General features: G+C 40.3%; 1 protein-coding gene, 1 long non-coding RNA gene and 4 pseudogenes across 2 annotated transcripts; 5 read left to right on the top strand and 1 right to left on the bottom strand.

The window, feature by feature from the left end:
* The first annotated feature begins 2,519 nt into the window (after positions 1–2,519).
* Positions 2,520–3,216, top strand: LOC149990436 (ferritin light chain-like; annotated as a pseudogene).
* A 15,410-nt stretch (positions 3,217–18,626) lies between these two features.
* Positions 18,627–39,928, bottom strand: ZC4H2 (zinc finger C4H2-type containing). Its single transcript, XM_090264586.1, has 5 exons — positions 39,747–39,928; positions 23,326–23,497; positions 21,605–21,777; positions 20,596–20,758; positions 18,627–18,801 (listed from the first exon to the last, which is right to left on the bottom strand). The coding sequence occupies exons 1-5, from the start codon at positions 39,797–39,799 to the stop codon at positions 18,688–18,690; spliced, it is 675 nt and encodes a 224-aa protein (XP_090120712.1). The 5' UTR covers positions 39,800–39,928; the 3' UTR covers positions 18,627–18,687.
* A 2,680-nt stretch (positions 39,929–42,608) lies between these two features.
* Positions 42,609–43,603, top strand: LOC149990438 (glyceraldehyde-3-phosphate dehydrogenase pseudogene; annotated as a pseudogene).
* Positions 43,604–58,334: 14,731 nt separating this feature from the next.
* LOC149990439 (uncharacterized) lies at positions 58,335–92,342 on the top strand. The gene is made up of 4 exons (XR_016508687.1): positions 58,335–58,774; positions 81,632–81,761; positions 84,070–84,244; positions 92,192–92,342. It is a non-coding gene; the product is annotated as an uncharacterized LOC149990439 (long non-coding RNA).
* LOC149990440 (small ribosomal subunit protein eS25 pseudogene) lies at positions 66,908–67,360 on the top strand (annotated as a pseudogene).
* A 2,423-nt stretch (positions 92,343–94,765) lies between the features above and the next one.
* LOC149990441 (lipid scramblase CLPTM1L pseudogene) lies at positions 94,766–98,571 on the top strand (annotated as a pseudogene).
* Positions 98,572–111,477: the final 12,906 nt, after the last annotated feature.

The following is a 111,477-nucleotide window of genomic DNA, read 5'->3' on the forward strand; positions in this document are numbered from 1 at the left end:
TATTGGGGAGTTAAAGAATGAGAGTGGGAATTAGGGTGTGGGAAGGGAAAAGTGGGGCCATTTAATCATTACCTAGGTTACTCAGGGCTTTCTGAAAGGGAAACTTCATGGGTGGCCGTTGGGGGCCTGGCTCCTTATCTAATGGTATAGCCAGTAACTGTGTCACACAGCTGGAAGCATGTGCCTTTTAAATAGATGTTTTGGAAATGAAAACCTTGGCAATCAAAAGCTTTAATATCAGGCAGCTTACATTGCAATCAAATGAGGTACGTGTGTGTATGTGTGTGTCTGTGTGTAATCTTTTTACCCAAATCAGAGCATACCATGATACTGTTCTACACTTTGCTCTTTTCCACTATCAATACATCTGGCCCGATCACTCCATTATCAGGATGTATGAAGCTTGCCCAGGGCTTTTAATGACTTCAGAGGATTCCATTGTCCCTGTTCCCTTGTATGGTCTTCAGATATAGAATCAGTAGGAGTCATTTCATTCTGCAGCACTCTCGGCAACAAACGTGGTGGCAATCCTCCTTCACAAAACCACTGGCTTCCGGGACATAGTGGTAAAAATCTTTCAAAAGTGGGATGTGACCATTTTAATACTTTTCCTCTAGTGTTAGGGCAGTGGGAGGGTCTGTATATGTGTATATGTTGTGATGGGTGATAACTACAATATTTAAGGCCTAGGCAGCGTAGACACTGAGCAATTTGTCTAGTAGTACCAGCATATACCAGAGAGAAAACAGCCCATATATGTATGTAGGTATGTATGTATGTATGTGTGTGTGTAAATTTCTGTTTATTTGTGTCTGTGAATTAGTGTGTGCCTCTGTATACACATGTTTGTGTCTGGATGTACAGTGCTACATTTGGGGTATCTGTGTGGATGTATGTGTGAATTTTGGTACTTATGTTAGTGTATTGCACCCCTACATGTACATGTGCCTGCTTGAATCTGCCTTTGTACTGGGCTTTGTGTGTATTATGACTGAGTGTAATTACAGGGGAAGTACATCTGTATTTGATGGGTCACCTCATCAGCTTTATGAAGGGAGCAGGAGAAAAGAATTTTACTAGTTCTGATTTCTGCAGCAACCTCTTTCCTGCTCCCATTGTTGCCCCCTACAGCGCGTTCTCAGAACAACACTTGGATTTGTCGTGTTAAAAAGTCATTTCATGTTACTCCCTTGCTCAAATCCTTCCAGCGACTCTCTCATCTCAGGGTACAAATTAGTAAAAGACAAGGTTTGTTTTCTTTTCAGTGGTTTGAAAAGGTCCCTTGTTTCTTCTCCGACAGCCCCTACTACTTCCTCCTCACTTACTGCACTCCAGCCGCGCTGCATGACCACCTCCTTCATTCAATGAATTCAGCTTTCTGCTCAAGCGTCACCTCTTCAGAAAGGTCTTTTCTGAATTCCCTGTCCACAATACCCTTTCGGTCACTCTAGCCCCTTGTCCAGCTCTACTTTTCTTCATAGATATAGAGATAGATAGGTAGATATATGCACACACATATATATATACACATATATGTGTGTGTGTGTGTGTGTGTGTGTATTAGTTTGCCTGGTTATTTGTTTCCCCCTCTGTGGGAGGCATCTCAAAGGACTTTCTTGTTTGTTTTGTATAGTATTACTTCCCCAGCACCTGGGATAGATGCCTGCCATGTGATGAGTGCTCAGTAAATACTTATGAACTGGTTTAAAGGAATGAAAGATATAGCCAGGACCTTATCTGAATAAATGAATTTGTGGAAAGGAGATACTAACGCCTCCCGTGTGGGATTTGTGTCTTGAAAATTAAATGGAGTAGGTAAAAACCGCAGTGCCTGGTTCATAGTAAAAGTTCAATAATGTTTTTAAGCCAAACTCACAGCCCTCACCCCGAGGAGCTAAATGTCACTGACGGTTTGCTGGTGTCCTCTGCAGAGCAGGGAGGGCACTGAGAGGTAGGAGTTGCTTCCAGTGCGTAGGCAGAGCATGCCTGTGACAGGGAAGGGGTGATCTGGAAAGCGCTTGGAGGTTAACTGAGTCTCAGCCGTGGTACCCCAGGATCAGTGTGGCAAGGCCAAACCGGTCTGAACCTCGCCCTAAGCACAGGACCCCATGACCCACCCTCCCTATTCACCCGATCTTGTCCCAAGCGACTTGTTTTTGTCCTCCCCACCCCCCCAATCCCGCCATGAAAAAGGTCCTCAAAGGGAAACATTTTAAACACTTTGCCGATGTGGAAGAGGTGAAACAAGCAAACCAACCTGCAGAAGCTCTAACAGGCATCAAAATCGACAAGTTCAAAAACTGTTTTGAGCGGTAGAGAAAGGTCTGGACAGTGCCCTCCGCGGTCCTGGGATGTGTCTCTTGCTCCCACAGGGTTTGGGTGGAAGTAGGGACGCGACTGCCTTCTTTCCAACCTCTTTTCTAGTCACCACGTTTGGAACCACCTCAGCCATCTACAGCCTCCGAGACCAGCCAACACCGTTTTGCTTTTTTACCTTAACTCTTCATTGCCAAGCAACCATGAGCTCCCAAATTCATCAGAATTATTCCGCCGAGGTGCAAGCTGCCATCAACCGCCTGGCCAACCTGCATCTGCCGGCCTCCTACACCTTCCTCTCTTTGGTGAGGGTCTCCAGGATGCCCCAGGCCTGAGTTCCCCAAAACTGCGCACCGCTGGCCCCCTGGGCGCGCGCTGGCCTTCGTGTTGCTAGGTAGTCAGGGGGCAGGGTCTGCATGCCTGGCGCCTCCCGCGAACCGTCGTTTCTTCTGCCACCTCTTCCCGCAGGGCTTCTATTTGGACCGCGAAGGCGTGGATCTGCAGGGCGTGGGCCACTTTTTCTGAGAGTCGGCCGAGGAGAAGCGCGAGGGCACGCAGCGTCTCTTAAAGCTGCAAAACCAGCGCGGTGGCCGCATTCTCTTCCAGGACATGGGGAAGCCTCCCCAAGGTGGGTGGGGCAAGACTCAGGACGCCATGGAAGCCGCCTTGGCCTTGGAGAAGAACCTGAACCAGGCCCTTCTGGATACAGGCCCTTTTGGATCTGCATGCCTTGGGTTCTGCCCGCACAGACCCTCATCTCTGTCACTTCCTGGAGAACCGTTTCCTGGATGAAGCTCATCAAGAAGTTGGGCGACCACCTGAGTAACATCGGCATGCTGGTGGCCCCAGGCCGGGCTGGGGGAGTGTCTCCTTGAAAGGCTCCCCCTCAAGCACAACTAGGAAACCTTTGGAGCCCAGAGGCCTTTGAGGGGCCCCTCTGCATTTCCCTGGCACCTGGCATTTACCTGAGCCTCTCCCTGAAACCACTAGGCTCCCTTTAAACCACCCTGGAGCCCTCTCCCATGCATTGGACCAGATGGAAACAGTAAAGCTTTTTGCAGGAAAAAAAACAGGAAAAAAAACGTCTGGATAGGTGCACTGCATCAAATGGAGAGGACTTTGAAAGGGGCTGAAGTTTAAACATGTAAGAATAAATACACAACTTAAAAATTATTTTATTTTTTTCCTAATTTTATTTATTTTAACTCTATTTTATTGATTATGATATTGCAGTTGTCTCAATTTTCCCCCCTTGACCTCTCCACCCGGTACCCACTTTCCCTCCAGCAATCCCCTCCTTAGTTCATGTCCATGAGTCATGCATGTAAGTTCTTTGGCTTCTCCATTTCCTCTATTGTTCTTAACATTCCCCTGCCCATTTCATATCAACCAATTATGCTTCTTAATCCCCCGCACCATTTCCCCATTTCTCCCCCTTCCCCCTCCCAGCTGATAACCCTCCAGGTGATCCCCATATCTATGCTTCTGTTCCTGTTCTGGTTGTTTGCTTAGTTTTTGTTTTTTAGATTCAGTTTTCGATACTTGAGTTTGTTGTCATTTTTAGTGTTGATAGTTTTTATCTTTTTCTTAAATAAGTCCCTTTAACATTTCATGTAATAATGGCTTGGTGCTGATGAACTCCTTTAGCTTTACCTTGTCTGGGAAGCACTTCATCTGCCCTTTCATTCTAAATGATAGCCTTGCTGGATAGTGTAATCTTGGTTGTAAGTCCTTGCTTTCTAGTAGACAATTTTTTATAAGTAAATATAGATTTCATTTTGGGGGTCCCCCTTTATGCTAGAGTTTCCACTAAGGGACTCTGGGTACAACTTGTAAAAAAAGTATTGCTATTGTAGAGAAAAGAATGTCCAGCCTACAGAAAAGTCTTATAAGAGTTTATTTGAGTTAAAATTTTGAGGGCAGTCAGACCACTGTGGCTCAGTTAGTTAGGTGTCATTCCACAAACAGAAAGGACGCCAGTTCGATTCCCAGCCAGAGCATATGCCTGGGTTGCAGGTTCAGTCCCCAGTTGGGGAGCATACGGAAGGCATCCACTTGATGTTTCTCTCCCTCTCTTTCTCCCTCTTTTCCCCTCTCTTTAAAATCTAAAAAATAAAACATTTGGAAAAATAATAAAATTTGGAGGACAGTCTCAGAAGCTAAATTTCAATAGAGTAAGAAAATGTTCCAGAGCATGGCAATTTTACAGCTTATTTTAAACATTAGAATCAAAGCAAAAGATATAAGGAGGGTTACGTGACATCCACTGGTGGTAGATTAAGGCGGAAGGCGCAAAAAAAAAGAAAACTGGAAGATTAGATAAAAAACAAAATGGAAAAACATACTTATTTTACATTGGCAGGTGCAGGATAGTTATTATTTAACATGACAGTGTTACAGAACCCCTGGGCTGCTCCAGTTGAAAACAAACCCACGGGCTCTTTAGTTAGGGGTCCGATTGCCCGCCGCCAGAATTACAACTCTTAATATTTCAGTTGAGTGAAAAGAAAATTGTTTATTTAACAGTTACACATATCCTTGCCTCCCCCCCTACCAAACCTAGCCAGTTTTAGGAAGGTCAGAAACACCGTTTCCCTACTTCCCAAACACAGTTCAGCTTTACCAGCGGCTGCCAATCATTCAATCTGATTGGGGAGGTCCTTTCTGTGCTGTGGTGCCCTTCAGCTCTCAATACAAAACCGCCAGGATTCTCAGCCTCCTTGCAAACTGTCTTCTTTCTGTAAACCGCGTGGCTCTCCTCTCCTTCTCCAGAGCACCCCTGCGAACACCCGCCAGTGAGGAAGACAGCCCCAGAGCGCACCCCCCCTAAAGTGTTCGCAGCTGCCTATATCTCCCTGACTGCGTCCTCTGATGCAGTGGGTGTTGCCAACAGTTCTGACCATTCACAGAACCCCCCCCCCCCCCCCGTAGTCTCTGTGTGCTTTCCATACCGTCTCCTGGTTCAAGACTCCTCCCATCCACCTGAGGCCTTGGAAGCATCCAAGCAATTTTGCATAATGAAAGACACCAGCCATCAGCCTCAGGCATGTGGAGGCATTCTGAAAGCTGCTTCCTCCTCCCCATCCCCCAGCCGCAAACTCCGGGGATTTTTGGACTCCCCTGTTTCTGTAACAACAGCACATAGAGATGGAATGTGGGAAACAAGGCAACAGCAGTGTCAACAGGAGTTTCCTATAAATTATTCCTAGGAACAGAGAGTCAGTAATAAATGCACAATTGTGGGTGTCTTTATCCTGTAAACAAGATAGCAGAGTTTCTGAGTTAAGACTTCACATCGAGTTAAGGTAGGATTAGGTACAGAAAGTAGGAGTACTTTATAAGAAGCCAGTCAACTGACAGAGAGGTGTCGAGTGTAATGAGAGTTTGGTAAAGAGTTAACATAATGAGAAACATAAGTAATTAAAGGGGAGCCCATAACTATTTCTCCCATTTGTTTGCACGGCATGGCTTAGCCAAGGTGGTCCTCGGGCAAGGAGAGAGCCCTTTTGCTACCAAATCTAATTGCTGGCTATAATATTCTGTCAGTCTTTGATGATTCCCATGTTTCTGGGTTAAAACTCCGAAAGCGTTTTCTCTATATTTATATATGAAAAGGGAGAGAGGAAGCCTAAGATTAAGGTGTCTCAAAGTGGAAGCTTTAAGTCATTTTTTTTCTTTCACGTTTCTGGAGCTTGTTGACATTTGGAGTTCCACTGGATTAGATCAGGTTGATCTGATTTTAATAAGACATATGGAGGCTGAGCCATTAATAAAAATTTGGAACCTAATTGCGACAATTATCTCGTCAGACCCAGCAATCCTGTAAGTTGTTTTGTCTTATTTTTGGAGGAGAAGAGAATAGAATTCCTCTAAAATTTTCTGGGATAATTAGTAGCCCACCTTTAAATATTAGCTGACCAAGGTATTTTACTTGGGACAAACAGAATTGAAGCCTTATTAGTTGAGACAATATCTCCCTTTATGGTTAGGTGTTGTAATAGGTAAATTGTGTCCTCTTTGGAGTCTAACAGTGTCCTAGAGTATAAAATAAACCACCCATATATCAGATTAGAGTAGAATTGCTGGGAAATTTAACATCATTCAAATCAGCCTTCAGTATCTGAGAGAAACATATGAGACTCTATATATCCCTGGGGCATTGCCATCCAAGGAAATCAGTGGTCTTCCCAGGTGAAAGGAAGGAGGTGTTGACTGAATGCTAGAAACAGCATTACATAAACCTATTGCTGAAAAATATCAGCAGTCCATGGGAAAAGCTGATAATAGGGATTGCAGATTTGGAACCACAGAATGTCTGGGAATAATTATTTGTTTATAGCTCTGAGATCCTCCTGTACAATTTTTATTCTTTCCCATTTTTTTTTAACTGAAAGGATGAAAAAATTACGTCTTATACATGGAATTATCAGCCCCCTTTTTAATTAGTCTTGTATAATGAACTTAATTCCAGCTAGTATATCAGGTCTTAAAGGATATTGGTAAATATCAGTTAGAAGCAAAGTATTGTCAATGGTTACTTTAATAGGAGAGGCTGACTTAATCTTGCCAACACCTGTACTGGAAAGGGCCCCAAACTGCACTGGAATGTCCTGTGGCAGATGTTCAGTCTCAAGATTAGTTTCTTCTTGTGGAGGTTTCTTTAAAATCATTATTTTCCCAGTTGGCTCAGTATCTGATTCATTGAGTCCTAAATACTTTTTCTTTTTTTCCTTCTGAGAAAAGAATATGTGGGCCGCATGGGTTTCAGGAAACTCTTTCCCTAGCAGGTTAATTGGGATGGATTTGACTAATAAAAATACATGTTGCTCTATAACATTCCTTAGCTGGAGGGCAACAGGTTCTGATGTAAAAACAGACATAGGTTGATTAGATATCCATACCATTTGTACAGAAGCTTTACTCCGAGGAAGAGGGCAACTGAATTGGGTTAGGGTTAAGAACAGATAAGGCAGCTTCGGTATCCACAGGGTCTTGGTAGTTTTTCCTTTTGTGGTAACATCAGTTTGTTTCCTAAAGTATTGGTAAGGAGAAGGGGACATTTTCTCTCGCAATCCTCGGAGCAGCCCTATGCTTGCTTCTATTTCTTTTCTTTTTCTAAATCTCATTTTAGTTTTTTTGCAATCCTTCTTAAGGTGGTCGGGCTTTCTACAGTAAAAATCAAATTCCTTATTTATTTATTTATTTATTTATTTATTTATTTTTTTCATGTCAAAAACACCTTTGGGGAGGTCTGGCCTGATTGCTTAATTGCTGGAGCTGCAAATTCATGATTTTGGCAGCTTTGCCTTTTTAATTATTTCGGATAGTTTTAGATAGCTGATTAGCCAGAATTGTTAGTTTATCAGTACGTGTGGTTAGCCAGTTTAGTTTATGTTGTCTAATTGGAGTTACAAGCTCTTCATCTAATCCTTCCAAAAATGCCAAATTTTGTAATGGATTATTTTGATACTTTTTGAAACTGTATAGAGACATACCTGACTATTGTTTTAAAGGTTTTTTTTTGAAATGTTTAAATAAATGAAGTACTGGTTCAGCACTGGCTTGTTTGTTTGGTTGGTTGGTTTTTTACAGTGCTGGACCTTGGTCCAGTCCATTTTCCATAAAAAAAGAAAAAGAAAAATAACTCAGGTATTGCTTGGCAAATCTGTTCAGCTAATTCCCTGCATTTTGCCTGGTCTGTCCCTAGCTACAGAACGGTCTCTGCTGGAATTTCCCAGAACACTTTATTTACCCACTCAGTTGCTTTGCTCTCAGCAACCAGTTGGTGCATCATTCAAAGAGCAAGGATCATGTGTTCTACAGTTAAATCAAATTCCTTTGTGAACTCTTCGGGGTCCTGGAGAGGGGTCAGGAAAGTTTTCCTTAATTCTGTTCTAGTCCAAGAAATGTGTACCATCACTGGTTCCCCTCTGCTTGAGGCTGGCTCTTCCCTAAAGGGAGCTGCCAGAATTTCTGGTTTTACTGACCTATACTGGGTCCGGGTTTCTACTGTCAGTTTGCCCCAGGTCAGTAGTAAGTGGTGGTGGAGGAGTGGGTAGAGGAGAGAAGGGGAGGAGGCAGAAGGGTGAGCAAGTCTTCAGAAGGAAGCTTAGAAAGCAAAGGATATAGCAGAGCAGCTGGAGAGGCGGAAGAAACTGGGTGTTGGTAGTTATCAGCTTCAGAAGCCTTCTTTAATTCAGAGTCTTCTAAAATTTTCGTATTAACTTCCTATAGAGAAGAGAATTTAACAGTGCTCCACCTAAAAGCTTCTAACATCCAATTAGGGTAAGTGTCCCATTCATTCAGTTTGATTTTAGAGCCGGCTTTTTCCGGTCAAGCACACAGGAAAATCAGTTTGGAGTTGTCAAAGGTGTGCCAGTTTGGTCATCTCAAAGCTGGAACCAGAAACAGCTGTCCGTTTCCACTTATCCTTTAGTGCCATCTGGAGGATTTTCTAAGAATAGCGCTAACAAAGTCAGACCTGCTACCACAACCAAAAGAGGTCCAGAATTCCAAGAGAAAACTTACCCCAAGTTCACCTGATGTGAAGCAGGGAGCCAGTATAGCTCAATGGGGGCCTGCTGGTGCCTGGCACTGGGCCCATGCCTGCAGGGCAATCACAGGTGGACTTTTTTGGAATCCTGCCAACTGCACCAAATAAATGTCATGAAACAACGTCAGTCCTTTTAAAAGAGTTTATTTGAACCAAAATTGTGAGGACATGCCCAGAAGCAAAATTTCAATAGATGGAGAAAGTGTTCCAGAGAATGGAAGTTTTGCAGCTTATTTTATACGTTGGAATCAAAGGAGAAGGCATAAGGAGGGTTACGTGAAATCTTGTGGTGGCAGATAAAGGGGACAGGAGAAAGCAGAGAGTGGAAATCTGTAGGACTGGATAAAAAGCATAATGAAGAAATACATATTTCTTTTGCATAGATGGGCACTGGATAGTTAGCATTGAACATTTACAGCACACAGAGATGGTATGCGTGAAAGAACTAACAGTGAGGGATTTTGTGGCCTTGCGTCTGGTGGCCTTGCTCTGGTGCTGGTGTGTGTGCCTTCAAGGAGTCCGGAAAACAATTCCGCTGACATTTCAAAGGTATCTTATCTTAGAAGCACAGAACCAATACACAGGGCTCACTTAAGGTAAAGATTGACCTTTGTCAGGGAGGGTACAAGGCCTGGACGTGACTACGTGCCACAACTGCTTTAGTTAGGAATTTTTATGTTTAGACCATCCTGTGTGGTTACTTCTGGTCACTGAGTTTATATGGCTTACCATGCATGCCCTGCTTCTCCCCGAGTTTGCCAGGTTTAGTATGTGGCTCCTTTTCTGTTGACACTGTTTACTGCAAACGGATCCCCCCCCCCGATGATTTTACGATTTTTAAAAAATCATGCATCTACACAAATAGAGATAACAGTAAAATCAACCCTCATGTACCTGTATCCCAGTTTTTGACATTTGTCTGCATGTAGCCACGCTATACCACCCTTTACACTCTCACGTCCTCAGTGGATTATTTTATATAAAATTCCAAAAATTATGTGAAGTCATCCCAAAATATTTCATTATATGTTTCTAAAAAAATAAGGACTCTTTCTTTTCCCAACATTACCACAGTATTGTTATCATACCTTAAAAAGTCAACAATTTCTTAATGCCATCAGATAGTCAATTAATGCTAAAATTTCCCTGATGGTTCTCATATTTTACAGTCAGTTTGTTTGAATTGGGGTTAACTTCCATATCCAGAGACTGCGTTTGGTTGGTTTTTATCTTAATTCTCTTTTAACCTATAAATTCTCAGTAACAGGAAGAATAATGGCACCCCTAAGGTTGTCCGCCTTCTAATCTCTGAAAGCGATGGATCTGTTTGGTTACATGGCAGAGAGGAATTGAGGTTGCGGGTAGAATTACATTTGCTGATTAGATTACTGTTAAATAAAGAGATTATTCTGCATCATGTGGGTAGACCCAGTACAATCACAACTCTCCTGAAAGGCGGAAAAGGATGTCAGGGGAGGAGAGTCAGAGAGAGATGTGAGTACAGAGGCATATCAGAGAGATGCTGGCTTTCAAGATGGAGGAAGGGGGCCATGAGTCAAGGGATGCAGGAAGCCTCTAGAAGTTAAAAAAATGACTGGGAAATAGATGATCCCCTAGAGCTTCCAGAGAGAAGAGTAGCTCTGCAAACACTTCAGTGAAAACCATGTTGGATCTTGACTTCTAGAACTACAAGATAAATTGGTGTTGTTTTAACCCACCGAATTCGTGGAAATTTGTTAAATTAGCCAATTGAAAACTAAGTCGTTCTCTTCCCCTTATTTTTTTTCTTTCCGTTTATTTCTTAGTAAAACTACATTTGTCCTACAGAATCTCCTACACTCTGAATTTTACTAATTTTGCCCCTGTGGTGTCATTTAACACGTCCCTCTGCCGTTGCATTCCTGTAATGTAATATTATAATATCTAGAGACTTGATCAGATTCAGCCTCAACTTATCAACATGGGTACTTCATAGGTGCTGAGTCTTCTTCCTTTCCCAGGTGATTCTAGGGTATTCAGTCCATGGATCAGCAGGTGGAAACCACGGATACCGGTATGACTCCTAGTATTCTGAAGGTAGAAACATTGAAGCCCAGAGAGAAGATGGGACCCACACAAGATCTCACAGGAAGTTAGTGGCAGACATCAAACTATATTTCTGGCTTGAAGTTTATTGTAACACCAGATCCTGGAGCTAGACAGATTCTCAAAAGGTCATCTGCTTTAGCCCTTGAGGCAGAGCTCACATAATCAGCTTCTTAAGTGATTCGACATTTCGCTCACAGGTTGCCACAATATTCGGAACAGTTTTCAAGTTTTTCACCCTACACTGCTGCCAGAATAGGTTATCTGGACTCTGGCTAATCTTTTGGTTTGTTTGCCTGGGGAAGCACTTGCTGAGAATGACATCCTAAGGTGGTCACCCCAATCCTTCCTCCTGCTATATTCTGAGTCAGGGTCCAAGAACATCGATAATTCTTGTGAGAGAACACACCCAACTAAGAAGAGGAGAGTTGGTTTGCTATCATTTACAAAAGCATTTTATCATCCATCATTCCATTTGATCATTCCCAAAGCCCTGATAGGTGTGCTAAACAAAAACTATTATCCCCAATTTGCATGGGAGTAAACTGAGGCTCAGAAAAATAAAGGGGCTTACTTAGGTCACGAAGACTTCAGATCTGTCTGATCCCAGGCTCTTAACATGCTTGGGTTCCCCTATGTCTTCTCTAAGACCCTTATGTGCCTACCTTCAGACTCAAGCCCATCGCAGGTTTTTAGCCAGTGTCTGTAAGGGTAGCAACTTGGTCAGCAGCTTCTTCCAACTAAGCAATCACACTTGGAATTAAGATGCGTTGCCAGTCAGACCTGGCTGGTGTGGTTCAATGGACTGAGCGCAGGCCTGTGAGCTGAAAGGTCGCTGGTTTGGTTCCCAGTCAGGGCACGTGCCTGGGTTTGGACCAGGTCCTCAGCTGGGGCCTGTGAGAGGCAATCAACTGATGTTTCTCTTGCACATCAATATTTCTCTCCCTCCCTTTCTCCCTCCCTTCCCCTCTAAAGATAAACAAATAAAATCTTTTAAAAAAAGATGTATTGCCAGTCAGAGCACTACCTAGGGCACTAGGGAATAACAGCTATCATTTATTGAGCACCTACTATACCTCCAAGTATTCTTCTAAACCCTTACATGCATGCTTCACAACATCATTTTTCACACGTTACAGAAGAGGAAAATGAGACTTAAGAGAGATGATCGACTTGTCCAAGGTCACATAACTAATAAGTGGAAGATAGAAACTTTTTACTCAGTTCTGACCACCAATGTGGCCTCTAGGTGGTAGCCCTCACTCTTCTTCACTAAGGAAACAGGAAAGGAAGGTGACCAGGGGCAAGCTGCATAGTGCTGAGGGACCAGATGAAGTTAGGGACCATGAAGGCTAAGCAGGGCCGGAGTACACAGGGCTGGGGTGTGTTCCTAGCAGCGTTTGGTTGCCCAGGACAACAGCAGCATTTATCCTGTCAGGTAGGATGAAGGAAGGATGGGGACAAGAAGACCTGAAGGTGTTGGCTAGTGAAGTGTTAAAGCAAGGGACTAGGGTGTTTAAGCTGGAGTAAGAAGGCAAGATTGGGGTAGATGGGCCAGGAGAATATCCCAGGCCTGAGGCTTCTGTGAGGTCCAGGAGTAGCTGAGCAGGAGGAACTAAAAGAGAGAACAGAGAGCCTGGTAAACACTGTAGAGGCATGAGGAACAGAGAGGCGACATGGAGTCATAAATGTATGTTTCTAGGAATTTACCCATTTCTTCCAGATTGTTCAATTTGATGACATATAATTGTTCACAGTATATATTTTATAGTCTTGTGTATTCTTGTGGTGTCATTTGTCACTTCCTCTCTTCTGTTTTTGATTTTATGTATTTGGGTCCTCTCTATTTTCTTGATATGTCTGGTTAAATGTTTACCAATGTTATTTATCTTTTCAAAAAAACCATATTCTGGTTTATTGATCTTTTGTATTTTGTTTTAGTCCCCATGTTGTTTATTTCTGCTATGATCTTTATTATTTCCTTTGTTCTACTCACTTTGGGCTTTGTTTGTTGTTCTTTTGCTAGTTCCTTTAGGTACAAGGTTAGATTGTTTATTTGAGATTTTTCTTACTTCTTGACATAGTCTTGTATTACTACGAATTTCCACCTTAGGACTGCTGTTTCTATGCCACATAGATTTGGGGTTGTGTTTACATTTTCATTTGTCTCAAAATATCTTTTAATTTTTTCTGTGATCTCATTGTTAACCCATTCATTGTTAATAACATGTCAGCCTCCATGTATTTGTGTGCTTTTTAGGTTTTATTTTTTTGTAATTGATTTCTAGTTTCATATCATTGTGGTTGGAGAGATTGCTTGATATGATTTCAATCTTTGAAATTTATTGAAATTTATTTTATGTCCTAACATGTGGTCTTCCTTGGAAAAATTTCCATGTGCTCTTGAAAAGACTGTATATTCTGCTGCTTTGGGGTGAAATGCTTTAAAAATATCAGTTAAATCCATCTGGTCTACTGTGTCATTTAAGGCCACTGTTTGTTGATTTTCTGTCTGAAAGTTCTATCCATTGATGCCAATGGGGTGTTAAAATCCCCTACTATGATTGTTTTACTGTTGACTTCTTCCTTTTTGTACATCAATATTTGATTTACATATATAGGTGCTCCTTTTGGGGCTGCATAAATGTTTACAAGGATTATATCCTCTTGTTGGATTGATCCCTTTATCATTATGTAATGTCCTTCTTTTTCCCTTATCATAGCCTTTGCTTTAAAGTCTATTTTGTCTAAGTATTGCTATGCCAGCTTTTAAAAATTTCTTATAACAGCTCTGTTGAAATATAATTATTGTGCCATACAATTTACTATTTAGTAGTATGCAGTTCAGTGCATAGTCACAAGATTGTGTAACCAGCACTGCTATCTCATTCCAAAATGCTATAAAGAAATTGCGTACCTATTACTAGTCACTCTCCATTCCTCTTCTCTCCTCTCCAAACCCTAGTAATCACTAATCTGCTTGTCCTTATGGATTTTCACATTATGAACATTTCATATAAATGGAATCATACAATATGTGGCCTCTCATAAGCTGTTAAGAACAGTTTCTACTAAATGGTTCAATTAGCATAATACTTTCAAGGTATATCTGCTATGTCTCCCAGTTTCGGTAGGGTGGCCGTATGTGTCAGGTGTCCTGTGGGGCTCATTAGCACATTCTCCCTGATCGCCTGAGCTGAGAGCTCCAGGAACGTCCCTTCGTGTGGATTATGTGGGCCCTCCTGTTGTAATTAAGTCTTGGTTACTCTAGGCAAGGGCATGGATGGGGCTGGCCTTCAGGCTGTACCAGCCTCAATGTTCTCATCTCTAATTTTATGTCACCAAGTGTCTCTAGGAAGATTTGATTTGTTTTCTTTGTTTGTCAAACACTCAAATAATGGTTTCTTTGTGCACTTTATAAATGTTATCCCATTTAATCCTCATAATAATCCAATGAAGTAAATTGTTTTGTAACTACCATTGTACACATGAGGTTCAAGAAGTTAACCTAAGGGCATGTGGCCCTGGGTTAACAGCCTTTCCAGAGATCACCTTGGAAGATGCTGATCATTATAAAAATGCTATAGTTTTTTGTGAGAAAGCTGAGGGCATAATAGTATTAGGGAACTGGACTTTAAAAGCATAATTGCAAAAATTACCTGGCCTTCCCTTGTAAAGTGAGCTATCCTCAGTGTAAAAGCAACTTTTGCCACAAAACATGCATACAATTCATTCCCACTGCATCAAATACGTAAAGAGGGCCCCAGACTGAGTTGTTTCCAGATTGGAAGACCTGGGTTCTTGTTGAGGCTTTGCTCTTCGCTTGCCATGTACCCTTGGGCAAGTCACTTTCCTCTGTGGATATCATCTGTAAAATGTGGATATTAATAATGAATTCCCTACTAACTGTGCAGGGTTATCAATATGAGCGTCAAGTAAGAATGTTGAAGAAGGTGCTTTAAGTGTAAAATATTTTTTACCAATATAATAACTTCACTTACTGTCCTCCTTCTCTCTCTCCTTCATCCCGCTTGTCTTCTTTCACTCTGTTTGTGTTCTGTCTTCCCTTTTTTTATTCTCTCTTAACCAGGTCAGGACTTACTTAACTGCAGCGCTGCACTTAGGCAGAAGGAACACAGGCTATAGGGGCAGACAGATCTGGGTCTGACTCCTGGCTTCACCCCTTCCTAGTTATTGTTGGGCAATTACTTTACCCTTTTTTTGAGCTTCAGTTTTATCATCTGTAAAAATGGACACATATAGCACCTTCTTTACAAGGTTGTCATTGAAAGATGCGGTAGATTGCCTGCAAATGTGGCCAACAATCCTTCCCATCTCTGACACGCCTGTGGATCCTCCCATCAAGAGGTGGGGTCTCTGCCTCACTCCTTAAATCTGGGCTGCTTTGACCAATAGTGTAGAGCAACAGTGTTGCTGTATAACTCCTAGTCTCATGCCACAAAAGGCCTTGCATTTTCAATTTTCCCCTTTTGCAAGTCTGCTACCAGGTTTTTAAAAAAATGTCTGACTACCCTCCTTGGAGAGAGAGGCCAAATGTAGAAGAGGACAATATACTATAAAGTGAGGTGACAGGCCCAGCCAGCCCCACCCAGTGACTGGCAGGTGTAGGTGCTCAAGATGTGATTGTTTCCCTGCCATTCAGAAGCGTTCCTGGGAAATGACTGACCTGGCTAGTGGTGCCACAACCAAATTGACGGATCTGACCTCCAGTGTGCCCCAGGTGCAGAGCAATGACCGTACCTCGTATACTTTACAGGGACCTACTGGGGCCCATACAGGTTAAGGTGCACTCCAAGTCACACAGCAGAATACCCTTCCCATGCCCAGAGTGAGCCTGAGCCACCTCCAGAGCAGGCTTTTAGCTGAACAAAATCTGGGATGATAGAGTAATATCGGGTAACATGAATAGTATTTCTTTTGACTGGATATCCAATCTACTTAGTGCCAGAGGTACAAGCGGAAGAAGAAAATTCATACTTATGTGCCTGGCAATGGCCCTAGAAGTAGGTAGTACAAGGGGGGGACCCAAGAAAAACCAGAATTATCTCCTGGAGGGCAGGCTCCTTGTAGTCCAGGCTCCGCACTCCTGCCGCCAGACGAATGAATATTCTAGGAACCCATCTGTACCCATGCACCAGCTGGTGTTGTTGTGAGAGGCTGCGTTCAGCTCCAAAGAGTTTTTTTTTGAAGATTCCTTTAACGCATTTGCCCACTCCTGATGGGTGATTTATGAGCGCACCTGCCCACACCGTGCTGACTGTTCAGCAGTTTTTGACCAAAAATGGCATGAACCCTGTGCCCCATTCTCCCTATTCACTTGATCTCACGCCAAGCAATATTTTTGGTTTGTTTCCCTGGATGAAAAAAGTCCTCAAAGGGAAGTGTTTTGCTGATGTGGAAGAGGTGAAACAAAAAATGACAGAAACACTAAAAGGCATCAAAGTCGACAAGTTCAGAAACTGTTGTGAGCAGTGGAAAAACCATCTCAATGGGTGTATTGCATCAGATGGAGAGCATTTTGAAAGGGGCTGAAGTTTAAATATGTAAGAATACATACATAATTTTTTAGGTAAATTCCTCTCTTTGGGGGGGGTCCCCCCATGTATACAGTTTTCCCCATTTTCCAGATGAGAACACTAAGGTACAGAGAAGTTGTTGCCAGCTGTTGGGTTTCTGGGAAGCACAAGGACAGTTTAATGTTCAGGATACTAATTAGAGAACCCTTGGAAGCAATGCTTACAGAAGAGAAGGGAAGAGAATGAGGCAGATTGGGCAGAGGGAGCTATTGAACTGCAATGCAGTCTTACCGGAAACTTCGTTCTTCCCTATGGGGAGCTCTGCAGCTGGAACGGCCCTTCAGAGTTATTCCCTTATCGTTTCTCTGCAGAGGGTGAGGCCTTTATATTCCCACATCAGTTACTAGATTCCTAGCCCCTGGTTTCTAGTTCAGAGTTGTCTCAGCAACTCCTATCATCCCAAAGGGGAGGGAAAAAAATGATCAGGGAGATAAAGTAGAAAAAAGAATGGTCTCTGAAACCAGACAAACCTGGGTTTAAATCCTGAAACTTCCCTTTCTAGCTGTTTATTTACGATGGACAAGTTATTTCACTTCTCTGAACTTCAGTGTACCTTTTTGGAAATGGCAATAAGAGTACTTAGCTTGAAGGGTTGTTTTGAATATCAAATGCAATCATTTATAGAAAGCGTCTTACAGAGACCTGACACTGAAGAAATGGAAATTACTATAATGGCAGGGTAAATTATTGTGCAGTTGTGTGCCCGGTTCCCTCATTTGTAGGGTGGTGGGAAGAATAGTGAAGAAGAGCTGCTCAGAAGGGAGAAGGGCATTACATTGTTTTTATTACCTGGTACTTATAAGCACTCAGTCAGCATTTACTCCAATGAACAAATATTTATTTAAAAGGATTTGTACAGACATAACACTTACTTTCAAAGAGCAGAGGAATCTCTTATATTTTGAACACACAGACACTGTGGAAACTTAAAACTGCAGTTAAGGAAGGAAGAAGAAATCTCTCTCCTTCCCCAGCCAGGGACTGAGACCTGGAGCTAAAAGTTTTTCGGTCAGCCAATCCCTATCCCTGTCCCCTTAAGTCTGAGTGACTTTATTAGAGATCTGACTTTGGTGGAGTAGAGAGCTACAGGGCTTGGAGACAGACCCTGGTGCCTTTTCTTTGGGGAGGGAAGGCCACCTGCCCAATCCACGGGAAAGGGGGTGGCCAGCAGCTGACCTGAGCTGAGGCTGCCTTACAGAAGATGGAAGACCCAAGAGAAGGAGGGATAAATGTAGAAGTCCCACCCACTCACATGGGTAAAGGAATTGCCACTCACTTGAATCTCAATCCACTCCCGTGGTTTGGAACAAAAGGCAACACAATTGTCACCCTGCGGCCCATCTAAGCCTAAGGCAACCCCTATAGCAGAGCCCTAGCCCAATGACTCCAGCAGCGAGTTAGGCAGGACTTCGTGAAGTATAGCTCCAGCTCCCAGATTTCACTATGGGGAACTTCTACTACTCGTTTGCAAGAACTAGAACTATGGGAGAAAGGCCCGCAGATCTCAGGATCCCCAGACACACAGCCTGGTACCTGAGAACTTTTGTATGTCTGGGAGACTGGGAGGTAGGGTGGGATGGTGAACTCTGTTAACACCCAGTCCTCCAAAATGAATACAAAAAGGAGAGCTTGTCCAAATTACCTCTGGACCTTGAGGATGAGATGAGGAAAGATAAATGCACCAGGCCTATTGGAAAGTCCAGCCAAAACACCAGTGTTCCTTCAAGGCCAAAGGCAAAAGTACAAGGAGGGGCACACTGGAGCCTTTACACTAAACAAGATACGGGCCTCCCTCTACCCTCAGACCTTAGGTCCCAAGCTTCAGGAACAAGAGACAGAATCACATCCGGGACTTCCACCCTATCCTTAATGCCAAACAAGAGCAGACGTTGAAATGTGGGTGGGAGAGAAGGGATCATCAGACATACTGTCGTTAGCACCTGAACCACATCTCTTCCTAAACCAGACACCCCAAGAGCAGAAAGAAATAAGAGCTGAGTGAGAGAGGGGTTGTGCTTCCATCACATTAAATTGGAGACTTGGTAGAGGTGGGGAGGGGTTATTTCACATCAGAACATTGATCACTGGCCAAGGGGAGGGTTAGGAGCAGTAGAGCTCTCTGTGTTCTCCCTCTCTTCATTCATCCTGCTTCCGTTTGGGCTTTTTGGGGTTCCGGGACCGACTCTTGGCTTTGCACAGAGGGCATATAGGTGCATTCCGGTGAATTTGCTGATGACATGACAGGCAGGCCTGGTGGAGTACACAGGACAAAGAAAGTGAGTGGTCAGATTCTTGTAGGCTGTGGTTCATTCAGCCTTCTGATCCCCATGGGTCCAGAAAACAACTGCGATCTTTCCCAACAGGAAGAAGCAGTAATCAGTGAGTGAGACCCGAGAAGAGAGATCAGTGCTGGCTGTAAGGGATGTAAAGGGTATAAAGGAGTGAGGGTCAAAAATGGGTACTGAGGGAAAACACCCAAAACTTGCAAATAAGGCAAAATGAGAATTGCGTATCCATTTAGCGTTATGATGGAGCATGGCTTAACAGGCCTGCTCAAGAATCGATTCCCTAAGATAGCTATCAGTAAGTATTTTCTGTAAAGGTCAAAATAGTAAATAGTTTAGACTTTTCGGGTCATATGATCTTAGTTGTAACTCCTCAGTACTATACATTTCACGTGACAGAATATACAGGCATTTTACAGGAAAGACTCAAAGGCATGAGTGTGGACCAATAAAACTTTACTTATAAAAAAAAAAGAGCAGTTCTGACTTGGCCTGTGGGCTCTATTTTGCTAACCCTTGCTCTAGGAGAATGCCCTTTGTTTGACTATTTACCTTTTTCTTTTTTCCCTGTTTACCATTGATCAGAGCCCAGACTCTGACTTATGCTGATAAACTACAAGTGATTTTTGCCCAGGAGAGATGCAGATTATTTCTGTTCAGAAGAAGAGGTCCTCACAACTGTTAGTTTTATTGTCCTGTAGGACATTAAGCAGTTCTGTATTTAACTTTGCAAACTGATTGCAGCACTCCTTTCCTTTCCTGACCGTCTGATTATCTGGTCCTCAGATGCTCTTGGAACCAGCTTTATACATGCTTACTGTATATTTGTACCAGTCACGTTTCTAACTTTTTGAACAGAGGTTAGCAACGCGTGCTAGTCTCCCTGCATTCTAACTGCTCTGGGAATGTGAGGCAACAAAACAGGTGGGTCCCAGCCTTGGCTGCTGTGTGGATTGAGCATCAGCCTACAAGCCAAGTGTCGCTGGTTCGATTCCCAGTCAGGGCACATGGCTAGGTTGCACGTGAGGTCCCCAGTTGGGGGCGCGAGTGAGAGACAACCACACAGTGATGTTTCTCTCCCTTTCTTTCTCCTTTCCCCTCTCTCTGAAAATAAATAAATAAATAAAAACAAAAACAAAAACGGGTTGGTCCCTTCCAGCACAAACACCACACACCCTTTTCTCTGTGCCCCAAAGGCTGTTTTAGAAAGGCCCCGGATAAGTAAAGCCAATACAGTGGCACCTTGGTACTCATTGCTGCTTCATTCCCATGAATGGCAAATAAGTGACGAATGATGAAGCATTTTCTCCTGCAGAGGGGCGTTGTGACTGATGCAAGTTCTCGCAAATGCGACGAGTGGCAGGTGCCAACTGCTGAAACATTTTTTTCTCATCAAAATGCAATGAGTAGCAGGTTTGATGGATTCTGAAGCCATTGAATACCAAGGTGTGACTATATCTCAAAACCAGCCTTCCAGCCCTGGCTGCTGTGGCTCAGTGGATTGAGCGTCGGCCTGCGAACCAAGTGTCACTGGTTCGATTCCCAGTCAGGGCAAATGACTGGGTTGCACGTCAGGTCCCCAGTTGGGGGCATGAGTGAGAGGCAACCACACAGTGATGTTTCTCTCCCTCTCTTTCTCCTTTCCCCTCTCTCTAAAAATAAATAAACAAATAAATAAATTATTTTTAAAAAACCAGCCTTCCACAGGGCTGCTTAAGGATAACTTGCTTCTTCCACAGCCCCTACCCAGCCCACTCACCTTCATAGGTGGGGGTTGCTGCCTGAAGGTGGCTGTCTGCCGGGTGTCCTGCTTCCTAGCCACTTGAAGTTGTTGGGCCGCAGCAGCTGCAGCAGCCAGGGACTCGGGGATGGGGGGCTCTTGAGGCTCCGTCTGCCATTCCGCTTTCTGCTTCTCAAAGTAACTTTGGAGATCAGAGATGTTAGCTGGATCATTCTGAAAACAAGGAGAACCTTGCCCCTCTTAAAGACTCCATGCCACCGAATCAAGGGGGTTGGACTGTGGTTCACTATACAAAGTTCCTGCACCCTCCCTAGCACAACGTCCTTCTCCCTGGGTCCCAGCTCCTTTGTCTGCTAGGAAGTGTAATCCTCTCGCTCCTTGCTCTGGCAGACCCAAAACATAAAGAAATCCAGGGTTAGCAAAGTCCTCCAAGGGCATTCACCTATCCCCCATCTCATGTTCTTTTGCAGGATTTCTATCATGTCCTTGGGTCTCCGCTGGCACACCTCTAGGAATAAGAAAGTCACCACTTCCACAGGCAGCCTGCTCCGCCTTAAGGAAATGTGTTTCCTTCTACTGAACTGAACTCTTGTCTTTCTGTACGGTGAGTCTCTGAGTCTTAAGATGAAGTTCCAGGCTAGACCCTGGAGACCACAAAAGCTCAGCCCTCTGTATTTTCAAGGTTTCTGGACAACCCTTCTAGGCCTTGACTTGGGAAGTAACCTCTTAAGAGTCAGTCTCTCTTTCTCTCTCTCTCTCTCTCTCACACACACACACACGCACGCACGCACGAGTCATAGACATCGTCTTATATTGTTAAAATGGCATAAAAGAATTTTAAAAGCCATCTAGTAATTCTAGTTCAATCATCCTTCTTTTGGTGTAACAGTCCAGCACAGGGACATGCCCAAGGTCAAGCAATGAGTCAGCCACTGACAGGCCTGGGGCCAGAACTGACTCTCAGACCAAGCTCTGTGGGTGGGTGTGTAGTCTGCGTATGTGGCAGGGACAGGGGAAGGTTGCTTACTCCAAGGACAGCTTCTCCTCCTCTTCACATAGGTCAGGGAGCCTTTGCAGGCCCAGAGTCATGCGCAAGGCATCCACGTGTTCCTTCAGTGGCTTGTACTCATCATGGAGACGGCGGGTAGACTCTAGGAGCTTGTTTAAGTCATTCTCAGACTGTTTGATGGTATTTTCCATCTGGAACACAGAGGGAGGGAGGCACAGAGGAAAAGAACCCCAAGATTCTCAATGAGGCTGTACAGGTGAGCGGAGAATGGCACAGCTCCAGAGCCAGACCGATGTATGGTCAAATCCTCAATCTGTTATGTGTTCTATGTGACTCTCGTCAAGCCTCAGTTTCTTTATCTGTATAATGGTGATGACGATATGCCTACCGCATATAACCTTAGTGAGGATTCAATGATTGGATTTACATAAAGCCCTCGGTATAGAGGCCAACACAGAGTAAAGGCTGAGTAAATGGTAGCTATTATTCAAATACAGCATCTGAGAGCTGGAATAGCCTTTAGAGCTCATTTTGCGTACCTCACCACCATTTTACAGATGAGGGAATTGACTCAGAGAGAAGGAACTTCCTCAGAGAAATATTTTCTAGGGGCAAAACCCAGATAAAACCTCAGGGCTTCTGCCTCCGAGGCCACTGGCCTTTCTCCTGAATTAATGGTCCTCAAAATGTGGTCAGCAGATCAGTAGCATCAGCATTACCTGGTAACTCATTATGAATGTAAATTCTCAGGCACCACCCCAGACTTACGGAATCAGAAACATTTGGACTGAGTCCAACAATCTGTTTTAACAGGCCCCCCAGGTGGCTCTGATGAATAGTCAAGTTTGAGATCCATTTGCTTAGATTTTCAGCCCCTCTGTGGCTAATATCTTGTTCATTTTGTTGGCTCTGTATACATGGGTTAGCTGGCAGCAAAACTGCCAGCTCCTCATGAGACCCTGAAATCCTGTGATCTGTGACACAGAGAATCCCAAATACTGTCCCAATTACATTCATATTTCCTTTAAAATCCTGTGCCTAGAAAAATCAGGAAATAAGTATTGCTAGAGAAATGAGTTTCCGAAGAAAAGAAATTCCTTCAAATGTATTTATTTTTTTAAAAAAGCTTGTCATTGTCATAGGCTCTAAGAGTTAGAAAGGATCTTACAGGTCCCACCTCCAACATCTCTCCTGGTGAAGGAATCATCAATGCTGCATGCAGCCCAGACAGGTGGTCATTTGGACCCCTCCTGAGTAACTCCAAGAAGTTGGGAATTTACCACGTTTGCACAGTTCATTCACCATGTTCCAAGAATCCCTCAAAGAGAGACTGATGAGAATCCCTACTTTGGCAGGCTGGCAGATATGGTATTTTTGGCTTAGTTACAGAACCTTTCGAGTCCTTTAGGCTGGACCCCAGAGTCAACTGCCTGCTCTGCTTTTCACCAACTCTAGCTCCTAAGTCCCAGACTGCAATAATGAGTACATCAGAGCTTAAAGAGACCTCAGATGTGATTGAATCCGTCTCAGGGAGAAGAAGGGACTTGTTCAGTGACATACAGTCAATCAGTGACAGAGCCAGGCTAGATCTCAGAGCTGGATTCTTGCACACCACCATATAGCTTAATACCTCCTCCCCCAAGTTGGCCACAGCCACATCTTAAGGACATGCCACAACATTCACTATTACCTATTCCTGAAAGGGCTCAGAGGTTGCCTTTAGGCAGCCAGCCACGTACCACATTGATGTCAGCATGGATCAGTCGCAGTTCCTCCACATGCGCCATCTTCTCTTGCAGCAGGAGATCCATCTCCTGCTTGTATTCCTTCAGGTGTCTCTCCTCTGATTCGAGGGCTTCAAACTCAGCCTTCAAACGGGCCTTGATCTTCTCCATCTGCAGGGTCTTATTCCTGTCATTTCCCCAAACCAGAACACAGATCAGAAGAAGAGAGGAAAATGAGACCGGCGTACAGAGTTAGGCTCTGAGCCAAGGCTATCTTTCTAAGCTTCCCTCTCGTCAGGCAGAGCCAACCTGAAACTACCCCCCAAAAGCGAGGGTCTCAGATGGACATCATTTTGCTGTTTCATGGGGCATTTGCAAAGAGAGGACAGGTTTGAGCTCCCACCCAAGATGCAAACACAGACTTCTTGAGAAAGATGGAAATGTTCTGTTTCTGTACTTTTCAATACAGTAGCCCCTAGACATACATAGTTACTGAGAATTTGAAATGTGGCTAGTGCAACCGGGAAGCTAAACTTTAAATTTTATTTAGTTTTAATTAATCCAACTTTACACGTAAACAGCTACATGTGGTTAATGGACCTCATATTGGACAGCACAGATTGATAAGGTCAATGCCATCAGTTCCAGAAGATGAAGAAAAAAAGAATTGTAGCTCATTTCTTTTCTTAGAAAAATAAAACCTATTTCTGGTTGTTATATTCCAACTGCATAGCCTCTGACTCAGTAATCCCACACCTGGGAATTTACTCCAAGAAAGTAATCCAAGGAAGCAAAAAAGTTAATACACAGGAATGTGCTTTCCGGGCTATGGGCAAAATTGGAATATCTGGAAGCCATGAAAAGGAACCATTATGATTGTATCTTGAAAAATAAGGAAGATATGCAGCTTGACAAAAAGGTATTTATGCTGAGATTGCAATTTCAAAAAGCAAATGCATGTGAGTGAAGAAGAAAAGGAGCCGGCAGGGGTACAGGTGTGAGGATCTTTAAGATCATTTGAAGCATGTCTAAGTGAGAGGGCCACAGGACATTGGAAGGAGGCCCCCTGGGCACATTGTTGTCCCCCTACTGGCTCTCTACTTGTCCTGCCTAGCCAATATTCATTATTCAGATTTGGCATCTCCTTCCTCCTGCCTCAGTAGCTGGCTTTCTCCTTTACTCCGGCCCATCCCATGGGTGCTCTCTCTTGGTCTACACCCTAGACTCTGGTCTCTGACCTCAGCCTACTTCTGTCTTCAGTCTCTCTCTCTCTCTCTCTCTCTCTCCCCCTCCTTTCTTAATATTGGCTGTGGCTCTTGCCTCAAGAGGTGGCCCTCAATGGCACCAAAATCACAGAAAGAATTGTGTGGGTAGGATCATGGGAGAAATTTTTATTTCTATATTTAAAGTTTTTTTCACGTTATTATATTGTTTTTATCTTAGCAAAGGGTAAACACATAGATGTTATCATCCCATTTGTAAAGAAGAAAATGAGGTTTAGGTATTAACTTGCCCAAGACCACAGAGGTAGTAAAGGGAAACTGGGATTTAAACCCAGGGCTCTCTAATACCACCCATCACTCCACACTGGCTGAGTGCGGTTACCCAGGCTAGAGGGCATTATTGGAAGGGCAGCAGTGTCAGTGGTACTACTGTGACCTCTCAGCAGCAGTGTTCCAATGGCAGGACAGTGGGAGCAGTGCATCCTGGGTGAAAATAATAAGGGAGTTCATTGTGTGTGGAGAATTAAAAAATAATAATAGGCTTTCAGTTGTGTTTGCAGCCGCCGTTGCTCTCTAAGGCCAGTGCCTCCTCCAGCTTGCAGAGCTCCAGCCAAAGGAAAAGGAGCGGTAAGTAAAGCGGTCTCTACACCACGGCTCGTACAAAGCAGACTGCTCGCAAATCGACCTGCGGTAAAGCACCGAGGAAGCAACGGGCTACCAAAGCCGCTTGCAGGAGTGCGCCCTCTACCGGAAGGGGAAGAAACCTCATTGTCACAGGCTGGTGCTGTGGCACTCCGTGAAATTAGACGTTATCAGACGCCCACTGAACTTCTGATTCGCAAACTTCCCTTCCGGCGTCTAGTGCAGGACGTTGCTCGGGACTTCAAAACAGATCTGCGCTTCCAGGGTGCAGCTGTGGGTGCTTCGCAGGAGGCGAGGGAAGCCTATCTGGTTGGCCTTTTTGAAGACACCGACCTGTGTGCCGGCCATGCCAATCGCGTAACAATGATGCCAAAAGGCATCCAGCTAGCACAACGCACACGTGAAGAATGTGCTTAAGAGTCCACTATGATGGGAACCATTTCCTTCTTTTAAAAAATTCTCTTCTTCCTGTTACTGGTAGTTCTGAATGCTAGATATTTTTTCCCATGGGGTCAAAATGTACCTAAGTATATGACTGCAACTGGAAAATAGGGGGCAGAAATCAGGTATTGGCAGTTTTCCCATTCTCATTTGTGTGTGAATGTTTTCAATAAAAATGCGGGGACACAGAGCAAGTCAAGGTGTCTCAGTGAACAAGTTTCGGTGGTTCAACTTCATAACAATATAAATAAGCCTGCTAAATTTTTCTGGACAATGCCAGCATTTGGATTTTTCTTAAAACAAGTAAATTTCTTATTGATGGCAACTAAATGGTTTTTGTAGCATTTTTATCATATAGTAGATTCCAACCACTTGCTATACTTTTTTAACTGAGTTGTCCTACATACAAGTACATACATGTTTTTAATGCTGTCTGTCTTCTGTGCTGCTCCTGTAAATTTGCTATTAAAATACATTAAAATAATAATAATAATAATAATAATAATAATAATAATAATAATAATAGAACCAACTAAAGCTGGTCTTTTCTTTTTTATCACCATGTAGTAATTCTAAACAATGTTCACTGAAAGACATCTGGGCTAATTCCAGTTTTTGGAAATTATAAATAAAGCTGTTGTAACTATCCATGAATTTGAGCCCGAGTTTTCCTTTCTCAGGGATAAACGACCAGGACTGCGATTGCTGGGCTGTATGGTAGGTGTGTGTTTATGCTGGTACCATGCTGTTTAGATTATTATAGCCTTGTAGTATAGTTTAATATCCGCTAGCGTGATACCTCCTACTTTTTTCTTGTTTCTCAGGTTGCTTTGGCTATTTGGGATATTTTGTATAAATTTTAAAATTATTTCTTCTAGTTATGGGGAAAATGTCATTGGTATTTTGATAGGGGTTGTACTGAATCTGTACATTACTTTGGGTAGTATGGACATTTTAATGATGTTAATTCTTCCTATGCATGAGCACAGCATCTCATTCCATTTATTTGTGTATTTTTCAGTTTCTTTCTGAGACTTGCCATCCCTACCTTCTTTCTGATTTATTCCTTTTAAAAAGGGAACATCTAAGCTATGCCTGTCCTACCACTAAACTTAGGAAGCAGACCATTTGTCTAGTTTCACAAAAGGAACTCTGCCTCTGGATGAATCATTCCTCAAGTCTCACCCCAACCTAAGTAGATGATATTAAGATGAGACTTTGAAGTGGACACTGATGTTGGAATGGGTTCAGACATTTGGGGCTGTTGGGTGGTGGATGAATTTTGTACGTGAGAAAGACATGCATGAGTGGGTAATAGGGTGGAATGTTATAGAATACATTGTGTTCCCTTAAAATATATCTGTTGAAGCCCTAATCTCCAACATGACTATATCTGGAGAAAGGACTTCTAGGGAGGTGTAAAGATAAAATAAATAATCATAGTTGGGTCCAATGTGATAATAGTGATGCACTTATAAGAAAAGGAAGGGATATGAGCTCTTTCTATCTCCGCATTAGAACAGAGAAAAAGCCATGTGAGGACACAGGAAAGAGGAAGTCATCTACAAAACAGGGATATCCTTGACCAGAAAACAAAATCGTTGGCACCTATACCATGGACTTGTAGCCTCCAGGATTATGAGAAAAGTAAATGTCTTCTGTTAAAGGCACAGTAAGTTATTTCCTTGTGGCACCCTAATTTCACACACACACACACACACACACACACACACACACACACCACAGTACTGGCAAATGATAACATATCTATTTTCAAGCAGCACTGTGTTAACCTTGAGGATTTCTTGCTTTTAAATGTGGCCACCCACCACATTTTACCTGGCCACTCTTCCAAGGACAAACTCTCACTTTGTTTTCATTTCTGCCCTCCAAAAATGAATATCCCTGTATCATTCAGAGTAAATTTAGGGAGATGTATCCCAAGAGTGAAAATCCTGGGACACAGGTAATATATATTTCATCTAAGCAGTGCCCATTTGCTCTGCAGGATGGCTATACAGGTTTACATTCTCACCAGTGGGGCTTGTGGGCTCCTGTATCTGTGTTTGTACTCAGAAAGCAAGAGCGATGGGGAAGCGTGGGAGATCCACTCAACTGGACACCTATAACCTGTAACCGAATGTACACTGAGCTTTTCTCATTTCTCTCTTAGACAGCCTCTGCCCAACTCACTTAGTAGCTCTTACCCTACTACCATCAAGATCTGATTAAGAGTTTAGCCACGTTATTACAGCTCTGACCTCACTGCCCCTTCTCTGATCTTTGGGGGTTAGTTGAGAATTTTATCTAAAGGTTTGTATTTATTTGGCCATTTGTAGTGAAGTTAAATATGGAGCAAGGCTGGGTGCTGACAGCAGCCACGTGATTCATATGCAGCAAGTTGTTACGGGGACTCCCTGTCCAATGTGGGTAAGACCTGAGCACATGTGAATCTCCCTGCTGGGAAGGACCTTTGAAGGCCTCTACTGTTCCTCCCCCAACCACTGTGTAAGTGCCTTTTATAACAGCACTGTGAACTGTTCCATTAGTCCTTCTTTGAACAATTTAGTCATGGATCTCTCACTACTTCTCTAGATAATTCACTCCACCTACAGGCAGATCAACAACTCGAAAACCCTAGGGTCACACAGAATACAAATGTCCCTTGTCTCCCAAAATCCATTCACCCCTCCTTCAATAGTAATAGAAACTCTTCTTTTCACCTGGGCCTGCAATAAGGACTATAGTTACCCCTCTTCTCTGCAGCTTTTTGTGGCCATTTGACAATATGCAGGCCAATGGGATGCAAACACATGTGACAAGTGCAACTTGTAGGCTGTGACTCTAAAGGAAAGAAGCATACCATTGACTTCCCCTTTGCCTTCTCCTCACTGCCTAAAATGTGTACGTAACATTGAACCATCCTGAACCACGTAGATGAGGGCCACGTCCTGTACATGGTGACGTGACAACGTAAAAAGAGCCTGAGGCCCCAATACTGAGTAACCACACAAACCATGAGTAGCTTTTTCTAGTCTGATAACGTGAGAGAAAAAGGACCTTCTTTCTTGTTTTAACCACCGCTATTTTGGAACTCGGTTGAATTAGCTTTGCTAATAACCTGACCAAGTGGTTATTGTATTAAATTTTATTTAAGATGCCAGTGAACATAAGGTATCCATTATTTTATGCACTACTAAGAAAATATGCTAGCAATTATATTATGACAAAATGTTTTCTTATTATTTAAATGTCAATTTAATGCTTGTTGAAAGAGCTCTTGTAGACTTATTTAAGACACTAATTTTATCTGAAGTTTGTAGTCTGATTCATTCCTCCTACACAATAACTTTTCATTTCAAGGGAGAATCATGATGAAATCTTTTGAAGATATTTTAAATGATAATGAAACTAAACACATACAGTGGCAATCATGCACATAAGTCCATTAAAAGGATGATAATATGAACAGCCATGGCCAAGTTCATATACATTGACAACAACACAATTACATCTTGGCCAAAAGTGATAGAAAGGTAACATTATATTTAAGACACATCGTAATTTTAGATTTTTAAAATATAAACCATGTGCCTTAAATGGTGAAATCTGATATTTTAAAATCAAAGTTGGGGAATAGCCTTGACTTTCATTTCTGGTCAAGACAGAGTAACAGGGACCAGACAAACCCTCTCATACAAAATCGCTAAAACAAACAAAAACACCAGACAAAATATATGAAACAACGATGCTCAAGTCATTGGACATTGGGCAAGTAAAGTCAGTGATTTCTAAGGAATGAAAAAACTTAGATGAGCCCAAAGATTACCCTATCTTTTTGTCTAGAGAAATATTCTAGGTTGCGGGGCCGGGGCAGGGAACTCGGAGTCTGGCAGACTGTCTTAACTGAGGAAATGAAGCAATGAGTCTGGGGGAGCCAAGGCATCTGGACTTTGCTGGAACAAGTTTTGGAGAGGGGAGACCTGTGGAGAGAGATGCTACAAGCTTCAGAGGATCCTGCTCAAATATTCAGTTAGGTATTGATCAGCCTATGTGGTGTAAGGAAACTACCTGAGGCCAAGAAAAGAGCCACTCAAAGGAATTAGAGGGTACAGTGCCCAGAACCCACACAGGGCTGGGGATAGCAACTGTTCTAAATAGACACAATTCACAAAGCATTAAAGTACAAAGAAAAAAATTTGCATTACCACTGGAGAAAATGAGCCCTTCACTAAATGTTGCTATGGTCCTGTTAACTAAGCTGAAAAACAAAGCCCAGAAGGATAGAACTGCTTCCAAGTATCTAAATGACATGCCAGAAGAAAGCTCAAGCATATATATAAAAATGTAAAACTATGAAGAATCAACAAGGTAAAATTTCACAACGTCTGGCATACAATCAAACCTTGTCAGGTGTGCAATTAAACAGGAAAAATGTAACCTATAACATGGAGAATAATAAAACTGACCAAGAGATGACATCTTTGATAACATTAGAAGCCAAGGACACTTAGTTATTATGAATGCATTTCATGTGTTCACAAAGCTTGTGAAAATACTGGCTGCATCAAGTAGAGGCATGTTCAAGGGTAAGGAAGAAAGAAGAAGAAAGAAAGAAGTAGGGGTGAGGGGAGGGGAAGGAGGAGAAAGAAGAAGAAGAATCACAGGGATATAAAGTACAGTATAGGGAATATAGTCAGTAATACTCTAAAACTATGTATGGTGTTAGACAGGTACAAGATTTATTGGGATGATCACTTAGTAAGTTATGCAATATCTAATCACTGGGGTGTGTACACATGAAACTAATATGATATTGCATGTCAACTGTAATTGCAAAGTAAAAAATGATAAAAAATAAAAAAAGATAAGTTTTAAACCAAGAAGTACATGAAAGTAATAGCACAGAGGCCAGAAAGGAAGAAATAAAAGTATAATGTTGTAAGTTCCTTATACTATACCTGCAGTAGTACGAGATCAGTTTTGACAAGATGTATATTATAGACCCTAAATCAACCACTAAAATAACAAAAGAGAATGATAGCTAACAACTGAAAGAAAGAGATCAAATGGAATCATAAAATACACATAATCCAAAAGAAGGGATGGAAAAGGGAACAAAAAACAGATGGGATTAATGGAAAACAACAAAGTGGTAGATTTAAACCTGAACTTATCAACAAGCACATTAAATATAAATGCTCCAAACACCACCAATTAAATAGCAGACAGTCAGATTGGGTTAAAAGAAAAACAAAAACAAGACGAGGGGTTGCCTATAAGAATCCCACTTTAAAATTAAAGAAACAAGTAGAAGGATGGAAGAACACACACCATGCTAACTATTCAAAAGAAAGCTGGCTAAATGCAGTGTGGTATCTTGGATTGGATCCTAGGACAGAAAAAGGGCATTATCTGAAACACTGGTAAAATCCAACAAATTAACCTATAAAACCAATGCAATCCTATCAAAATATCAGCATGCTCTTTTTTTTTGGTAGTGGAATCTAAAATTCATACAGTAATGCAGAGTCTAGAGTAGTCAAAAAACAGCAGAATTACAAACTTGGAGAACTCACATAGCCTGATTTCAAGAATTATTATATCGTTGCAATAATCAAAACAGTGGAGCATCAGCATAAAGAGACACAAACAGACCTATGAAGCAGAATGGAGAGTCTAGAAATAAACCCCCAAATACACAGATGGGCAAAGTAGGCTCACAGTGGCTCACATGCAAACAAGACATGCAGGTTATGACCATCACACTAGCTTTATTAACTCAAAAGGATGGCACAATGCAACTGTAAACCTACTTTTGGCCACCCCTGTATGTAGGCAACTGGTTTTTGACAGAAGTACAAAGGCAATGCTGTAGAGAAAGGATGGCCTTCTCGCTGAACAGTTCTGAAACAACTGATAGCCACGTGCGAAAATAAATAAGTAAATACACAAACACCTGTACTTTGCACCGTATACAAAAATTAAGTGAAAGTGGACCAGAAGGCCTATGTGTAAAACCTAAAAATACAATTTCTGAAAGACCTTTATGTGACTTCGGCTTGGGCAAAGGTTTATTTTCTATGGTGCAAAAATCACTCCATAAAAATACGGATGAATTGGATTTCTTCATTTATACTAAAAATAACTTCTGTAGTTCCAAAGACACTGTTCAGAGAACGAAAAGACACATCGCAGACTGGAAGAACATCTTGTATGTGCAAAGCACATACCTGATGAAGGACTTGTATCCTGAATATACAAATATCACTCCCAATTCACAGGAAGTACAAAAAGCAACCCAACTGATAAATGAGGAAAAGGTTTGAATAGACACTTCACCAAGGAAGATATATGGGTGGCCAAGAAACCCATGAAGAAGATGCTCAACAAGATTAGCCATTAGAGAAATGTCAGGTAAAATGACAAAGAACTACAAAGGACTACCACTTCACACCACTGGCGTGGCTATAGTGTCCTTTTTAGACACACAGTAACAAGTGTTGTTGAAGATGTAGAGAAACCAAAATCTTCATATTTTGCTTCTGGGGATGGAAATTGGCACCACCGCTTTGGAGAACAGCTTTGCAGTATTTTAAAAAGGTATGTGCAGGCTTATCATATAACCCAGAAATTTCACTCTTGGGCATCTAACCAGGAAAAATAAAAACATATTTTTGTGCAAAGACTTTTCCATGCAAATATTTGGAGCAGCATTATCCCTAAGAGCCAAACGTTTGTAAACTGCTGAGTAAATAAACAATACCCATGGAACAAACAGAATAGAAATAGATTCATAGGTACAGAGAACAGGCTGACAGCTATCAGAGGGGGGGCTGTTGTGGCGGCTGGGTGAATAAGCTGAAGGGGTTAAGCAAGAAAAAAAAAAAAAAAACCTCACAGACCCAGACAACAGCATGGTGACTGCCAGAGTGGAAGTGGGTGGGGGCAGGTAGAAGAGGGTAAAGGGGGTTAAACGGTGATGGAAGGAGACCTGACTTTAGGCGGTGAGCACACAACACAATATACAGACGATATGTTATAGAATTGTACATTTGAAACCTGTAATTTTAATAACCAATGTCATGCCAATGAACTCAACACCAATTTTTAAAAATAAATAAAAAGGAAAAATAATACTGAGATATGTTACAATGTGTATGAGCCTCAAAAACAAATATGCTAACTTATTACATGCAATGTCTTGAAAAGACAAATCTGTAGACAGAAAGTATATTACTGGTTGCCTGGGGCTGCGGGTGGATAACAGATTTCTGAAACTGGACATAAGGGCTCTTTTAGGGATGATGGAAATGTTTTAAAATTGTATTGTGATGATAGTTACAGAACTGTAAATTTACTAGAAGTCATTGAATTCTACTCATAAAATGGATAGTTTCTATGGTATGCAACTCAATAAAGCTGTTGAAAATATATCCTCTAAAGCTGGCTGGTGTGATTCAGTTGGTTGGAACATCATCCTGTAAACTGAAAGGTTTCAGGTTCTATTCCTGGTCAGGGCACATGCCCAGGTTGTGGATTCCATCCTTGTTCCTGGTCAAGGCATGTATGAGAGGCAGGTGATGGATATTTCTCTCTCACATCAATGTTTCTCTCCTTCTCTATCCCTTCCCTTCTCTCTAAAATCAATAAGCATGTCCTCGGGTGAGGATTAAAAGTATATAAATATCCTCTAATGGCTTTTTACAGAACTAAATCTAAACCCACATCACCATCTGAGCCCAAATTCTAAGCTGTTTCTACTCTTCTGCTCCTGTTTTCTCATGACGATAAATGATTTGTCAAAAGGGTTTTGTAGAGGAAATAGATTTTTAATGGAGTTAGTCAACTGAGATCCCCAAGAGGAATGGGAAGGGGATTAACAATAAAAAAAGAAATTGGGGACTCATTGCCCTTGTGGTTAATCGTCTTTACTGTGCTCTTTAGGCTTAGTATCTAATGACCAGCCTTATACCCTCTGTCCAGCAACTGGGTAGTTTGCGTTAAGGTTAAATCTAAGTAAAAGGCCTTTCCTTTCTCAGATCTGCAGAATGGGAATCATGCCAGCGACTGCTTAAATACACACACACACTAGCTTCCTTCTTTTTATATTTCCTATTAATCAAGCAGACAAAAAATACTAAGTACCATTCATCCAATAGTGTGATGGACCCTGTGGGTGATGGATGAGAACACCGCTTTCTTCAAATAAAATGATCGTGATCCAATATAGAAAACAGACCAAATCACAACTGCTATGGTTGAAGGGGAAGTGGGATCCCCAGAGTCCTTATTTTCTCTTCAAATCCAACCATGGCTGACTCTACCAGAGCAGCCCTTGATATCTCTCTCTGGCACTCCAGGGCTCCTCAGAACATTATTTGCAAGCCTCCAATCAAATCCATCCTCTTCATTTCAGAGATGAAGAAACAAATGTCCAGAATGGAAAAGGAACTCGTCCAAAAGCATGCAGCCAGAGTCAACTGAGTCCTCTAAATATATAGATTTATGCATAAAGGAATTTGAAATCCAGATGTTTTTATACAAAAAAGCCTTCTAGAGACTGCAGGAAGCTTGTTGTATGTGGATATATGTGCATAGGAACATGGGTGTATACAATGTGTATATATGGATGGCATATGCATGTTGAGATTAGTATGCATTTGGGGAGCTAGTGAAGGGCTCTGGTTGATCTAGCAGTGTGGCTGCACTTCCTTTCTCTGCCTCGTGGCTTCTTCTCCTTTCCTTCCTTCTTTTCCATAACCCCCCTTTTTTTTTCATTCTTCACTTCCCCTTTCCACATATCCACACGCTCCTTCTTCACCCCTTGAAAGCTTAAGGAATGGAAGGGCAAAATAGACCAGTGTGAAATTTGGGGGATGAGGTCTGGGACATAGTGTTGAGTGTGGTTGGGATTGAGAGGAAAGACAGGGCTGGGCATGTGGTCAGTCAGGAGTGGGGAATGGTCTGTGGTGGGAGAATCCAGTCCTGAGACATTTCCCACTTCAAATTCTGCCATTGGTGTACGTGAGAACTGAGTACGCACGTGTATATTTCAGGGCCTGTGCCTGGGGTTGTGTCTGGCTCTCAGTTTGACTTTAACAGGTATTTAGGTGATATTGTCATCATCCCTGCTACTTCTACCCAGAATTAACATTACTATTATTTTTTAACAGAAATAGGCGTCTCTGTTAATACCTTTAAGGGGTTTAGCAGTAGAGCAATTGAGGAACCGCAAATAATGGTTAATCAGATTATGTATCAGTATTTGCTGAAATGCATATGCCATGTGAATAAGATATTCTCTTTCTTTTATGTGTTACCATAGATACATTACCTAAACTCTCTGAGCCTCACTATCTTTATCTATAAAATGGGAATAATTCCTACCACAGATTTCCATTAGAAAGACTAAGTATTGAGTGCCAGCCTGTGAACCAAAGGGTCACCGGTTCAATTCCCTGTCAGGGCACATGCCTGGTTGCAGGCCAGGTCTCCAGCGAGGTCTCCAGCTGGGGGCACACAAGAGGCAACCACACATTGATGTTTCTCTCCCTCTCTTTCTCCCTCCCTTCCCCTCTCTCTAAAAAATAATAAATGAAAATTTTTTAAAAAAATCATTAAATATTAAATGAGCCAAGAGCTTTGAAATTAGTAGCTGTCCAACAAATGTTAGTTCCTCTCTCCAGTTCATTCTACCCGTTCCTTTGCTTCTTCCTTCTTTCCATCTCCCATACATGTTTACCTGTCCATATATGAATATCAAGTACAGATATGTAGTACCTTCCCCATTTCAAGTTCTTAAACCAAGTGATGTAACCTTTGTATATGACTATAAAATTATCAAAAGCAGGGTAATTTAAATCACTTTTGTTGTATACACATCTAGAATGTTTATGTCTTGGTGGATTACCCTTGCTCATTATGTAATGTACAACTTTGTCCCTGGGTATTTTCTTTGCTCTGAAATCTGCTTTATCTGATGTTACTATAGCTGCTCCTGCTTTCTTTTGATTGATGTTTGCATGGCATCTTTTTCTATCCTTTTTGCTCCCAACCTGCTTGATCATTATATTTGAAGTAAATTTATCGTAGATAGCATATAGGTGGGTCATCGTTTTTAAGTCCATTCTGTCTTTTAATTGGTGTATTTAGACTATTTATATGCAACATAATTATCAATATATTAAGCCTACTGTTTTACCTTTTGTTACCTGTTCATTCTCTTTTTAGTTTTTCTGTCTTCTTTGTCTTACTTTCCTGTGGGTGACTGAAATATTTTTTCAAATTCCATTTTGGTTTACCTATAATGTGTTTTAGTGCACCTCTCTGTATAGCTTTTTTAGTGTTTTCTGTCAGTATAAGATCATACATAATTTATCATGGATTCTGATGTCATCATTTTACCAGTTGAAGTGAACCATAGAAACCTTATCTCCCTCTTATATCCCTTTATAGTCCCCTGTTTATAATATGTCTTAAATATTTCCTCTACATACATTGAGAACATGAAACTGAGATAAATTTTGATCCAATCATCAAACAATTCAGACAACTTAAGAGGAAGAGAAATTCTGTTGTGTTTACCTGTGTTGAGTTTACTCTGTGTTCCTTCATCAAAAGTTCCTTCTCTTATTGCTTTTTTTTTTTTTTCTGTTTTAAGAACTTACTTTAGTAATTCTTATAGGGTAGAACCCCTACTGATAAATTCCCTGTTTCCTTTCATCTAAGAATGTCTTGATTATCTCTATTCTTGAAAGATATTGTCACTAGACATAGGATTCTGGGGTGTTGAGTCTTTCTCTTCATCACCTGAAAAATGTGCCACTTCCCACTAGGGCTTCATCAATTTCTGATGAGAAACCTGCTGTTATTCTATTTTTTTTTTTTCCTGTGAAGGTATAGGTAAGGTGTTGTTTCCCTTTGGCTGATTTCTAGATCTTTTCTTTGCCTTTTGTTTTCAGAAAGTTGACTATGATGTTTTTTGGTGTGAATTTCTTTCGGTTTATCCTGATGGTGTTTGCTTAACTTCTTGAATCTGGAGGTTTATGTCCTTTGCTTAATTTGTGAAGTTTTTATCCGCTGTGTCTTTAAGTACTTTTCCAGTCCTGCTCTCTTTCTGAGGTTCTGTTGACATGAATGTTAACATGGATGTAACTATTAACATGAATGTAAATAGCCCCACAGGTCTGGAGGTTCTGCAAAATGCTTTCTTTTTTTATCTTCTCCTTTTTTTAAAATCTAATTTCTCCATTGTTCAGGTTGGGTGATTTCTATTGTTTTATATTTAAGTTGTCTGATTCTTTTCTCTGAATGCCCCATATTCCTGTGGAGCAAGATTTTAGGCAATGGAATACTACTCAGCCATAAGGAAAGATGAAATACTGCCATTTGTGACCATGTGGATGGACCTTGAGAATACCATGGTAAGCGAAATAAGTCAGACAGAAAATGTTAAGAATGACATGATTTCATTCATATGTGGGATATAAAACAGAAAGCATCAAATGAACAAACAAGACAAATGAACAAAAATATAAATAGTCAACAGTGTGGTGGTTACCAAAGGGAAGAGGAATGGAGGTTATTAAAGGGTAAAGGGGTCAGATATATGGTGATGGAAGGAGATTTGACTCTGGGCGGTCAGCACACAATGCAATATGCAGATGATGTATCATAGTAACGTACACTTGAAACCTATATGATCTTATTAACCAATGTCACCCCAACAACTTCTAATTAAAAAAAGATTTTAGAGCTTTTAAAGGTGTTTTGGGCTATGGCATTTTTTCAGTTCTCAAATTTCCATATGATTCTTCTTTATGTTTTTATATTACTTTGTTGAGACTTTCTACTTCTGTGATGAGATTTTCTATTTTGTCATTTGTTTCAAGTGTGTTATAATCGCTCATTGGAACTTTTAAATGGTGGCTGCTTTAAAATCCTTGCCGGATAATTCTAACTTCTGTGTCATCTCAACAGTAGCATGTTTACTTTCTCTTGTCATTTAAGTTGATAATCTTGGTATGGCAAGTGATCTTTTTTTATTAAATCTGAATACTCTGAATCTCTTTTAAATCTTTTGTTTTTGCAGGCCTCCTCTTACATTGTCCTTTTGCAGGGAAGGGGGCCAGTAGAAGTGTAGGTCCTTCACTGGGTCTCTGACATCCAGGTTGGGGTGAGTTCAGCCCCTCTTTAAGCCTCTGATGATCCCATCCCAGGTATTAGTGGTAGGAATGCCTGGTTCAAAACTGGTGCGGGTATGAGTTGTACATCCCATTGGGTCTTCACTGGGAGGGATCACTTTTCCTTGCTCCCAACTCTTCCTTCTCTTGGGCTTGGGTGGGGGCTTCTTTAAAGTCTAGTAAGAGTACAAGTTTAGCCCTGGCTGGTGTAGCTTAGTGGATTGAACACTGGCCTGCAAACCAAGGTGTTGCCAATTTGATCCCCAGTCACGGCACAGACCTGGATAGCGGGCCTGGCCCCTAGTTGGGAGTGTGCGAGAGGCAAGCATACATTGATGTTTTTCTCCCTCTCTCCTTCCCTTTTCCTCTCTCTAAAAATAAATAAATAAAATCTTTTTACAGAAGGAGTAAAAGTTTAGGTTCTCCACTTGCATACCTAATCCTCTTGTTAGCTACATTGTTATGACAGCTGGCCTTTTCCTGTAACAAGTTAGCCCACTCCCTCTCCTGATGCTTTTGCAGAAAACTAAAGCATGTCCCCTTTCTCTATCCTTTCTCAGACTCTCTGTGGGACAGAGTGGGAATACCAGAGCCTCTGCATGCAGATTGACTGGGTTCCTGTCAAAATCTGGCTTTTTAAAGCTGTTTGGCTCTGGAAAAGTTACCTAAGTTTTCAGAGCCTCTGTTTTCTCAGGTGTAGGAAGCTCTCAGGTCTCTTGCTCAAATGAGCAATAGGAAGTCAAAGGGCTTGGCACATCACGGGTTCAATACACAATAGTTCCCTTCCTCTTACTCCCTTGCAGAAGTAAAGATACAACCCCTCCAAATGAGAAAAAAAATGTCAAGGTGCATCCCTACTATCATAATGTGGAGTCTCATTCTAGGCATTTGCTCCAAGGGTTAATTGAAATCTTTTGGTCAAAGTCTTATTTCTGAAACTGACACACTTGCTGTCCTACCTTTTCTCTCTAGGTTGCTGGAAAATACTAAAGGGAGACAGCTGGATCCATGCCAACCTCAGAATGAGAGTGGAAGGTGGGGCAGGAGGCGGGGCGGTGCTCTGGCAGAGGAGAGCAGGTGAAGGAAGGCCAGGTGCCGGCCCAGGCAGTCCACTGGCCGGGTGCTATTGTGTTCTGAGCAAGGACAACATCATCGCCTAGCCAAAGCCACTCCCAGAGGGAAGGAGGGGTCGCGGACATAGGCAAGTCCCACTTTGCCTGCCTGCCTCTTCACCTCTGGCGCCTCAGAGAAGCTGCTGCGACCTTATCAACTGATGCGGGACCTCCTCCCCAGTCTGCACCGCTCCCCATCCCCCTTCCGGAGCACGGGATAGGAAGGGAAGAAAGTGGTGAATGAGTGAAAGCAAATACACACGCACAAGCATCGCCATCCTCCCAATCCTGGCCTGCTGGGATTCCTCAGCACCCCCAGCCGGCAATCCCTGGAAGCAGCCACCAGCCCCAACGCGCTAGACTGCTCTCAAAACGGTCACCCGTGCTCCAGGTCCTGAAGTTCAATGGGAGACTGAAAAAGAATCTCGACATCTAAAGAGCATGGAGCCAAATGCACCTTGGAGCCAATACACACTGGAAAAGAAAATAATGAGTCCAAGAATGCCGTCCCCCAACTCCCACCCCAAGAAGATAAAAGTGTCTTGGGATCAACACCCCCCCCCCCCGCCGTGTGTCTCCATCTGGCTTTCTCTGCCACATCTGGCGAGGTCTGTCTCCGTCAGTCGCTCTGTTTCTCTGTCTCTCTGTAGTCTGTCTTGACTCTCTCCAGCCTTCTTCCCATCCTTGAAATCCGTGGTGTATGGGCTCCTTTCCCACCCCGCTCAGCAAGTAGCCCAACAATAGGTACTTTACAAGGTAACTCAGCCCTCTCCCTCTGCGAGGGATGCGGGGCGGCTTCAAGGCGGCCTGGGGTGCTGCAACGTTCCACTTACCTGATCTCTTTAATGCTTTCCAGTTTGCACATTATTTCTTGCTCATCTGCCATGCTTTTCACTTTCAATTTCACGTCCCGAGAAATGTACAAACGCACAAATCCAGGGATACAATAGACACAATGTAATCACCTCCTCCCGGCATGGGGCTCTGAGTCTGTGCGGTAGGGACTCGAAGAAGGCCTGGGAGCTGTAGTCGCAGCTCTAGGGCCAGCCAGGCAGCCTGGCTGCCTGCACGACTACAAATCCCAGAAGGCCAAGCGAGACACGCCTGTGTCTTTTCCTGCAGCCACACTTTAAATCAATTTGTCACAGATAATTATGTCAAAGGTTGTGAAGAGTGCAAGGGAATGGTAAGAGCTGAGTGGAGGGGGCACGAAACGGGGAGTTATTGCTTAATGGAGACATATTTTCTGTTTGTGGGGTGATGAAAAAGCTTTTAAAATATAGTGGTAATGGTTGCACAGTATTGTGAAAGTAATTAATGCCTCTGAAGTGTGTACATTGTATACTTAATGGTTAAATTGCATATTTATGTTACATATATTTATCACAGTTGAATTAATTTTAAAACGGATTTTCTTGTTTCTTTCTTTCAGGAGTTAAAACCCAGCACTTGAAGAATCCCAAATCATAGCAAAGAAGACTTACTGACTGCACAGTAGCCAAAGTCAGTCTCTCATCAGTCAATAAGAATTTAAAGTATATTTAAATAAGCCTAAGTGATTGAGTTGAGAACTGGGGGCTTGAGAGGTATCCCATAGCATAGTGCCTCTGCCCTGGTGCCCGCTCAATCAACAAACATTTACTGCGCACACTCTATATGCTCTCCCTGGGTCATTTATTTACTTCCATGATTTCATGACTGTATATTCATGACCCCTAAAGCTCTACCTCCAGCTTGAAACTCTCTAACTTCAGATTCGTATATCCAACTGCTTGCTGGTCATCTTCATTTAGATATTCTATAGACATTTCACATACAACATACCCCAAAATTCATCATTTATGTTCTCCCCTGACACACATTTATCCATCTTCCCCTCCTGAATATCAGCGAGTATACCTGAGTGCAGTCCAAAAACAGAAAGCAGACCAGCTATTTATACAAAGAATATATACAAAATATTGAAAAGGCAAAAAACAGAGACACTGAGGTACCACAGAGGTAGTAACTGCAGTGAGCAGCTGAAATCTCTTGGGGTGGAGGAATACAGAAAATAAGTTGGAATTATTAGACTTTAGAAATGTAAAGGGGGAGTCCCGGGAGGATAAGATCCAGTTCCTTAAGCAGAGTACCCTGCTCTGCTGGTGTTGGGGTCTCTGAGGGAACATATGAGGCTGGTTCTTAGAATTCTGAGAGCGTGGCAGAAACTGAAGACTGGAACCAATTACTACTGCAACCAGCTGCCAAAGACTAGTGAAAGTCCCTTGCTACAGCAACATGAACAGGAACAGAAATCATAACAAGAAGGAAAAGTCGCTTCTCCCTCTGCCAGACTTGCAGTCTCTTTATAGCCCACCCCCCATTTGTGAAGCCTAACAGAAAGCCAGTGGAAAAAGAAAATTTGGTTTGCAGTGTCCCAGTTCATAAAGAAGAGTTTATAGGGGTGGGTTCGGAGCTGAGAGATAATAACCAGTATGGTGAGTATCAATGACCTTCATCAAAACAGCCGTATCCACTCATCTACTGATAACACTTGGGCTGCTTCCAAATCATGGCTATTGTAAATAACACGGCAATAAACATAAGGGTACATACATTCTTTTGAATTAGTGTTTCAGGTTTCTTCAGGTAAATTCCCAGAAGTGAAATCTCTGGGTCATAAAGCAGTTCCATTTTTAATTTTTTGAGGTAACTCCATACCGCTTTCCACAGTGGCTGCCCCAGTCTGCATTCCCACCGACAGTGCATGAAGGATCCCTTTTCTCCACATCCTCGCCAGCACTTGTTGTTTGTTGCTTTGTGGAAGGTAGCCTTTCTGTCCATGAGTTTCTTCTCTTTCTGCTCAATCCCTCCACCCCCCACACCTAGCCCACACCCCAACAGCTGTCAACCTACTCTCTGTGTATGAATCTACCTCTGTTTTGCTTGTTAGTTCATTTTGTTCATTAGATTCCATATATGAGTGAAATAATGTGATACTCATCTTTCTCTGGTTGGCTTTTTCACTTAGCATAATGCTCCCTAGGTCTATCCATGCTGTCACAAAGGGTAAGAGTTCCTTTTTTAAGGCTGAGTAGTATTCCATTGTGTTAATGTAAATGGTGATGGACGGAGACTTGACTTGAGGTGGTGAACACAATACAACATATTGATGATGTGTTGTAGAATTGTGCACCTGAAACCTGTATAATTTTGTTAACCAGTGTCACCGCAATACATTCAATTTTTTTTTTTAAGTTTAAAAAAAAAAACACCTGTATCAAGGAGGTTTCTTCGGGTTGCAAACAACAGAAAATGCCCCTGGCTAATTTATGTAAAAAGGAAATGTGAGGTTACCTTGGAGATACAGAATCAATGGAAAGGTTGCAAAAGCATAAAAACTAGGGTAGCTCCAGAGATTAGACAGCAAGAGCTATCAGTTGAGTGAATCAACTCCAAATATTTTTACTATATTCATGCATCACTTTATTCAAGTTTTATAGTTTCAGAAGTCAGTCTAATTGGAAAAGCTTTGGTCATGAACCTAACCTTTAGCTAGGGTGGGCAGAGCGTTTCCCATGATTGATAATCTTATCAAGTTTACACACAATGATGTAGGTATGTCAGTTAAAAATATAAAATGAGGCCCTCTGTGCCTCCTGTTTGACAGACAGCCACATCTTCTGGCGCAGTGCCTGCCTCAACCCTGAGACACGATGGTGAAGGTCGGAGTGAACGGATGTGGCTGTATCGGGCACCAGGACTGCTTTTTACTCTGGCAAAGTGGATATTGTCGCCATCAATGATCCCTTCTTTGACCTCAACTATGCGGTCTACATGTTCCAGTATGATTCTACTCATGGCAAGTTCAAAGGCACAGTTGAGGCTGAGAACGGGAAGCTTGTTGTCAATGCAAAGTCCATCACCGTCTTCCAGGAGCGAGATCCCGCCAACATGAAATGGGGTGCTGCTGCTGCTGAGTATGTTGTGGAGCCCACTGGTGTCTTCACTACCATGGAGAAGGCTGGGGCTCACTTGAAGGGTGGAGCCAATAGGGTCATCATCTCTGCCCCTTCTGGCGACGTCCTCATGTTTGTGATGGGTGTGAACCATGACAATTATGACAACTCTATGAAGATCGTCAGCAATGCTCCCTGCACCACCAACTGCTTGCCCCCCCCCAGCCAAGGTCACCCATGACAACTTTGGCATCGTGGAGGGACTCATGACCACAGTCCATGCCATCACTGCCACCCAGAAAACCGTGTATGGCCCCTCTGGGAAACTGTGGCGTGATGGCTGAGGGGCTTCCCAGAACATCATTCCTGCTACTATTGGCTGCCAAGGTTGTGGGGGGCAATGTCATCCCTGAGCTGAATGGGAAGCTCACTGGCATGGCCTTCTGTGTCCCCACCCTCACTACGTCAGTTGTGGATCTGACCTGTCGCCTCAGGAAAGCTGCCAAATACAATAACATCAAGAAGGTAGTGAAGCAGGCATCAGGGGCCCCCTCAAGGGCATACTGGGATATACCAAGAACCAGGTTGTCTCCTGTGACTTTAACAGTGACACCGACTCCTCCACCTTCAATGCCAAGGCTGGTATTGCCCTCAATGACCACTTTGTCAGGCTCATTTCCTGGTATGACAATGAATTTGGTTACAGCAACAGGGGGGTGGGCCTTATGGTCCACATGGCCTCCAAGGAGTAAGGACCCCCTGGACCACCACCAGTCCCAGCGACAGGAAGATAGGCCCTCAGCTGCTGGGGAGTCCTTGCCCCAAATTGATCCCCCAACACACTGAGAATCTCCTGACCTCCAGTTTCTATCCTAGACTCCCTAGAGAGGGGAGGGGCTTAGGGAGCCCAACCTTATCATATACCATCAATAAAGTTCACTGTACCCAGCCAAATAATAATAATAAAATGAGAGTGATTCCACCAAAGGAAGGGGGAAAGGATGCTGAGTAACGACAACAACAACAAACCCACAAAGATCAACTAGAGCACCCAAAAGAGAAACCCAAGTGTCTAATTGACTCTCGTCCTCATGCCTCATTTTCAATAAGACCTCAAGTTGGGTCATTATTCCTCTTTTAAACCTTTTGAATCCACTCACTTCTATCCTTGACTCCCATTACCTTAGTTCAAGCCCCACCATCTCACATCTTGATGAATGCAAGTTTCCAGTCTTGCTTACCTGCTCTTTCTTGCTTTCAATTCATTCCTTACACCACTGTCAGAGTAGTACCTCTAAAATGCTATCTTATTATGCCCTTCTGGTGATCTTGTAATTCACCTGGTTCTATCTAAGCCCTTTTATGCTGCCCATAAAATTCCATCTAAGGCTCCTATTGCTCTCAGGAAAAAAATCAGGGTGTCTGAGTTGTTGGCTTTTGCCTAACTGTCTAGCTTCATTTCATATCACTTCCCAGAATACCCCTTACCTTCAGCCACAAGCAACTACTTTTTTATTACATGTGACATTCAAACAGAGTTAAGCTCCATTAAGACACCATCCTGGGAAGGGTCTTACCTAGTTCTATCATTTCTGAGAGTCAGAATCTTGGCATTAATGGTAAGGAAGGGTCTACATGTTAGGAGATAATTCATAATGGGTCTCTCATATTTCTGCCCATTTTGCAAGCAGAAGCACTAATGCCATTTTGTTTTCAACTATCTTTTCAAGGATGGTTTTATAGAGAAAACCTTGCGAAAGAGAGATAGTATCTTCCTCCAGAGCAAAGAGCAGCTTGGTTTGCTGCCCAGTATAATAAAGGAAATGTCTCCCTCCAAAGCCAAAGTCAGGCAGGCTTTCTCACTTCCCGTTATAAAAGATCATGTTCCCTAAGGAAGCTCAGGGTTCCTCAGTCTGACACAAACCCACTGCATGTACAACGCCCACCTAACCCCTGCGGGACTTGGGTGGCAAGGAGAAACGACATAAACATGATGTTCATGCTGTTTGCTGTGCTGTGAGCAATAAACTCCTTTGTCTTTAACTCAGGGGTTTCATGTCTTTTGTCAGCATCTATGAAATTGTGCCAAGGTAGCTTGTTAGCTTGCAAAATAAGTTAAATTTCTGACTCTTCATGGTTCTTGACACTAAACAGCCTAGGTAGGAAAGTGTGGAGGGGCCACATTTAATTCTTGAATTTGAAAAGACAGGAAAGGAATATGTTGAGAATTATTCAACTCATATTTGTGAATAAAAAATGTGAATTTTAACTACCCATTAACCTAAGCTAATGTATTAAAAAAGAGTATCAACTTCCAAGTGCTCATCATTCACAAATTAGAACATACTGTCAGTTTCTCTTTTGGTCCTATCTCAATTTCTTCTCTTTGATCTGCTTCTGTTGATCTCTATCTTGGAATTGGTTGTCTTATTACTTCACGATCCTTATTTGCTTCTCTGTTCACATGTGTAATAGACATGGTATTTTTAACACGCATACTCAGATTTCAGAAAGTATAAATTTACTTTTCCACAACCAGACTAGCACTACCTCCAGCCCCCTTTCTGTCTCGTGGCACAAAAATGAAATCTAGTCAAGTCCTTATATATTATTAAGTCACATCAGGGCTTTTCCTCAGTTAAACTTAAACAATTCAAGGTTTTCTAATTTTCCTTTTCCTTTTTCTCTGGGTTTGGCTTAAGTTCCAATAGCTTACATAGGAAGGCATACGGTGCTCTGTGCTGGCATCTGCTGAGGTGAGTGCCTTTTTGTTCCTTGGGGATGGTCATATTACCCCAGTGCAATCCTCTGATGCTTTGACAATTTATTCTGGATTCCAGCGATAAGACCCACATTGCTTCCCACTGTAGAAATACCTCATCATGAAGTCAAGGTCTCTTCGTCTCTTATTCTCAACTAAGTTACACATCCTTCTTCAGAGTACAGGGAAGTTGAGGTGCTCTTCCTACCACTCCAGGGCTATGGAATATTTTGTTTCAGGCTATCTCTGCTTCTGTAATTATACTTAGCCTTTGCTTTGAGTTCTTATACCATCATGTCAAGGGAACTCTTGCAAGGCTGTCCCCACCCCCAAGTTTTCAGATAAAAAGGAAGCATGAGTATTCTTTGTTCTTTATTCTTAATATTTTTATAGGTTCCTGTCGTATTGAAGCTACTCCTTGGTAGGAGGATGGTAGGATTAGGGCATGGGATACCTACTAAGAGATCTCATGAACTAGTTTGTTTTCCTTCCCAAACCTCTCTTCCTCTTACTGGGGTTCAGAGAATCTCTATGGTCTTTCAGAGAGGGTAAGTCAGCGATAATGTTCCAAAATATTTTTTAGCCACAGATCATTTAATGTAATTATGGTAAATACCACATTTTCATTTATTGACATCTTTTAGACTATGCATTTCCTTAGATGTATTCTATAAAACATATAATTTAAAGTCAATATGAAGAAAATATCATTGATAGAAAATGAAAGATTATTTTACATAAATACATAATTTATATAGCTACTATTTTTCAAACTATTATTTCAGTCATTAGAGGCAGTACTTAATTTAGTCCAATCACATAAACTCGGACAGTTTAATAGTTTAGATGAACTCTTTCGTAAATCAGTCTTCGAAGGAGGCAATTCCTATGGGCCCTTCTGGGTGACCGGGAGTCACCCTTCCCTCTTCCCTCTTCTTCCCCCTTCCCCCCTTCTTCTCTTCCCCTCTTCCCCTAAAGAAAAAAAAAAATCAGGGGGTGGGGTGGGTGGGGGAGAGAAATTAGGGGAAAAGGGGACAACTGTAATTGAAAAACAAAAATAAAAAAAATAAATAAAAAATAAAATAAAATCAGTCTTTTTCCAATTTAAATGCTGAGACTTTCAGGAAAAAATGGAATTCGAGTTGGGTCTTGAGAGCTGGGTAGGAGCTCACTAAGCCAAAGAAAGCAGCATGGGCAGTCTTTTTCCTTTAAGTTTTTGATAATTTTTTTTCACTAAAGGGATATCTAAGTATGCCGGTCATAAGGTAAGGCAAAGAACTTTTTACAAGCGTTGCTAATTTTAATTCTTAATGTTATCTTATGGTAGGTGTTATAATCTTTCTATTATTGTTGAGGAATGGGAGGCTCAAAGGGGTGAGTTACTTGTTTTGAGTGACCCAACTAAGAAGTGGCTGAGCCTGGATTTGAGTCTGTCTGGCTCTAAAGCCCATGCTCTTTTTCCCATTGTGTTACATGTTCTCCCTTTGCTCAGTCCTTTCTCTTAGCTCATGTCTTCTGATCTGATGACCAGCACAGTGGTCTGTGAGAAAATCAGCTGGACTTAGAGAGGCCCTGGGACAGGGAGAGGTCTGGGAACCAGCCCTGTTATTTGTATGAGGTGTGAAGCAATGAAGGTATTCTCCCAGAATTTAGTTTATGGTCCCGGTTGGACAACCAGATTAGGGGTAGTACAGAAAAGTGGCACCCTTACAGATCAGGGACACAAACTGAGATCTACAGATGGACATTAAGGAGCTGCGTGTTTTGTGGAGGCTGAAGAATTTCCTGTTGCAGGGGATAAAGTGTGTCATTTTGAGAGGCTTGTAGTGATATTATGGCTCTTTGATAAACTCATCACAAATGGCTCTAGAGCTTTAAAAGCCATTGGGAAATTAAGTACATTAGGCTAATTGCTATCTTTCAGAATCCGGCTTTTTTAAATTAACTCAAGTGTTCATGCAAGGTGTATTTGGTTGCCAGTTACAGAAATTAATTCAAGTAAAAAAAGAGGTTGTTGTAATGATATAGTAGAGAACTTTGTGGATCCCAACTGGAGGAACTGAATCATGCCTAAGGGAACTGAGAATCCTTTCTACCTTTGGCCCTCACTCACTCTTTCTTGGACTGTATAATCTCTTACCATTTCTCTCTAAATCTGTTCAACAATCCTACTTCTTCCTGAAGACGGGCTTCCTCTTATTATTTATCAGAGCCAATCTCATCAATTTACCATAGCCAGTCATGGCTATTAAAATATGGCAGTTTCAGCCCTCTGGTCTGTATTACTGCACCAGGTATGCATGCTTTCTAAAGCAATAAACAGGAGATACAGCCATTGTTACTTACACAATTAAGGTTTTTTTTCTCATTTAATAAGTCTATATGTAGGAAGTTATTGGTGTTGATATAATATTTTGATGATGCCAGAGCAAATAGTTCAGTGACTTTCCTCACATGGTTCCAAGATGGCTGGTTGAACTGAAGCCATTCTAGATATGATCATAGCAAAAAAAAAAGGAGGAAAGTGATAGAAGAAAGTACTGTTTTGTCCCATTTTCCCAGGAAAGCAAAGTATTCCCAGAAATGCTTATCAAAATGTCCCTTACATTTCATTGGCCAGATCTAATTATTACAGCCATTGTAGCTACAAAGCAGGCAGGAAAAGTAAGCCAGGCACATTATTATCCTGAATAAAATCTCAGGTCTGCTAGCAAGAAAGAATAAGAAAATGGGGCCCCGCAATCCTTGTTTCACCAAGACCTCCAGAAAAAGTCTGGGTTTAAATATGTACAGTTGAATTTTCTGGCTGCAGTATGGAAGAACTATCTTTTCTTTCCTAGAACTCAGTTACATCACCTATAAAATTGGCTGAATAAGGCATTACAAAGGATTAAATATTTATAAAGTGCCTCATGTAGTGTTCAACACATGATAGGCACTCAATAAATATGAATTCTAAGTACAACCCATGGACATGGACTGGGGGGGGCAATTGCTGGGGGAGGGGTGGTGCTGGGCGGAGGGGAGCAAGGGGGAAAAGATTGGAACTATTGTAACAATATAATCGATAAAATGTACTTTAAAAATAAATAAATATTCTATTCTTTTTAAAAATATTTTTTATTTATTTTTTAGAGAGAAGGGGAGGGAGGAAGACAGAGAAGGAGAAAAACATCGATGTGTGAGACAAACACTGATCAGCTGTCTCTCATATGCACCCCCAACTGGGGATCTGGCCCGCAACCCAGGCTTGTGCCCTGATTGGGAACCGAACCGGCAACCTTTTGGCTCACAGGACGGTGCTCAATCCACTGAGCCACACCAGCCAGAGCAATTCTATTCTTGTTAACAGACGTGAACTGCATTTATTCAATATTTTAAAGAGCATTATGAACATATTCAGCAGTTTACTAATTACATAAAAGGCTAAAAAGAAATCACCCATTTCATCTTATAAAAATTGTCACCCTCAACATTACAGTGTCAGTCATTCCAGTGTTTTTTCTATTCACGGTTATATTTATAATAAATGAACTATAGTTTCTAATTGTGAGTAATGGCTATATACTGACAAATCTTGATTTTTCTGCTTAACTATCTACTTCGTGGGTCATTAGTGGCAAACTGAAATCTCAAGCTGATTTTTCTCTGCTACACAGCAGGCATCTGTACTATTTTCTCCTGCCATCATTTAATGTGTTTGGGAATGAAAATTCATTTTATATTGGTCTAGGGAAAATAAGCTGCCAAAAAATCAGAAACTATACACTAGAAATGGGACTCAGATTACTGGAGATTTTATCCCTTCCCATGAAGGCAATGCTCTGAAAATGGGCCCTTTTAGCACCTACTATGTTCAAGGCACCCTATTCAATAATAAGATGAATCAGACAAACTGTTTTTTTTAAAGATCTTATTTATTTATTTTTAGAGAAAGGGGAAGGGAGGGAGAAAGAGAGGGAGAGAAACATCAATGTGTGGTTGTCTCTTGCATGGCCCCAACCAAGGATTTGGCTGGCAACCAAGGCATGTGCTCTGACTTGGAGTTCAACCTGCAACCCTTTGGTTCTCAGACCAGTGCTCAATCCACTGAGCCACACCAGCCAGGGCCAGACAAACTCTTAATGGTGATTCCAATTTACTAAGGGAGTCAAGATCGGCATATCGAGACTTACAATATAGAACAGGTCAGTTCAATTTAATTCAAGAAATATTTGTAGACTCTCTACTATGTTCCAGGCATTTGGCTAAGTGCTGGGATGCAATGATGAATAAGATGTTATTCCAGTTCTCAAGGAGCTCACCACTTACCGGGGACAAGAAACAGATATAACTCAGATATTGGCTGGGCTTGCCTTACTTCTCAGAGATCTTACTTGGTTTTTGCTTTTGTCATTCCATGATATATGAACTCCTGAATCTCCCCATTATTTTTCTGCTCACCTCTGGGGCTTATACCTTCTTGCTTTTGTCAGGCTCTGGCCCATGGCTCCTGTATCTACACAGGCGGTCTGTGTTTTACTCAATAAAATTTACACATAGAGCTAATCCTTCACCAGTTTTCATAAGACATCTATTCACAAAATCCTTTCATAAGTTCTATACGTTACTGAAGACTTGGATGTAACAGGGAAAGCTCAGAACACAAACCATGTGGCTTTCCACCACCTTCTTTCGCCTCCTCTCATCTCTTCTCTTCTCCTCCTGCTCCCCAGATTGCTCCCATAGTTTCAAACACCTCCCCCTCTATTACGCAGAACACTTCTGTCCTCCCTGGCTCCTCCCTACTAGCTTGCCTACCCAACCCAGTAAAGACATGTGGCCAAAGAGCCCCCTTTTTAAATGGATCACTTTCCTTGGAAAGAACTTAGCTTTATATTTAGCAAATTTGTTTTTGTATTATATTTATAAATAATAAGTTAGTGTGGCAGAACTTGTTAATTGCTTTCCCAATACCTGTTCCCTCATTTCCCTTGCTAACAGAACCCTATGTTTGTTCTGGGAAGCAATGTTACTGGCCTCAAACAAGATACTCAGTTTTCCAATTTCCTTAAAGTCAGGGTGGCCATGCACCCAGTTTTCACCAATAATCATGAAGGGAACTGGTTTTGGGGAGCTCTGAAGAAAGCTTTAGCTTTTTTAATAAAAGGGACAGATGTAGCTGGTGCTGCTTTCTTACCCCAGGGAAAAAGTTCACCTGAAATAATGTAGTCACCCTGGTCCAATCAACTATGCTTAAAGGTAACATTATGTTGTAATAACATGACAGCTGTTATTGCAACTTTGTAGATGGTGGGGTGGAGGAACCCAATAAGGGGAGCAGAATTCATAGAGAGAGTTTCTGGGTATATAATCCCATAGTTACTTGATATAACAAAATTAGAAGAAAAATAGTATCGGGTGTGAAGAGATTATATTGGCATTAGCTACAGTACACAAGAATTCTCAAGTTCTGCCTTCCTCTTTTCCTTAACTGTTCCCTGAGAGAAGAACAATAAAAATGGTAAACAGGGGTGTGGGGAAGAAGGAAAGTTTATTCACTGGACACAGATCAACAGTGAAATAGCCAGGCTGTGAAAAGCAGTTCTGCTCTGTTTTGCTCTGCTCTGAGAGTCTGTTTCACTCCACTCCATGCCAGTCTCCTTCCCTCCACTCTGTGGAAACATCTTCAGTGCTCTAGAAGGGGAAATGCAGTCTTCAATCTTTAATGGAAAGCATGATCTCTGAGCTAGAGGGGATCTGGCTTATATGGACAGATGGCCCAGCCCTGGTTCCTGATTGGTCTGTCCTTATGCAAATGAGGATGCTAAATCCTTTCAGTTTGATTGGTCCAAAAAGCACTGTCCTGATTGGTCAGGATACAGCCTCTCTAATTGGTTGGAGCCACACAACTCTGATTGGATAAGGAAAGCCTCATGCCTATTGGTTGAAATAGGACTCCAGGAAACCTTTATAAGGGTAAGCTCAGTGGCATAAACAGTGTAGGCAGGCAGTTCACCACAGAAGCTTCTCCATGAAGTGCAATTTGTGTGAGAGGCCCCTGTTGCAGAAATGCCTGGTAGGATTTGGTTTTAAAATTTTGAGCCTAGTTAACCACCAAGAACCCTTCTTAGTATGTGTTGTTTTTCCCTTCAGGTTCACACCTATAATATCAGTATTATCTTCTTCTTCTTCTTCTTCTTCTTCTTTCTCCTTCTTCTTCTTCTTCTTCTTCTTCTTCTTCTTCTTCTTCTTCTTCTTCTTCTTTTTTTGCAAAGAAATAATATTAGGGCAGGGCAGAAAGGCAGGTACCTTCTTGATACATGTAGGGAACCTGACTTCTTCCTTCTCTGCTAAGATAGAAATTATTCAGGCAAATGGTTGTGGGGTGGGGGGTGGAGGGGAGCTACAGTTTTCCAGTTAATGGAAAACAGTTAGTAAAGACACAGGAGTGTTAAATAGCGTGATATGGAAGAACAATATATTTTTTTCAAAAATGAGAAATTCAGTTTAAACTACCTTGAGCAACAAAAGAAATTTAGCATGGGGATAGAGTAACTTAAAAAACCCAAGAACAATAAGGCAGGTGGGCTTAAAGGACCAAGTTGGAGCTAGGGACTAAACTGCTGTCTGGAGTCTCTCTTTCTCATCTCTGCAGCTCTTCTTTGTGTCTGCTTCATCTTTCATAGCAGACCAGCTTTTTCTCTTTCCCAGACCATATGGCATAAAAATGGCTGCTGCCAACAGTTCTGAAGTGTACACTACTCAGCATAAGAAAGCAGCCAGAGAGGGCTGAAATCGCTTAGTGTAGATTCCAAATTTCTAACCAAGGACTGTTTCAAGTGATAGATGAACTGTTTTTACCCCACCTCACCCCACCCCAATCTCTTTTCTCTGTTTCCCATGGGTAGAAGTCTGGGTGAAATTCAGTTACAATTTCCTTTTGCCTCATTTGAGATACAAAAAGAATACATTCCTCCCTAATCTATGAATATAAATATAAATATATGTATATATTCTGCTACAATCTAGCAGAATTTCTAAATGAAGGCTCTTTAAGCAGGGGATATACAAATTAATTCACTTATTGAAGCCTTACTATGTACATGGTAATATTCTACATCAGTGAATAAAATAGACAAAATTCCCATCCTCACAGAGCTTCCATTCAAGTGTTACAAATTACTCCTCCATGGCGCATATGTGCAGCTTATTTTTCAGGAAATGGTACAGCAGTCTTGACATAACATTATATGCTCATAACCTGGTCATTTCACCCATTTCTGCGAGAAGATGAAAATATTGTGTGATGATAACAGGGTCTCTCTTTGGTGAGTTTTTTTTTTTTAAATCTTTCTTAACAAGAAATAAAAACACATCAGCATGGGAAGATGATGAGTTCAGTTATGGACAAAACAAATGGCTTGGAGGGCACCCTGGTGAGGATGTCTAGTGGACAGTTTGATCTACTGATCTAGATATCATGAAGGAGGTCTAAACTAACAGTATAGATCTGAAAGTCATCCAGGCATAGGTAATAGCATGTGGGATGTAGAACAAAAAAAGTAGGCCATGAGCAGAACCATGGGATAACATGAATATTTAAGTAGCAGGCAGAAGAGGAATCCATTAAAGTCTCATAAATAAGAAAGCTGAAGCAGAAGGAATAAAAAAAGGAGAATGGGTATGGAACTCAAGTGACTAGAGAATTTCAAGCACACCAAAGTACTCAACACTATCATTTGTGGCAGTAAGCTCCAATAAGACAGAGGCTTGAAAGTGCCCGTTGCATAAATTTGTCAGTAATTGGTGTTCTTAACAAAAGAGGTTTCAGTGGAGAGGTGCAGGTGAAATTCCTAATACAATGGTTGAAAGGTGAATGGGAAATGAAGAAATAGAAGCAGTAAATGTAGGTAACCACTTTATAAGACCTCTGGGTGATAAGGGAAGGCAAGAGGGTAACAGGAGACACTAAAAGAAAATGAGAGGAAGCTCCAGGACAAAGGGAAAGTGGTTTTTTTTTTTTTTTTAAAGGATGGAAGAGTTTTGAGTACATTTATAGGCTGAGGGGAGTGAGTCAATAGAGAGTGAGAGGTGTAAAGTATTGAAGGCAGAAAGAAAAGGTGATAGAGCAAGATCTATGAGTTGCTGGGTGAGACAAGAATCAGGAGCTCAGCTGAAAGGTTTGGTTTTGCACGGCCTATGTGAGGCTGAAGGGATTAAAGTATTATATGGGAGTAGATGAAGACTGTAGGTGAGAAAAATGCCTGATAGCTTCAATTTTTAAAGTAAGGCAGGTGATGAGGTCATCGGTTGGGCAGTGAGTTGGAAGGGTGGGTGGTGAAGTCATTCATCAGGATGGAGGATGGATAAGGTTTGGAATAATAGCTGAGAAGAACTGGAGAGGAACTGACCAAGAAAAAGCAAAAGGATTGCCAAGTGGTGCCAAGTGGTAAAATGAGAAACTAAATCTGTGGTGACATCAATTTGCATTTAAGGTCAGAGTGATTTTCTTCAGAAGAACTGTGGAAAGGGAAAACAGAGGGAAAGAGCTACAGCATCTGGATACAAAGGTTCCAAGTGTTCGGCATTCCAGGAACTGCTCCAGTTATGGAGAACCTTTTACATTGTAGGTCAGGATGAAATCATCCAAGGAGCTTTCTCAGAAACTTGATCCCAAGTCTATTCCCAATCCTATTTCCTACCCCTCAAATACCTTTGTCAACTCACAGTGTTTTATTTATGATGTCCTCTTACATCCATCAGATTCCAAGCTCTTTGGAACTGGGGTACTGTCTAATATTTGCCCCTGACCCCCAAGCAAGTATTAGTACATTGCTTTATTTTAGCCATTAGGTATAGACAGACATTTTCTGCACCCTTAGGGATGACATTGAGGGCATTTCACAATCTCTCTCCAATCTACTTCTCTGTACTCAACTTTATTACATTCTTAGGCTTCTCAGCCCCTAAATACAAAGGTAGTATAATAAGTCAAATGTTCCTGCTTCACTAAACTTTCACATTTTCTGGACCTTTGAACATACTTTTCCCTTCGCATGAAATATTCTTATCTCTTTCTGAATACTCTTACTCATCTGTTAATACCAAGAGCAATGCCAAAATGTTCCATGACTTCCTTATTTATTTAAGAAAGACTTCCTCAGAGTTCTGTTTTTGAAGAACTCATTGAACTGTAAAGGTAAATTAAGAAGTGTAAAGAAGAAAGAGACTATTTTCCTCTCCTTCACTTTTTAGAGTGTCTTTTTGGCGGACATAGTGGGCCCAAATCCTTTCTTTAAATTTGGAATGTAGATAAATTTCTCCAGGGCCTAGAAGTGCTCAGTGCCCAGTTTTATAATATCAACATGTTTTCAAGGTCATGAGCCATATTCTCTTTTGAAATGTAAAGATATATCAACAGAGTTGATGTGGGAGCCCATCTCCAGGTGTAATTGTTTGTCTTTCAGGAAGATTCAAGACGTCTTTTGGGGAGAAAAAGAAGACTTTATTCTTTTTTTAACTAGGCAAAGAACTTCATTAACCTTTGTTTCAAACTTCAGTCCCAGGTTTCTTCAGCTTAATTAGCTGCAAAAAATGATATGTGTATAAGCAAAAACTGAAGAAAGTTGTGGTGTGTAAGGGGCTTGGGCTTAAAAATATTAGAGATCAAGATTTTATGAGATCCATAAATTTTGCAAAAACAGTCAGAATATAAAATAGCAGGTCCCTGCAACTTCTTCAAGTTTATCTTCTTCAGAAGTTTACTGCATTCAGTTTGCTTCATTCTTGGAAACCTCATCAACATTCTCCACAAGATCTGGAACTTCATCATCATCATCCTCTCCTGTAGCAAGTGGTGCTTTTCCATCCACAGATTGTCTGGGCAGAGCTTCAGCCAGTCTCCTTAAACTGGTCAGAGACTGTCCACACCACGCTGGTTTAAGATGCTGGGCGGTATTTCTGTCGGCTGCTTTGTCTCTGCAAGGCCTGTTGTGACGCAAGTGCTCGCTGCCAGAGGTGCCTGGACTTCAGGGTCGTTAAAGTGGATCACTGTTCCTCGGTTTGTGAACACATCTACCTCTTCAATACCAGAGATCTTGCTTACCCCTCACTTCTGAAGTTTTTGACCACCTGCTGTAGCTGTTCTGTGAACCACCTTCTTTTTTCTACAATATGAGCAGTTCCTTTCCCACCAGTGCACACTCAGGCCTGCAGTTGGGCGAGTTTCTTCCAGTTCTGGATAGTTTCTTTCTTCTTCTTGGAGAGGAAGCAGGGCTGTGTGGGGGACTAGGGCTGGCGCTCAGGGGGCCTTGGGCAGACCAGCTGAGAATAAGCGCGCACACACTTGGGGTCACAGGATGGCAGCTAGAGGGAGTGGTTTATTCTCTTGGAGGAAGTCAATTAACTAAACAATTAGCCACCTCAATTCCCAAGTGAACTTTGATTTTGTTTTACTGTATAAGTTGCGTAGAATTTTATCCTGACTCTGCAGTCTCTTTAGGGCTACCTATATGCATGTACTGTGTTGTGCTTACTCCACAATAAATGTTTTATTTCATTCCATATTGATGTGGATAGGTCTCTCTTTGATGATATGAGGTTTTACTTCACCAACACAGAGGCAGATAGGCTGATGTGTGCAAAAAGGCTCAGATATTATATTAAAACCCCAGGAAAAAGATTGAAGGAGTTTAAGTGCAGCAGTGACTAGCAAAATTTAAATATTTATTCCTTTGTTTCACTGTAGACATAATAAATATCCACTGTAGAATGTAATGAGTTCAATCAATGTAGAGTGTAGATTTTATATAATTAGATACAGAGTTTAGAAGACCTAAGCAAATTCTGCTAGAGATCTGTCCCCACAGTCCTTGATGGTCCTTGAGAAAGGTTGAACACTAAGGAACTGTGTTGCTTTGAATCTGAAAAGTATGTCTGAATCATATGGAAGAAAACGTATAATGTGTGTGAGGAGTCTATTCAAGCTCACTGCCATATTCATAGTTGTAATACATATCCCCTATGTTATGATCCTCTCTGTTGATTACAGTTTGTTGATTATTTCCATCTGGTACTTCTATTTAATTAGTCTTAGAGTGACTCATTCTTTTTCACCCTCTCAATTGTTCTTCTATTTCTTCAATATTTTCTGGCTGTCTAGTCTTCATAAAAAATTCATTTTAGTCTTATATTCCATTTGAGCTCCCCCCTAATGTTTCATTAGCCATTCTTCTTTGGCTTCTCAGACTTCTTACACATGGTACAGCTATTTTTACACTTACTAAAATGTTTAAACCTTTTATTAAATAAACATCAAGCAGGGCGTATGATGTTTGTAAATATGTTTATACATTGTGTTAAGTTCAAAATTGTTGTCATATTTTTGTCGTTACATATTACAGAAACTGTAAGCATAATTTCAAAAAAGACCAAGTAAATAAGCCCCATAAAACCACACAATTTTTACAAACCATCACAACCTACATGTCATTTCTCAGTGTCAATACTGCTGTGGCTCAGTGGGTTGAGTGACCGCCTGCAAGCCAAAAGGTCTCCAGTTTGATTCCCAGTCAGGGCACATGCCTGAGTTGTGGGGCTGGGTCCCCAGTTGGGGGCGTGCAAGAGGCAACCTCGAACAATCAAAGTTTCTCTCTCTCCCTCTCTTCCCTTCTCTAAAAACAAATGAATAAAAACAAAACAAAAACAAAATAACACTGCAGAATTTACATAGATTCCTTCCCCAGATGAACCTTGGGGAAATATATCTAAGTATTTTATAGATATAGATGTAGTTCAAAAACTGCAAGGACTGGTCTGTGGCTGGGTGTCCAAGGGGAGGTTGAAAGGAGTTAGGGCTGGTTAAATACAGGCAAGATCCTAGCGAACCTCTAATACTAAGCTAGGGAGTTTGCACTTTACTGAAAACTAGCTGTGATTTTTTTTACTGAGTGCTTACTTTGTGCCAGAGTGAGTTATGTCTCTTAAGGGCACTCTCTCATTTAATCCTTATACTATTCTATAGGTACTATAATTATTCCCATTTTACAGAGGAAGCATCCTAGCGCAAGGAAACATAGCTATTCCATGGTGGGGCAGAGATTCAAAACTAGCCCTAACTCAAGAGCCCATTCTCTAAACCAGGAGGTTAGCAGGCGATTTATGTCTCACAAAGATCACTCTGGTAGAAGTATGAGAACGGATTGCAGTGAGACGAGTCTATAGGCAGGGAGACTATCGAGGATGCTGTCAAGAACTGTTAGGCCCCATTAAGTGGGGCTGTTCCTTGACCATAGGACTTAGGCAGATGAGTAACACGGTCAGAGAAGTTATTTAGAACATTTTTTCTGGAAGTCTTTGTGGATGATGGATTGCAGTGGAGTAGGACAGACTAAACAATACATTGAGATTGTTGGGACCGTCGCTATCCACCACTGAGGTGCCTGTCAACGGGCTAGGAGAAGGTCCTAAGTCCTACGGCCTCTTCTGATGTACCAAGCATCCTGTACCTCTCCCCACATCACCTCTACCTTGAGGACATTCCATCCAGGCGGCAGGAAGGGGGCTTTTGTGCACTTGCATAGGTAGAGCACTGAGCTCCCACAGCGGCGCCAGCGGTGGCGGCGGTCGCCGGCGGGGGTGGGGCGCATGCGCGCGGTTGCTAGGCGACGGCAGTCAGGGCGCCGCGGCTCTTTTGGCTCTAAAGGCGCCGGGGCTGTGTGTGTAGGCAGCGGCGCCAGAGGAGGAGGAGCACGAGGATGCAGCTGCGGCCGCGGCCCAAAAGGGAGCCGCCGCTGCTCTGTGGCCGTGGGGGGCAGAGGGACGGGAATCAGGCCTGGGGGTCGCGTCGCTGAGGGGACCGGGGGCGGCGGTCCCGCCGGAGCTCTGGCCTAGTATACCGAGAGGGTCCGGGCCGCTGGGCGAGGGCCTCCCCTCCATTACCTCCCCTCGCCCTTCCACGTCGATGGTGGTGAAGTTGGCGGCGCCAGGGAGCGCAAGGCGCCAGATTGCCTCCCTTGCACCCAGCTCCTCTTGGGGCGCTTCTCTGGCCCGCGCTCACGGACACCTGCGCCGCCGCCTCCTCTCGCCCGCTGAGACCACCCCTGGCGGCGGGCGGGGGAGGGGCTGCCCCTGCAGGGGCTGAGTCGAGGAGGGCCACGACGGGGACCGTAGGAGAGTAGGGGTGAGTAGTGGCACCGCACTCGCCCGGTGCTGGAGCACGTTTGCGACCCCCGGGGCCCTGGGAGGCGACCGAAGCGCTGCTTTTTCCTGCAGAAGCTTCTGACGCCTCTCCTACATCTATCTGTTCGCTGCTCCCTGTTCCAATTGGAGGTAGCGTTCCTTCTCAAAACCACCGCTCTCTGGTCTTAACCCTGGCGTCCAGGAATACGGGGTCGGTGCTTAAGGCCTGCCTCTGTTTGTTAGATGCCGAGGATGCTGATTTATTCTACGTACAATCCTGTACCTGGTCCCTGATTCTGGGAAAGACTTTCCCAGTGCCGAGCTCGCCCCTTTTCCCTTCTCTTGCTCTCAGGAGGCTTAGTCTCACTACAGGCTTCTCAAGAGTAGATTGTCAGGCTGCTGTTGCTCCATGCCTCAAGGCTTGAACCGGCACCTAGAGAGACCCTTTACTTTTAGTTTTCCTGCTACTTGTGTGCTGAGTGCCTCTGAAAGCCATGTGCCTGGCTTCTGACTCCTGGCATATGAGTTAGGAAGACAGTACTTATATTAACTAATAATAACAATAGCAACAACAAAACAATAATGATAAACTACCAAATACTCCACTAGACTTCCAAAGTGGCATCGAACTTGAAGTAGACAAAGAGTGGCTGGTGACAGGGGAAACAGATTTTACCAACTAATTACTCTTCACCCAGAATGATACCTCTTTTTAAATAAATATGATGAAACCTAAAATGTTCCTAATAGGAGCGAGGGTGTGTTATGATATATATATCTGTTCTTCCTGGGGTAGCCTGCAGTTGACAATAGTTGATTCAAAAAAAAAAAAAAAAACAAAACAAAACAAAACAGCACGAGGGACCTGAAGTTCTATTTTGGACAGGGTGATTACATGAGGATCTAAAGTTGTAAGACACTTTTTGAAAATTACCAGCATTATCTTTGAGGAGTGAAGTTGTTCCATTAAAAGCAAATGCTTGAAAAACTAACAGTTCACAGTTGAGCCCTTTCAAAATTGGACTGACTTTAAATTAATTAGTAATTTGGGCTGTAAGGTACTTCTGTGCACAGACCGTGAAAGAAGGATTCCTTCTTTCATTTGACTTTCTTTACTTCATACTGATTTTTAAGCCATTTTAGTTCTCTTTGCAAAAAGAAAAAGGAAAAAAATGGAAAAGAAGTGTAATAATGGAAAAGCTAAATTTAGTTTTTGAGTAGATGCTTTTAAGCTAAAGATTTTTTTAAAAGGATATAGATGTTATTTGTGGTTAGGTAACGTTATCTACTAAGTCAAGATTGACAATTCCCTGATTGTTCTGGATGAAACACTTTGCTTTGGCAGTTTTCACAATGTTTGACATTCTCTTAGGTATGGTTTAAAGCACAGTGCAATTCTGGTATCACTGCAAAATAACCTCACACCTCAGCAAGTACTGTTTTGTGAACTGGCAAACTGACATGCTTCTAGTTGTTCGATTGACAAACTGAAAGATTTTTTTGTTTTGTTTTGTTTTGGAAAAGCTCTTGAGTAATTCAAGTCTGAGCTATTTGAAATAACAATGCACCGTGTAGTACTTTGCTGTTCATCTTCACATACTTTTACAACCAGGAGGTAATTTGGATCCAATTTAGAGTTCTGTTGTAATGAGTATGGCTATGAAAGTGCCACATCCATAAGAGCATTTACCTCAATTGTCACAGCCACATGATAAGATAGTTAATTTTGCAAGTGAAATCATTGAAATGAGAGTGGTAAAGAATTAGAGCTAAAATAAGTAAAAGATCTTGAAGGCTGGTGTTTGTTTGCAAAGTCTTTATAGAGAAAGTCAGAGACTTGATTCAGTTTTTGACAGAAGTATATAGACTTTGTTGGAAGAGGGGAGTTCAGCATTGCTTGAACTAAGGCACTTAATTTTCTAATCTTTGTGAATATTCCTCTCCTGGATAAACCTAAAGGGGAAGGGGACTGTCAGTGGCAATGGACTTCTTTGTGTGGGCATAGTTATTTTTATGATAAATTACATGTTAAATTAATAAATTCAATTTAAATAAATTTTCAAATGTACATATAGAAGTCAAATTTAAAATAATCATCCTGTTTCCAGAGGCAAGTGAGAATATTTCTAAGCAGATATCAAGTATTAAGTTCACAGATTTTTATAACCTGTTCATTTTTTCACCGTCTCCTGAGACAGTTATAATCTAAATGTTTTGTACAAGACTGATCTGTTTAGTATAACTTTAGACTGTTAATATACTTCAAAGACTATTTCTTGATAAAGTACGTTAGGGATATTCTATGAGCAACATGACTTTTGGTTCATTAACGTATATAACTTAGTTTTGGTACTACTAATTAGGACTACTATTTCTATTTCTGAAAACAAAGGGGGGTATGTCGGAGTCCTGCAAATTGGTGTCTATCAGTTTTAATAATGTTAGTAATATTGCATGTATTAATAATTGACAACTAATATTAGTGTTTAATCTGTAATTACAAACCTCTGTGAAACTTACTTTACTGCTCTTCTAACAACTTTTTGCTATGTTGACAATTAGTTACGTGACCAATAGTCTTCTGGATTTTAGTCAACCATTGTAAGTTGATGTTTGTGTACAGAAAAAGAACAATAAGAAAATATGCTATAATACATCAAAAGAGGGGTGCGCCTCCCAACAGAAACTCACATATTGGAATTACAAATACTATATAAAGAAATCTTGATTTAATTCACAGAGTTATTCTAAGGAACAATATGCCTAGATTTGAAATTTTTTGAGGGTTCTATATACCTTTCATTTGGTATCTTTTGCTGCCAGCAATGCTCTTTCTTGATTATAGTTATTACTAATAAACTTTAATTAACAGTAGCTAATAGGTTAAACAAATATAATTGTTGTTTTGAGCCTACTGTACTTAAGATGTAAGCTGTGAGTTAAGTAAAGCAATTGCTAGTTAGAGAACAGAATGGTCGACACAGATACAGTCAATGAATATTTGATCATGGTTGGACATTAACGAGCTAACTGAAAGCAAAATATATTCAGAAGGCATTGGGGTTAGCCTCCTTTAGTAAGCAAGTATTGCACATTTCTGTTCTTAGTTGCTTATGCTGGTGGTATCAAAAGGGAAGATCCTTGGGAAAAGCAGTGGTGAATTCAAATAATAAGCAAACTGCTGAGAAAATTTAAATTATCTTATGTCAGCTTCTAAGTACTGTGGTGGTTTAAGGCAGGTACATATCTTAGGTAAATAGATAAATTTCAGTGGTGGCAGCATGTGAAATAGGGTAAGGGATTGTCAGTTTCTGTTACTATATAATAAATAATTCTAAGTATTTTTACCGTATTACTGAGTCTGGAGGTAGAAAAGCATTACACTGAATTCTAATGATGTATCCATAAGTTATAATTTTCCAATTTTTTAATTTTTAATTTTTATTGAATTTATTGGGTGACATTGGTTTGCAAAACAGGTTTCAAGTGTACACTCAATTATACTTCATCTGCACACTGCATCATGTGCCCATTGCCCCAAGCAAAATCTCTTTGCATCCCCATCCCCATCCCCATCTCCATCCCCCTCCACATTTTGCTCATCTTCACCTACCTCTGACCCCCCATTCCCTCTGTTGTCTGTCTTTGTGTTTTTTTAATATATATATAATATATATATATATACTTTTTGCTTACTACCTTCTCCTTCTTTCATCCAGTCCCCCAGCCCCACTCCCCAACACATTTAAAACTGCATACAATTTTCTTTAAATACGTGGCTTTAAACGTGTTACCATATTCTTAAGTTATCATCTTTATTATGTCAGTGGATTGAAAATTTCCCAGCTGAGCACATCTCTAAATTTTATTATGAAAGCTTATGGGGAAACTGGCTTTGACCCAACAATTCTTTTTAGAGCGTATTTTCTTGGAACATAACCTTTTCATTAAGTGAAAAATACAGCCAACTCAATGTAGATATAAAAGTGGAGAGGAGAAATTCTTAAAGTTTAGTTCCTACAAACTAAATAAAGCAAAACAAAACCTTCAAACATAAGTTGTAAACTAATATTCGTCAAAACAGTCACACACAGTTATCATTTTCTTAATATCATCTTATATTATAAATTATGAACTCTCTTTGGACTCCTTGGCACCCAAAAGTTTCCCTGAGTATCTGATTCATTCCTATTTTCCTAATGACAAATGCGCCTCAGGGATTTGATAGTGAGATATGGTTTCTGAAATAGAGGCTTTTGGTGACAATTTTTTTAATGCAATAAATATTAACTGAAAACTTGAAACTTAATCTTGACATGATTAATAACGAGGAAATGGTCATTTTCTGACAATCTTCATTAAAACCATTGTACATTAAGTATTACTCTCCATAACCTTTCACAGCCCTGAATGACATAGCTTCTCATTATTATGTTCACTTTCTGTACCTCGTTTCCTCTTTTCCTAAGCACTGTAGATATTGGCTTGTTCTTACCGTCACTTCTGAGCTGCTTTTTGTGGCCCCTAAATGAGTTTTACAAAATAGATTTGTATTTTTAAAAAGCTATTTGAGAAAGATTTTCTGTCACAGTCTAAAGAGCTGGATCATATCAAATAAACTGCAATTGGAACTGGGTGATTTCACTTGCGCCATGAAGAAGACTAACCTGAGATCTGTGTCTAACTCAGGCAGTTTTTGAATCTACATTTTTTGTTTTTACTTCAAAACTAATTATTTTCTTTATCGTAAGAAATATAATGTCAGAAGTTAGGTACTTTTCGAATAAAAGTAGGGATCCTTTCATTCAGAGCAATTCAGAGTTCTTCATTACTTCTTGCCATATAAACTTTATACATTTATACTTAGTTTTTAAATTTTAGTTGGAATTTTGATGTGCTTGTGCAAGGAGGTGAGCTGTGTTTAACTATGTCTCCATCTTGACCAGAAGTCCTCTTAAATTTTAGACTAAAAAAGGTGTATCTTCTGTTTTTCTATTCTGCCTTATTGTTATACTTGATGTTTGTACAACATCTTTCAACTGAGGAATTCAAAGCATTCTTTTGACCTTCCGTGACATTTCTTATCATCCACCTGGAATTACAGTTATTTATCTTTCAAACTGAAAATTAGTTTACACATGAGGTGTGACGTCAGTAGTAAGTTTGATTCCACAGGTCATACATAAGCTGGTCTCATTACTTATTAGTTGTTCCCTGCCTTTTGCAGGGCCAGGTATATATTATATACTAATTCACTTAATTGTTCTTGCTGAGTTTTAGTGTAATCTCTAAATATGCACACAGACACTTATCTTGTTTCTTGTCCTGTATGTTTTTCAAAGCTATCATTAACTGGGTGGTTTTTGCTCATCATCGATAGATTTAACGTATTGTATTACCACCAAATTGGTATGGATAACTGTGATCCCCTAGAAGGAGAGATACAGTAGGGGCATAAGAAAAACAGGCACTAGATTTTATATATTTCCGTTTTATCTTAATTTACAGCCACTTGGGTAGAATAGTTCTAAAATGGTTGAAGTTTTCCATTTTACAATAGTTCTTATGAGTTGCAGTTTTTGTGGCTTGCTTGTATGTGTAGTAACCACAGCTAAGTTAACAAAATATTTCCCTTCAAGGTCTTAGGTTAATAAATAGACGAGAATGATGTGTAGTTGGTATATCAATGAATTACATGTCAAAAGATATTTCTAATGTATTTAACTGTGTTTGGAAGCATTTTTTTTCTTTTAAGTACTTTCAGTATCTTTTCTACTATCTTGTTTACACTATTCATTTGCTTCGCAAACTCTTTTTCCTAAATAATACTAAGGTCACTTTAATCTCAACCCCTGTCTGAATTATCACAACTTCTGAATCAGTGGTGTCCAAATTACAGTACAATAAAATGTCCTTCATTCAAATCCCACTAATCAAAAATTTGTTATAGCTTGGATGTAGTATTTATGCTAAAAATACCTTCAGTAGGATGTCTATGCCATGCTGCTGATAGATTAAATTCCACGAGAGGAGTAACAAGAGTCCTGCCAGAGGTTAGGAATGTCAGAGCTTCTTTACTGGCTATAAAAGCACTGATATTGAATTAGAATAAGTGCTAGGAGGGATGAAGATGGGAACCATCTAGGTTTTTGAAATGTCTTCTAAGTGCTCTATTGAGTATATGAGAATTAGGATATTAACTGCATTGGGCTGTTTACAAGAAAAGATATTTGAACATCGGTTAATAGCTTAAGCAAAATTGGGGCAATAGTTAGGGTGTACTGCTTTTGGATGTTTTAAAAACTGCAGTAGTAGTGGTATTTGCATGTACATTCTGTGCACTGACAAATTCTTCTTATCAATTCACCAGAGTAAGAGGGTAAATGTGCATTAAAAATTATACCTAGTACTCTTAATATGTTAATGATATAGCAACAGCTCTGAAACTAGTAAAAGTTCAGGACGTCCCTCTTCTCCGGTTCTGAATTAATAATCATATGATGCATACATGCATATTGATATAGATGTGTTCTATGGATATGATGCCATAAGCTCTGAAAACCAGCATTTCTGGTGTTTTGGAATGCAATTCTTCTAACAAGAAACCAGGATGGATGTCAAAGGAAACCAGGATCGATCACAACTATACCTAATAATAGGGTTGCTAGAAGCTTGTTATTTACTACTGATGCTCTTTTGGGAGGGGAGAAAAGTTAGTTCTTTGCTGCATGCCTTTTACAGCAAAGATAATTCGCCTCTACTGTGTAACTCACTGCTCTTTACTTATAGAACTTGGGTTTTAGGAGTAAGAGCAGAGGTCATTGGATCAACTAGGCTAAAATTTTAGCCTTCTGGAATTTTTTAACTAATTAGAACCCTCTCCATCTCCCACCCCTTCTACCATTAAGGATGAGAGGAATAGAAACTAAGTACTCATGTCACTTTTCTTACAGCTAAACATCCAATGCAGCATCAGAATTGGTGAAAACTATTTAATTTTAGTAGTCTACTCTAACAGACGGACAGAAGCTTAGGAAAATAGTTTTTAATCACTTGATTTTTGGAAAGGGATTTTTGTATTTTCATTTGAAAATGAATGTTTCTAATCTTAGTCTCAGAAACTCGGTTAACTGGAGGCTATGGAATAAAATATGGTTAATGAATTTTCTACTTAACTAAGGATGAAAAAAAGAATTTACATTAAGGGTACAAGCAGTTCACATGGATCCCAAGGGCAGAGAGTATAGTGTAGGCAAATGAGAAAGTATAACTAGAAATAAAAAGTTGTCAACGGCTAAAGGAGCTTTCCTCCTTCTTTGTCTTCCTCCACCCCCAATCTCTGGGGTCATAGTGTCTCCTGTTTATTTCTGTCCCTTTCAACTTGTGTGCTTTATTCTTCTACTCCATCAGCACTTAGCCAAACGTGGCTTATCCCAGGGCTCCCAGGATTACATATTGTAAATTCGGGCAATCATCAGACTTATTAGCATTTCCGAATCCTAATTCTTGACTCATTGACTCAGTTTGGATCAGGTATCAACCCAGTATCTGATTATCTATGACTAGAAAAGCAAAATCATGTGGTATAAATATGGCTATTAGGCCCCAACCCAAAGTGTGGGGACATACAGTTCCTACAGAAAGGGAGGTGTGGGATTAATGGAATCTCAAATGGTACCTACTCCATGGAGTATAATCAGAAATAGGTTGTATTTGCTTATTTTCATTCATGGAACAAGGATGAAAATTAGATATCACATTATGTAGTCTCCTCATATTAAGGAGAAGAAATCTGAAACCCAGAGATGATTTAAAATATTATCAAAGGTCACAGGAAAACCTATAACTGGAATCCTAACCTTGTAGTTTCTAGTTTTTCCTAAATACTGGCAGCGAAGTAACCAGAGTATCTATTAAAATGTTAACACACTTTAAAAGAGACCTTTAAAGTATAAATTAATTTTGGATGAATTTTTTGGCTAAGCAGAGTAAATATAGAAGAAAAGCAAAATTGCTCTCCCATATCAATACAATGAACCAGAAAACATCAGAAGTCCATGTTTTCAAAAGTAACTTTAAAAAAGAACTATAACTTTTCGTCCGACATCTTCTCAGGAAAGGGTGGTAGCAGCTGCTCCAGAACTTCGCTATGCCACCCAAGGACGACAAGAAGAAGAAAGATGCTGGAAAGTCAGCCAAGAAAGATAAAGACACAGTGAACAAATCTGGGGGCAAGGCCAAAAAGAAGAAGTGGTCCAAAGGCAAAGTTCGGGACAAACTCAATAACCTAGTCTTGTTTGACAAAGCAACATATGACAAACTGTGTGAGGAAGTTCCCAACTCCAAGCTTATAACCCCGGCTGTTGTCTCTGAGCGACTGAAGATCCGCGGTTCCTTGGCCAGGGCAGCCCTTCAGGAGCTCCTTAGTAAAGGACTTATTAAACTAGTTTCAAAGCACAGAGCTCAAGTAATTTACACCAGAAACACCAAAGGTGGGGATGCCCCAGCTGTTGGTGAAGATGCATGAATAACAGGTCCCACAAGCTGTACATTTTGAAAAAATAAAACTTTATTAAATCAGAAAAAAAAAAAAGAACTATAAAATAGAACCAGAGGCATGGAAACAAGGAGAAGACTGACAGTGACCGGGGGGAGGGGGAGAAGGGGGAAAGAAGGGGAAGGGTCTAGTCAGGGAAGTAGAATGAGTGACCCGTGGACACGGACAACAGTCATGGACCCATGACTGTGGGAGCAGGGCGAGGCGGGTGGGGCAGAGGAGGGCAATGGAGGGGAGAATGGGACAATGTAATAGAACAACAATAAAAAATCAAGTTAAATTAAAAAAAGGAAATCTAAAAACAGGGTGATTTTGAAGAGCAGACAAATAATTAGACTGTATGATTTAATGTTGCTAGGCTTAAAAAAGCAATCCTATAAATATGACATTTTGGCTACTGGGAAACCTAGATTATAAACCAAATCTCTTTTTCCCTCTTTTGTTCTATGCTTTCATTAATGAGTAACATTTATTTCTGGAGTGCTATGTACCCAGCCCTGCTTTAGGCACTGGGTATATATACAGCGGTGAACAGGACACAGTTCCTGCACTCATGGAGTTTGTATCCAGAGGGTAGTGCAGGCAGGGAATAAACAAGTAATATATTATATATTACTATATATATATATAGTCCAATATCGGTAAGGGGTGTGAGGCTGACAAGCCAAAATGAGAGGATAAAGAATAACAAGTGGTGCTATTTTAGGTTACAGCGGTCAGGGAAGGTGTCTCTGATGAGGTAACATTGAGCAGAGACCTGACTGAAGCAAGACAGCAGGACACATGAATATCTAGAGAAAGGGCATTTCAGATTGCGAGAAGAGAACGTGCAAAGGCCCTGAGGTGTGAACCTGCTTGGTGTGTTCAAAAACAGCAAGGAGGCTAATGTAACTATAGAATGTAGAGAGTGAGGGAGGCAGAATGTGTGGGGAATGTATTCAGAGGCCAAATCGCGTTGGTCTTTTAGGACAAAAGAGGGGTTTCGAATTTTAATCTATACGGTGAAAAGGCATTGGGAGGTTGGGAGAACAGGGACTTGATTTGATTTACATGTAAAAAGACTCTTTTGGTTGTTGAGTGGAGAAGAAACTTTAAGAGGGAAAGAGAAGAAGCAGGGAGACCAGTTAGGAGGATGTAACAGTAATCTAGGTAAGAAAAAATGGATGGATGAGAGACACAGTAGTGGGGGAAGTGAAAAGTAGATTCTGAATAGAGATCTGAAATATATTCATATACATAAATACATATAACTCGTACATACATATAATTTGTAATTCATAGGAAGTTGTTATAAATGTACAGGGAGATCATGTGTACCCTCCACCTGGCCTTCCCAATATCATGGTACGTTACTAAAGTACAATATCAAAATCTGGAGAATTGACATGGATCTTATTCAGATTTCCCCACTTACGTAAGCACTTGTGTGTGTAGCTTTATGTAACCACCGCCTCAAGATTCTTAACTGTATCAATCACAAGACTCTCATTCTGACCCTTGATCATGCCTATTATATTTACCTTCTTTGCCCTTCCCTAGCCCCTGACTTCTCATCTGTTCTCTATCTTTATAATTATGTTATTTCATGAATATTATATAATGCACCTCTTTATCCCTAGTCATTTTCTTTGCTCTGAAGTCTATTTTATGGGAAAGTGTTTTTTAAAATTCATTTTCAATGTTAAATCTTTTTTTCCCATTCCTTTACTTTCAATCTACACATGTTTTTATGTTTCAAGTGAATTTCTTTTTTTTTTTTTTTTTTTTTTAGGGCTTAAGGAAACCCTCACTCAAATCTTTTTTAAAAATATTTTATTTACCTATTTTCAGATAGAGGGGAAGAGAGGGAGATAGAAAGGGAGAGAAACATCAGTTGGTTGCCACTCACACACCCCCAACTGGGGACCTGGCCCACTATCCGGGCATGTGCTCTGACAGGGAACCGAACCAGCAACTTCTTGGTTCACAGACCAATGCTCAATCCACTGAGCCACACCAGCCAGGGCTGAAGGGAATTTCTTATAGACAACAGACTACACCCTGTTTTTTTTTTTTTTTTTTTTTTTTCCTTTTTAATTGTAAGCAAGAGTGGCAATATTTATTAGAGTGAAAAGAGATGGTACCCCCTCAGAAAGACAGAGAGTCAGCCCACTATAGTACTGGCTGCATGGACTCCAGAACGGAAGTTAACATAGGCAAAGGGGAGAGTCCTCTGCTGCTGCTCACTGCTCCCCTGATTGCAAGTTTCGTGGGGACCCTTAGAGTTTAGGCTAAAAGAAGGCAAAAAAGTACTTGCTGGGGAAGAGACCACATGTGTGCTCCAAGGAGGGAGCGCCTACACCATGTTTTTTTAACCCACTCTGCCAAACTCTGTATTTTAATGGGTGTGTTTAGACTATTTATATATTAAAACAATTAATGATAGCTCAGGGCTACATCGTACATTTTTCACTGTGGTAAAAAAACAACAACATATAACATGAGATCTACACCCCCCCTTAAATTTTTAAGTGTTCAGTAAAAACATTGTACAGCAAATGTCTAGAACTTTTTCATTTTTCATGACCGAAACTCTATACCCATTGAACAGTAACTCCCCATTTCCCCTCCCCCCAGCCCTTGGCAACCACCATTATACTTTATGCTTCTGTGAGTTTTGACTACTTTAGATACCTCATATCAGTGGAATCATACAGTATCTGTTGTATTGTGACGGGCTCATTTCACTTCGCATAATGCCCTCAAAGTTTATTCATGTGGTAGCATGTGACAGGATTTCCTTCCTTTTTTTTTCCCAAGACTGAATAATATTCCTTTGTATGTACTATCTACCACATTTTCTTTACCTACTCCTCTGTCAATGAACATTTTGGTTGTTCCGACCTCTTAGCTGTTGTAAATAACGCTGCAATATACATGCGAGTGCAAATATCTCTTAGAGCTCTTAATTTCAGTACTTTTGGATAAACGCCCAAAGTGGTATTGATGGTATGTTTTTAAAAATAGTAGTTTAAATGTTTTTTTTTTTTTTTTTGAGGAAGCTCCATTCTGTTTTCTATAGCAGCTGCACCATTTTACATTCACCAAACATGGCACAAGGTTTGTGGTATCTCAATATTCTCACCAGCACTTCTTATTTTCTGTTCGTTTTTTCTCCTTCCTTCCTTCCTTCCTTTCTCTCTATCTCTTTCTTCCTTCCTTCCTTCCTTCCTTCCTTCCTTCCTTCCTTCCTTCCTTCCTTTCTTTTTCTAATGGCCATCCTGACAGGTGTGAGGTGATATCTCTTTGTGGTTTTAGTTTACATTTCCCTAATAATTAGTGATGTTGAACATCTTTTCATATACTTGTTGGCCATTTGTACATCTTGTTTGGAAACTTGTTTATTCAAGTAATTTCCTTGTTGTTGTTGTTGTTGTTGTTTTTAAATCTTTACTGGAGGACATGCTTATTGATTTCAGGAAGAGGGGAAGGGAGGGAGAGAGAGAGGGGGAGAGAAACATCGATAATTGCCTCTCATATGCACCCTACTGGGGGTTGAACTCACAACCTAGGCATGTGCCTTGACCAGGAATTGAACCCCCAGTCTTTCAGTTTACAGGGCAATGCTCCATCCAGCTGAACCACACCAGCCAGGGGCATTTCCTTGTTGTTGTTTTTAATTGGGTTATTATTATTACGGTATTATTATGTTTCAGTATTGAGTTGAAGTTCCTTAAATATTTTGGAAATCAATCCTTTATCAGAAACGTGGTTTGCAAATTGTTTCTCCCATTTCATATGATACTTTTTTAATCTGTTGGTGATCTATTTTGCTAGGGAGATGCTTTTTAGATTGATATACTCCTATTCGTCTTTTTTTTTTTTTTTTTTTTGCTGCCTATACCTTTGGTGTCATATCCAAGAAATCATTGCCAAGACCAATGTTATGAAGGTTTTCTTCTGTTTTCTTCTTGGAGTTTTTGGTTTCAGGTCTTATGTTTAAGTTTTTAATCAATTTTAGGGGAATTTTGTGTATGATGTTAGTGTTGAATTTTTTTATTTTCTTTGTGGATATGCAGTTTTCCAACCTTATTTATTGAAGAGCCTGTCCTTTCCCCATTGTATATTCATGGCACCCTATCAAAGAGATCAGTCAGCCATATATGTGTTGGTTTATTTCTGGGCTCTCTATTCTGTTCCATGGGTCTATATGTCTGTCTTTATGCTAGTACCATGCTGTTTTTTAAAAGATTTTATTTATTTATTTTTAGAGAGAGGGGAAGGGAGCGAGAAAGAGAGGGAGAGAAACATTGATGTGTGTGGTTGCCTCCTGCGCACCCCCAACTGGTGACCTGGCCCACAGGCTAGCCACGTGCCCTGACTGGGTATCGAACCAGTGACTCTTTGGTTCGCAGGCCAGCACTCAATCTACTGAACCACACCAGTGAGGGCTCTGTTTTCTTAATGTAGGCATTTCTGACTAAAAATTTATTTTTCAAAACATTTTGCAGCATCACATGGGTTTGGCGTGTTGTGTTTTCATTTTAATTTGTTTTTCAATTAAGAAATTTTAATTTATAATTTTGATTTTAGAGAGAGGGGAAGGGAGGGAGAAAGGGGGAAAAAAACATCGATATGAGAGAGAAACGTTGATTAGTTGCCTTCTGTACATGCTCTGGCCGGGGACTAAACCTACAACCCAGGCATGTGCCCTGCCTGAGAATCGAACCAGTAACCTTTTGGTTTGCGGGACAGTACCCAACCAGCTAAGCCACACCAGCTGGAGCTCATTTTAATATATTTTGAGATTTTTTTGACTATTGATTTCTTTTTTGACCCATTGATTGTTCAGATGTATGTTTAATTTCCACATATTTGTATATTCCCCAGCTTTTCTTTTGTTGATTTCTAGTTTTATACCATCGTAGTCAGAAAAGATACTTGGTTTGAATCTTCTTAAATTTTCTGAGACTTGTTTTTTCCTGTCACATGGATATCATAGATAATGCCCTGTGTGCTCTTAAGAAAAACATATATTTCACTCCTGTTGGATGCAGTGTTCTATAAATGTGTATTAGGGCCATTTGGTCTAATGTATAGTTCAAGCCTATTGTTTCCTTGTTGATTTTATGTCCAGATGATCTATTCATTGCTCACAGTGGGCTCTTGAAATCCCCTACTGTTATTGCATTTTTTTCTACTTTTCCCTTTATATCTGGTAACATTTGCTTAATATAGTTAGGTGCTCCGCTGTTGTATGCATATTTATTTACAATTGTTATATATTATTGGTGGATTGGCCCATTTATCATTATATAATGACTTTTTTGTCCCTTGTTACTGTTTTTGTCTTAAAGTCTATTTTGTCAGCTATAATTATAGCTGCCCCTATTTTCTTTTGGTTTCCACTTGCATGGGATATCTTTTTCAATGCCTTCACTTTAAGCCTTTGTGTGCCATTGAAGCTAAAGTGAGTCTCTTATCAGCATATAGTTTTTAATAATAATTCATCCAGCCACTGTATGCCTTTTCATTGATTAATTCAATCTGTTTACATTTTGATTTATTGACATGTAAGAATTTACTAATTTTATTTGTCACTTGTTTTCTGGTTGTTTTGTATTTCCATTGTTTCTTTTTCTCTCTGTTTCTACCTTTGTAAATCGGTGATTTTCCATAGTAATGTGCTCTGTTTCCCCTATATTTATATTCAGTGCATCTACTCTAGGTTTTTGCTTTTTAGTTACCATAAAGCTTATAGAACCCGTCTCATAGATAAAACAGTCCATTTTAAGCTGATAGCAACTTAACTTTACCATGTACAAAAGCTTCACCCTTTTACTACCAACTTTTTCTATTTTTGATATCCTTATTTACCTCTTTTTATATTGTGTATTTATCAACACATTATAGTAGCTATAATTATTTTTACCATTTAATTGCTCATAGTTTTGATCCTCTCTTTCTTAAATAAGTCCCTTTAACATTTCATATAATAATGGTTTTGTCTATGAAAGTATTTATACTTCATATCTGAAAGATAACTTCTGGATAGAGTATTATTGGCTGGCATTTTTCATCTTTCAACACTCTGAATATGACATTCCATTTTCATCTGGCCTGAAAATGTCTGCTGGAAATCCACTGATACCCTAATAGGGATTTCTTTGTAGCCCATCTTTTTCTTTTTAATTAACTGCTTTTAGAATTATTTCTTTAACTTTCATTTTTCAGGTTCATTATAATGTGTTAAAGGTTTTTATTTTTTATTTTTATTGAGATAGTAGGGAAAGAACTGGTCCAGGTTTAGGAACTTCTCAGCTATTACTTCCTTAATTAAATTTTCATCTCCCTTCTCCCTCTCCTCTCCTTACAATTCCTGATTTTTCTTAATATCTTTTTTATTGTGATTCCTATATATTATGTAGGCTTTCTTTGCTCTTTTTCATCTTTTTTTCTTTGTTTACCTTTAACTGGGTTATTTCAAAATTTACGGCAAGACATTGTAGACATCACTTATTCATAGAGTCAGTGGCCAATGGCACACAACACTCATACATTTTATCTTCCATTTGCTCTACTTTACTGAAGATGCCCTCTGTTACATTTTCAATTTCATTCATTGTATTCTTCAGTTCCAGAATCTACATTTTTGTTTTAATGATTTCTGCTTCTTTGGTAAAAATTTCATTTTGTTCAAGTATTTTTTGCAAGATTTCATTGAATTGTCTTTTTGAATTTTCCTGTAGCTCATTGAGTTTCTTCAAAACAGAAATTTTACATTCTTTATCAACTAGATCACAAAATTCTGTGCCTTTGAGCTTAGTTATTAGAGAATTATTATTTTCTTTTTATGGTAGCATATTTCCTTGATTTTTTTTAATATTCCTTATCATTTTGTGTTGTTGCTTTTGCATTTGAATGAGCAAACATCTCCTTAAATCTTTGCTAGTTATTTTCAGATGGAGTAATCCATTTGCTGGTGTTATTACCTGGGGTTTTCTCTGTCTTTGTATCAGTACACCTGCTCCACTATTCTTGCTCTCTCTTGTGGCAGAATTCTTAAGCTTTTATGTCTTCTCTGGTTCTTACAACTCACCAGGTTGGCTACTGGAATCCTCTCTGTTTTTTAGAAGGTAATGCTATAGCTCAAACTTGTACTTTCTACCCTGCTCATAAACTGAGGCCTCTCTGTCTACTGGAGGTCCTTATCATGCACTGCACACAGAGGTGCAAAAAAGGGACCAGTCTCAGAGTGAAAAGAGGTGTGTGTTTATTACTTAGTGTATTGGGAGTGCCTGTGGATCCAGCAGAGAGGCCCCTGAGTGGGGTACTCACAAAAGTTCATGGATGGACTTCCTGCTGGATGCAATCCTTTTATTATCCTTTGAAATTCTTTCTCCCTGACCTGTGTGGCTCAATTGGTTGGGTGTCATTCCATAGGATGAAAGGCCACCTGTTCGATTTCTGGTCAGGACACCTGCCTGGGTTGTGGGCCAGGTTCCTGGTTGGGAGCACATGCGAGAGGCAGCTGATTGATGTTTCTCTCTCACATTCATGTTCCTCTCCCTTTCTTTCTCCCTCCCTTCTCCTCTCTCTAAAAACAAATAAATAAAATATTTCAAAAAAAGAAATTTCTTCCTTTCAATCTCAGCGCTATATTTATTTCTATTTATTTTTTAAATAGACTAATAAAAATTGGGGTTACATTGACTAATAAAATTATATAGGTTTCAAGCGAACAGTTCTATTCTTATTTGCCTCTTTCCAAATAACCTGTCTCCCTCCAGTCATGGGGGTCTCACCTTAGTACACTTGGTGCTCCTGAAGAAACACAGGTCTCACCAGATTCATGCTGTATAAGTAGGTTAACTGGGCACTCACTCCCCACTCTCTTTCTCCCCAGAAGGAGAAGGCACTGCCAGTCAGTAGATCAGCCATGTGTAGTATATCCTTGGAGGTGGGTGGTTCTGGGAACATTCCTCTTACCGCTGCCTCTGCTGCAACCAAACTTGTATTTTTTCCCCCAATGCCATACTGGAATCTCCCCTAAGGAAGGATGGACTTCCACAAATTCTGTCTCATGTGCGGGAATCTGCCAAGGTCAGCAGTTCTCCAGGTTTCTTCGGATTGGTCTGGGCAGGTTTGCTGGCTCCAGTTTCCAAAGCCTGTACTGAGGTCTGTCTGCCTATTTGTGAGATGCACTGGTGGTCAAGATGTCTCTTGGGTCTCTTGGTGTAGGGTGCTAGATTTCACAATGGTTCTTTTGTTTGTGGATGGATGTCTTAACTTATTGTTAAAAAAGGAGGACAAAAAGGAGGAATGTCTCATGCTCCCATGATCCCTTTATTTCCCTTTTGATTTACTTGTTGACATGTTGGTTTTTTAAGAATGTATCATTTCATGTCCACATATTTGAGAATATTCCAATTTTCCTTTTGCTATTCATCTCTAATTTCAATCCATTGAGGTCAGACTAGATACTTATGTTTCAGTCTTCTTAATTCTTAAATTTCTTAAGACTCGTTTTGTGATGTAAACTAATTTATCCCAGAGAATGTTCCATGTGCACTTATGAAGAATAAATACTCTACTGCCATTGGGTTTTAAACACACACACACAACACATGGATACATACAGTTGTGAGTATGCAAAAACAGAGTTTATTCTTGTATTATTATTTGTTAATTATATTATTTTCCATGTGAAATACTATAAACCTACTTTTGCCCCACCCTGTGTGTGTGTGCGTGTGTGCGTGCGTGCATGTGTGCATGTGCATGCGCATGCATTTGTCAAGTCCATAGTATTCTAAAGTGGTTTATAGTGTACAAGTTCTCTGTTTTCTTACTGATATTCTGTATTCTGTGTGGGTGTTCTATCCATTGAACTTGAGGTATCGAAATTTCCTACTATTGTTGTATTGCTCCCTATTTCTCCCTTTAGTGCTGTTAGTGTTTCATTCATATAATTGGATTCTCTGATGTTGGTTGATATATATTTATAAGTGTTATACATTTCTGTTGAATTAACTTTTATCATTGCCTTTCTTTGTTTCTGTGACAGTTTTTGACTTAAAGTCTATTTTGTTTAATATAAATATGGCCACCTATTCATTATCATTTCCATAGAATATTTTATTCTGTCCTTTCACTTTCAGCCTATATGTGGCCTTAAATCTAAAATGAGTTCCTTGTAGGCAGCATATAGTTGGATTTTTAAAAAATTCATTGAGACACTCTATGTATTTTCATTGGAGAGTAAAATCTATTTACATTTCAAGTCATTATTGACAGGGAAGGACTTAAAACTGCCATTTTGTTGTTTTCTGCCTGTTTTCTAGTTTTTGTCCCTCTTACATCTTTTGGTGTTTTCCTTTATGTCTCATTTATAGTGTCTTTTTTTTTTTTTTTTTTTTTTAGTAACATGCTTTCATTTTTTTCTCTCTTTTTTTTTTTGTGTGTATCTTTTATAGGTATTTTTTGTGATTGCCATGAAGATTATATAAAACATCTTACAGTTATAAAAATCTCTTTTAAGCCAATAACAAATTAATTTTAATTGCATACAGAAAAGGAGACACTGAAAAGAAGAAAATAAAATAAATAGAAAAGAAAAAAGCAAAAAATTTAAAAATTACAAAAAGAGAAAAACGGAATTCTCCTCTGCAGAGGGTGGTGCCTTCTGCGATCTCCCTTTGGGTATATTGTTTTTGAAATTTGTTGGATCTTCCTCCGTTGTTGTCTGGCACGGGCCACTTGACGTGTTGGTTCTGGGCCCCTAGGGTGGGACTCCAGTTCAGGCCAACATCAGAAGCGCTGTCTGTGCCTTGCCCTCAGCAACCTGTTTGAAGCTACAAGGGAGGCACAGTTTGTGACTGGCCCCGCTGGACCTGGCTGCGCCTGGGAAGGACCAAGCTGCTCTCCAAGGCTGGCTTTACTAGCACCTGACCCAAGGGTGGGCCAGCAAATGTTCCAAGGCACCCCAGATTCTGCCCCTGTCTGTCTCTGTGGACCTGCCAGCTGCCTGCTAGGCTTAGTCACTGAGAGAGCCTATGGCAGAATCCAGGGGATGGAGCTAATGGGTCTCCAATGAGGGGGAGGTTCCACGGAGGTACCCTTCAGGCTTCAGGGAAGGTGGTGGGTGTCACAGCCCCTGAGTCACTGAATCTGTCCTGGATTTTGCCCTGAATCTGGCAGGGCAGAGGCTGTAGTATTCAGGTGAGTGGGGCCTCAGGAGCCCAGAGGTTGGGTCTGCTGCCAGGAGGGTGTTTCTATCCCTTTTCCTGTAAGTGGGTAGCATGAGGCAGCAGAAATTCCTAAGGGTGGGACAGTGGGTAATTGCCCTTATCCAGGCTGACACTGCTCATAGGGGATCACTCTGCCCATAAAAGATGTCTGCTAATGGTATCTAAGATTGACTCAGTACTGGGATCCTGGCAGCTATTCCCCCACATTTCTCTCCACAAGCACCAGATTCTCTTCAGGACACTGCAGTCCTCATGGCCCTCTCTCTGCCGGAGTCCAGGGTGGATGGCTGCTAACTCGGGTTTGCCATTGTCTCTTTAAGAGGGTACCTGTGCTTTCAACAGACTCCACCTCTCCTCGGTGAACAGGAACCCCCTCGCTTTTCACTCCCAGATGCTACTATCCATGTAAGCGTCTATTCTCAGTTAATGTCCAAACTTTATAAAGAACACATACAACTCAACACCAAAAAAACAATCCAATTAAAAGATGGGCAAAGTACCTCAAAAGACACTTCTCCGCAGAGGACATACAGAAGACCCATAGACATATGAAAGAATGCTCAACATCACTAGCCGTCAGAGAGATGCAAATAAAACCACAATGAGATACCACCTCACACCAGTGTTGGCAAAAATACGGAGGAAAAAAAAATCACTCCTGCATTGTTGGTGGAAATGCAGATTGGTGCAGGCGCTGTGGAAAACAGTATGAATGTTCTTAAAAAAAAAAAAAAAAACTGCCTTATGACCCAGCAATTCCACTTTTGGGTATATATATATGAAGAACAAACACTAAAACACACATTTGAAAGAATATGTTCACTGCAGTGCTATTTGCAATACCCAAGACATGGAAGCAACCCAAGTGCACAGCAATAGAAAAGTGGATAAAAAAGTTTGGTACATTTACACAATGGAGTACTACTCAGCGATAAAAAAGGATGAAATCTTACCATTTGTGACAGCATGGATGGACCTAGAGGATATTATGCGAAATGAAATAAGCCAGTTGGAGAAAGACAAATACCACATGATTTCACTCATTTGTGGAATCTACATAACAAGATAAATGAATAAACACAATTGAAACAGACTCATAGATACAGAGGACAAACTGATGGTTGCCAGAGGTGAGGCGGGTTTGGGGGACTGGGTGAAAAAGATGAAGGGGTAAAGAACTACAAATTGGTAGCTACAAAACAGTCATGGGGATATGAAGTCATAGGAAATCTATATATAGTCAACAGTATTGTAGTAACTATATGGTGCCCGGTGGATACTGGAAATATTGGGGGGAACACTTTGTAAAGTATATAACTGTTTAACCACTATACTGCACACCTGAAAGTAATACAGAATAGTATTGAATGTAAACTCTCATTGAAAAATAAAGTTTCAAGATTTTATTTATTTATTTTTAGAGAGAGGAGAAGGGAGGGAGACAGAGAGGGAGAGAAACATCAATGTGTGAGAGATACATTGGATCAGTCACCTCTCGTGCACCCCCAACTGGGTACCTGGCCTGCAACCTAGGCATGTGCCCTGACTGGGAATTGAACTGACAACATTTTGGTTCACAGGTTTGGTGCCCAATCCACTGAGCCACACTGTCAAAGGATTGTAAAGACAAAGCCATAGTCTGGGGGAAAATATGTACAAATCACATATCTGATAAAGGACTTGAATATGAAATAATTATCAAAACCCCCCACCCCTCTGGCAACCATCAGTCTGTTTTTTATATCTATGAATCTATTTCTGTTTTGTTTTTTCATTTAAATTTGTCTTTAGATTCCACATACAAGTGTCAGAGACAGACAAGTACCATATGAATATATCTATTTTTAAACACAAGCCAAAAGCTGTTTTGTTCATATTGAGTTTTCATTTTCGTTTTTAAGACAATATTTGGTTTGCTTTTATTGTCAGTATTGTCATTTGATTTCATCATGTATAAATTGATTCAAATGCATAGTTGCTATTATCTATAAGTAATAGTGTTAGATTCATAGTTCACTAGTTTGTAAAATCTTTGAACCAAAGTATGACTTATTCTTCCCCTAAAATAAATAAATAAAAATAAAAGCTCACTAGTATGAAAAAACACCCAATATTTTTAAAAAGGCAAAATATTTGAATAGACACATCCATCACAAAAGAGATCGCAATTGCAAATAAGCAGAGGAAAAGATACTAAATATAATTAATTATTAGAGAAATGCAAATTAAAAGCACCATGAGTTATTACTGCATACATATTAGAATGACTAAAATTAAGAAAAAACCTGACCATACAAAATGTTAGCAAGGATGTAGAAAAACTAGAACTCATACATCCACTGCTGGTGAGAATGTAAATTGATGCATCTACTTGGAAAACAGTTTGGCAGCTCCTTAAAAAGTTAAGTGTATAACTCCATATGAACCAATATTTCCACTCAAAGTGATTTAACCAAGGGAAATGAAAGCATATGTTCATACACAGATTTGTATACAATATTTTTAGCAGTTTCAGTTGTAAAACTTGGAATAACCCAAAGGTTCATCAACAGGTGAATGAATAAACAAATGGTGATACACACACACACACACACACACACACACACACATACACACACACACAGTGAAATACTACTCAGCAGTGGTCTAGGAAGTGAAAGAAAAAAATGTACTAGGCGTCAGAAGACCAGTATTCCAGATTCTACCTACACCAGTGTAGATTTTTATGACATGGGATAAGTCATATAACATTTCAGGGCCTCAGCTTCCTCATTTAGGTAACAAGGAAATAATATTTACCTTGTTTATTTCATATGTTGGTTCTAAAACTCAAGGTAAATATATGGATTTGTTTGGTAAACTCATTTGCATGACATTTTTGTTGGCCTTTTAATTTCTTTTTCCAGTTGATGCTATGAAAATATATTTTCTGAAATTTGATTTTTTTCTTTTAATGTTTTCTCATACTAAAGAAAGCTATATCCTGAGAGCTCCTTTAAGTCCTAAGTAATAATTGATACAGTTTGACATTCTGAGAAAGTTGACTTGTGTATAATAAGAAATAGCAAGAATATCATCACGATTGTTTCCATTTTAGCACATCAACAATATTTATGCCCTGTCTTTGAATTCTGTCACTTGGCTTCTGGATTCCGTAAGAGATTTGGGGCACTAATATGTCCAGTCCATTGGTTTCTCTGATGTGGCCAACTCAAATAAAGTCTTCAGACTGGAGCATATCTTTATTGTGAGAAAACTTATACATGTAAATTGGGATCAACAATTGTACAGAATTCTTCTTTCTGTTTGGTTTAGTGACCTTCTTGAAGCAATGTTTGTGTGAGAACATAAAACAAAACTGTATGAAGGTAATTCCACCGAAGAAAAGATACAAAACTAAGTCAATCCTCTAGTACACAGCATTAGACTACTTACTGGTCTCAATTTAAACCTGTTTGGCTCTTATTTACTTAACCTGTATTTAATGAGTTACTGCATATTAACTATCTATTGTAGTAATGTATTTCTTGGTGTGTGTGTATATATATATATATGTATATATATATATATATGCATACATATACATATATGTATGCAAGAGAATGGGTATTTTCTCATTGGTCAAAAAAATGGTTTCTGATTAACAGTTATACAAAGGGGAATGATTATTTTTTAAAAGTGGTACAAATAGGAAACAAGTTTATGTATTTGGTTTCTTCTAATAGATTTGTTTCTTCTAGTGATGATCATCTGTCCTGATAGGTAGCCCTTTAACTTCCTCATGAAGTTTTAAGAATTTCTTGAGATCCTGCTGTGATGTATTTGTTCTTTGCTATTGCTAGGTTTATTTTAATTTTAATCTCTCTCTCTCCTCTCTCTCTTTCTCTCTCCTTGTCTCTCTCTCTCTCTCTCCACTCAGACCATTGTGAAGATTAGGTGTCTCGAAAGCTAGTGAAGAATGATACACTTTCTTAACCCTCCTCACTACCTTGTGTATTCTAGCAAGATTTCACTCTGAGAGAAACATGTAGTTAACAATCACTGATTGTGCTTCTTCTCACCCTTTTACAAGGAAGTAGCCTAAATAGCCAAGTTACAAGGTACTACTGCTTCTTATAAGGACCATGCGTTTCATAGGTGACACTTGGAAAGTGAAATAATGATCATCTGTCTTCATCCTGGACACACAAGAAGGTGTGTAGGTGAGTAGCAGCTCCTCCAAGCCATATATTCCACATTTGCACCATTGTTTGAATAGCTTTGGTACTTCAGAACATTGCTTCCTGTCCTGCTTGCCTATAAGATGACAGCCAACTCAAGGAAATAGAAGCTACTCAGTGATAAAGACAAGAAGAACACCTTGGAAAGCAGGGATATGTTTTCTTCCTTGATTATTATAAGCTATTTAACATGTATTTGTGAAGCATCTACTATATAGATAGATAGATAGATAGATAGATAGATACATAGATAGATACATAGATAGATAGATAGATAGATAGATAGATAGATAGATATAGATAGATAGATATGAAACTTAGTGCAGGAGAGTTAGGGATGAGTAAGGCTCATCTTGCCCTCAAGAAGCTTAGTTTAGCAGAATGAAAGCTATTGAGAACATTCTTCTTAGTCTCCTTCTAGACTTCAGAGGCACATTGTGAGCTTTTTCTTGACTGCCCACAAATGTTGTATTATTGCATCTATAAGTCATCGAAACAGTAGAATCAAAAGGGGATGAGGGTAAACAAGGTTGACCGTTTTATGATGATACCTGTGGTAACAGGGAATTACAACTGACAACGTATTTGCTGGTATTGCCAACTCAGATGCCAGTACATCATGGGAATACATTTTCCTACAGATACCAGCTTCAGCAGTAACCCTCATATTCTGATAATATATACATGGGATATCAACTCTAGAATAGCATCTCACTCTTAAAGAAGGTCATAGGCATATTTGCATAAAGCTACATGTCATTTTCTTGATATTTATATATGTCTAAATGAACTGTGAAATATTCTCTAATGATTTCAGGTTAAATACTATTGCCAGTTTCTCCTGCATTGACTTTTTTTTTTAACAAGGTTACTTTATTTTTATTTTGTTATTTTTATTTTTCTATTTTATTTATCTGTTTTTAAAGAGAGGGGAAAGGATAAAGAGAGGGAGAGAAACATCAATGTGCGGTTGCCTCTCACGCACCCCCAACTGGGGACCTGCCGTGCAACCTAGTCATGTGCCCTGACTGAGAATCGAACCAGCGACCCTTGGTTCACAGGCCGATGCTCAATCCACTGAGCCACAGCAGCCAGGGCTGCATTGACTTTTAATTGATTTTGTTCACCTATGCAGTATGATTGATTCAATGCCCTCGTCATACAGTAACAAAATTTTTTAAGACATTCTTAATTTCAGACATCCTCTTCTATTATCCTTCCAAACCATCAGTGTTCAGAAGTTCTCTTTTTTCCCCCAGTATCCAAGGTATATCTCCTTGATTTTATTTGGCTCTAAGAAGCAGCACAAAAATCTCATTTACCAGATGTTAACAGATAATTTGGAGTTTGGAAAAATATAGTCACCACATTACTAAAAATAATATCCAGGGAATGGGAAAACATCCAAAGCTAGGGAGTGGGGATAATGATAAGGACATTTACAGACGTTTGTTAGGCCATACTTGGCTCCTGGACCAGGATTTAGTGTTCTGACTTCTAGGTGGGAAACATGCTTTGAACCACTTCAAAATAGAAGATGGTAATAGGTTATTAGTTAATTGAGCATTTTAAGTGTTCCTAAGAAATCATGCATTGATTTATTTTGGAGTGATACAGAAGAGAATGGGTAAAATATTCAAAGCTAGTGTTATCTAACTGGTTTTCTTATTTCTGTCAACTGTATAAACTGTGCGTGTGACTTTTTAGTTAATTGGGCCATGAGGCAACAAAAGGATAGAAAAGTCTCCTCAAGGTGGAACTTAATACATTTCAAGTCATTAGGAAATTAATGTTTATTTGGAATTGTGTTCTTTCAAGATTATGATCTTATTTGGTTTTGCAGAGAAGATCAACAATAAGAAATAGTCATAACTAACCTGCAGATTTTACATAGAATCTATCTGGAAACATTCTGCTACTGAATAAAAAGTCTAGATAAAGTAGTTCTTAAATTAACTGTTCATCTGTGTTTTTCTTTTTTGAAAAAATGTGTGTGCTCGCATGCACACACACACACATAATTCAACTACTGTTCTTTTAGACTCTTTTCCACAGTTACAGCATAAGTTCTCTCAGGCTTGTGGAAGATTCTGAGAGTCAGTGTATATAGAAGACTAGAAGAGTGCTACACCTCAGATTAGCACAATTATCGAAAGGAACTAGCGACCTTTGAGATCCAACTCTCTTGCTGCTCTGACTGTAGTACTGAACTTCAAATGGGTAAAATGTGTTAGAGGAAGGAAGGTTTGCCTCTGCTCATGCAACTCTATTGGGATTTCCCTTTTTCAAGGCTTAGGATCCTTGGACAGTCTGCCTCAACAACAAAGGATAAAAGCCACGATGTGATGGATAAGCTACACAAGTAAGAAATACAGATGTGGACTACAAGCCTCCAAAAAATAATTGCGCTTGCTGCAGATTGGTGCCAGAAGTTGGAAAGCTGGAAATGTCTGAGAGGGTAAGAGGTAAGTACTTTGGTGGTTGTTTTTATTAAGGAGTTGAGTGTCTCTGTGTGTGTTTGTGTGTGTGTGTCAGAGAGAGTAGACTTCAGTGAGGAGATTATCATGATCTGTATAATACAAAAAGCTGAGGCTACTTTTATAAGAAAGTTAAGCTTTCAGAAAAGTTGAGCTCTCAAAGCAATTGTGAAAATCTGAAGTACGCAGCTAATAAAATTATCTTCTTAGGTTGAAAAAAATGTGTAGGCTTTCTAGCTGTGGTACATTTACACAATGGAATACTATTCAGCTGTAAAAAAGAAGGAAATCTTACCCTTTGTGACAGCAAGGATGGACCTAGAGAGCATTATGCGAAATGAAATAAGCCAGTGAGAGAAAGACACATGCTGTGTGATCTCACTTATATGTGGAATCTAATGAACAGAATAAACTGATGAACAAAATAGAAACAGACTCATAGAAAACATACTGCCAGCTATCACAGGGGAGGGAGGTTGGGAAGCTGTGTGAAAAAAGTGAAGGAATTAAGCAAAAAAAGACTCATAGACACAGATAACGGCATGGTGATGACCAGAGGGAAAGGAGGGTGGGGGCAGGTAGAAGAGGGTAAAGGGGTAATAAATGATGATGGAAGGGGACCTGACTTGGGTGATGAACACAATACAATATACAGATGATGTATTATATAGAATTGTACACTTGAAACCTATATAATTTTTGTTAGCTAATGTCAACCCAATAAATTCAATAAAAATTAAAAAAGTATATATAGGCTTTTGTAACAGGAAACCAGCCTAAGAGGAAGTGAGAGAAAAGGAACTAATATCTTTTGAGGTTTACTAATCAAGTTCCAAGTGCTTTACACTTGTTATTGTGTTTAATCCTCATAACCATTCTATGAGGTACGCGCTATCGTTTCCATTTTACACAGAGAAAACAGTCTCCAATGAGTGACTTTACTTGCCTAAAGTCATGTAACAATAGTTCATGTAACAACAGTCATGTAACAAGTTCAGGGTTGTGTTTTAGATCCAGGTGTCTCACACATCTAACACTGCACTTAGGACTGAGTATCTAAGAGAAAGCTATGACTATATCATTTCATGGTTTGCTTATGAAGAATTGTATGTGTACTTCATTTTAGTTTTCCTAGGGAAGCTTTGCCACATAGTATATTCAGAAAATGCTTCAGCAGCCCCAATATATGCAACTGAAGAAAACTCAGCACTGGTTCTGACTTTTTTCCTTTTTCCTTCTTCTTCTTCATTTTTCCATATATTAGGTGAATGAAAATCAAAATTTTCAGAGCATTTACTATATGCCCTTTGTAAGTGTAGAAATGAAGCCTCCAGTTTTGATATATGTTTAATTAATTTAGCTAAAGCAGCAATGTAGCGTTCTTTCTGACTCATTCTAGACTTGTCACATACTTTTGGACACTTGATCAGCCCAAGGAATTTAAGCCTCTTTTATATTTAGAATTAGAGTCGTTTAAGTAGTTTCAAAGTTGGAAACACTAGTCTATTTTTATTAAGTCACAGCCTTAGAACTTCCTCTGCATGACATTTATTAGCTTCTTAAAAAATACAATGAATTTTTAAAAGATTTTTTATTTATTTACTTCTTTTTTAGAAAGAGGGGAAGAGAGAAAGAAAGAGAGGGAGAGAAACATCAATGTGTGGTCGCCTCTCATATGCCCCCAACTGAGGGACCTGGCCCACAACCCAGGCATGTGCCCTGACTGGCAATTGAACTGGAGACCTTTCGGTTTACAAACCGGCACTCAATCCACTGAGTCACACCGGCCAGCACCATTTATTAACTTTTAATTACATCTTTACTAGTATTTTTCAGAATGCATTAAGTATCAAAATTATAGACAACGGTGGTATAGCGACAAGATCCCTTTATTTGAAGATAGAGAATCTGGATTGAAATGTTAGCTGTGCCTGTGCCTCTTATCTACTATATAGATTTTGATACCTGATCTCTCTGATTCTCAGTTTTTTTTAAATTTGTAATATGGGGATAATAATCTCTGCCTCATATAGTTGCTGTGAGAATAACTAGATAATAAATATGAATGCAGTTTGTAGACAATAAAATTCTATTGCCATGTAAGGGAAAAGAGAATCAAATAAACTGTAAGGTCTGAGTATTTCTGACAGTGAACCCCCCTGCGCCCCCCTCCCCCTGCATTGAGTCACGTTTCCTGGTTCTGCTACCTGTTGCCACGGAAGCCATGCAGTAGTTCACAAGAAACTGGCAGGAAGGTAAAAATCTATGGAAGAACCGCCTCCTGCGTTATTCTCTCCATGTAAAAGCATTCTCTCCTCTAGGAGAAGGCTGCTTAACAAGGCATGTCAACATCTTGGTTCAGGGCAATCAAAGGAAACCTGGGGATAGACAGTAGTTTCATAACAAAACCCCAAACGACCATTGCGATGAGACATTATGGTAGAGTAGGAAAGGCAGTGGACTGGAAGAAAGGAGACCAAAGCGCCAATCCTGATTTCAAAACTGATTGCATAACCTAAGGCAAGCCCCTTTTTCCTCTTGGCCTCAAGGTTCTCTTCCGTACAGTCATGTGGGATAGACTCGATTATCTTCAAGGTCTATTTCAGCATTGATAATCTGTGGTCCCATTTTTAATTACAATCAAAGTATTCAAACTGTATAGATTTTAGGATGCCGCTTTACATCCATAAGGAAAGAGAAAAAAAATGACAAAAAACAAGTTTTTTTCATTGTGTTGTAATAAACATTCACTTATATTAATAGCTTTATTGGGGTATAATTGATACGATTCTTTACTTTTTCAAACTATTTTAAGATCTAGCATCTCATTTTAGTCTCAAAATGATGGCATTTCATCATCTGTCCTTACATAATAAATTAAGAAACTGTGGTTGAAAGGTTTACACAGTCACATAGTTAGTGCATGATAGAGCCAGAACTCCAACCCTGGTCTGTCTGTCTCTAAGCCCAACGTCTTTCCACTACACCAGGCCGCTTAGGTGATATTATCCAGGCTTAGAATAAGTGGACTTCATCTAGAAAATGAATATAAAAGAAAATTTACTGTTTTCTCATGTGTTAAAGAATTAGGACAATTTTTATGTGAGTGGATTGTGTGCACCCACTGGCTTTAGCAAAGCAGCTGTAGAGTGTTGGGGGCAGGGCTCGCTTGCTTCAGAAAGGCTGCGGAAAAATGTCTTGCCTTGAAGTGGCCATGAACTTCAGCAGTGCAGCAAGAGAGTGCCCGGTCTGTGTGTGTGCTCTAGCTTCAGGGTAGGAGAATGTCACAACTGCACATGCTCTCTAGCTGAGGGGTTTCACAACCACCTGCCCTCACCGACCTTCACTAGGGAGCAAGACAATGCCAGGACTCATTGGCACTCACCTGTCCCATTCAGGAAGCAGGGGAGTGTTACAGCTGCCCACATCCCTGGTTTTAGCAAAGCAGTGGTATAATGCCATGAGTGCTAGCACCTGCTTGCATTAGCAGATTAGGTAGAAACTGCCGTAATGGTGTCTCCAGGAAGCATTTCTTTTTTTTCTTTTTCTTTTTAATTTTAGAGAGAGAGGGAAAGAGGGAGAAAGAGGGAGAGAAGCATTGATAGGTGAGAGAAGCATCAATCGACTGCCTTCCATACATGCCCTGACTGGGGACTGAACCTGCAACCCAGGCATGCGCCCTGACCGGGAATCGAACCAGTAACCTTTCAGTTTGCAGGACGTCACCCAAACAGCTGAGCCACACTGACTGGGGCTCCAGGGAGCATTTCAACTGTCTCCCATCCCTCCAGCTAATAATTTTTTAGTCTAGCATATGAATCTCTTTCCCATATAGTTTGAGCACTTTTCAAACTATTGGCTCTCCAGGTGAGTGAGACCGCACCCAAGCCTTTTAAGAGTATGTTTTTTATAGCACATGGTGTCCCTTAAATGTTATCCCCATTGATTTTCTAAGGCAGATGTTTTGAGGGCTTATTTCTCTAGTGCAGCTCCCAGAGTTCAGGATTCCAGATGTGGGGTACCAACCCCTCACTCCTCCAGGAGAAGCACCTGTCTGGTGAGATCCCTCTCTATTGTGTGTTGACATGTTTGGGGGTGGGGTTTTTCTTACAAGACTGTCTCTGCCTCTCTTACCCATCTCAGAGTAATCCCTTTATCTTTTATTGTAGAGAGAAGTTTATCTAGTTTTCGGATCATTTTCAAAGGGAACTAATCTATATGTAGCTGCAAATTTGGTGTGTTCATGGGAATAAGTGAATTCAGAATCTTCCTACCTTGCCATCTTAGACTCCACCCTCTCCCAAACAGCCTATTTCATTTTTAATACTCCCAGTAATTGAGGATGTCCCAAAGGGGAGACTCTCAACTGGCATCTGTAATCAGGCTGATTGGAAGCTAGACCCTCAGGCATTTGCTTTTAACAAATGCAAATACATAGTCCTGTGGGATTGAAAGTGTCAGCCCCACTGGCCACCAGAGCCAGGCAATCTGGAGGGATCTATCCCCTGGGCAGCAGTCACAAAAATCAGGGCTCCAGGTGAGTGTATAAGCTCCTTTCTGGGAGAGATCCATGAGCTGGGGGTGAGCGCAAAGGTGGCATCCCCCAGCCCGCAGTCCTTGAGAGCACCACTGTGGCCTCTAGAGATGTGTACCAGTCCTGAAGCCTGCCCCTAAGGCTGGTGCTGTGAAGTGCAGCAGAGTTAGTGCCTGCCCTCTGAGATCTCAGGAAAGGTTTAAAGTAAGCCCTTAGTTGTGTGTATAATTACAAACTTGCCCCTTAGCCTGAAGCTATGATATAAGTTAATAGGCCTCTTTCACAGAAAGATCTCCTGGGTCTGTTGCCTCTTGTGCCCCGGGGGTGGGAGCTGTTTAAGAACTCTTTTTCTATTGGCTACAATCCTGTGGAACCCACAATTATAAGTGCTGCTAGCCACCAAAGCCAGGTCATATAGAGGTGTCCCCTTAAAGCAGCCACAAAAATCAGGGTACCAGACAAAGTCATACGCGCTCTTTTCTAAAAGATGCCAGCAAAGTAAAGTGAGGCAGAGAGAGAGCACAAAGATTGCATCTACTGACCTCTGTTCCCTGAGAGCACCTCCACATCAGAAGCCTGCCCCTCAGGCCAAGGATTCTGAACAAGCTAGCAGGTCTGTTTCACAGAGAGGCTGGGGGTGTGTTTCTGACTGTTGTGTGTGCACTGCCTTGGGGGTGGTAGGCCACCAAGAACTATCTTTCTGGTTGTTACTTACCCTGGGACCCAGGAATGAAAGCCTCCCTGGCCTCCAAAGGTGGTGTCCCTTGGGTAGCAGCCACAAAACATTGGTCACCAGACATGTGTAGAAGCTTTCCTCTGAGAGATTCTGGTGCTTTGGAGCACAGCAGAGGCAGTGAGAAGATGGTACCCACTGGCTGGAGCAAGGCAGAGGAGGAGTGCCAAGTTAGCAACTTCTTTAAAAAGCCAAGGGAAAAAAAAAAGAAATGAAAAAAGGAAAAGATATTGCCTGGTGGCTTTAACAAAGCAGAGGGAGAGCAGTAAGGTGGTGTCCACTAAATCTCCATCCCCAGAGAGTATCCCAGCAGGCCTGTGTGCCTCAGACTGATGCTTTAAAATTAGCAAATGGGTCTCTTTCACATAAAGTCTGGGCACTTTTCAAAGACTGAGTGTGAGCCCTTTAAGAGCTGTTCCTCAGTTTGTAGCAGCCCCGCAGGTCTTGTAGGCATGAGCCCCATTGGTTTTCAAAGTTAAGTGTTTTGGGGGCTTATCCTTCCGGTGCTCATCTTAAAACTTGGGGTGCCCTATGAGGGTATGAACCCTCCACTCAGAAGAAGCTCTGAGTTTTGAATTCCCTCCTGATTGTGGGTTGGTGTGCCTGGGGTTGATTTTATGGCCAGATTGTGTCTCGGCCTTTCCTACCCACTTCGTTGTGTATTTTTGTCATTTGCTCAATGTGAAGGGGTCGCCCCACTAATTTTTATGTTTTTTCAAAGAAAGTTGTTCCATACATAGCTGTAGATTCAGCATGTCTGTGGGAGGGGGTGAGATCAGGATATTCTTACGTCTCCGTCTCCATAAGACATACAGCTTTCAGCTGTAGTCTTTTAACCCTGACTGTGCAGATTTTCCATCCATGCTTACAATGTTTCCAAACTATGCCTTCCCCTTTTCCACTGAGTTCCAAGTTAGGTGAAACAGATAGGAGCAGCTTGCATCAGTCTTTCATGTACCTCTCAGACAGGTGAGAAGAGACTAACACACGTAACTTGCAAATGAGGTTTTGCCTGCTCTCTCTGCAACCAGAAACCACGGTCATACATTGGGAGTTAAGGGCTGCCATCTTCCAGGTCACAGCTGAGCTGGGAGGGGGTGGAGCAAAGGTCAATAAGAACGTTATTCCCTGGCTGCTGTGGCTCAGTGGATTGAGCGTCGGCCTGCGAGCCAAGTGTCGCTGGTTCGATTCCCAGTCAGGGCACATGACTAGGTTGCACGTCAGGTCCCCAGTAGGGGGCGCATGAGAGGCAACCACACAGTTGTGTTTCTCTCCCTCTCTTTCTCCTTTCCCCTCTCTCTAAAGATAAATAGATAAATAAACAAATAAATTATTTTTAAAGAAGACTTACAAAACTTTCTTACAAGCTTAAATTGTCTTTCTCTTGATCCCACATTTGCTTGGTTGCTATAGACATTTTACTGTTTTCCAGAGTTCTGACAAAGTTGGCTCTGACACTTTCTACGTATTCGTTCAATTTGTCTGTGGAGGCATAGGAATTTGGAGCTGCCGACTCCAGCATTTTAATGGTGTGACCCCATACCTAAGCAGGGTAATAAGAGTTAATTTCTAAATTGCTGACATGAAAGGAGTAGTTGGATTCCCTGGCCAGTTACCAGTTGGATTCCTCCCACTACCGCTAAAACCTATCAATCTACCTGACTTGGTTCACTCACTCAGAAAAATAACTGTGTCTTGTATATTTCTGTATCCCTCATTCCTAGTATAGTGCCTTTAACAAAGCAAGTGCTCAATAAATGCATCTTGAATAAATGAATAGTACAGTGCTATAGAATCTAACCATGATTACTCAGAAATGTGTGAAATGTCAGAAGCCCACAACTGTATTAGCAATAAAGACTTATACCCACACACCGATTTATACTTTCCAGGGCACTTTCATATTTATTGTTTCATTACACTTCATGACCAATCTGCGAGGTAAGAATGATAGGGGTTATCAGCCTATAATAACCCCTATAAATCAGATAAATTAAATGCCCCATTTCTTCCTTTTGAGTCACCCTATGGAATAAAACAATACTCCTTCTCCATTGCCTGTCCTGAATGAAGCGAGCATTCTGCTGTTCTGGAGGTTTTGGAGAATTCCAGCCGCCAACGATTACAAGAAGGAGACAGGGAGTGTGAATTTCTACTCCTGAGCATCCCATTCACTCAGCCCTCAGAACAACTGAGTGTGTGCACATGTGTGAATGGGGAGGCCTGAAATCTTGGAGGGAGGAGAGAGCTTTATCTTCATTCCAGAGAACCAACCAGCCTCAATGTTTGAGGAAGTTATTATCATAGGAGCAGGATGAGACTGTCACAATGATGTGGAGATCAGCTCAGGCGCTGGGGGAATTAGGGGGATGGGAGAGGAGAGCCAGCTCCACAGACCGGACCGTAGGTCTTTCCTCTCTTTATCTCTGCTTGCCTCTTCTGTCCCCACTAGCCTTCTGTGCTATCACTGAAGAATTGGAGTGTAGGGCAAGAAGGATTGGTGTAGGAAGACGTGAGGGTGGTTCCGTGCAACAAGGAAATCTACAGAGTGAAGAAGGCAAAAAAAGCATATTCTAAGGGCACACAGAAGAATTTAAGGGACTTCTTGTAGTTTCTGTAAGTGAAAGAAACTGCTAATGCTAATGAAGTTTGGATGCCTGTCTTACAGGAAGCTCTACAAAGGAGTATGGCCTGCAGAGACCCAGGAGAACTGTCTACGTATCCAGCTTCTCAGCCCGAGAATTTTTATTCCCTGTAAAGAAAGCAAAATGTATAGAAAAATGGAGTCAAGTAGACCTAAGTTAAAATCTAGCTCCACTGCCCATGTGATATCAATACTTTAATTCAATTTTTTGAATCTTAGTTTAGCTAGTCATCCTGTAAGAAATTATGATTATATATGTCTCAAGGTATTATTGTGAGTATGACATGAAAAAATGAACTCTCTTTTTAAGTGTTAGATGCTATTACCACCTTTGGATTGCCTACACTCCAGTTTTAGATAAGTTTCATTTGTCTTGCAGCATTTGCAATTGACAGAGTGGTTTCCAAAAGTGATCTTAAACCTTAGTGTTGAAAAGTTGAGCCTCAAAGGAAATATTTCTAAAATATAAAAAATAAAATATATTGTACAATTCTATACCCACTTAAACAGTAAACTGAATAGAATTAAACCTCTCCTTCATTAACAGAGGTCATTATTAATGAGCATATGTTATCTCACATCATTATCATGTAAGACACAATGACGACCCTTAAAGACTAGGAGACTGGCAGTCATGGGAGAGGGGCAGGTGTGAGACGCATAAGGTCTTGACACGTGCATGCAATAGCCTCAAATACATATCCATTTATTTCTTTTTTATTTTTAATTAAATTTCTTGGGGTGACATTGGTTAATAAGATCATATAGGTTTCAAGTGTATGTTTCTATGATACATGATCTGTATATTGCACTGTGTGCCGACTGCCCAGAATCAAATCCCCTTCCATCACCATATATCTGACCCCTTTACCCTTTAATAACCCCCAATCCTCTTCTCTCTGGTTAACCACCATACTGTTGTCTGTGTCTATTAATTTTTGTTTGTTTGTTTGTCTTGTTTGTTCATTTGTTGCTTTTAGTTTTATATCCCACATATGAGTGAAATCATGTGATTATTAACTTTTTTTGCCTGACTTATTTCACTTACCATGATATTCTCAAGGTCCATCCACGTGGTCACAAATGGCAATATTTCATCTTTCCCTATGACTGAGTAGTGTTCCATTGTATACATCTACCACATCTTCTTCATCCAGACATCTATCGAAGGACACTTTGGTTGTTCCCATGTCTTAGATACCATGAATAATGTTACAATGATCATAGGGGTGCATATGTCTTTATGAATAAATGTTTTCAAAAATTTCAGGTAAATACCCAGAAGACAGGTTACTGGGTCATAAGGCAATTCCTTTTTTAGTTTTTTGAGGAGCCTCCATACTGTCTTCCACAGTGGCTGCACCACTTTACATTCCCACCAGCAGGGAATGAGGGCTCCTTTTCCTCCACATCCTTTCTAACACTTGTTGTTATGTACTTGTCTTGTTGATAATAGCCATTCTGGCAGGTGTGATGCGGTATCTCATTGTAGTTTTGATTTATATTTCCCTGATAGCTAGTGAAGTAGAACATCTTTTCATCTATCTGTTGGCCATTTGTATGTCTTAAGTTCTTATGTCTGATTTTTTATTGAATTTATCGGGGTGACATTGGTTAATACAACTGTACAGGTTTGAAGTGTACGACTCAATAAAACATCATCCGCACACTGCATATGTGATCATTGCCCAAAGCAGTCTCTTTCCATCCACATTTATCCCCCATTTGCCCACTTTCACCTCCCCCCACCCCTTTCTTATAACAGCTATCAGTCTGTTCTATGGATCTGTTTCTGTTTCTATTGTGTTTGTTCAGTTATTTATTTTGTTCATTAGATTCCACATATAAGTGAAATCATATGATATCCGTCTTTCTGTGACTGGCTTATTTCACTTTGCATAATAATTTCTAGTTCCATCCATGCTGTTGCAAAAGGTAAGATTTTCTTCCTTTTTATGGCTGACTAGTATTCCACTGTATAAATGTACCACTGCTTTTTTATCCACTCTCTATTGATGGGCAGTTAGGCTGTTTCCAGATCTTGGCTATTGTAAATAATGATGCAATGAACGTAGGGGTGCGTATAGTATTTTGAATGAGTGTTTTGAGATTCTTAGGATAAATTCCCTGAGGTAGACTCACTGGATCATAAGGCATTTCCATTTTTAATTTTTTGAGGAAACGCCATACTGTTTTCCACAGTGGCTGCACCAGTCCTCATTCCCACCAACAGTGCACTAGGGCTGCCTTTTCTCCGCATCCTCACCAGCACTCGTTTGTTGATTTATGGATGGTAGCCATTGTGATAGGCCTGGTAGTATTTTTTTTTCCTTCCATTTTTAGCCTACCAGATGCTGCTTCTTGCTGCTATTGGTATACCTGCCTCTGACTACTCCCTTTCTAATTGTCAGCTGCTAATCTGTGCTTAAAAATCGTATAACTAAACATGTTAAAATTACGTTTATGCAGTGGTTCTTCTATTGTGGTTCTTGGACCAACATCACTGAGAAATGTGTTAGAAATGCGAAATTGAGCTGCTGGTAGCCGCAGGTAGGTGTGGGTGGTGGTAGCAAGACTGTGTAGGGCGGCTAGCAGCTCATGGCGCTGGGCGTGTTACTTTCCCTGCAGCGGTGCCGCCCCAGGGCGGCTCTTGTGTAAGCAGAAGGCAGGAGCATCTGGCAAGGCGTCCCATGGGAGGCTCATGGGTCCTGTGGCAGCTAGAAGGATGGGGGCAGGTGGGCACCGCACTTGCCTGCGGGCAGCAGTGCCACGTGGAGCGGCAGCAGCTCCTTCACCAGTCTGGTAGTGGGCGTGTTTGTGGTGTGCGTGGTGCACACCTGCTGGGTCACGTATGGCATCGTCTGCACACACCCCATGCACTGGCGACGGTAATTGCATCCAGCCGTACCTGGCCCAGAGGCCCGAGCTACGGCTGAGCATGTATGCCACCACACGGCTCGGCCTTGGTGCTGAGAACAATGTGGATCTTGTCTTGAATGTGAAAGACTTTGACGTGTAGTCCAAATCTGAAAGGACAGTTAATGCTTCTGTACCCAAGAAAACAACAAATAACGGGACGGTGTATACGTATATCTTCCTTCCTCATGCTGGCATTCTGCCATGGCACGATGGGGAGCAGGTGCACCTTGTGTGCCCTCTGACCACCTACATGGTCCCTAAACCGGAAGAGGTCAATCTGCTTTCTAGGGAATCTGCTGCACAGAAGATTGAAGCTGAGAAGAAGCCAGTGATTGCCCTGGACGAGCCCAGTTTCTCACTGAAGACCAAGACTGACACTGAACGTGATGGTGGACAACTCTGTCTTTGACAGGTCCACCCCGCCTGCCAATGTGCATCCATACATGAAGATGATCCAGCTCGGGAAGACCATGCAATACCCCTCATCCTGTTCTTCAGCCAGCTCAGCAATCAGGTGAAGGACCTCATGGTCATCAACACTGCACCCCTGAGCAGCCCCTCACTATGTCCTACACACAGATCTCACTGGAGAGGCTCTGCTTCCGGATCCACAGGCGGTTCAGGTTTTCGGAGAAAGATGCTAATGAAATGAAAGGAATTTTGGTCGGTGCCAACTTGTATTTCTTTTTTTTTTTTAAGTGTGTTTTATTGATTATGTTGTTACAGTAGTTCCAATTTTTTCCCCTTCACTCCCCTCTGCGCAGTACCCGCCTTCCCCGAGCAGTCCCATCTCCCTTAGTTCATGTTCATGGGTCGTGCATAGAAGTTCTTTGGCTTCACCCTTCCCTATATTATTCTTAACTTCCCCCCTGTCTATTTTATACCAACCAATTATGCTTCTTAGTCCCTGCACCATTTCCCCATTTCTCCCCCTTCCTCCTCCCAGCTGATAACCCTCCAAATGACCCCCGTACCTATGATTCTGTTCCTATTCTGCTTTGATTAGTTGCATTTTGTTTTTAATTTTTTAGATTCAGTTGTTGATAGTTGTGAGTTTGTTGTCATTTTAATGTTTATAATTTTGATCTTCTTTTTCTTAAGTCCCTTTGACATTTCATATAATAATAGCTTGCTGATGAGGAACTCCTTTAATTTTACCTTGTCTGGGAAGCACTTTATCTGCCCTTTTATTCTAAATGATAGCTTTGCTGGATAGAGTAGTTTTGGTTGTAGGTCCTTGCTTTTCATCACTTTGAATACTTCTTGCCAGCCCCTTCTTGCCTGCAGAGTTTCTTTTGAGATATTAGCTGATAGTCTTATAGGCACCCCTTTGTAGGCAACTCTCTGCTTTTCTCTTGCTGCTTTTAAGATTCTGTCTTTACCTTTCAACTTTAGCATTTTAATTATGATGTGTTTTGGTGTGGTCCTCTTTGGGTCTAGCTTGTTTGGGACTCTCTGTGCTTCCTGGACTGGTATGTCTATTTCCTTCACCAAATTTGGGAAGTTTTCCTTCATTATTTTTTCACATAAGCTTTCAATTTCTGACTCTTCCTCTTCTCCTTCTAGCACCCCTGTGATTCAGATGTTGGCACATTTAGAGTTGTCCCAGAGGTTCCTAAGCCTCATCTCATTTTCTTCAATTCTTGTTTCCTCATTCTGTACTGGATGACTTTTTTTCTTCCTTATGTTCCAAATCATTGATTTGAACCCAGGTTTCCTTCCCTTCACCATAGGTTTTGTGTGGATTTTCCTTCATTTCACTTAGCAGGGCCTTCACTTCTTCCCTTATGCATTTGCCATACTCAAGCATATTTGTCAAGCCTGTGAGCATCTTTATCACCAGTGTTTTGAATTCTGCAACTGTTAGGTTGTCTATCTCCTCATCTGTTAGGTTGGCTATCTCCTTGTCGCTAGTTCTCCCACTGGAACCTTGATCCATTCCCCCTTTTGGGCCGTATTTCTCTGTCTCCTCATTCTGACAGGCTCCTGTGTTTGTTTGCCTCTGTGTCTTAGGTAGAGCTTTTGCAACTGTTACATTGTAAGGACGGAGCCTTAGGGATTCATTAGTATAGGGCGACCCGTTACACCACGTTGTGGAGCTGTATGTGGGGGAGGGGGAACAACGCTGCCTGCCCAGCGCTGGCCCCTTTTCCAAGCACCTCTCCCACTTCCATATGGGACTGGCGCCCCTCTAGCTGCTGCCTTGGCTGTTGTTTCCACAGTGAGTGGGTCTGCGGATGTTCTAGGGCCCTGGGGGCCCTTTAAACAAGCGGACTCTGCTGAGAGACTGGCAGTTTCTTCCTCTGCCCCAACCCCCACTGGTTTGCACAGTCAGAAGCAATGAGGCTTTATTGTCCCCGGTGCTGGGACTGTGAGCTGTGCAGTCTGGTTTGGTGCTGGGAGCGCTCCCCAGGTGTCTCTCCCAACTTTTTAAAATATGTAAACTGTGCTTTCCGCTGGCCTGCCACCACTGCCGCTCCTGCCTCACCACACCGCATCCTCTCTGCCCCTCCTACCTGTCTGGATGAGCATTTCCTCTTTATATGTTTGTTTGCTAGGCTTCCATGCAGCTTGATTTTCTGGAACTTCTGGTTGTCTCTAGTTTTGAGGTAGTCGTATTCCTTCTTAGTTGTCGAGGGAGATGTAGCATGTCTCTCTATGCCTCCTTCTTGTCCAGAAGTCCGCCCAACTTGTATTTCTTAACATTGACCTTCTTTGCCACAATGTTTCACCTTCTGATTGATTTTCTGGCATTTAAAAACAACATCAGTTTCTGGAAGATAAAGAAGAGCACGATTGGGATGTTCACCAAAGCAGTGCTCTGGCACTACTTCAGCAAAGCGGTCATCTTCTGTTTCTGCTGCTGCTGGTCCCAGCAGGTGTCAGAGCTGTCATCAAGCTGTGGAAGGTGAAAAAGGCTCTGAAAATGACTCTTGTTTGGAGATGCCCCTGGCCCAAGTTCAGTCTGGCACCTCCAGTGAACCCGAGAGGAAAACCAAAGAGTTTGACACTCAGGCCATGAAGGACCTGTCCTACTTGATCTACCCTCTGTGCATCAGGGCATCGTCTACTCACTGGTCAACATCAAGTATAAGAGTTGGCGTTGCTGGTTAATCGACAGCCTTGTCAATGGGGTGTGTGCCTTTGGCCTTCTCTTCGTGCTGCCCCAGCTCTTCGTGATCAGCAAATTGAAGTCCATGGCACACCTGCCCCGGAAGGCCTTCACGTACAAGGCCTGCAACACCTTCACTGGTGGTGTGTTTGCCTTCATTATCAGCATACCTACCTCCCACCTCCTGGCCTGTTTCAGGGACATCGTGGTGTTCCTTGTCTAACTGTATCAGCGACGACCCTGCCCTATGGATAGGAGCAGAGCGAATGAGTTAGGGGAGCCCTATGATTAGAGGCTCCAGCAGAAACCCCACACACTGAGGCCTGGCCCGGGCCACCCGGGAGCCACTACACAGCATCTCTTGGATGGTTAACTGACTATTTTTGGACACTTTTGGTGAATTCCTGGACGTTACTTACACCTTCTGTATTGCCAAAACCCCTGAGCATCTCTCATACATCTCCTGAATCCCTTCATGTGGTATTTGAGAGGAGCTGGCTTCACTTTACAGTGCCCCCAGACTGAAGATGTCTGTGTTGATCACTAAGGTGCTGGGCGCTCCTGGTCACCCTTGGCCATTGGTGGCTCTCACCACAGGAGCGTTTAGTGTGAGCAGTGGCTGCACTGTCACCACAGTGTTTCCCAGCCTGGCAGACCCCATAGCAGGGAGGTATGGGTTTCCATCTCCAGTTGTCTGTAAGTGTTCCTTACGTGAATTTCAAATGCTTCTCAATCCATGCTGTATAGACTCTGGGGTCAAAGGGCCTTTTTTTTTTTTTTTTTTTTTTTCTTTAAAACTGGTCTCTTTTTAAAGCTTCATGTATGTATGTTTCTATTTTAAATAAATTTCTCTGGTTGAAAAAAAAAAGAAGCAAACTCTCAGGCCCTACTTCAGATTTATTGAATTGGAGAACTCTGGGGTAAATCCCAGCAATCTGTGTTTTCACAGGCCCTCCAAGTAACTCTGATGTCTGCTCAAGTGTGTGATGTACTGCCCTCCGACACTGGATAATGCACACCCCTGGGTCCCCATCTGAGAAATGTGACTTAGAAAGGTCTGCAGTAGAGCCCAGTACCATTAATTCTTTTTTACTAGCCTTAACTTTTAAAGCAATACCCCAAATTCTAATGAAAGTGGTCAAAAGACACACTTGGAGAAACATTTCCTAAGCCTAGACCAGTGCTTATCACACTTCACTGGTATTTTTGTTAAGGTGCATATTCAGATTTAATAAGTCTGAGGTACAGCCTTTAAATGGGCTCCCAGGTAATACCTATGCTACTGGTGAGTGGGCCATCCTTTGAGGAGTAAGGCTCTAGAACCTCATATAGAAGGAACTTTATGTGTTTTTTATTTGACTTTGTTTTAGAATACTTTTAAGCTAGAATTTTTTGGATAAGTAAAAGCAGTATCAGCCTTCCTTGTTTTCACAAAACGTGTAATTTTCTCCAAAATAAAATATTTTCAAGGGTGTTTATTCATACTTTTAAAAATCATGTTTTTATTTTTCAATTAAATCTGACATACAGTATTGTATTAAAAAGTGAAAGAATTAAGAAGTACAAATTGGCAGTTACATAATAGCCATGGGGATGTAAGTCGTCGGCAGCCGTCCGTCTCGAGAGACGATGGTGTAGCTTCTTAAGAGTCTATCTGCACCGCCGAGAATGGCTGTGCAGTCCGACTCGGGAGTGACACGGTATCTGTCTCCTCCCGTGTTGAATCGACATCTTGCGATGACGCTGGAGTGTCCTCTCCAGTGAAGCTGAAGCTACAGAGCCTGGGCAGGGTGATATGGAGGGTCTGCTGTTGCCCATGCAGCAGACCTCCCCTCTCTTCGCAGCTGAAGGGTCCAAGGGAAAGACGGAGTCAATACAGCTTGGCTTCAGGTGCGCCGCAGGAGTTGCCGGTGTTGACTACAACGTCAAACCGCCTTAGGGACTCCGGCTCCGGATTTTCTGTCGGGGTTTACTCCCTTAGCCTTTCCCCTGAAGAGGTATGCCGCAAGGCAGCGGAGGTTTTTTGGAGTCAGAGTTTTCCTTCTCTGATGTGCCCTGACTGGAAGATCGAACCAGCGACACCTAGCTCGCAGGCCGACGCTCAATCCACTGAGCCAAACCAGCCAGGGGCGGGGATGTAAGTACAGCATAGGAAATATAGTCAGTAATGTTCTGATAACTATGTATAGTTCCAAGTGGGTATGAAATTTATCAGGGTGATCATTTAGTAAGTTATATACTGTCTAATCCCTCGGGAGTATACCTGAAACTAATATTTATACCTTTTTAAATTAAAAAAAATATTTTATTTGTAATACGAGTTAGTTGGCTCTAAGTACATGATAAAAGAATTCTTCCTATGAGTAAAATTCTATGAGCTTTAATTTTTAAACCAAGTATCATCCTTTCAGGCTTCTCAGGAGCCTTTTATTCTCTCCTGGGCTTTAAGTATACCTCCAGGAGGGAAGGGTAGACAAGGCTTCCCTATCACAAGGGCCAACATTCTATGACAGATTGCATCGTTCTTTCTGGAGCTAAAGTAGATGCTGTCTTGTCTCTAGTCTAAACTCCGGTTTCAGCATTTCATCTCCTCCCTGAAGGGTACTGATAAGCCAAGCCTTTCCCCGCAGGTGAAATCATTTGTTCCCTCTAAAGGAGCATCCTGAATGTTTCACCCTTTCAGGAGGGAATGGGGCTCCAAGGCAGGCCTTCGTGCTGGTCCCTGGCTTTGGCAATCTCTGGACCTCTCCTTATAGAAAGAAAATACCTTGGTAGGGAGGCAGTCATGGAAACTCCTCACACTTCACCTTGTGGGTGGCTTTACACATTGCCATTACATAGGGAGCTTGTGTTGGTTTCTCCCCACGGGCAGGAAAAACAGATCAATGGGAAATTATGTCAATCTGGAAAGCTGTTTATTTCTCTTATTTCAAGTTGGATAAATTACTCCAGAACATGAGTTCTAAAATGAAGCCAGTAGCCCCCAAATACCTTAGTATGGCAACTGGGCCTTCAAAGTGGGGTCTGTTGATTTTCAGGACCGACAGTGCTGCTGCTAATGTTACAAAATGGAGTTAAAAATTACTTTAGTTTATTTTGTGGAAGATCCAACCTTAGGGTTATTTTAGGTAAGCTGCAATGTCACATACTTGTTTCCACCGTCTCTATTTCACCTCTTTTGTTTCTTCTTTTCATGCTGTTAGACTAGTGTAATGGAGCTGGTATCAGACAGACCTGAGGTTCAAATTTAAGCATCTTTTCTTTACTAGCTGTATGGCCTTGAGCAAATGACTTAACCGTTCTAAGCCTTAGTTTACTCAAGCGTAAAATTAAGATAACACCTATATTGTAGGGTTATTATGAGCATTGAAGATATTGTAAAGCATCTAGCAATGATGTCTATTACATAGAGAATGCTCAATAATTAGAAGCTGCGCTATTAATGGCAACATTATTAGCTGCCCTCTTCATGTCTCAAACTTGGTATGAGAATAAATTCTGATATGTGTATGCTCTTTGCCAATTATAAATTATGATACTCAGGATAGTACTATACCTTATTATTACCTAACCATTGTTTTCTGTTAATCTATAACACATACTGTCCACTCCAGATGGGTTTGCTCACTGTACCATCTAATACTTCTTTATGCTATCTTTATGCTGTTTCCCATTGGATTCATGTCTTTCACCCATCTCAGTGAGTCTCAAATGTGTTCAGGTCGCAGAGCACCTAAAGTCATGGTTCTCTTAGTAGAATATCACAAAATAACTATTAAACATAGAATAAATATCTATATGATTGTGCTAAATGTATTACTATCTTTGTGTATTTTAATTTAGAGAAGCTGTAGCAAGTATCAAAGAATTAAAGAGGTGTGTAGAGGGAAATACCAAGTTGAGAAAATGTTATCTTAATTGTTTCAAAAATTGATAAAAGATTACTATTATTTTATTTAAATAATGGGACACCCTGGCCCATTGTGCAGAAATCTCAGTGCTCAAAGAGAGGATTTTGAGATACACTGGACTATCCATCCAAAGGGTATCCATCCCTTAAAGCTAATCTCTAGTCCCATCTTCTTTAGAAGGACTTCCTTAATCATTGCAGTACTCTAACCAGTCTGTCTTTTCTGAATTTGTTCTTACGTAGCATCACTACCATGAAATAGACTGAATTGTTCTCTGAGAGCTTCATGGATCCTAATTCCCTCACTGTAATTGTAAAAGAAAAAGAAGACAAAGAACATAGATTAAGATAATAATGATACCATAAAGAGAGGTAATAGCCCTGGCTGGTGTGGCTCAGTGGATTGAGCACTGGTCTGAGAACCAGGGGGTCACTGGTTCAGTTCCCAGTTGGAGTCCATGCCTGGGTTGCAGGCTGGGTTCCCCGGTTATGGGCGTGTGAGGAGCAACCACACACTGGTGTTTCTCTCCCACTCTTTCTCCCTCCCTTCCCCTCTTTCTAAAAATAAATGAATATAAGCTTTAAAAAGAAAAGAGAGAGAGAGGTAACAGAAAGGAGAAGAAAAATATCCAAAGAAATGACTGAAGACTCACCAAATTTATTGAAAGACAATAAACTATGAACCCAAGGAGCTCAATAAGATCCAAGAAGGGTAGACACAAAGATACCCACAAACTAACAATCCTACTAAAATTGATGAATATCAAAGACAAGGTGAAAGTGTTGAAAGCAGCAAATGAAAAATGACGTGCCATGAAAAAAATCCCCAATAAGATTTATGACGCACTTCTCAGCAAAAACACTAAAGGCTGAAAGGCAATAGTACATATTACATTTTTTTTAATGGCTAAAGAAAATATCAACTAAGAATCTTATATCTAACAAAGCTATCATTAAAAATGGAGGCAAAGTAAAAACCTCTCTCAGATAAAAGCTGAGAGAATTTTTTTTTGTTAGCTGACAAGCATTACAAGAATTACTAAAATAAGTTCTTCAGGCTGAAAGCAAATGATTCCGGAAGGTAAATGGAATCCATATGAACAAAGAGTACTAGTAAAAGTAATTATAAAATATACTATAAACTTTTCTCCCTTCTTTTCTTAGCTGATTTAAAATGTAAAAGTATAAATAATATGTATAGAATGTATTATTGGGTCTATAACAAGTACAAATGTAATATATGTGTAATAATTTCCCAATAACAGTACAAAGAAGGAGAAGGGGAAAAAAAGAAGAGTACAGCTGGTAAAATTATAGTAATGTATTGTTGAGTTTGTAAAATTTATAAATGTATTATATATAACAACAATGCCCCACATGGAGGGGGGGAAAACAGAGCTATATAGAAGTGAAGATTTTATATGACACTAGAATTAAGATAATTTAAATCTGAAGCTTATTCTGATAAAATGTATTTTAAGTCCTAAAAAATGACTAAAACTGTAAAATTAAAAATGGCGAAAAATTATAGCCCTGGCCAGTGGCTCAGTTGGTTGGAGCCCTGTCTTGTACACCAAAAGGTTATGGGTTCAGTTCCCGGTCAGGGCACATATCTGGGTTGCAGTTTCGATCCCCAGTTGGGGCACATGCAGGAGGCAAGTGATGGATGTTTATCTCTCACATTGATGTCTCCCTCTCTCTGTCCGTCGTTTTGTCCCTCCCTTCCTCTCTGCCCTTCCTCTCTCAAATCAATAAAAACATGTTGGGTGAGGATTTTTTTTAATGGTGAAAAATTAGTAATGATATTTAAATGCTACATTTTAAAATATTCCAGAAAACAGTAGAGGAGAAAACCCATGAGAAAAAAAAAAAAGAGAGAGAAAGAAAACAAAATAGAGGGGGGGAAAAAGCCACAAAACACATAGAAAGCAAAAAGTAAAATGGCAGATGTAAATACAACTATATCAATAATAGCATTGACTATGTATGAATTAACCAATTCTGTCAAAAGTCAGAAATGAGAGATGGTCAGATTAGGTTTTTTTAAAAAAAGTCATGATCCAGTTATTTGCTGACAATAGGAAACACACTTGAAATTCAAGTCACAAATAATTTGGAAGTAAAAGGATGGAAAATGGTATTTTATATAAATAGCACCACAGAAAAACTAGAGAGGCTATAATAATATCAGACAAAATAAACTTTTGAAAAAGGTTACAAAAGATAAAGAGGAACATTTTATAATGACTAAAGGGTCAGCCATCAGGAAGATATAACAATTATAAGCATATAGGCATTTAACAACAGAGCACAAATATACATGAGGCAATAACAGAGAAGTTAAAGGAGAAATAGAAAAGACTACCTTACTTTCAGTAAGGATAGAACAACTAGGCAGAATATCAAAAAGGAAACAGAAGATTTAGCAACCCAATACATTAATTAGATCTAACAAACATATCTAGAAACCTCAACCCACCAACAACATAATATACCTTCTTAAGTGCACATGGAACATTATTTGGGATAGAGTGTGTGTGAGGCCATAGGCCAATAATATAAAGTACATTCTCAGACCACAGTGGAATAAAATCAGAAAACAATAATAAGTAATGGGAAACTAACAAACATGTAGAAATTAAGTAATACTTTCTTAACCAACCAATTGGTAAAAGAAGAAATTAAAAGGGAAATAAGAAAATACTTTAAATGAATGTAAATATAGACACAGCATACCAAAACTTATGGGATAGAGCTAAAACAGTATTTAGAAGGAAATTTATAGCTGTAAATACTCAAATTACTAGAACCAAAAATAAAAGAGTGACATTACACTCCACTTTGAAAAATAAAGTGGATTATAAAGAAATACTATGACAATTGTACTAATAAATTAGATAACTTAGATAAAATGGACACATTCTTACAGAGACACAAATTACCAAAACTGGTTCAAGAAGAAACAGACCATGTAATTAGGCCTATAAGTGAAGAGAGTTAATCAGTAGTATTTATAATGCTACTTCTATCACTACTAGTAATAAACTACCCATGAAGAATAACTGAAACCCAGATGGCTTCATGGCTCAATTTGCTCAAGCATTCAAAAAATAATACCGACTTTTCATAAACTTCCAAAAAATAGAAAATGAGGGAAAACTTTCCAATCCATTTTATAAGGCCAACATTACCCTGATACCAAAATCAGACAAACACATCATAGGAAATGAAAACTACAGGCCAATATCTCATATAAATATGGGCACAAAAAACCAACAAAGTACTAGCAAACAAAAATCTAGAAACATTTTTAAAGATTTATATATAATGATGAATTGGGATTTATTCCTAGGGATGTAAGTTTGGTTTGACATCCCAAAGCAATTAATGTTGCACATCACATCAATAAACTAAAAAGTAAAGGCATATGATTATCTTAATAGACAAAGAAAAAGCATTTGACAAACTAAAATACCTTTCTTGATAAAAAGCACTCAACAAATTTGGAATAGAAGAAAACCTCCTCAACCTGGTACAGGGCATTAAAAAAACAAAAATCAAAACCTAGCTAACATTGTACTTAGTGGTAAAGTATTGGATGCTTTCCCTCTAAAATTAGGAAGAGGACAAGAATGTCTGCTCTTGCCCTTTCCATTCAGCACTGTGCTTGAGGTTTTAGCCAGACAGGCAAGAAAAAGAAATAAAATGCATGTATATTGGAAAGGAAGAATGAAACTATTTATATTCACAAGTGGTGTGACTTTATACATAAAAATTCTAAGGAATCTATAAAAATGTATCAGGACCAATAAACAAGTTCAGTAAAGGTTGCAGAATATAGATTCAATATACAAAAATCAATTGTATTCCAATAAACTTTCAATAAAGAATCATAAATTGAATTAGGACAATTCCATTCACAAGAGCATCAAAAAGAGTCAAATACATAGGAATAAATTAACAAAAGTAGTGCAAAACTTATAATCTAAAAAAATTACAACACATTGTCAAAAGAAGTTAAAAACGAAATAAATTGAAAAACACCTCATGTTCATGAATCAAAACACTTAACATTGTTGTCATGACTAATCCATAGGTTTAATGCAATTCCTGTCAGTATCCCAACTGGCTTCTTTTTGGAAACAGAATAGGTAATTATGTAATTCATATGTAACTTCAAGAGACTTAGAATAGGCAAAAGAAACCCCAAAAAGAATAAACTAGGCAAATTCGCTTTTCCTGTTTTCAGAACTTAAAATACTCAAATAATAAGAATAAAAATAAACTCAAAATGAATAAAATACTTAAATGTAAGTTGTGAAAACATAAAAATCCTACAAGAAAACAGGCGGTAAAATCTCAGACATCTCTCATCGCAATATTTTTGCCCATATATCTCCTCAGGCAAGGGAAACAAAGGGAAAAATAAACAAATGGAACTATTCAAACTAAAAAGCTTTTGCACAGCAAAGGAAATCATCAACAAAATTAAAAAGGAACCCACTGAATGGGAGAACATATTTGTCGATATATCTGATAAGTGGTTAATATCCAAAATTTATAAAGAACTTACAAAACTCAGCACCAAAAGAACAAACAACCCAATTAAAAAACGGGCAAAGGACCTGAATAGACACTTCTCCAAAGAGGACACACAGGTGGCCAATAGACATGAAAAGATGCCCATCATCACTAATCATCAGAGAGATGCAAGTTAAAACCACAATAAGATATCACCTCACACCTGCCAGAATGACTACCATCAATAAATCAACAATCCAAAAGTACTGGCGAGGATATGGAGGAAAGGGAACCCTCATGCACTGTTGGTGGGAATGCGATCACTGTGGAGCATGGAGTTTCCTTAAAAAATTAAAAATGGAACTGCCTTTTGACCCAACGATTCCACTTCTGGAAATATATTTTAAGAATCCTGAAACACTTAATTCAAAAGAATATATACACCTCTATGTTTATAACAGAATTTTTTACAATAACCAAGATCTGGAAACAGCCCAAATGCTCATCAGCAGATGAGTGGGTAAAAAAGCTGTGGTACATTTACACAATGGAATACTACTCAGCCATGAAAAAAAGGAAATTTTACCTTTTGCAACAGCGTGGATGAACCTGGAAATTATTATGCTAAGTGAAATAAGCCAGTCAGAGAAAGACGAATACCATATGATGTCAGTTATATGTGGAATCTAATCAATAAAATATTTTAACAAACAAAATAGAAACAGAAGCATATATACATAGGACAGACTGACAGCTGTCAAAGATGGGGGAGGTTAGAGGCTGGGATAAAAAAAGTGAAGGGATTAAGAAAAAATATGTATATATGACACATAAGCATGGACAGCAATGTGGTGATAGCCATAGGGTAGTGGGGTAGGGGAGGTGGAGGTGGGCAAAGTGGGGAAAGTGGGGATGGAAGGAGCCTTTGCTTAAGGCGATGGGCACATGATGCTGTGTTTTATTGAATTGTACACTTGAAACCTGTATGGTTTTGTTAACCAACATCACCCTAATGAATTCAATTAAAAAAGAAAAATAAATACTTTTTTATGAAAAAAGACTATATTACTGGCAAAAGGTTATGCATATAGATAAATGTAATATAATTAAGTGTACAAAAATAAGCCCAGACATTTATAGCCAACTGATTTGTGAAAAGAATGCCAAGACCGTTTACTGAAGAAAATTATAGTCTTCAAAAACCTGTACTGGCACAACTGGATAATCATGTACAAGAGAATTAAATTGGACCCTTGCTTCACACCATATACAGAAGTTAACTCAAAATGGATCAAAAACATAAAGGTAAAGGTAAAACATTTAAAAATCCTAGAAGAAAACATAAGGATAAATGTTCATGATGGACGATTTTTGACAATGACACAAAAGCATAAGAAATAAAAGACAGTAGATAAATTGAACTACATCAAAATGAAAAACTTTTATGCTTCAAAATAATCCATCAGTAAAATGAAAAGATAACAAATCCATGGAATGGGAGAAATATTTGAAAATCATGTACCTGACAAAGGACTTTTATTTAAAATATATAAAGAACTCCTACAACTCAATAATAAAAACAATCCAATGTAAAAGTGGACAATGGATCTGAATAGGAATTTCTCTAAATAAGACATACAATGGTTCGATTCCCAGTCAGGGCATGTAACTAGGTTGCATGCCAGGTCCCCAGTTGGGGGCGCGAGTGAGAGGCAACCACACAGCGATGTTTCTCTCTTCCCCTCTCTCTAAAAATAAATAAACACACAAACAAACAAATAAACTATTTTTTTAAGACATACAAATGGCCAAAAGCACATGAAAAAATGCTCAGCATCATTAGTCATCAGGGAGATGCAACTCAAAACCACAATGAGATATCACTTTATACCCACAAAGTTTGGCTAGAATTTTTAAAAATCAGATAATAAGTGTTGGCGAAGATGTGGAGGAATCAGAAGACTCCTCATACACTGGTGTAAGACAGTATGGCTGCTGCTTCTAGTGTGATTAAACATAGAATTACCTCATAACTCTGCAATTCTGCTCATGCATTTATACCCAAGAGAAATGAAAGCATGTTCGCACTGACACTTAGAGGTGAATAGTTATAGAAGCATTGTTTTAAATGGCCAGTAGGTGGTAACAACCCATATTCATCAGTAGATGAATGGATAAGCAAACTATTATATCCATACAATGAAATATTACCTAATGATAAAAAGAATGAAGTATTGATACATGCTACAGCTTGGATGAATCTTGAAAATACTGCACTAAGTGAAAGAAGCCAGTCACAAATGACCACGTACTATGATTCCATTTATTTGAAAATCCAGAATAGGAGATAGAAAGTAAATTAATGATTGCTTAGGGTCTGGGGTAAGGATGTGAGGGTAGGTATGTGAATGCTAAATGTTTCAGAGTACCATTTTTAAAATTTTTAGTTGGAGTGAAAATCACATAACATAAAATTTATCATCTTAACCATTTTTTCATTGAAACAGACTGTCTCCTCATTCTGCCATACCAAGCCACATGCATTGGAAATTTTTATTTGTTCGTTTGTTTATGAAACATCTAACGTAAAATTTATCATTTTGCCCTATTCTGTATATACAGCACAATATGGTTACCTACATACACATTGTTGTGCAACAGCTCTCTAGAAGGTTTTTATCTTGCAAAACTGAAACTCTATATCCATTAAACAATAATTACCCCTATCTCCCTTCCCCCAGTTCCTGGCAACCACCATTCTACTTTCTGATTCTAAGAGTCTATTTCCTTTAGATACCTTATATAAGTGGAATCAGTATTTTTGTGTGTGTGACTGGCTTATTTCACTTAGCGTAATGTCCTTAAGGTTCATCCATGTTGTAGAAAATGTCAGAGTTTTCTTCCTTTTTAAGGATGAATATTCATTGTGGTATATATACCAGAATTGTTTTATTTATTCATCCATTGGTGGACCCTTGGGTTGCTTCCATCTCTTGGCTATTGTATGCTGAAATGAACATGGGTGTTCAAATACGTGTTTGAGACCCTGCTTTCAATTCTTTGGAGTATATACCCAGAAGTGTAATTGATGGATCATATAGTAATTCTATTTTTTATTTTTTTAGGAGACTTCATACTGTTTTCCATGGTGGCTGCACCATTTTACAGTCCAAGCAACAGTGCACAAGGGTTTCAATTTCTCTACATCCTTGCTAATATTTATATTCTGTTTTATTTTTATAGTAGCCATCCTAATGACTGTGAGGTGGTATCTCATTGTGGATTTAATTTGCATTTCCTTAATGATTAGTGATTTTGAACATATTTTCATGTGCTTATCGGTAATTTGTATATCTTTTATGGAAAAATATCTATTCACGTCTTTTGTCCATTTCTTAACTGTTGTGTTTTGTGATGTTGCAATAATTCTTTACATATTCTGGTTATTAAACCCTTTTCAGATACGTGTTTTGCCAAGTATTTTCTCTGATTCTGTGCGCTGCCTTTTCACCCTGTTGAGTGTGTCCTGTGATGCTCAAAAGTTTTTAAGTTTGATATAGTTTATCTTATTTTCTACTTTTGTTGTCTGTGCTTTTGGGGTCATTTCCCAGAAATCGTCACCAAACCCAATGTCACGAAGCTTTTCCCCTATGTTTTCTTCTAAGAATTTTATAGTGTTAGCTCTTACATTTGAGTCCATTTTGAACGAATCTTTGTATATGTCATAAAGTAAGTGTTCAAATTTATTCTTTTTTGTGTGAATGTCCAGGTTGCCCAATACCATTTAGTGAAGAAACTGCCTTTTCCCCATTGAATGGTCTTGGCACCGTTGTGGAAAATAATTTGACCATGGCTAATTTAATGGCTTTCTGTTGTGTGCCATTGGTCTATCTGTCTGTCTTTATGTCAGTACCACACTGTTTTCATTGCTGTAACTCTGTAGTAAGTTTTGAAATCTAGAAGTATGAGACCTCCAACTTTGTTTTTTGTCAAGATTGTTTTGGCTATTCTGGGTATCTTGAAATTCAACATGGATTTTAAGGAGTATTTTTCTATTTCTACAAAAATCACCATTGGGGTTTTAATAGAGATTGTAATAAATCTGTAGATCATTTTGAATAGTATTGGCATCTTCACACTATTGAGTTTTTCGTGTGGGGTTTCCTTTTGAAGTGATGAAATATTCTCCAATGGACTGGTGATGGTTTCACATATCTGTAAATATACCAAACCCATATAATTGAACACTTTAAATGGATTAATTGTATGGTATGTTAATTATATCTCAATAAAGCTTTTTGTAAAAAACCAATTGAATATACAGTGTCCATACCAGCATCTGCACCTACTGCTTTTATGTATGTAAAGACATGGTGATAGCCCTGTCAAATGTGGCTCAGTTGGTTGGGTGGCATTCCGCAAAGCAAAAGGTCATTGGTTCAATTCTGGTGAGGGCACATGTCTGGGTTGCAGGTGCAGTCCACAATCGGGGCACATGTGGGAGGCAGCTGATCAATGTTTCTCTCTCACATCAGTATTTCTATCCCTGTTTCTCCCTCCCTTTCCCTCTTTCTAAAAATAAATAAAAGATATTTTCTAAAAGACATGGTGACAGTTTGGTGTGCTGTAGATGATCTCAGAATATTCCATGTGTTACTTAACTTTCATAATAAAGATGGTTTTATTATTATAGTTTATATCATCTATCCTCACAAAATACATTTTTGGTAATAAATATTTTTGCAATTATTATTTCTACCTAACATCAGGGAACTAAAATGTAAAAACTTTGTGAGGTTTTTAAAAAATAAGATTCTTTGGTTGAGAAGTGGCAGAGCTAAGACTTGA

The sequence above is a fragment of the Furipterus horrens genome, unplaced genomic scaffold (genome assembly GCF_987537825.1).
Source record: "Furipterus horrens unplaced genomic scaffold, mFurHor1.1.pri manual_scaffold_17, whole genome shotgun sequence".
Classification (NCBI taxonomy): domain Eukaryota; kingdom Metazoa; phylum Chordata; class Mammalia; order Chiroptera; family Furipteridae; genus Furipterus; species Furipterus horrens.

Excerpts from the sequence above, each read along its gene's own strand:
- ZC4H2 (XM_090264586.1), bottom strand. The coding sequence starts at position 39,799 with ATGGCAGATGAGCAAGAAATAATGTGCAAACTGGAAAGCATTAAAGAG. Across the intron at positions 21,778-23,325 it reads TCCATGCTGACATCAATGTG|ATGGAAAATACCATCAAACA; the intron begins GTACGTGGCTGG and ends TCTGTGTTCCAG. Across the intron at positions 20,759-21,604 it reads GAGGAGAAGCTGTCCTTGGA|TTACTTTGAGAAGCAGAAAG; the intron begins GTAAGCAACCTT and ends TGATCTCCAAAG.